The sequence below is a fragment of the Haliotis rubra genome, unplaced genomic scaffold, assembly GCF_003918875.1.
Source record: "Haliotis rubra isolate DU_JTF1 unplaced genomic scaffold, ASM391887v1 Scf676, whole genome shotgun sequence".
Taxonomy (NCBI): domain Eukaryota; kingdom Metazoa; phylum Mollusca; class Gastropoda; order Lepetellida; family Haliotidae; genus Haliotis; species Haliotis rubra.
Genome location: NW_025767386.1, coordinates 144,017 through 281,244, shown reverse-complemented (window position 1 = coordinate 281,244; position 137,228 = coordinate 144,017). Strand labels below are relative to the sequence as shown.

The window sequence follows — 137,228 nt, the reverse complement described above, 5'->3', positions numbered from 1 at the left end:
CCCATCGTTCAGCTGGAATATAGCTTAGTGCGTTGATAAACAAGCAACCAAACAACCAAGTTTGGTGAGCAGTGGGTTTGTTATGATCACGCCCAACACATCAGTGTATTCTCTGAGAATTTAGTCATCGCAGACCCGTGGCAATGGTAAACGGGTGACGAGTGCAATAAGTCATATAGAGGTTGGACACAGATTCCTTAATATGTGAGTTGGTGAGTGAGTTTAGTTTTGCGCCGCACTCAGCAATATTTCAGCTATATGGTGGTGGTCTGTAAATAATCGAGTCTGGACAGGACAATTCAGTGGTCAACGGCATGGGCATCGATCTGCGCAATTGGGAACCGATGACATGTGTCAGCCAAGTCAGCAAGCCTGACCACCCAAACCCGTAAATCGCCTCTTACGATAAGCACAGTCGCCTTTTTGTGGCAAGCATGGGTTGCTGAAGACCTATTTTAACCCGGATCTTCACGGGTCTCCTTGATGTGTACGTTTATATCCTGGCAAAGGTATACCTGGGACGATCATCCCGGTATATGAACCACCATGACAGTGTGTCCTGGGTGATCCAAGAAGAGTATTTTCTGAATTTTAACATACACATTCAATTGCGGTACAGCAACATCTACAAATACTTCTTATATGCTCGGGGTATATCATGGACGCATAATGCAAATTGATCTCAGAGCAACGTCGATCTTAAGTCTAGGTTAATGCATTGGGAGTTATACACTCCCCTGAGATCCCTTTCTGCAGGGCGCTGTGGAAATTCGACTTCTCTGACATACACTTACGACTATCGTGGCGCAAAGGTTGTGTTGTACAACGGGACCTTAGAAAATGCACCGTTACATGCACGATAAGGTCGATTTGCCATGGTCACACATGTACAAACCGATTTTAAAGTTCTATGTTGGAGTTACAATCTCCTCTAACATTGCTTTCTGCAGAAAGGCTGTTGAAATTTGGTTTAACATTCTCCCTACTAGAGCATTCACTGCAACAAGTACAAAACACTATGAACCTATGAACCACCTGGGAGCTAGCATTACCAGTGCAACGACCAAGCGACCAGAAGAGACAGAGCAACAACTTCTAGACCAGCACAACCATTGTACCGCCCCATAAATTAGATAATGGTTTTCAGATGATACACGAACACACGTAAACAGGACTAGCCAAGCCTACACAAACTCAACAACGCGCACATCGGCATCGCAATACGAGCAACAGCCTACGCAACACATAGACTAACTGGTCAAGCACACACCGACCTTGTAATCAGCGCTAGCAACACGTACTACTGTCCAGCAATACGCACAACAGCCAAGCAACACGTTCATCAGCCTAGTAACATGTGCACCAGCCTCGCAACACATTCATCAGGCTAGTAACGCTTGCACCATCCTCGCAAGACGTACAGCAGCCTAGTAACACTTACAACAGCCTCGCAACACGTACAACAGCCTAGTAACACGTACAACAGCATCATGACACGTACAGCAGCCTCGCAACACGAGCACAAGCCTAGCAACAAATACAACATCCTAGCAACATGTACAACAGCGTAGTAACACCAGCACAAGCTTAGCAACACGTACAACAGCGTTGTAACACTACAATAGCCTCGCAACACGTACTGCAGCCTAGTAACACGTACAACAGCTTCGCCACACGTTCACCAGCCTAGCAACGCGTACAACAGCCATGAAACACGTATAACAGCCTAGCAACACTTACAACATCACCGTAATACGTACTGCAGCCTAGTACCACGTGCAACAGTCTATTAACACCTAGAAACACCTACGCCATCTTAGCAGCACATCCCACCAACATAGTGAAGCAAAATCTTAATAACACGTATACAAGCCCGGCAATATAACAGTCTGACACGTAACGATGTGAGAAGGGACACATTATATTTTGTGACTAGCAGCTCACATTTTACAAGTTAATGGAGACACAAAGTTTGAAACATCAAGCTGTAAAATGAGGGATAACTGACTACAACAACCGGTCGAGTTCAGTGTTTGCTCAAGACATCCAGGGTATGGCTGACAGGGTGTCCCCCCCATTCCCCTACACTCTCAAATTCACCTACATTTTGGGGGTCAAAAGTGTCGGTATAATTTGGGGATCTTAAATAAACACTGTAGATGATGTACACCCTCTCATGTAATAGGGACTCTTTCAATCTTCTGTAAGTAAAGCAAAAAGTGTAGGTATAATGGGGATCTTAAATAAACACTGTAGATGATGTACACCCTCTCATGTAATAGGGACTCTTTCAATCTTCTGTAAGTAAAGCAAACAGTGTAGGTATAATGGGGATCTTAAATAAACACTGTAGATGATGTACACCCTCTCATGTAATAGGGACTCTTCAATCTTCTGTAAGTAAAGCAAACAGTGTAGGTATAATGGGGATCTTAATGGGATGTACACCCTCTCATGTAATAGGGACTCTTTCAATCTTCTGTAAATAAACAAGCAGTGTAGATGTTAATGGGGGGATCTTAAATAAACACTGTAGATGATGTACACCCTCTCATGTAATAGGGACTCTTTCAATCTTCTGTAAGTAAAGCAAACAGTGTAGGTATAATGGGGGATCTTAAATAAACACTGTAGATGATGTACACCCTCCTCATGTAATAGGGACTCTTTTCAATCTTCTGTAAATAAAGCAAACAGTGTAGGTATAATGGGGATCTTAAATAAACACTGTAGATGATGTACACCCTCCTCATGTAATAGGGACTCTTTCAATCTTCTGTAAGTAAAGCAAACAGTGTAGGTATAATGGGGATCTTAAATAAACACTGTAGATGATGTACACCCTCTCATGTAATAGGGACTCTTTCAATCTCTGTAAGTAAAGCAAACAGTGTAGGTATAATGGGGATCTTAAATAAACACTGTAGATGATGTACACCCTCTCATGTAATAGGGACTCTTTCAATCTTCTGTAAATAAAGCAAACAGTGTAGGTATAATGGGGGATCTTAAATAAACACTGTAGATGATGTACACCCTCTCATGTAATAGGGACTCTTTCAATCTTCTGTAAATAAAGCAAACAGTGTAGGTATAATGGGGATCTTAAATAAACACTGTAGATGATGTACACCCCTCTCATGTAATAGGGACTCTTTCAATCTTCTGTAAATAAAGCAAACAGTGTAGGTATAATGGGGATCTTAAATAAACACTGTAGATGATGTACACCCTCTCATGTAATAGGACTCTTTCAATCTTCTGTAAATAAAGCAAACAGTGTAGGTATAATGGGGATCTTAAATAAACACTGTAGATGATGTACACCCTCTCATGTAATAGGGACTCTTTCAATCTTCTGTAAATAAAGCAAACAGTGTAGGTATAATGGGGATCTTAAATAAACACTTGCTGTAGATGATGTACACCCTCTCATGTAATAGGGACTCTTCAATCTTCTGTAAATAAAGCAAACAGTGTAGGTATAATGGGGGATCTTAAACAAACACTGTAGATGATGTACACCTCTCATGTAATAGGAGGGACTCTTTCAATCTTCTGTAAATAAAACAAACAGTGTAGGTATAATGGGGGATCTTAAATAAACACTGTAGATGATGTACACCCCTCTCATGTAATAGGGACTCTTTCAATCTTCTGTAAATAAAGCAAACAGTGTAGGTATAATGGGGGATCTTAAATAAACACTGTAGATGATGTACACCCTCTCATGTAATAGGGACTCTTTCAATCTTCTGTAAATAAAGCAAACAGTGTAGGTATAATGGGGGATCTTAAATAAACACTGTAGATGATGTACACCCTCTCATGTAATAGGGACTCTTTCAATCTTCTGTAAATAAAGCAAACAGTGTAGGTATAATGGGGATCTTAAATAAACACTGTAGATGATGTACACCCTCCTCATGTAATAGGGACTCTTTCAATCTTCTGTAAATAAAGCAAACAGTGTAGGTATAATGGGGATCTTAAAATAAACACTGTAGATGATGTACACCCTCCCTCATGTAATAGGGACTCTTTCAATCTTCTGTAAATAAAGCAAACAGTGTAGGTATAATGGGGGATCTTAAATAAACACTGTAGATGATGTACACCCTCTTATGTAATAGGGACTCTTTCAATCTTCTGTAAATAAAGCAAACAGTGAAGGTATAATGGGGGATCTTAAATAAACACTGTAGATGATGTACACCCTCTCATGTAATAGGGACTCTTTCAATCTTCTGTAAATAAAGCAAACAGTGTAGGTATAATGGGGATCTTAAATAAACACTGTAGATGATGTACACCCTCTCATGTAATAGGGGACTCTTTTCAATCTTCTGTAAGTAAAGCAAAAGTGTAGGTATAATGGGGATCTTAAATAAACACTGTAGATGATGTACACCCTCTCATGTAATAGGGACTCTTTCAATCTTCCGTAAATAAAGCAAACAGTGTAGGTATAATGGGGGATCTTAAATAAACACTGTAGATGATGTACACCCTCTCATGTAATAGGGACTCTTTCAATCTTCTGTAAATAAAGCAAACAGTGTAGGTATAATGGGGGATCTTAAATAAACACTGTAGATGATGTACACCCTCTCATGTAATAGGGACTCTTTCAATCTTCTGTAAATAAAGCAAACAGTGTAGGTATAGGGGGATCTTAAATAAACACTGTAGATGATGTACACCTCTCATGTAATAGGGACTCTTTCAATCTTCTGTAAGTAAAACAAAAGTGTAGGTATAATGGGGGATCTTAAATAAACACTGTAGATGATGTACACCCTCTCATGTAATAGGGACTCTTTCAATCTTCTGTAAGTAAAGCAAAAAAGTGTAGGTATAATGGGGATCTTAAATAAACACTGTAGATGATGTACACCCTCTCATGTAATAGGGACTCTTTCAATCTTCTGTAAGTAAAGCAAAAAGTGTAGGTATAATGGGGGATCTTAAATAAACACTGTAGATGATGTACACCCTCTCATGTAATAGGGACTCTTTCAATCTTTTGTAAGTAAAGCAAAAGTGTAGGTATAATGGGGATCTTAAATAAACACTGTAGATGATGTACACCCTCTCATGTAATAGGGACTCTTTCAATTTTCTGTAAAAGTAAAGCAAACAGTGTAGGTATAATGGGGGATCTTAAATGTGAAACACTGTAGATGATGTACACCCTCTCATGTAATAGGGACTCTTTCAATCTTCTGTAAGTAAAGCAAAAAGTGTAGGTATAATGGGGGATCTTAAATAAACACTGTAGATGATGTACACCCTCTCATGTAATAGGGACTCTTTCAATCTTCTGTAAGTAAAGCAAAAAGTGTAGGTATAATGGGGATCTTAAATAAACACTGTAGATGATGTACACCCTCTCATGTAATAGGGACTCTTTCAATCTTCTGTAAGTAAAGCAAACAGTGTAGGTATAATGGGGGATCTTAAATAAACACTGTAGATGATGTACACCCTCTCATGTAATAGGGACTCTTTCAATCTTCTGTAAGTAAAAGCAAACAGTGTAGGTATAATGGGGATCTTAAATAAACACTGTAGATGATGTACACCCTCTCATGTAATAGGGACTCTTTCAATCTTCTGTAAGTAAAGCAAACAGTGTAGGTATAATGGGGATCTTAAATAAACACTGTAGATGATGTACACCCTCTCATGTAATAGGGACTCTTTCAATCTTCTGTAAGAAAAAGCAAACAGTGAAGGTATAATGGGGATCTTAAATAAACACTGTAGATGATGTACACCCTCTCATGTAATAGGGACTCTTTCAATCTTCTGTAAGTAAAGCAAACAGTGTAGGTATAATGGGGATCTTAAATAAACACTGTAGATGATGTACACCCTCTCATGTAATAGGGACTCTTTCAATCTTCTGTAAGTAAAGCAAACAGTGTAGGTATAATGGGGGGTCTTAAATAAACACTGTAGATGATGTACACCCTCTCATGTAATAGGGACTCTTTCAATCTTCTGTAAGTAAATCAAACAGTGTAGGTATAATGGGGGATCTTAAATAAACACTGTAGATGATGTACACCCTCTCATGTAATAGGGACTCTTTCAATCTTCTGTAAGTAAAGCAGACAGTGTAGGTATAATGGGGGATCTTAAATAAACACTGGATTAAAATGGGTGTTGGCTAGTAGGCGAGTCCGTTCCATAAATAATGAAAAGGTTAAAGCGTCCGCACGTCCGGCAATAGACCTAGGTTTGATTCCCCACACGGGTACAATGTGTGAAGCCCATTTCTAGTGTCCCCTGCCGTGATATTGCTGTGATATTGCTAAAAGCGGCGGTGAGTCATACTCATACATGTTCAGGCCCAACAGTGGGCTAGGGCATCCCAGATCTGTCTTGGTGTTTCGGTGATCGTAACTGGTAACTGCCATACGTTACCATAGCCATAGCGTTAAAATCGCCTTCTGGAAAAAGGCACCGTTCCACGATCACCTGTGAACGTTCTGAGGAACAGAAACCAGGTGCTACGACCAGTGTGTAAACGGTGTTTTTTCTCTCTCTCTCTCTCACTCTTCGTTCTCTCTCTCTCACTCTCTACACACACACAGAGAGAGAGAGAGAGAGAGACACACACACACACACAAAAGCGGCATAAAACCCAACTAACTCGCTCACATATGGTAGATGAACGATGGTGTCCAGAGTCCCAGGGGTCTTTCGGGAATAACCATCACGATCTTACAGATTAGATAATTAGGTTCACTGTCCGAATGAAGGAATTACCCGTGTTAAATGTTAAAACTTTATGGTATAAATACAATATTAACCGATATTATCAGGAGGAATCTATCCACTTTAATTGTCGTGATTGGCTGCTAATGTGTGATAAAACAGCTGATATCAGTTTCAATATCTTTAAAAGTCTACACTAATTAATGTCGTGTTATGTTACAGATGTTATTCTCTTGAACGTGTTTTTCAGCGCTGTCACCATTTAAATATAATATAGAGTTGTATGTTCCACCGTCAACTGCCTCCTGGCATAGTTTATAATGATTACAACTAAACATAATTACTTGTCACGGAAATAGACAACAAGAATATCCACAGCATTTTTTTGTCGGTCAACCGTTGGCAAAGTCTCAGTCTCGTTACAACATTCGTTCACACTGCGAAAATATACTATTCAAGGGACGCTACTCTTATTTGGCAAATCCCCAGGAGGCGCTGTGCTTTTCCGCGCCCGACCGACGAGTAGACGACGCGACACAAGCACAAAATCGCCATAACTGAACATTGTTTTCCTCGGACACAAGGGTGAGTACAGTTTATAATTATTATAATTATTAATGACATAACATAACAACTAAAATGTATGTGAACGGAAGTGGACGATCTTTAAAGTCACTGAAGTATATACACCACAACAATAAAACGAAATGTGCAGAAAGTGAATTTTACATGTACAGGATTTCAGTATTCCAGTCTATTTAATGTATATATGGACAGATTTCATGTATGCTGTTGAACATTACGTTAACTGTAGTCTGATAAAAGTTGACATTCTATCAAGTTGTCAGTCACGTTTTCATGCAGTTTTTCAATTCCAAATATATCAAATTGATAAAATGAGTAGAGTAATTTTATAAGCAATATATTGATTTATTCTTCCTTAAAATACCTGAGAACTTTTAAAGGAGAACAAATTTAATTTGTAGTTTGGTGCTAAGTTCATTCAAATGTATTTCCTACACTACCCGGAAGACAAAACAACACGTGTTCATTAATGTCAAGGCTTGAAACTAGTTTTGTTGACATAAACATGGTTGCTAACGTCATGACTACAAGTCCGAAATACGTCCGACTGTTAAAATACCTTTTTGGTATTGAGATTGTCAGTATCATATTGCCAGCACAGGCTGTCATGACAGGCTGGGGAGGGAATAAGAGTTTACGCTGCTTTAGCAATATTTCAGCAATATCACGGCAGGAAACACCAGAATTTGGCTTCACGCATTGTACCCTGGGAGTTACGAATGAAAAGCGAACCCTTTGGCACTAGCTACTCGTCATAAGAGCTAGTTGCTAAGTGCATCAAACTTCTTCAATCAATGAATTTACCGGCCACCTGAGCAATGCAAATACTGACTGTTGTATTTCAAAATAGAGAGTGTTTGATTTTATTGTTGAAATTTGTTAAATATACCCATTTGAAAATGACACCTTCGCCTTAAATAATTTGACAAAATGTTATAAGGTCGAATTATTAATTTATTATTTTTTTTTTAAATTACAATTGTTCAGAATTGGGCTTTGCAACTTTTAGCACTCTGCTTACATGTTGTCATAATAGCAATAGCATGCATACGCCTACTAATCATGGTAAGGAGGTGAGGGGCGGTGGGGTAGCCTAGTGGTTAAAGCGTTCGCTCGTCACGCCAAAGACCCGGGTTCGAATCCACACATGGGTACATTGTGTGAAGCTCATTTCTGGTGTGCCCCTCCGTGATATTGCTGGAATATTGCTAAAAGCGGCATAAAACCAAACTCACTCACTCACTGTAAGGAGGTGAACAGCTGTGAACAACAGGACGAGTTCAGTTTTCGATCAGCAGAAAATTTCGTGGTGTCGTTTGTTGCCAGAGTGGACACTATAGTTGCTTGCTATTGTTTGCATATATCATCAGTTTTTAGCAACCGTTGGAAATGAAGGGTTAAACTTGCATCAATGGTTTGTGGGGTAAAGTAGAAAAGTAACGTCATCAGTATATATATTGCATGCATTTTCAGTTTGTATTGATTAAAACAATCCACCTATGTGTCAATACTGAGCGACCATACTGATTGTTTCTGTTTTCCATGCAGGTGATGTAGACAGGATTGTGGTAGCATATGTACTTGACGTACAGCACTAACAGGAGTGATGGCTCCATCAACTGAGCCGTGAAGAAACATACTCGTGAAAATAAATAAATTCATCTTCAAGAATTAAAAAAAGAGACAATTTTCTGTTTTGATTCAAGGGCATCACATATAACTGTCTGTCCCACCTTCCCACAATTAACAGCCAGGGTCCCGATCCACAGGGCGTTCGTAACTTTACGACATTCGTAAGTCTGTGATTAACGATAGAGCTACGACAGTTCGTAACGTTACGACATTCGTAAGTCTGTGATTAACGATAGAGCTACGACAGGTCGTAACGTTACAAACGCTTTGTGGACGGGACCATTTAACTATACAGTATTGTTCAATAGGGGAGGGATTAAAGAGGCTAAGGAGTTTATGTTTTTTGTTTGTACTGAAAATAAATTTGGGTTGCCATTAGATTGTGTTTGGTCTTTTCCAGGGGCAGCGGATTAAGGAGTTGCGGACCCTCCCATGATTTGAGTTCCTGGTCCACTTCAAGTTCCGACCCGTCATTAAACAGCTGAATGGATGTCACCTTCACCAGAACATTGTGTTTATATTTCACGTTGTATCATGTTGCTCTCATGCACACGTTATATATATACGTCACGGAATGTCATCATGATACAGCAGATGTATTTTAATGACTAATTTGCTAGTCTCTCGCTTACCTTAATGTTGAATGAATGGACTATAGCCAAGATAAAAATTTCAAATGTCTCACATTTATAGTCATTTGTATGATGGTGCTTTTTATCAAATTTTGTACATTTTTAAAAATAAATTATTTAACCTCTTTATAATTGACAAAACATTTTGTAAGATTTGTTCCTTGTCCCTACATCAAGCAATCCAGCGGTGTTATGCCATGAGTAGATATACCGACGTCAAGGATTTATGCCGACGTTTTACAGGTTTTATGCCAACTTTGACGGTCCTAACAGCACTGGATCAACGTTGACAACCAACAGTGTTACCAAGGTGATCACGTAGGTGATCTGGTCCATCCCATCGTTCAGCTGGAATATAGCTTAGTGCGTTGATAAACAAGCAACCAAACAACCAAGTTTGGTGAGCAGTGGGTTTGTTATGATCACGCCCAACACATCAGTGTATTCTCTGAGAATTTAGTCATCGCAGACCCGTGGCAAATGGTAAACGGGTGACGAGTGCAATAAGTCATATAGAGGTTGGACACAGATTCCTTTAATATGTGAGTTGGTGAGTGAGTTTAGTTTTGCGCCGCACCTCAGCAATATTTCAGCTATATGGTGGTGGTCTGTAAATAATCGAGTCTGGACAGGACAATTCAGTGGTCAACGGCATGGGCATCGATCTGCGCAATTGGGAACCGATGACATGTGTCAGCCAAGTCAGCAAGCCTGACCACCCAAAACCCGTAAATCGCCTCTTTACGATAAGCACAGTCGCCTTTTGTGGCGAAGCATGGGTTGCTGAAGACCTATTTTAACCCGGATCTTCACGGGTCTCCTTGATGTGTACGTTTATATCCTGGCAAAGGTATACCTGGGACGATCATCCCGGTATATGAACCACCATGACAGTGTGTCCTGGGTGATCCAAGAAGAGTATTTTCTGAATTTTAACATACACATTCAATTGCGGTACAGCAACATCTACAAATACTTCTTATATGCTCGGGGTATATCATGGACGCATAATACAAATTGATCTCAGGAGCAACGTCGATCTTAAGTCTATGTTAATGCATTGGAGTTATACACTCCCCTGAGATCCCTTTTTCTGCGGGGCTGTGGAAATTCGACTTCTCTGACATACACTTACGACTATCGTGGCGCAAAGGTTGTGTTGTACAACGGGACCTTAGAAAATGCACCGTTACATGCATCGATAAGGTCGATTTGCCATGGTCACACATGTACAAACCGATTTTAAAGTTCTATGTTGGAGTTACAATCTCCTCTAACATTGCTTTCTGCAGAAAGGCTGTTGAAATTTGGTTTAACATTCTCCCTACTAGAGCATTCACTGCAACAAGTACAAAACACTATGAACCTATGAACCACCTGGGAGCTAGCATTACCAGTGCAACGACCAAGCGACCAGAAGAGACAGAGCAACAACTTCTAGACCAGCACAACCATTGTACCGCCCCATAAATTAGATAATGGTTTTCAGATGATACACGAACACACGTAAACAGGACTAGCCAAGCCTACACAAACTCAACAACGCGCACATCGGCATCGCAATACGAGCAACAGCCTACGCAACACATAGACTAACTGGTCAAGCACACACCGACCTTGTAATCAGCGCTAGCAACACGTACTACTGTCCAGCAATACGCACAACAGCCAAGCAACACGTTCATCAGCCTAGTAACATGTGCACCAGCCTCGCAACACATTCATCAGGCTAGTAACGCTTGCACCATCCTCGCAAGACGTACAGCAGCCTAGTAACACTTACAACAGCCTCGCAACACGTACAACAGCCTAGTAACACGTACAACAGCATCATGACACGTACAGCAGCCTCGCAACACGAGCACAAGCCTAGCAACAAATACAACATCCTAGCAACATGTACAACAGCGTAGTAACACCAGCACAAGCTTAGCAACACGTACAACAGCGTTGTAACACTACAATAGCCTCGCAACACGTACTGCAGCCTAGTAACACGTACAACAGCTTCGCCACACGTTCACCAGCCTAGCAACGCGTACAACAGCCATGAAACACGTATAACAGCCTAGCAACACTTACAACATCACCGTAATACGTACTGCAGCCTAGTACCACGTGCAACAGTCTATTAACACCTAGAAACACCTACGCCATCTTAGCAGCACATCCCACCAACATAGTGAAGCAAAATCTTAATAACACGTATACAAGCCCGGCAATATAACAGTCTGACACGTAACGATGTGAGAAGGGACACATTATATTTTGTGACTAGCAGCTCACATTTTACAAGTTAATGGAGACACAAAGTTTGAAACATCAAGCTGTAAATGAGGATAACTGACTACAACAACCGGTCGAGTTCAGTGTTTGCTCAAGACATCCAGGGTATGGCTGACAGGGTGTCCCCAAATTCCCCCTACACTCTCAATTCACCTACATTTTTGGGGGTCAAAAGTGTCGGTATAATTTGGGGATCTTAAATAAACACTGTAGATGATGTACACCCTCTCATGTAATGGGGACTCTTTCAATCTTCTGTAAGTAAAGCAAACAGTGTAGGTATAATGGGGGATCTTAAATAAACACTGTAGATGATGTACACCCTCTCATGTAATAGGGACTCTTTCAATCTTCTGTAAGTAAAGCAAACAGTGTAGGTATAATGGGGGATCTTAAATAAACACTGTAGATGATGTACACCCTCTCATGTAATAGGGACTCTTTCAATCTTCTGTAAGTAAAGCAAAAAGTGTAGGTATAATGGGGATCTTAAATAAACACTGTAGATGATGTACACCCTCTCTCATGTAATAGGGACTCTTTCAATCTTCTGTAAAAGCAAAAAGCAAAGTGTAGGTATAATGGGGATCTTAAATAAACACTGTAGATGATGTACACCCCTCTCATGCTTAATAGGGACTCTTTCAATCTTTTGTAAATAAAGCAAACAGTGTAGGTATAATGGGGGATCTTAAATAAACACTGTAGATGATGTACACCCTCTCATGAAATAGGGACTCTTTCAATCTTCTGTAAATAAAGCAAACAGTGTAGGTATAATGGGGATCTTAAATAAACACTGTAGATGATGTACACCTCTCATGTAATAGGGACTCTTTCAATCTTCTGTAAATAAAGCAAACAGTGTAGGTATAATGGGGGATCTTAAATAAACACTGTAGATGATGTACACCCTCTCATGTAATAGGGACTCTTTCAATCTTCTGTAAATAAAGCAAACAGTGTAGGTATAATGGGGGATCTTAAATAAACACTGTAGATGATGTACACCCTCTCATGTAATAGGGACTCTTTCAATCTTCTGTAAATAAAGCAAACAGTGTAGGTATAATGGGGGATCTTAAATAAACACTGTAGATGATGTACACCCTCTCATGTAATAGGGACTCTTTCAATCTTCTGTAAATAAATAAAGCAAACAGTGTAGGTATAACGGGGATCTTAAATAAACACTGTAGATGATGTACACCCTCCTCATGTAATAGGGACTCTTTCAATCTTCTGTAAATAAAGCAAACAGTGTAGGTATAATGGGGGATCTTAAATAAACACTGTAGATGATGTACACCCTCTCATGTAATAGGGACTCTTTCAATCTTCTGTAAGTAAAGCAAAAAGTGTAGGTATAATGGGGGATCTTAAATAAACACTGTAGATGATGTACACCCTCTCATGTAATAGGGACTCTTTCAATCTTTTGTAAGTAAAGCAAAAAGTGTAGGTATAATGGGGGATCTTAAATAAACACTGTAGATGATGTACACCCTCTCATGTAATAGGGACTCTTTCAATCTTCTGTAAGTAAAGCAAAAAGTGTAGGTATAATGGGGGATCTTAAATAAACACTGTAGATGATGTACACCCTCTCATGTAATAGGGACTCTTTCAATCTTCTGTAAGTAAAGCAAAAAGTGTAGGTATAATGGGGATCTTAAATAAACACTGTAGATGATGTACACCTCTCATGTAATAGGGACTCTTTCAATCTTCTGTAAGTAAAGCAAAAGTGTAGGTATAATGGGGATCTTAAATAAACACTGTAGATGATGTACACCCTCTCATGTAATAGGGACTCTTCTCAATCTTCTGTAAAGTAAAGCAAAAAGTGTAGGTATAATGGGGATCTTAAATAAACACTGTAGATGATGTACACCCTCTCATGTAATAGGGGACTCTTTCAATCTTCTGTAAGTAAAGCAAAAAGTGTAGGTATAATGGGGATCTTAAATAAACACTGTAGATGATGTACACCTCCTCTCATGTAATAGGGACTCTTTCAATCTTCTGTAAGTAAAGCAAAAAGTGTAGGTATAATGGGGATCTTAAATAAACACTGTAGATGATGTACACCCTCTCATGTAATAGGGACTCTTTCAATCTTCTGTAAGTAAAGCAAAAAGTGTAGGTATAATGGGGATCTTAAATAAACACTGTAGATGATGTACACCCTCTCATGTAATAGGGACTCCTTTTCAATCTTCTGTAAGTAAAAGCAAAAAGTGTAGGTATAATGGGGATCTTAAATAAACACTGTAGATGATGTACACCCTCTCATGTAATAGGGACTCTTTCAATCTTTGTAAGTAAAGCAAAAAGTGTAGGTATAATGGGGATCTTAAATAAACACTGTAGATGATGTACACCCTCTCATGTAATAGGGACTCTTTCAATCTTCTGTAAGTAAAGCAAAAAGTGTAGGTATAATGGGGATCTTAAATAAACACTGTAGATGATGTACACCCTCTCATGTAATAGGGACTCTTTCAATCTTTGTAAGTAAAGCAAAACGTGTAGGTATAATGGGGGATCTTAAATAAACACTGTAGATGATGTACACCCTCCTCATGTAATAGGGACTCTTTCAATCTTCTGTAAGTAAAGCAAAAAGTGTAGGTATAATGGGGGATCTTAAATAAACACTGTAGATGATGTACACCCTCCTCATGTAATAGGGACTCTTTCAATCTTCTGTAAGTAAAGCAAAAAGTGTAGGTATAATGGGGATCTTAAATAAACACTGTAGATGATGTACACCCTCTCATGTAATAGGGACTCTTTCAATCTTCTGTAATAGGGACTCTTTCAGATCTTCTGTAAGTAAAGCAAAAAAGTGTAGGTATAATGGGGATCTTAAATAAACACTGTAGATGATGTACACCCTCTCATGTAATAGGGACTCTTTCAATCTTCTGTGTAAGTAAAGCAAAAAGTGTAGGTATAATGGGGATCTTAAATAAACACTGTAGATGATGTACACCCTCTCATGTAATAGGGACTCTTTCAATCTTCTGTAAGTAAAGCAAAAAGTGTAGGTATAATGGGGGATCTTAAATAAACACTGTAGATGATGTACACCCTCTCTTATGTAATAGGGACTCTTTCAATCTTCTGTAAGTAAAGTAAACAAAAAAGTGTAGGTATAATGGGGATCTTAAATAAACACTGTAGATGATGTACACCCTCTCTCATGTAATAGGGACTCTTTCAATCTTCTGTAAGTAAAGCAAAAGTGTAGGTATAATGGGGATCTTAAATAAACACTGTAGATGATGTACACCCTCTCATGTAATAGGGACTCTTTCAATCTTCTGTAAGTAAAGCAAAACAGTGTAGGTATAATGGGGATCTTAAATAAACACTGTAGATGATGTACATGTACAATCTTCTGTAAGTAATAGGGACTCCCTTAAACAATCTAGGATGATGTACACCCCTCTCATGTAATAGGGACTCTTTCAAAGCAAAAAGTGTGGGTATAATGGGGATCTTAAATAAACACTGTAGATGATGTACACCCTCTCATGTAATAGGGACTCTTTCAATCTTCTGTAAGTAAAAGCAAAAAGTGTAGGTATAATGGGGATCTTAAATAAACACTGTAGATGATGTACACCCTCCTCATGTAATAGGGACTCTTTCTTCAATCTTCTGTAGACGATGTACACCCTCTCCTGTAAAAAAGCAAAAGTGTAGGTATAATGGGGGATCTTAAATAAACACTGTAGATGATGTACACCCTCCTCATGTAATAGGGACTCTTTCAATCTTTGTAAGTAAAGCAAAAAGTGTAGGTATAATGGGGGATCTTAAATAAACACTGTAGATGATGTACACCTCCTCATGTAATAGGGACTCTTTCAATCTTCTGTGGCAAAGCAAAAGTGTAGGTATAATGGGGGATCTTAAATAAACACTGTAGATGATGTACACCCTCTCATGTAATAGGGACTCTTTCAATCTTCTTGTAAGTAAAGCAAAGTGTAGGTATAATGGGGGATCTTAAATAAACACTGTAGATGATGTACACCCTCCTCATGTAATAGGGACTCTTTCAATCTTCTGTAAGTAAAGCAAAAAGTGTAGGTATAATGGGGATCTTAAATAAACACTGTAGATGATGTACACCCTCTCATGTAATAGGGACTCTTTCAATCTTCTGTAAGTAAAGCAAAAAGTGTAGGTATAATGGGGATCTTAAATAAACACTGTAGATGATGTACACCCTCTCTCATGTAATAGGGACTCTTTCAATCTTCTGTAAGTAAAGCAAAAAGTGTAGGTATAATGGGGATCTTAAATAAACACTGTAGATGATGTACACCCTCTCTCATGTAATAGGGACTCTTTCAATCTTCTGTAAGTAAAAGCAAAAAGTGTAGGTATAATGGGGGATCTTAAATAAACACTGTAGATGATGTACAACCCTCTCATGTAATAGGGACTCTTTCAATCTTCTGTAAGTAAAGCAAAAGTGTAGGTATAATGGGGATCTTAAATAAACACTGTAGATGATACACCCCTCTCATGTAATAGGGACTCTTTCAATCTTCTGTAAGTAAAGCAAAAAGTGTAGGTATAATGGGGGATCTTAAATAAACACTGTAGATGATGTACACCCTCTCATGTAATAGGACTCTTTCAATCTTCTGTAAGTAAAGCAAAAAGTGTAGGTATAATGGGGATCTTAAATAAACACTGTAGATGATGTACACCCTCCTCATGTAATAGGGACTCTTTCAATCTTCTGTAAGTAAAGCAAAAAGTGTAGGTATAATGGGGGATCTTAAATAAACACTGTAGATGATGTACACCCTCTCATGTAATAGGGACTCTTTCAATCTTCTGTAAGTAAAGCAAAAAAGTGTAGGTATAATGGGGATCTTAAATAAACACTTGTAGATGATGTACACCCTCTCATGTAATAGGGACTCTTTCAATCTTCTGTAAGTAAAGCAAACAGTGTAGGTATAATGGGGATCTTAAATAAACACTGTAGATGATGTACACCCTCTCATGTAATAGGGACTCTTTCAATCTTCTGTAAGTAAAGCAAACAGTGTAGGTATAATGGGGATCTTAAATAAACACTGTAGATGATGTACACCCTCCTCATGTAATAGGGACTCTTTCAATCTTCTGTAAGTAAAGCAAACAGTGTAGGTATAATGGGGGATCTTAAATAAACACTGTAGATGATGTACACCCTCTCATGTAATAGGGACTCTTTCAATCTTCTGTAAGTAAAGCAAAAAGTGTAGGTATAATGGGGGATCTTAAATAAACACTGTAGATGATGTACACCCTCTCATGTAATAGGGACTCTTTCAATCTTCTGTAAAGTAAAGCAAACAGTGTAGGTATAATGGGGATCTTAAATAAACACTGTAGATGATGTACACCCCTCTCATGTAATAGGGACTCTTTCAATCTTCTGTAAGTAAAGCAAAAAGTGTAGGTATAATGGGGGATCTTAAATAAACACTGTAGATGATGTACACCCTCTCATGTAATAGGGACTCTTTCAATCTTCTTTGTAAGTAAAGCAAAAAGTGTAGGTATAATGGGGATCTTAAATAAACACTGTAGATGATGTACACCCCTCTCATGTAATAGGGACTCTTTCAATCTTCTGTAAGTAAAGCAAACAGTGTAGGTATAATGGGGATCTTAAATAAACACTGTAGATGATGTACACCTCTCTGCTGTACTCTTTCAATCTTCTGTATGTAATAGGGACTCACTGTTGATGTACAATCATGTAATAGGGACTCTTCAATCTTCTGTAAGTAAAGCAAAAAAGTGTAGGTATAATGGGGATCTTAAATAAACACTGTAGATGATGTACACCCTCTCATGTAATAGGGACTCTTTCAATCTTCTGTAAGTAAAGCAAACAGTGTAGGTATAATGGGGATCTTAAATAAACACTGTAGATGATGTACACCCTCTCATGTAATAGGGACTCTTTCAATCTTCTGTAAGTAAAGCAAACAGTGTAGGTATAATGGGGATCTTAAATAAACACTGTAGATGATGTACACCCTCTCATGTAATAGGGACTCTTTCAATCTTCTGTAAGTAAAGCAAACAAGTGTAGGTATAATGGGGATCTTAAATAAACACTGTAGATGATGTACACCTCCCATGTAATGGGGACTCTTTCAATCTTTCTGTAAGTAAAGCAAAAAGTGTAGGTATAATGGGGGATCTTAAATAAACACTGTAGATGATGTACACCCTCTCATGTAATAGGGACTCTTTCAATCTTCTGTAAGTAAAGCAAACAGTGTAGGTATAATGGGGATCTTAAATAAACACTGTAGATGATGTACACCCTCTCATGTAATAGGGACTCTTTCAATCTTCTGTAAGTAAAAGCAAACAGTGTAGGTATAATGGGGATCTTAAATAAACACTGTAGATGATGTACACCCTCTCATGTAATAGGGACTCTTTCAATCTTCTGTAAGTAAAGCAAAAGTGTAGGTATAATGGGGATCTTAAATAAACACTGTAGATGATGTACACCCTCTCATGTAATAGGACTCTTTCAATCTTCTGTGTAAGTAAAGCAAAAAGTGTAGGTATAATGGGGATCTTAAATAAACACTGTAGATGATGTACACCCTCTCATGTAATAGGGACTCTTTCAATCTCAAAAAGTGTAAGTAAAAAGGGACTCTTTCAATCTTCTGTGTAAAGCAAAAAGTAGGTATAATGGGGATCTTAAAGTAAACACTGTAGATGATGTACACCCTCTCATGTAATAGGGACTCTTTCAATCTTCTGTAAGTAAAGCAAAAGTGTGTAGGTATAATGGGGGATCTTAAATAAACACTGTAGATGATGTACACCCTCTCATGTAATAGGGACTCTTTCAATCTTCTGTAAGTAAAGCAAAAAGTGTAGGTATAATGGGGATCTTAAATAAACACTGTAGATGATGTACACCCTCTCATGTAATAGGGACTCTTTTCAATCTTCTGTAAGTAAAGCAAAAGTGTAGGTATAATGGGGATCTTAAATAAACACTGTAGATGATGTACACCCTCTCATGTAATAGGGACTCTTTCAATCTTCTGTAAGTAAAGCAAAAAGTGTAGGGTATAATGGGGGATCTTAAATAAACACTGTAGATGATGTACACACCCTCTCATGTAATAGGGACTCTTCAATCTTCTGTAGAAGCAAAGCAAAAAGTGTAGGTATAATGGGGGATCTTAAATAAACACTGTAGATGATGTACACCTCTCTCATGTAATAGGGACTCTTTCAATCTTCTGTAAGTAAAGCAAAAAGTGTAGGTATAATGGGGATCTTAAATAAACACTGTAGATGATGTACACCCTCTCATGTAATAGGGACTCTTTCAATCTTCTGTAAGTAAAGCAAAAAAAGTGTAGGTATAATGGGGATCTTAAATAAACACTGTAGATGATGTACACCCTCTCATGTAATAGGGACTCTTTCAATCTTCTGTAAGTAAAGCAAAAAGTGTAGGTATAATGGGGGATCTTAAATAAACACTGTAGATGATGTACCCTCTCATGTAATAGGGACTCTTTCAATCTTCTGTAAGTAAAGCAAAAAGTGTAGGTATAATGGGGATCTTAAATAAACACTGTAGATGATGTACACCCTCATGTAATAGGGACTCTTTCAATCTTCTGTAAGTAAAGCAAAAAGTGTAGGTATAATGGGGGATCTTAAATAAACACTGTAGATGATGTACACCCTCTCATGTAATAGGGACTCTTTCAATCTTCTGTAAGTAAAGCAAAAAGTGTAGGTATAATGGGGGATCTTAAATAAACACTGTAGATGATGTACACCTCTCCTGTGTAATAGGGACTCTTTCAATCTTCTGTAAGTAAAATCAAAAGTGTAGGTATAATGGGGATCTTAAATAAACACTGTAGATGATGTACACCCTCTCATGTAATAGGGACTCTTTCAATCTTCTGTAAGTAAAGCAAAAGTGTAGGTATAATGGGGATCTTAAATAAACACTGTAGATGATGTACACCTCTCATGTAATAGGGACTCTTTCAATCTTCTGTAAGTAAAGCAAACAGTGTAGGTATAATGGGGGATCTTAAATAAACACTGTAGATGATGTACACCCTCTCATGTAATAGGGACTCTTTCAATCTTCTGTAAGTAAAGCAAACAGTGTAGGTATAATGGGGATCTTAAATAAACACTGTAGATGATGTACACCCTCTCATGTAATAGGGACTCTTTCAATCTTCTGTAAGTAAAGCAAAAAGTGTAGGTATAATGGGGGATCTTAAATAAACACTGTAGATGATGTACACCCTCTCATGTAATAGGGACTCTTTCAATCTTCTGTAAGTAAAGCAAACAGTGTAGGTATAATGGGGGATCTTAAATAAACACTGTAGATGATGTACACCTCTCATGTAATAGGGACTCTTTCAATCTTCTGTAAGTAAAGCAAAAAGTGTAGGTATAATGGGGGATCTTAAATAAACACTGTAGATGATGTACACCCTCTCATGTAATAGGGACTCTTTCAATCTTCTGTAAGTAAAGCAAAAAGTGTAGGTATAATGGGGGATCTTAAATAAACACTGTAGATGATGTACACCCTCTCATGTAATAGGGACTCTTTCAATCTTCTGTAAGTAAAGCAAACAGTGTAGGTATAATGGGGATCTTAAATAAACACTGTAGATGATGTACACCCTCTCATGTAATAGGGACTCTTTCAATCTTCTGTAAGTAAAACAAACAGTGTAGGGTATAATGGGGGATCTTAAATAAACACTGTAGATGATGTACACCCTCTCATGTAATAGGGACTCTTTCAATCTTCTGTAAGTAAAGCAAACAGTGTAGGTATAATGGGGGATCTTAAATAAACACTGTAGATGATGTACACCCTCTCATGTAATAGGGACTCTTTCAATCTTCTGTAAGTAAAGCAGACAGTGTAGGTATAATGGGGATCTTAAATAAACACTGTAGATGATGTACACCCTCTCATGTAATAGGGACTCTTTCAATCTTCTGTAAAGTAAAGCAAACAGTGTAGGTATAATGGGGGGATCTTAAATAAACACTGTAGATGATGTACACCCTCTCATGTAATAGGGACTCTTTCAATCTTCTGTAAGTAAAGCAAACAGTGTAGGTATAATGGGGATCTTAAATAAACACTGTAGATGATGTACACCCTCTCATGTAATAGGGACTCTTTCAATCTTCTGTAAGTAAAAGCAAACAGTGTAGGTATAATGGGGATCTTAAATAAACACTGTAGATGATGTACACCCTCTCATGTAATAGGGACTCTTTCAATCTTCTGTAAAGTAAAGCAAACAGTGTAGGTATAATGGGGGATCTTAAATAAACACTGTAGATGATGTACACCCTCTCATGTAATAGGGACTCTTTCAATCTTCTGTAAGTAAAGCAAAAAACAGTAGGTATAATGGGGGATCTTAAATAAACACTGTAGATGATGTACACCCTCTCATGTAATAGGGACTCTTTCAATCTTCTGTAAGTAAAGCAAAAAGTGTAGGTATAATGGGGGATCTTAAATAAACACTGTAGATGATGTACACCCTCTCATGTAATAGGGACTCTTTTCAATCTTCTGTAAGTAAAGCAAACAGTGTAGGTATAATGGGGATCTTAAATAAACACTGTAGATGATGTACACCCTCTCATGTAATAGGGACTCTTTCAATCTTCTGTAAGTAAAAGCAAACAGTGTAGGTATAATGGGGATCTTAAATAAACACTGTAGATGATGTACACCCTCTCATGTAATAGGGACTCTTTCAATCTTCTGTAAGTAAAGCAAACAGTGTAGGTATAATGGGGATCTTAAATAAACACTGTAGATGATGTACACCCTCTCATGTAATAGGGACTCTTTCAATCTTCTGTAAGTAAAGCAAACAGTGTAGGTATAATGGGGATCTTAAATAAACACTGTAGATGATGTACACCCTCTCATGTAATAGGGACTCTTTCAATCTTCTGTAAGTAAAGCAAACAGTGTAGGTATAATGGGGGATCTTAAATAAACACTGTAGATGATGTACACCCTCTCATGTAATAGGGACTCTTTCAATCTTCTGTAAGTAAAGCAAACAGTGTAGGTATAATGGGGATCTTAAATAAACACTGTAGATGATGTACACCCTCTCATGTAATAGGGACTCTTTCAATCTTCTGTAAGTAAAGCAAACAGTGTAGGTATAATGGGGATCTTAAATAAACACTGTAGATGATGTACACCCTCTCATGTAATAGGGACTCTTTCAATCTTCTGTAAGTAAAGCAAACAGTGTAGGTATAATGGGGATCTTAAATAAACACTGTAGATGATGTACACCCTCTCATGTAATAGGGACTCTTTCAATCTTCTGTAAGTAAAGCAAACAGTGTAGGTATAATGGGGATCTTAAATAAACACTGTAGATGATGTACACCCTCTCATGTAATAGGGACTCTTTCAATCTTCTGTAAGTAAAGCAAACAGTGTAGGTATAATGGGGATCTTAAATAAACACTGTAGATGATGTACACCCTCTCTCATGTAATAGGGACTCTTTCAATCTTCTGTAAGTAAAGCAAACAGTGTAGGTATAATGGGGATCTTAAATAAACACTGTAGATGATGTACACCCTCTCATGTAATAGGGACTCTTTCAATCTTCTGTAAGTAAAGCAAACAGTGTAGGTATAATGGGGGATCTTAAATAAACACTGTAGATGATGTACACCCTCTCATGTAATAGGGACTCTTTCAATCTTCTGTAAGTAAAGCAAACAGTGTAGGTATAATGGGGGATCTTAAATAAACACTGTAGATGATGTACACCCTCTCATGTAATAGGGACTCTTTCAATCTTCTGTAAGTAAAGCAAACAGTGTAGGTATAATGGGGATCTTAAATAAACACTGTAGATGATGTACACCCTCTCATGTAATAGGGACTCTTTCAATCTTCTGTAAGTAAAGCAAACAGTGTAGGTATAATGGGGGATCTTAAATAAACACTGTAGATGATGTACACCCTCTCATGTAATAGGGACTCTTTCAATCTTCTGTAAGTAAAGCAGACAATACATTTTAACTTATACGTTCATTCCTGGACAAAAGAATTTTATATTTAAAAAGCATCTGTTAAAAGGTATTTTTTGTCATTTACACTGTATATACTTTTCTCATCATAACAATATCTATAAAAATGTATGTAAATATTAAAATGGATTGTTTATATTGCTTAAAATATAAAATTTCAAATTCATATGAATAATGATAGCAATAGCTTAGCAATACAAATGCTAATAGCATAAAACGTGAAAAAGCTAAAATCCCTGAATGCTTGAACATACAAACTAAAATCAGAAATCAAAGCCCCCAAATTTCTTCAGAAATGAGTCAAGTCCGTTTGTTAATTGGGTGAGTCCACTAGAGAGTAGGGTAGAACCAAAGCAAAGTGTAGGGGTACTGAGAAAACATGCATTGATTAAGTGTTGGTGAACCGGGGTGTAGGTGAAATTAGAGTTTAGGGGTTATGGGTGTGAACCGCTGACAGTTAAGCGGATATATGCCCGCGGTGGTAACCTGACTCAGGGTGACACTTTATCATTATTGACTTTCCGTGTCGTTCAGCCTTTAACATTAAGCCACGGCTACCGTATCTGTTCACTTTACTTGCTTATAGCACAAACAACAATGATTGACTTAACGTTGATTTACGAAATCACTGAAGGCACTTTACTGTAAACCTCCTCATGCTTCGTAATATCGGTGTCTAAAGTTATAGATAAACTTCAAATGTTTAGTGAGTTCATTTTTAACAAACTGTTCAGATTCAATTTGCCCCCAACTTTACAAACGTCATCAAGACCTTACCAGATTGAAACAGTGCAAACCTTTGGGACCAATTGTAAGGCACATCTATTGATCCGTATCGAGTCATAGCAATCGAGTAACCAGTATATTGTAAACACAAAAGTCACCGTGTCCTTTAATCTGACTGGTTGAAAAACATGATCGAATGGTATTCGATTCCCGGAAATTGCAAGACTCTTCACTGTGCATTGACACGTTCAAATTTCGCACACAATTGTATTGTTTTGTCGTCAACAGTGGTGACGTCATTCAAATCATACTGTGACGTAAAGTCGGAATGATGTCACACATGAGCAGTTCCAGATGGGAACCAGCTGAAACTGGCGGCTGATGACACTTCACTGCTGTACCCGTACTCGGTGTCAATGAGTGGAGACAGTAAAACCCAAGTGGGCCTTTTTTGTTTACTTTTGTTTATAATGTCGATAAACATCATGTGTTGGCCTATTTCCGGGTGTTATTGAGTATTTGAAGCATTTGGAACATTTCATTTGAAACCTCCGTCGGTTACAAATGAATTCCCGTACTTCAAATACTCAATAACACCCGGAAATAGGCCAGCACATGATGTTTATCTCCTAATGTCATTTCTAGCCACCTCCCAACACTGATTAGGTGTGAGTGAGAGTGAATTAAACTTTATATTCCCATCTGCAATATTTTAGCTATATTGTGACTAACACAAGTTCTAAATATTAAATTTTAAAACTTAAATTTAAAATTGTGTCGACAGAGGACAATTAAACAACTAGAATATCACAGAAACAGAATAAAAAACCCGAGGATTTATCTTTAAAATTTGATTACAATTTTGAACAATGCAATTTTACAATCGGCTATAGATTACCAGCAACTGAAGGTAGATAATCTTACTGGGGCCTTACTGTACTTTTGCTGTATGGATCCAAGCTGGATTTAAACTATCTCTTCACATGCTGTCATTGTAGACAATTCTAACCATAAGTGGATATAACAGGAAGTGGTAGATTTAAATTTCCCTCGAATGTTTCGCCACTGACAATCGTGTGTTCGCTTCCTATTATTAATATTCATAGCAATATATTTTTATTGTTTATGATATTAATTACAATAGGTGAGGTAGAATGGGGTTTTATTTCGCTCATATGACGACGTGCATGCGTGTGTATGTGTATGTGTGGTTGCTTGTACTAGCCCAGACTAAAGCTGGTTCTATAGTGCTAGCCCACTGATAGACCATGCCGCAGTTAAGCATGAATACCCCACTCAGACACATTATACTGACTCCGAGCTCACCAGTCCTTGTTGTACCCATGAATGCCGAGCGCCAGGCAGGGACCAACAAGTACCGCATTTTAACGTATTTTGGTATGACGCTGCCGGGTATCGAACCCGCAACCTTCCGCTCTCAACGGAGGCGGTAGCACATATATGAACTTAACATTTTAAGATGTGTCTATTTCTCATTTATTGTTCACATTTATTCACATTCAATGCCTCGTTCACACAACGCAAACAATTTATCATTTTCTCTCTGTGGGAATCCCTCCAACTCTCGGAAATACGATCTTTGTGTTTATTGGTGGTTGTATTCACACTATGTGTTATATTTTTGTATTCACACTATGTGTGATATATTTCTAAGAATGCAACGTTTGAGTGTATATGTTTTATTATTTTGATTGACAAAACACATACCCAACCAATTACTGCCAAGATCAAACGAGATGTCAAGATTATTAAACGTACAGGTTATGAAGATGAATTATACTCAAAAAGGAATATTTGATCATACCTACACTTTAGAAGGAGAATTCAATTATTTGAACTACATCTTACAGATGAAAAGTTCCCAAACTAACGAAATTTAAACAACAACATAACCCCCCAAAACTACTTACCGCCATGCTCATACGTACAACTTGAAGACTTAAATTACATGAGCAATACCTTAATGAAGACTGACTGACTGACTGAATTTGGCTTTTGCCGCTTTAAGCAATATCCCAGCAACATCACGGCGGGGGACACCAGAAATGGGCTACACAAATTGTACCCATGTGGAGATTCGAACCTGGTCTTCGGCGTGACGAGCCAACGCTTTAACCACTAGGCTACCCCACCGTCCCCTTAAATGAAGAACATACACAAACTATATACAACTATCTAAAATACCCAATCACCATCGCACCCGCAGATTACAGCAAACCAGCTATAGGTATTGATCAATATAACGTTTGTAGTCATGTTTGAAAAACAAGTTATAACCGGTATAATAATTTACAATTTGATCTTCCTGTCGTTTCTAAATTTTCAGCTCTCAGTCAAATATTTAACAATGTTGGCTCATTGTGCAAAGAAATCACTTCAGTTCTACTTCCCCAGATAACTCCATCAGCTCATAGATTGTTGACAGAGCAAGGAAAACGTTTTTCTGTTAAAGTTTAAGTCACACGGTAAATTTCATAAGAGGATATGGAAATGCGATATCTATGTAGTTTCTTTATGACAGCTATGCATTTTAGTGGTTTTGATAATCAGATGATAACCCACGAGTGCCGGGTATATATAGAGCAGACCACAGTTTCTCTGAATTGCCAGTTTCCAACTTGTGATCATTCATTATGAAGACTGCAGTGGTTCTCGTCTCTGTTCGGCCTTGGTCTTTGCGGGTCTCTCGGTAAGTCATTCTGTATTATTCGACTCTCATAGGGATACTCCCTTAATTGTAGTGTGGGGCGGTGGGGTAACCTAGTGGTTGAAGTGTTGGCTCGTCTCGCCGAAGGCCCTGGCTCGATTCCCCACAAAAGGTACAATGCGTGAAGCCCATTTCTTGTGTCCCCGCCGTGATATTGGTGGAATATTGCTAATAGGGGTGTAAAACTAAACTCACGCACTCGTTGTAGTGTTGAAGGTAAAGTGTCTGTCTTGGTGGTCCGATCATCAGCCGCCGCGTCATAACAAATTACCTTAAAAGCTGGTACTTGTTGTTCCTTTGCCTGTCCAAAAGAGAATTGGTTGGCTTGATGTATGTTTAATGTTGGGTAACCGTGCTTACAGACTAAGCTGCCCCATGTTACTAACAGAACGGCATTATTAAGGATTAGAACAAGCAGTCACACCGCACCATTCTCGTAAGAAATATAAATGACCATAGTAGTGAGTTAACGTGTAACATCGCATCGAGGATGTTGCACATTAAATTGACTGCTGTAAATACATATGGAGGTAAGAAGAGCCGCATCAGGTTTGTCGAGTGGCATCTTTCTAAGTGATGTTGACAGGTTGCAGTTAAGTTGCTATATTTGTTCAATTTATTGCTCGGTTCTGTGATTACTTTCCCGTTATAGTAAAGTTTTTTCAAAACCTCAAAATTTCAAGTTTTTTAAAGGAACTTATGATAGAAAGAAGAAAGAAAGAACGAGAAAATAATCGAAATTTCCCATTATAAAATGTCAAATGGTGAAAAATAATCGATGGACAAGCACATTAACGAGAAAGTACTTGAAGCAACGAGACATTCTCACTTTCCCTTTTATATCTTTTATATAACTCTCGAAATTTCATTTTTTTTACAGGAACTTGAATCAACAAGAAAACATCGAAAGAATGAGAAAATAATCGAAATGTCACTTATTTGAAAGAAAAGAAAGACGAAAAGTAATCGATGTAACGATAAAATACTTGAAGCAGCGAGAAATTCGCTGAAAAGATAATTTATGCCACAAAGCTGTGGCATTAGTTTTTTGTACACGCACATGCACAAACCCTCTGTCTTCTTCCTTCATATGTTCTTTACATGCTATGTCTGCAGTCCGCCAGTGTCGCCAGGATTGGGAGTTGGGTAATGGCGAGAAGTCCTGCTACAAAGTCGTGAAACTACAGACATCTTGGGCCCAGGCCTACGTGAGTATCCTTCATCATCGTTCTCAACAGTTGCCGGGGTTATGGCTGTGGGTTAGGTCAGGGTTCGTTTTCCGCTTTGGTCTATGTGTACCATTGCTTCTGCTGTGTCAACGAGTATCTCTCTCAGAAGCAATGTGTCAAATGTTTTGTATTATCTGTTTGGAGAAACTGATTCCCAAAATAGCAAATGCATGCTGTATCTGTCGTGGGTGGTGACCACAGTTATACTTTGAAGGACAGCACGTACATTCCCAAAGATGAAACACATGTTTTATAAACTGACAATGAATTAAGTATGCAAGGTATTGGACGTGCGTATGGTCTTACACTGCTTCAGATAATGTCACAGCAATACAATGGCGGTGAACACAATATAGGCCCTTCTCATGTTCTACACATGAGGGGAATCGAAACCAAGGCACCTGGGAATGTTCCGTGTCCGTCCCTGATATCATCACACCTTCGTTTGAAGAGTTTTGACACGTTCTTATATTTCTAATCACTTAAGCGATAATACAACATACAACAACTTATTAAAGATAACATTATCGTAAACACACGCTATCATTCACGAATATATACAGTGTTTGTATCACCCAACATCCCTTGTCATAGCACAAGTAAGGACTGTCGACCGAAAACGTGATATCCAAAATGATATCCTAAATATGATCCGGCGAAAATGCTCTCCTACAGATGTGGTGCACAGTGATGAGGTCCCATCTCGCCGACATCACCAGCCAGTTTGAACAGGACTCAGTTGCCGACATCCTCAAGACCAAGTACAGCGGTGAGTGAGAGCCACGCTCCGAGTCCCTGGCGACACCATACATGCAGACCAGAAACATTTCCCTTATCAATTTACGTTTTCTGAACAACTGACATCATGACTGCTACATTTCGCCTCATTTCAAATGTCTTGGTAACAGGAACCAAAAAGTGATATAAAATGCATTTAGAGACATGCTGTAAGCTTTCTAATAGTAAATCATAGATATTATGGGACAAACTTAGAAACATCTAATTTGGTTATATATGCGACAGGTAACATATTGACAGATTATTCTTGCCTCCCTTGACTGTTTCAGGATTCGCTCGTGGAATCCAATAGTCTCAGCATGTCTCTTCAAGTGAACCAGCACTTATTATCATCAGTCTATATTTGTCCATAGTCTTGGGTTTACAAAGTGGTAATCGGAATCAAACTGCTTCCTTTAGGTCTAACACCTTCAGCTCACTTCGTTTGTCAAAGCTCCAAAACATATGATCCAGTGATGTGAAATGCTCCTTTGTTCAGAATACTATGAGCAGTTCTGGATTGACCTGAGCGACATGTCAACTGAGGGTGACTGGCGTCTGATGACCTTCAACCAAAACACGACTTTCACCCCCTGGATCCAAGGTCAGCCCAACAACTATGACCAGGCTGAGAACTGCGCCCACATCAACGCCAAGCCGTCCCGCAACTTCATGTGGAACGACCACAACTGTCAGGCCCAGCTCAACTTCATCTGCGAAGCTTAGTAAGTGTGAAACACGATAGCACTGGGCTGACATTTATCAACGTTTTTCTGGTACCTCTGATGTGTCCTCATTTCAGATGAGGGAGTGAGTGAGTGAGTTTAGTTTTACGCCGCACTCAGCAATACTCAAGCTATATGGCGGCGGTCTGTAAATAATCGTCATTTCAGATGATGCCTCAGACAGAACATAATGGCATTCCACCATATACGAAAGTAATTGTCCACATTAGGACATATGCAAGCCGTTTCTGACTCACAGAATCCGTTTAGCGAGTCTAAATATATCTCTAGGACACAAGGTGGCGCGAAAACAGGTTCAGATGTTGTAATGCGGCAAAAATCTTTCTCGATGCGGAATCATAGCTAGTGGAGACAAAGTCACCTGAGCGATTACCAAGAGCACATTTATGAAACCGCGAGTGAGTCAATATTGTTTTACGCCTCATCAGCCATTTTGCAGCGACTAGTGGCGAGAAATATATTTTGTTTTGTAGCATGTTGGACTATAAAAGTGATGCTGAAAATCACTAAAATGTCAGTTAAATGTCACACTTATGGGTAAGAACTGACTGTTGAGATAACACATTTTATCGAATAGTTTGAATATGCTGCAATCAAGTGGTTGAAAACGGTTCTAAAGAGCTGAGATAGGAACATCATCATAATACAGTGTCTGATATGCGCAAGATCTATACATTCAAGTGAAATGTTCATAGTATACAGATAACTGTATGTCACGGCACAGTAGGGTGTGTACACTATATCCGTTCTGTTTTAGCCCGGAGGAGGTCTACGTGGACTAGACAACATCTGAACACCTGAGATGCTGACAAGGATGTTACAGTTTTTGGGTCTTTTCCTGTATTTAATATATACATGTGTGTTGTCTTGTGTAAATAAACAGCCTTTCTGAAACCATAACGTGGCGTGTGCGTTTTTGTCACAATTCTCTGAACGTGAGTGATTGAGTTTAATTTTACGCTGCACTCAGCAATATTCCAGCTATATGGCGGCGGTCTGTAAATAATCGAGTCTGGACCAGACAATCCAATGATCAACAGCATTAGCATCGATCTACACAATTGGAATATAGTGACATAATATGTCAACCAAGTCAGCGAGCCTGACCACCCGATGCCGTTAGTTGCCTCTTTCTAGCATGGGTTACTGAAAACCGATTCTAATCCAGAAATTCTCAGAAAGACTGACTGACTGACTGAGTTTGGTTTTAGCAATATTCCAGCAACATCACGGCGGGGGACACCAGAACTGGGCTTCACACATTGTACCCATGTGGGATTCGAACCTGGGTCTTCGACGTGACGAGACAACTCTTTAACCATTAGGCTACCCCATCGCCCCTCTCAGAAACAGATATGGCACGTGAAAAGTTACCGTTTGCTTGTTATTCTTCGACTGATTAGTAAATATAATAATCTACGTATGTGACAATGTTGTAGCGTGAAGGAGGAAATGTAACATTTACGTTTACCATACTTTTTAAAGAAAGAACAGAAACTGGTGAACACTTCATGAGTGTGTGACAATGTGTGTGACAATGTGTGTGTGTGCGTAAGAGAGTATGATCATGCGTGTGTGACACATTTAGTCTCCCGTGAATACATACGTCACTTTCACACATACCATGATCCATCTCACTGTTATTGCTGAGTCTGTGATGAATGATCTATTAGCGTGACATAGCTCACGACTGTTACGTTAATTTTAATACCTGCTATGTTGAAGCCATATCCTGCCAATATTCCATTATATTGTCATAAACCCAGTGACACCAGCGCACGCTGACACACAACAGGACGAGATACCGCTCCCATCGACCACGCCCTATATAGCTGTATCCCAACACACACATGGATAACTATGCCCCCGGATACACTTCGACCTGACGAGCCAACGCTTTAACCATTAGGCTACCCCACCTAACAACATTACTATTGCATTATAAAACAAATGAGTGATACCATGAACGCAGATCAGCGCCACCAGGACATAATGACACGGAACAGTACAATTTCAACCACGTCCTTTTTAGCTGCATCCCGTGACACACATGGATAACTATATTCCCCGGATATTCCAGAAGAATACTGAATACCGAGTCTTCCGTATGACACCAATATATTTTTTTAAATTTCGGGTGACGTCAAAGAAATTGCAATCTAACATATACTTATGCAATCAATTATACTTATATCTCACGGCACATAGAAGGGTAAGTAAACAGCAGATCCTTTAAGGTTCTGAAAATAGGTGAACTAAACAGTGGAGAACAAAGCATTGAATACTTTGCCATGGTCCATTGCCACAGTTTGTTTGTGAGAGTTGTGTCCCCTAGCCGGAAAAGGATCTTGTGGTCATTTTTACGACAATTGGCCTGTTAGTGCCTGTGTTTCACCAAGTATTTTACATCCCCCACTTACTTAACTTCCTTCAACCAAGTAGCCCTATGTTGATCTCGAGCCAAACCACACTCACGCCATCCATCGATTTACACAGATCACTGAAAGTAATATTGAGTACTACCAAGATATGTTGGACGACTATAACCAGATCTTTCATGTCAAGACAATTTTTAAGAATGAATGTGAATTATTCACTCGTTCACCAACGTGTATCCTGGTAGATGGCGACGAGGCATAGAACAGGGTGTTCTTGATTCTGTGGAAACGAATGTCTCTGATGAAGTTGGGTTGGAAACCGAAGCATGTATAGGAACTGGAAGTAAAATCTTGACGGGTGCACCCAAATCATCCCCTCATTGAAATTACTATGTAGAAAATTCATTTATATCAGTGAGCGTGATCGTAGTGGGCAGCAAAGAGATTTAACATGGAAACCCCACAAGCTGTATTGCTACAGAGACATTTAGTTGTGGCATCAACACCTCATACACTGGTTCAGGGTGGCTATGTACGGTTAAATTATTAGAGGTTGTATTAGTGAGCAATTCATCGGTATCAAATGAAATCAAACGGAGTGTAGTTGGTCTAACTGCATGTTATAATCTTGTCCTGTGCTGGGGGATGTACGTGGAGCGTGTTAATCAACGGGTGAAGCCCCATGTTGTACAGTACTTTGTGGGAGCACGATCAATACTTTACTAAACAGCGGATGTACATGTGGTCTGTGTCCACATTAAATCCTTAGACAGGTAGAATGAACGACGTTTCATACAAACATTCTTCAGACGAATCTGTGTGGGTTGCCTAGCTGTCAAATCCTGGACATCACGAGGAAGAGTTGTTCGCTGGACAAGTGCGAGAGTTCCTAACCCATTACCACGGTTAGAATTCCCAGACATATTCTTATCAACCTGTATTCTATAAATGTAAAAGTATGGTCAAAGATAACAAATGCTCCTGTCTCTAATATGACATAAGATTACCTTTGCACAGGCCATACTGACACAATGCATGAATCTTATCAAGAAAAGAAAAAGAGGTAGGTCTCACATGAACTGGAGCCATGTTGAATCCAACACAGTTCGTGTGCTTCATGCTGGCATTCCTGTTCGTGGTGAGTAAGATCACAGTTCATGTTATATAACGCATTAACAACATTATTGGATGTTGAATGGTGTGGCTTTTAACAGATGTCATCCAGAAAGCTATACGGTCTTATCTGATAGTATGTGTTTGCCTGGAGGAACGCAAATGGACAACCGTTATCTTTCATAATGAATGAAGGTTTTATAAAGGTTGTTGTCACACATGTTCCTGTCTGACCATGTTTATGAGACAGTTGCGTTAAATTTCATACTTGAACAAAATGTACTTAATATATGCTAACGATATTTACAAGACAAATGTAGGTATGTTCAAATCTATTCATATGGACAAACGTCAGGTTAATCTGTGGAGATCCTGTCCTCGTCTTTTGCTACTGGGAGCGTCTGGTTAGTCCAGTGGTTAAAGCGTTCGTTCGTCACGCCGAAGACCCGAGTTCGATTCCCCACATGAATAGACTGATTGAATGACTGAGTTTAGTTTTACGCCGCTTTTAGCAATATTCCAGCAATATCACGGCGGGGGACACCAGAAATGGGCTTAACACATTGTGCCCATGTGGGGAATCGAACCCGGGTCTTCGGCGTGACGAGCCAACGCTTTAACCACTAGGCTACCCCACCGCCCCTCCACATGAATACAACGTCTGAAAGCACATTTAAGGTGTCCTTCGCCGTGATATTGCTGAAATAATGTTAAACGCGGCGTAAATGTACTCATTCACTTTTGCTTCAAATGATCGTTGGGAGAGAGAAATGCTCCTACTGGTATTTGTACCCATGGGTTATCCATATTCTATGGTATGGTGATAACAAGGGTATACTTTATAGCTCAGCTATTTATGTATGTGGAGTTTCATATGATTCTTGAAGACAGTGGCACGAGCGTAAACTGACCATTGTTCCTTTAATCGTTTATACATTTATATGCCTTTCTGTTTCAGTTTGATTGCTACACAACATTAGTTCAAGGTCAGTTTTATTTTGCTGGAGTTTCTGTTTGAAACACATCTTTGCTTCTGCAGCATGGATTACAATATTCTCAGTTTACAAGCTGTTGGTATTGGACTTGCAATGCCACGGGATACTGTTTACTTTTCTTTTGCAAAACTGGATTTGTATTTTTATTTTCCATCCCAATCAATGATGCTCACTCACTTACTCCACAGCTGAATCCACCCCTATACTGCTGACCACAGCTGACCCCCGAGTCCAGGTGTTCAGGAACGGACAGTGGGCATACATCTGCGGTAATGGCTGGAACTCTAAAGATGCGAAGGTCATTTGTCGGATGATGGGATACTGGTGAGTAAATAGCTGGATTCCCTTGTAACATACAAATGATTTAGAACATGTTCAAGTACAATGAGAAAGCATGTTAACAAAAACATTATGTCCATGGACATAGCTAAATAATAATATGATTATGCATTGTCAGATTTAATGGAAAATGCAGTTTGGTTTCGTAACGAAATGGTGCCATTAAGATGTACGATCATTAACTCTGTGTTCGATACAGTGGGAACGTTAAGAAGGCACTGAAACAAGCCTCTGGTCTATGTTCAGGCAGGGTACTGGCACTGCTCGGATCATCACGTTGAGCGGTTCGGAGAAATTCTGGCTCGACGACGTGGACTGCATCGGCAACGAGACCGACATCAGCGAGTGTAGCTTCCAAGGCTGGGGAATACCGTCATGTCCAGCTGGGGGAGTGGCAGGAGTCAACTGTGAGGTGTCGGGTGAGTTTCCTGGCGTAGATGAAGCGGATACCGTCATGTCCAGCTGGTGGAGTGGCGGGCGTCAACTGTGAGGTGTCGGGTGAGTTTCCTGGAGTAGATGTTGCAGATACCGTCATGTCCTGCTGGTGGGGTAACGGGCGTCAACTGTGAGGTGTCGGGTGAGTTTCCTGGCGTAGATGAAGCGGATACCGTCATGTCCAGCTGGTGGAGTTTCGGGAGTCAACTGTGAGGTGTCGGGTGAGTTTCCTGGCGAAGATGAAGCGGATACCGTCATGTCCTGCTGGTGGGGTAGCGGAAGTCAACTGTGAGGTGTCGGGTGAGTTTCCTGGCGTAGATGAAGCGGATACCGTCATGTCCAGCCGGTGGAGCGGCGGGAGTCAACTGTGAGGTGTCGGGTGAGTTTCCTGTCTTGAATGAAGCGGATACCGTCCTGTCCTGCTGGTGGGGTAGCGGAAGTCAACTGTGAGGTGTCGGGAGAGTTTCCTGGCGTAGATGAAGCGGATACCGTCATGTCCAGCTGGTATAGTGGCGGGCGTCAACTGTGAGGTGTCGGGAGAATTTCCTTGAGTAGATGAAGCGGATACCGTCATGTCCAGCTGGTGGAGTGGCGGGCGTCAACTGTAAGGTGTCGGGTGAGTTTCCTGACGTAGATGAAACGGATACAGTCATGTCCAGCTGGTGGAGTGGCGGGAGTCAACTGTGAGGTGTCGGGTGAGTTTCCTGCCGTAGATAAAGCGGATACAGTCAAGTCAAGCTAGTGGAAAGGCGGGCGTCAACTGTGAGGTGTCGGGTGAGTTTCCTGGCGTAGATGAAGCGTATACCGTGATATCCTGCGGGTGGGTTTGCGGAAGTCAACTGTGAGGTGTCGGGTGAGTTTCCTGGCGTAGATGAAGCGGATAACATCACGTTTTGCTGGGGGCATCAGTGGCGTCAGTTGTGAGGTGTCGGGGGGAGTTTCTTGCCTCGGTAGATATCGCCATGTCCTGCTGGGAGAATCGGGGCCGTCAACCGTGAGATATCACCGTCTGGCTGATGGGGCGGCTGATACAGTTGGACATGTCTAATGTGATATGTTTCCCATGTTTTCAACACAGTCCAATTACCGGATGGCTGATCGTGATGTGTGACATGTCATTCGATGTATTTCCTGTGGTTTCAGCACTGCCCAATGTCCGGCTTACCAATGGGTTCGGACCATGGGAAGGTCGTGTGGAGATCTATGAAAACGACATGTGGCAGCCCGTGTGTACAACAGGCTGGGACGACGAAGACGCTCAAGTCATCTGTAGAGAACTCGGAGTTAGGTACACTATATTAAAAATATGTCAACGTTATGAAGCGGGTGAACACAATCTTTTCCAAGCTGTTGACCCAGAAACATATTCAGTTGTTATGGAGAAGCGTTTGCTTCGCTTTGATCCCGTTAAATGTTTGGGCGGCTTGGTATCCTAGAGTTTAAGACGGCCTCTCGTCACGCTAAAGACACGAGTTCGATTCCCGACCTGTTGAGCCAGAGCATATTTCATTTCCATGGATATTTCTTCTCTTTAGTCTCGTTATTAAGTTTCGGGGCGGTGGGGTACAATGCCCATTTCTGGTTTCTCCAGCTATGGCATTGCTGTAATATTGCTCAAAGTGGCGTAAAGCCATACCCAGTCACTGTTCTGAGGACTGAAACAGAGATGTCGTTAGTTCAGGTGAAATGATTCCAACGTAACACCTTTCTGATTGTTGCTTTACCCTGCAGTTAGTTGATAAACTCACACCGAATCGAAAACAGTGACGGGTTGACAGATCAGTGGCACCACTCACTCTTGGATTTGTCTGTTGCAGGTCCTCAGGTGGCTTTGCCCACACCGACGGGAAGTACGGCCGGAGTACCAACCCGCCTATAATCACGTCCTCCAAATGTGTGGGAAGCGAAAGGGACATTTCCTTGTGTCCAGCCAAACTGACCACGCCCTCACAGACATCCTGTGTTCAGGCGGGGGTCGAGTGTTATAGTCAGTACAATCATAGATAATCACTTAATGGACGACAAAATATATCAGTGTCGACTGAATGAATTGTGTGAGGCCCAGTCCGATGTAAGGGTTTTAGCATTATTTCCCCAGGGTGGCTTCAAATCCCGATTCAAAACGATCATATTCGTTATTTCATTAAAGTATGATTTTTTTCATAGTTATCTAAAAGAAAACGTCTCAAGATTTCTAAACCATTTATCTGCAGTGTTGTTAGGTACGACATTTGCTATGTCTAGGTACGACACCTCATTGTGTTCCTTGCTGTGTCATGAGTTACTTATCATCAATTTAGTCTTTATTACCCGAGGATAGATTCCATACAATTGAGTTATATTGTCCAGCTTGAGGTGGCAAGTTGTCACAGCGCGTTCTTATTTACTCGGGATCTTACAAAGATGAGTAACTGACTTTAAAAGATCCCTGAAAGGTGTATGAGTTTTGAAGTACTGAGTGTCAAGAAAATGGTTGGTACCTTAATAATTATATAGTTATTTGGAGAAGAGTAACTATACATTCTCTGTGAAACAATGGTATGGAGATACGTTGTAGAAGAAGGTGTACCTGCGGTACAGCCTTTAATATATATCAGTTGTGTAAGTTTCTTTGGCGGCCAAATCATCTTTTCGCATTGTTGTCGGTCTGTTTCAGATTGTGGATACCAATATTCAGGTGAGGCGGGCATCCTGCAGTCTGACAACTACCCCCAGCCCTACCCTCGGAACGTCCACTGCCTCTATATCATCCGTCCCACCAACACCGGCCAGCTGTACAAGTTGGAGTTCTCGGACTTCAAGACCGAGTCATGTTGTGATATTGTACATGTAGGTACCACACTGACTTCTAGACAGAGTCCTGCTGTGACACTGTACATGTAGGTACCACAGTGACTTCTAGACAGAGTCCTGCTGTGGCATTGTACACGTCTGTATCACAGTGACACATATACAGAGTCCTGCTGTCACATTGTACACGTTTGTACCACAGTGACCTCGAAACAGAGTCCTGCTGTGACACTGTATAGGTTTGTACCACAGTGACATCGAGACAGAGTCCTGCTGTGACACTGTATAGGTTTGTACCACAATGACCTCAAGACAGAGTCCTGCTGTGACACTGTATAGGTTTGTACCACAGTGACCTCAAGACAGAGTCCTGCTGTGACACTGTATAGGTTTGTACCACAATGACCTCAAGACAGAGTCTTGCTGTGACACTGTATAGGTTTGTACCACAGTGACCTCAAGACAGAGTCCTGCTGTGACACTGCATAGGTTTGTACCACAATGACCTCAAGACAGAGTCCTGCTGTGACATTGTACACGTTTGTACCACAGTGACCTCAAGACAGAGTCCTGTTGTGACACTGTATAGGTTTGTACCACAGTGACCTCAAGACAGAGTCCTAATGTGACACTGCATAGGTTTGTACCACAGTGACCTCAGGACAGAGTCCTGCTGTGACACTGTATAGGTTTGTACCACAGTGACCTCAAGACAGAGTCCTGCTGTGACACTGTACACGGTTTTGTACCACAGTGACCCATAGATAGAGTCCTGCTTTGACATTGTTCATATTTGGACCACAGTGACCTCTAGAGAGAGTAGTTCTGTGACATTGTACACGCTTGTGCCACAGTGACCTCAAGCCAGAGTCCTGCTGTGACATTGTTGATATTTGCACCACAATGACCTCAAGACAGAGCCCTGCTGTGACATTGTTCATGTTTGGACCACAGTGACCTCTAGACAGAGTACTAATGTGACACTGTATACGTTTGTACCACAGTGACCTCGAGCCAGAGTCCTGCTGTGACATTGTTCATGTTTTGACCACAGTGACCTCTAGACAGAGTCCTGCAGTGACATTGTTCATGTTATGACCAAAGTGACCTCTAGACAGAGTCCTGCTGTGACATTGTTCATGCTTGTACCACAGTGACCTATAGACAGAGTCCTGCTGTGAAAATGTTCTTGTAGGTACCACAATGACCTCGAGACAGAGTCCTGCTGTGACATTGTTCATTGTTTCTAGATGCCACTAGCACATGCCAGTGAGCCATCCTGTCAAATCGTGGAAAAATAGGCATGCATGAGATAGTGTAAAGGATCCACTACCCTTTGGGTCCAGAAACCTTCTAGTTTAGTTGCACAGACGTATCAGACTTGTTAAATGTAGCGAAACCGCTGTAGTCTGACTTATCGAAATAAAGTTCGTATTCTTGTTTCATTTTAAATAAGACATTTATTAAAGTACAGTCTCGTTCTGAATAATAGTCGGATCACCATCTTATCAGGGCCACAAAAATGTAGTAATAATAAACTAGGTCGCCACACTCAAGATGAAGTCATATGTTAACATTGTACATGTACATGTGCTAATTTGGTCGTCCTGCCACAAAATTGATGCATACAATGTTTTACTGTCATCCAGGTCGCCACACTCAACAGTTCCTCCAGCATCCCCGTCGGTGGCTCCACCTACAGCGGCAGCGGCAAACCCCCCATCCTCCTCGGCAAAGCATTTGCCGTCAGCTTCGACACTGACGGCTCCAACAACATGGCCGGCTTCCAAGCCAAGTGGAGCCGTGAGTGGAGGTGTTTAATGATATTAATACAAGGGTACTCCGTATAGAATAAAAGAACAACGCTTCAAATGACTCAAGAACTGTCGACGCATCATTCCGCCATTGAAAATGTATCTGTTTTCACTGGGAAATGGGAAAAAATGTTTCTGTTGACTGGTTCTGTTATTGGGATGGATCATGCAACTGGTTTTACAATGTCGCACCTGCACTTTATAGGCACGCACATGCCGTTGGAAGTGCCTATAACACTTTTCCCATTTGTGTAGATCGCTTTCCACGTTGTTCATTGTCTGGTCCAGACTCGATTGGTTACAGGTGAGAGGGGTAATTGAACAATAAATAAACAAAAACAGATTGACATTGGTTAAGTAAACATAATATGACAAAGTCGTCAAAATTTCTGATAATTCCTGATAATAGTTGCTCTGTTCTGTATGCATTACATATTACCTCAATGCATGCAGAATGAAAACGTCTGTTGGCGGCACTGCCAAGGTCACTTTGTCATCTACAGCGGCGTTGGTGCAGGATGTCGTCAACATGTCGTGTGACGCGGGGACTTTCAATATCCAGATTGATCTCACCTTCCTGAAGCGACTCTACCCAGCTTCGTCAGAGAGAACCATCGCTCTGGCTGATTCCTCCTGTACCGGCATCGTCAGCAACGACATCTTAATCATCAACACGAACGCCGATTCCTGCGGGACAATAGTCAAGGTAGTGTTTGACGTCATAGAACGCTAGTGATGTCATCTGGTTGTTATCACAGAACCTTGTTTCGTAGAATCACCTCTTAGCAGGGACGTAAACAGAATCTTAGTCATCAACACGAAGGGTGCCCCATGTGGGACCAAAATCAGGTGAAAATATTACAGAACAATGGGCAGTGGGCATTACAGTGTAGGGTCGGCTCCAGCATCCTGTAGGGTGTGTAGATTAGTGGTGTAAGCGTTCGCTCGTCAAGCCGAAGGCCCCGGTTCGATTCCCCACATGTGTACAATGTGTGAAGCTCATGTTGGGGTTTCCCCGGCCAGGATACTGCTGGAAGATTGCTAAAAGCGGCGTAAAACAGTACTCACTCGCCCCAGAATCTAACGTTTTGCTGTTACATCTTACTCAAGTGTGTACACCAATAGGGTTTAATGTGATAATTAAGTCCTCCACTCCATGTTGTTTGTTAGACAGAGGCAGACAGACACGTCTACACCAACTTCCTCGTGGACAGAATATTTGCAACCGAATCCAACGACATTGTTCGAGGTCAGAGGTGGAAGATACCCCTCACGTGCTCCGTGCCTCGTTCTGAATCATTCTCCATCCATTATCAACCCTACCCGGATGTAGGCCTGCGGAGAGCATCAGATGTGGAGGTCCTAAAACGAAATGTTAAAGGTCAGGTTTAGTTCCGGAAACATAAACATGTACTCCACATACAGCAATATGTGCCATATCACAATGGTATGTGTATGAGGGGTGGTGTGACAGCCTATTGGTTAAAGCGTTCGCTCGTCACATTGGACACTACAGCTGCCGACTATTTTGACCATTATATCACATATTTTATTCTGAGCTGGATTCCATCACTTTGGTGTTGGAGTAGTCTAGTCCACCCGTCACGCCGAAGACCTGGTTTCGATTCCATGGGTACATGGGTACAATGTCTGGTGTCTCCCGCCATGATATTGCTGGAATGTTGCTAAAATTGCGTAAACCATACCCACTCACTATCGGACCAGCATACAATTGTGTTTTCAACCCGCTCTATGAAAACGTATTTCCTAAACTGCCAAGCCTGGTTCCACCACTCGGAAGCAGGATCAAACCACACATATCTGCAGCTAAAATTGACCTCAACATCATTGCACCATACCGACTTCTGTCCTCACCACCATGGCAAATGGTGAAACCACAGGTCGATCTTACCCTCACCAAACTGAAAAAGTCTGAAAAATATCCCTTGGTGTTCCAACAGGAATACAACCAGTTACGCTCGAAGTATAACACTCACAGATCCATTTTCACAGACGGATCCAAGGACGATGGCCAAGTTGCCAGCGCTACAGTCATTGGATCCAAGACTGTCTCCTCTAGGATCCCCGACAACAGTTCCATTTTCACCGTTGAAGCCCAAGCTATCTTCTCAGCTTTGACCTACATTCAACAGCAAAATCAGTCCAAAAACTTCATCGTATTTACAGATTCATTATCCTGCCTTCAAGCACTTCTAAATGTGACTTCAAGTCACCCAATCATCCTGGACATACTAGACCTGTACAACGACCTTTCTACTGGCCAATATGACATCGTCCTCTGCTGGTTGCCGGGTCACGTCGGCATAGCGGGTAACACTAAGGCCGATGCTGCAGCAAAAGCAGCTCTTGAAAAGCCCCTATCTCCACTGCTAATCCCGTACAGTGATTTCAAACCCACTATCAGAAGCTATACTCAAGTAAGAAGAAACAAACTCCATGAATTGAAGCAAACAATCGGTTATACCTACTTGGGTTGCCAGTGAAGACGTGATGAAGTAATTTTACGACGATGTCGTATTGGCCACAGTCGATTTACACATGACTATCTACTAAAAACGGATGGGGACGGACCCCCCCATATGGTTCTCCTGCGATGAGCCTTTCACCGTCAAGCATATTCTGCTTGACTGTGTGGGCTTTACATCTGCAAGGGACTCGCATTATCACGCAACCAATCTGAAAGATCTGTTCTCCAGCGTGAGCGCTCACCTGATACTGAACTACCTGAGGGTAGCTGATCTATAAATTGTAACTGTGTAATGTCACTAACGAATTTACCTGCTTTTCAATTTAGTGCTATGACATTCTGTTCCAAAATGACAATGTAATGAATGTGTGTCTTTGAAACGAAACCACTTTGTACTTACAATGTATATTAATGCAGACTTGTTCTCGTCACTATATGGCTGGAATGATGCCGATGTGACGTAAAGCCCAACTCAACTCAACTCCAGGTCTTGAACAATGTGTCACTCACTCACTCACTCAATACCCACCAACTCACTCACTCACTGGTACATCTGTTTTGAGTATTTTATGTCTCTAATATCGGCGTTGGGGATTAAGTGTTTCATCCATTATGAACTGGTTGGTCTTCAGCCACTTCGATAGAGGACGTCATCAACATATCGTGCAACAGTGGATCATTTAACATCCAGATTAATCGCCAAGTCCTGAAGCAACTCCACCCAGCTTCCTCAGAGAAAACCATCGGCCTTTCTGACCCCTTCTGTACTGGCACCATACTCAACGACAACATCGTCATCACATCTAAAGCCAATACCTGCGGCACAATGGTCAAGGTAGGTGGGTGACGATATGAATCTCTAGTGGCGTCCTCCTAATGCTTTCAGTGTCTTGTTTTCGTACAATAGCTTATTAGCAGGGGCGTCAACTGAATACACTTAATCACATCTAAAGCCAATATCTGAGAAAGTACTTTGCAGTAATCCCAAATATAGCATATAATTATGTTCCTGCGATATGTCAGAATCGCCCTGATAGTGGTTAGTTGTGTAAACATTACAATGTCACAAGCCTAGAGGGTAAAACGTTCCCTCGTCACACCGAAAAACCTGGTTCAATGCCGGACATAGGTACAATGTGTGTACAATTTCTGATGCATCCCGCGCGATATTGCTGGACTATTGCTAAAGGCAAGAGACCTTAACTTAACCCCCTTCCTCATTCGCTGTCAATATGAGATGGTCCACCTACTTATGACGGAACATTACGTTCCCATCCCGTGGTGGTAAAATGTATGTGATTTGGAGTCGATGGATTTGTTGTAGGATTGTTCTCAGACATTTGCGCCCATTTCTACTGACCCAAGCAGTGATTGTGCAAGAATGTTGCGAAAAGCGGCGTAAAACCTCACTCACTATTTACTGACTGACGCTAATTCACTGAACATGTATACACAAAGAACTTAATTAGGCACCCCCTGTATTTTTGCAATGATAGGTTTTCAACACGTACATAACGCTTCTCGTGGCGACCACGATGGAAAAACATGAGTTTTTCTGACCTGTATGATCCTTTGGTTCATGAAAAACGACAAAGTTATTGGAATTCATGTAGTTTTTATGATGATAATTGCTCAGTAAAAACACCAAAAAAAACGAAACAACCAAAAATATTAACCAAAAATATACGACTGATTTTATTACAAAACCATTTCTGTGCAAGTATGGCCCTGGACCCCGTTCCTCAAGGCGATCGTAGCGTTAAGGTGATCGTAACTCCCATACTTTAACATAGACTTACGACTGTCGTAGCGCTACGATCGCTTTGAGGAACGGGGCCCTGGAATGTTTAATGTTGAATTTATTGGTGAAAGTGAACATTCAAAATGTCATTTTGCGTGTCTAACACGATTCAAGGTACGATCGTAACCGAGTATAACCTCCATGTGACTGTACCTTCTGTCAGCCTCCTGATCCTCCGAAGGGACAGTCTACGGCATTCCTCGTTGGAAGCAGCCTCCAATTGGGCCAGGTTCCGTACATAGGGATACCTCTGTTGCACACGACGACCTGTCATGTCCCAGATATGCTCCAAATGGTTAACATCGTGGTTCATTCTATCTTGAGATAAATCAGGGGATGCTGAACTAAGTTCTTTGTGCATATAATGCTCAGGTTTTTCCACTGCGCCATGAACCTTCTCTGTTCAGACCGAACCTGGGGAGCATGTCTACACCAACTTCCTCGTGGACAGAATCTTTGCTAAAGAGTCAAACAATATCGTCAGAGGTGAGAGGTGGAAGGTTCCCATCAGGTGCACGGTTCCTCGTTCTGAATCTGTCTCCATCAGCTATCAAACCGACAGAAAACGGAGTAAACTGGCAGTGGAAGCAGTGGATCGTCTGAGGAGGGTAGTCGAAGGTCACATCCGAGTCCAGCAGGACTTTCCGGTAACCATATACGTTTACGAGGACCAGGCAATGACGATCAGACAGTACACATCACCACAGAAGAGACTTGGGGATGACCTCTATTTCAGGTGCTGCACAGCCTGTAGTTTGTGATGTTTGTTTGTTTATTGTTAAACGCCGAGTTAAGTGAGTGAGTGAGCAGGGGACACCAGAAATGGACTTCACAAATTGTACCCATGTTAAACGCCGGGTTAAGCAATATCTCAGCTATAATATGGCGATATGTAAATACTAAAGACAAGACCAGACACCCCAATGATTGGCATCATGAGAATCGATTTATACAATAGGGATACGATGACATGTGTCAACCATGTGAAGGTGATATGTAAACAGTTGAACCTCGACCAGAACATTCAGTGATTGGCATCATAAGTATCGTTCTACCGTTTTGGGATACGTTGTTTTGTGTCAATCAAGTCAGCGAGACTGACCACCCAATCCCGTTCGTCGAATCATAGGACAAGCATTGGTTGATAAAGATATCTAACCCAGTTCTTCACGGGTAATCTGGTTTGGGAGTCCAACAGCTATAATGGCAGATGATGTACACAAAGTGCAGAGTATCAGTCTAAATTTACACTATATAAGAATTACAAATCAGACGGGAATTTTCAACATATAATTGCCAAACAACTTATTTCCAGGCTTATGTTTCAGATATGTAAATGAGAGCAAGTTAAGCTTATAGTCCTTGCTTTGATGTCCACATCCTTTCTATAATCATATCTATATCATATTCTATATCATCCTTTAATATAATTCATGTTCTATGTGTTTGGCTTCTTGGGACCATCCATACAACAAGGTATTGAGTTGAATGACGACGTGGTATGTGTTTATTCACTGTGTACAGGGTACAGATGGACCCCGCTGACTCGGACCTGAAGCTGGTGGTTGGATCATGTTATGCTCTACCAACAGCTGATGAGACTGTCGGGACGAAGTACTTCCTCACAAAAGGAGGGTATGCAGAACTCTGCTGTACCTTTGGTTTCCTTTTCTTATCCTTCTGTCAAGAAACTCAGGCTTTTTCCCCAATATGATCTTGTTGATTTTGAGACAGGAAACTACATTTTGATAAACACCTGGTTCAGTCCCACCATATAATTGTCACAGCTATTTTTCGAGTCCAACCATATACTTGTCACAGCTATTTTGCCCTTTACAAACAAGAAACGAAATCAGTGCAGGATGTTTTCTATTTCCTATATTAGGTATAATTACTAAGACGTTTTGAAAACCGGTACAAATATACCTGACATTTTGTACATTATTTTGCAAGTCTAGGTGACCTATTTCAACGTGGAGACTATGACTATGCCGTTTTGTTTACCATAAACAAAACATCGTGGAACTGGATCAGTTTGTAAATAGGATCCACCAATTCTGTTTTAAATGTAGAGGTTGTTCTATATTGATTTCACACCGATAAATGTACCATTAAATAGTGAACAATATACCAACACAAATGTACATTTTCATTCATTAGGAATGATATTTTAACGGAATCGTTTTCTTGCGTTCGTATTCACTGCGTCCATAGGTCGGAACCTTGACTGGTATTTATTGGAATCATAATGATACGGCCTTTAGCTACGTCGGCGGACTTCATACACTGACACTATGTATCTCTTAAGGTGGTTATGTTTGAACCGGCAAATAACATAAAACTCAAACATTAAACAGGAGCTTTCACGAAAGAGTATTTTGGGAATGAAATGTACGAATAATAAACATTGTCTTTAGCGATCCTGTCAAAGATATTTGTAAAATAGTCCCGAAAACCCCCAAGGCATTGTAAGACAGAGAGAATTAAGTATCACGTCCATACATTTCCTATGTAAAATATGCCATGTGTTCCAGCTGCGCAGTAGACAGTGGTACCCACATCCTCAGGACAACCAATCACCACACAGACTTTCAGATGAAGGTGTTCAAATTCTCTGGGAACTACAACACGGTGTACATCACATGTGACGTCAGAGTCTGCCCAAACACAGATACCTCCACCGCCTGCAAACAGACCTGTCCATCACGGAGGAAGAGAAGCAGTGAAAGAAACACAGGGACGATCAGAGTTAGGTTTGGTCCTGTCACAGTAGAGGACCTGCCTGTCAACTGAGCCTGTTGTCGACGTGTGTCGTCGCTCCCGAGGTCGACTCCTCAAATAAAGATGTTTTTCGTCATTGTGAAACAGTTTGTGGTTCTGTCTGTTGGGTTGCACATAGTTCCCGCTGGTCACGTGTGGAAAGACGCAGTGTTATCAGTTCATAATTTTAAAAAAAATAAATTAAAATTTATTTTTATTCCATTTCAAGTTGCATGTACAGACAGAGGACTGACATGTGACATCGGTTACATCATCAAGTTAGTACACAATTGTATGTATACACATATGAGGGTGTACATATAGATACATAGGAGCCAGGTGACAATGATATGACTGTTGTGGAAACCTTAATATGAGTAGGTCAAATTGCATGTGTGCTAAATTAAAATGTCAGAGTACGGTATCTAAGTGATGTCATTTCCTAGTAAAACAACTAATTTTATTGTTTTTCATTGTAATAAACTTTCCGATATAGCATGTGTCTTTAAGCAACATGAGGAATCCTGAAATATATTTCTTGCTGTTTAAGGCTTGAAGTATAGATTGATTTCTTGGCAAGTAATAAAATGTCATTTACTAATTGACATTCAAAGAAAACATGAAATGGTTTTACAAAATACACAAGTATCATCATCAACAAACTTCATCTTCAAATAGTTCTTTTTTCTTCTTTTTTAATATTCTTTTTTTTATTTTCATGAAACAGAAGTCTTCTATCATAACGGTCTTTACATAATGGCATATGCAAATACATGCACATAATGAGATATCCAGCCTACAAGGATGTAACACAGTTAGACCTCCGAAATACTAAGGTGTATACCGTGCTGTATGTAGTGCCACATCCGACATATGTTTTATATAGCGTAACATACAGCATACAGTACTGTATATAACGTCATATCACACACAGCATGCTGTATATGGGGTCACATCCGACATGTGGTATATAGTGCCACACCCGACATATGTTTTATATAGCGTAACATACAGTATACAGTGTTGTATATAGGGTCATATCAGACACAGCATGTTGTATATGGGGTCACATCCGACATGTGGTATATAGCGCAACATCCGACATATGTTTTATATAGCGTAACATACAGCATACAGTGTTGTATATAGGGTCATATCAGACACAGCATGTTGTATATGGGGTCACATCCGACATGTGGTATATAGTGCCACATCCGACATATGTTTTATATAGCGTAACATGCAGCATACAGTGTTGTATATAGGGTCATATCAGACACAGCATGTTGTATATGGGGTCACATCCGACATGTGGTATATAGTGCCACATCCGACGTATGTTTTATACAGCGTAACATGCAGCATACAGTGTTGTATATAGGGTCATATCAGACACAACATGTTGTATATGGGGTCACATCCGACATGTGGTATATAGTGCCACATCCGACATATGTTTTATATAGCGTAACATGCAGCATACAGTGTTGTATATAGGGTCATATCAGACACAGCATGTTGTATATGGGGTCACATCCGACATGTGGTATATAGTGCCACATCCGACATATGTTTTATATAGCGTAACATGCAGCATACAGTGTTGTATATAGGGTCATATCAGACACAGCATGTTGTATATGGGGTCACATCCGACATGTGGTATATAGTGCCACATCCGACATATGTTTTATATAGCGTAACATGCAGCATACAGTGTTGTATATAGCGTCCCATCCGACATGTGGTATATAGTGCCACATCCGACATATGTTTTATATAGCGTAACATACAGCATACAGTGTTGTATATAGCGTCATATCAGACACAGTATGTTTTATATGGGGTCACATCCGACATGTGGTGTATAGCGCATGATCCGAAATATGTCGTATATTGTGTCATGTCCAACATATCATATTGAATATAGCATATCAACCGACGTGTCATGTTGTATATAGCACCATATCCGACACGTCATATTGTATATAGGATCACATCTGAGGTATATTGCGTCAAATACATAGTTTTTTTTTTTGGTATAAATTGTTCTGTTTATAAATAGGTATTGAAAGTCTGAGAGCCTACAGTCATTTGTACATTTCATATAGTAGCTAAATACATCTTTCCAGACAATCTCAGTCTTCCAATGTTCTAAGGACTTTGGTGTAGTATCATTAGTTCGTCAGAGAATTTCCTTGAGGCTTTAGCATTACAGATAATATATTTATAGATACATTATTAATATGTGGTTGATCGAATGTAAGTGCTCTGTTTCTGATCTGATATCTCCAGTTATTTGGAATTTTGTTTAACAAGTGATTCTGTTTGAAATTTTTCAAACTTAGAGAGCCATTTTCATTACATATATCTTTTATGCTTTGTATACCTTGACTAAACCATTTTTTTATAACATGTGATGATTTAAAGAAATGATTCAGCCAAAGTGGTTGAGTCAAGATTTTATCTACATCATTTTCCTCAAAGGTATTTTTCCTATAGAATATCCTCCAAGCTGATAAAACGTCTCTCCAGTAAGTGTTATCATGGTCAGATAAACAGTCAACAGCATCGGAGCCAAGTGAGAATAAATGAGTTAAACGAAAGATACTAATTGATTGTTTAGTTTTTTTTACAACGTTTTTCAGTGAGGATAATTTCAAAGCATTAATGAAACATTCTACGTCGATATTAGTTCATAGTTGTATTCCATCCAAGAACTGTTGTCCTGTGTGTTGGGTTGCACATAGTTTCCCGCTGGTCAAGTATGTACAAACACTGTATTATTAGTTCACAGTTCTCTTCCATCCAGGTCAGTTGTATTCCATCCAGGAACTGTTGTCCTGTGTGTTGGGTTACACATAGTTTCCCGCTGGTCAAGTATGTACAGACACCGCATTATTAGTTCATAGTTCTCTTTCATCCAGGTTAGTAGTTCGAACCCAAGTTTTGAAATGACATCATCGACTTCTTCCACAATACCTCGCTGGGGTAATGAATTATGTATTATATATTTTACGATTCGATTCGATTATATTGAACTTTACAATCACAACGTCTTGCCCAGTTATAGAAATAATACTGGAACATTGAAGAATGCTTGAATCGCTTCTTTTCCTGAAGATAACTGTAAATTAAACTTAAGCGTAATCACGCACTACGCCTCACGCGTGCAAGGAAAACGGCTATTACTATTTTAGTATAAAGTGTTGTTTCCTCACTACGCACACATGAAAACCCGGTTTTATCTTTTCAAATGACATCCAGAAATCACTGCTCTCTTCCATTAAAAGTCACAGACAAGTCCCACACTAATGCACTACACAAGCACCTAGTCACACCAGCTCATCAAAGATGATGAAATAACTTTCAAAACAATGAAACGGGAAATACGCCAATCCTGGTCACAAAATGGCCGATATCTACTGAATTTAAATCATGAGAGTTCACAAAAATAACGAGTAGCGTATGTATCACAATACTGACTCATCTACAGACTGGCCTAGAGAAGCCCACATTCAACCTACACCAGGCTCAATGATGCCTACAGGATAACCTTTAACATCATATAGCGCAACATACAGTTCTTGTCGTAAAAGGTGACTAACCGAATCGGGTGGTCAGCCTCGCTGACATGGTTGACGCATGCCATCGTATCTAAGTTGGGTGAATCGATGCTCATGATGTTGATCACTGGATTGTCTGGCTCAGACTCGATTATTTACAGACCACCGCCATATAGCTTGAATATTGCTGAGTGCGGCGTTAAACTAAACTCACTCACGATGTTCCTTCGACGTGTTATCAACGTTGTCTGTGGTTGTAACCGATTCCATGGTTAGGTCGCACATCGACGGGTTTGTTCGTGAGGGAAATGTCTCTACGTGGTGCTCTTAATGGATTCGTATCCCCGAGCATCATAAAGAAGGATCAGCAGGTGTTATTCTGTGTTTTCTAACGGTGTCTTTCCTTGTCAAATAACTTCTCAACTTCTATTGTATTCGCAATCTATTTCTTCTAAACTTGTAATGTAAAGCCTCTAGGAGTAAATAGGACACTGTGAATCTGATGATAATTGAAAGCAAATTTGTTTTCGCTTTGATCGCATAATATAGTTTTGCTGACCCCGAGACTTAATATGTTAGGGTCAAAATAGATACTGAAAAATATTCTTTCCGACCTTCCACATGCACAGTGAACATAGCAAGTTGTAGTGCTGGGCTGTTATGAGCTATAAACACCCCCGCCCAGACGCGGCTGGTAACACGCCTGGCTGCTCACCCATCAGGTTACACAACATCAAATGTTTTCCCATAGACTTCTATAGTAGCCTTATATTTTTTTAAAATAATCCAGGCTATCAACAGCCATTCCATGTGCACATGGGTACACTCTGGCCTTTAAACTACCATAAAACACACTATCTGGCCAACTTGTCCGGCTCGTTTTGCGAGCACAGGAAGCGGAACACATCAACCCCAGATCCGCACCAAATGTCACCTACTGGAAAATATCTGTACACACAATAAGCATAAGTCATGGTGATGGAAATCACAGCACTAAATACTTAAAATTGTGGTCAGTTTTAATTACTGGTTGGATATTCTTTTAAAAACATAAACATCTTACACTATTTCATCCAATCACAACTGTCACATGTCTTTATCTCTTCATTTGTTTACATACGCATCTCGCTCCAGTGAGCAAGCGATTCTCATTTAGTGTAGTATAACCTGTAGGAAAATTTAGAAACATTTGCCCTAGGCAAATCTGTGACTTATGTACTGTATATACATGCAACTTCTCAGAAAAATATAAAACTGCATGAAGCTTCAATACTTTTTCCTGTCCAACATATCTATATGGCACAAGTGTTGCAGGGGTGAGTCAATAATGACAAGCTGCGGGTGTGTTTGTGAGAGGTGACGTTTATTTCATCATCGTCATATATATGGATCAACTATTCAACTGATCAGTCAATCAAATGATCAGTCATTCAATTGATCAGTCATTCACCCTGTAATATAAGAAAGAATGCTATACATAAATCTAAACATGCAACAAGCACAGTTACACATAACTAGTTCATAATAAGTTATTCTTATTACCACTGATGTATAAAACACTACATAATGGTTGTAATTTAACTTGCAAATGATCAACTTAAATGATCATAGAGGTGATATTTAAATCACACATAGATAATTACATACATGATAAAAGATAATATGTACATACCCTGTGGGTGACACCGGGGTGTGCCTATATACCCACACAAGTATTCTTTGTTAATGCATTCCTAAAACAAATAATAAGTACAATATTTTACTATGCCTACAATTAATAATGTAGAAAGAAACTTCTTGTTCAACATTACATTCAAACTACCAATCAAATCATGCTCTCACACATTCATACATTTACACACTTCATATTGATTAATTAAAAGGTACATTGGCTACTTGATATAAAATAGTAATATTTACAACACTTTATATTATTTATAACATATTTAATGGATAGTTGAGATTCTATTTAGGTTAATATAAAGTAAATGTCTAACCTGAGCTGTGCTGAGTTGCTTGTCCTGTGCAGAGTTGTTAGCAGTGTGACTAAAAAGTGTGCAAGTGCTATGGAGGAAAGCTGTAGTTACATAATATTAATCAAATAGGAAGCTGAGGGCTATTGTATTGAAAGCTAGACTGTTGAGGCCCTAAACAGACCAACTGCTTGGATCAGTAACCCAAGCACATAAACTAATGAACACAAAACAACCTGAAGTCATAAATATAAAACTTTATTGCTAAAACTATAAACACAATCTCCTGTTACACAAGAATATATGGATTTGCTGCACTGACAGAGCTGTAAGAGTTATATCATGTCTATTTCACCAAAGCTATACAAAATGCACTTCTGCATTAATAGAGAAAGTTTTTAAATCATACATATACCATGGGAGTTTACTCTTATTTCACAAAAAAGGGGGCCATGGGTTAATTCCATGCATGACTGGGACTGCCTTGATCATATCAATCCAAACTATATTTTGAACGACAAAAAATCATTGAATTCAGGCCAGAAATTGGACAGGTTTAACATTAAGCAGCTTTAACATCCTGACATATGTAAGGCTGGATGATGAACTTTGCCAGAATGTAATAAGTGAGGGGTTGGATTATGCCTAGCAGTCTGAAACACTGACCACAGTACCCTGCCGCCTGTTAGTCGATCAAGGCAAATGACCCTTTCAACAGATGAAATCACTTTTTAGACCACAGCATGATAAGAACTTACATTTGAATCTATTGATTCATCAAGCTAAGACTTTGAAATACTTCCAGAAATTCAAAACTATTGACTGTGTATTGTTTTGAGGCTGTTACACTTGCCAATTTCATGTATAAGCCAGTTTAGAGGGAACAAAGTGAAAAAATCCACATAACTTTGGATTTATTGGTTACCCTGCCCTAAACTGAATATTTTTAATTACAATTAACAGTATTTGACAATATCAGCTAAAAACAGAGCTTCTCTGCAGTAATTTATGGATTACTGGGTTAGAGGAAGACACAATGTATTTGGGTAAACAGGGGAGATAATTTTAAGATATCGAACACTCTCATGTCAATAAAATGTGAATTCAGACCCATAATATTACATTCCACAAGGGTCAGTTGTTATTATTTACATCTAAGCAGCTTCTGGGATTGATGTACAGCCCTTATTTCATGTCTGGGAAGCTGAAATACTACACACTGAGGCATTAAGGGGACACTGTCAGAAATTTCTAATGTATGAGGATGACCGAGTGATGGAATTTGGTAGTGAGACATTTTGGTGCCTTAACTGGACTGGGACACTTAAATGTACTATATGTACCTACATGTCCAAGTACTGCAACTTCTACAAGGCGGTGAAGCATATCGAAGCAAAGGGAGTATGCTTGATTAGACACTGCCAACAACAGACTTCGGCCGGCATGTCGAAATACCACATTGGATGTGAAGGCTTCTTTTTCTGCTGTATTTGTGAAGATACACCTCCCCATTCACCAACAGGCATTCTACAAGCTGAAAATAGTGTTGAGATTTCATTAAATGTCAAATCATAAAATCTATAACAGCAATGAGACAGTTGTTAATAAAACAGAAATTCATTTTGAAAGTCCTATGGGTGAAAAAAGGGGTATATTTTAAAAAAGGAAAAGAAAATTAGGTCGTTGCATATTCAAAAGGGGACAGGCAGAAAGAATTGATCATATGCTACACTGTTTGCATTGAAAACAAGGGTTTGTGACATGTTCTGCTGTCAGCAGTGAACAAATTTCATGATATTCTTATCATTTGACTTCAAATTGACCCTCAGGAGATGAACTTAGACACTCACATTGTTGTGGCAGTGGTGATTTTAACCTAATTTGTTGTCAAATTCATCAGTTCCAACAAATTTAGAAGTCAGGGAACCACTACTTGATGGTAAGACTCACCGTGAGGGTCTTTTTCCCCACTGTTCGACCACAAAACGAAGCAACGTTCATATTCTGGACACTAAAACAATCTATTCCACTCAAAACAGCCCTACCTTTACTCCCAGTACCTTTAAATTTGCCTCTACATTAATGCTAACATGTTTCCATGGTGAAATAAACACAGGAAATCATGTAAAGTATGAATTACTGAAAAGTGCTCGAACCCTACAGGTTACACAACACCAAATGTTTTCCCATAGACTTCTATAGTAGCCTTATATTTTTAAAAATATAATCCAGGCTATCAACAGCCATTCCATGTGCACATGGGTACACTCTGGCCTTTAAACTACCATAAAAACACACTATCTGGCCAACTTGTCCGGCTCGTTTTGCGAGCACAGGAAGCGGAACACATCAACCCCAGATCCGCACCCAAATGTCACCTACTGGAAAATATCTGTACACACAATAAGCATAAGTCATGGTGATGGAAATCACAGCACTAAATACTTAAAATTGTGGTCAGTTTTAATTACTGGTTGGATATTCTTTTAAAAACATAAACATCTTACACTATTTCATCCAATCACAACTGTCACATGTCTTTATCTCTTCATTTGTTTACATACGCATCTCGCTCAGTGAGCAAGCGATTCTCATTTAGTGTAGTATAACCATCACCCTCCGTCTCGCCATATATGTGACCTGGTTCGGTCAGGTTGTGTAGGCGAACGGTAGCGGGATTACCCTGGCTAAATTTAGACTTGGTTTTGCGAAATACTTGCCTTTATGAAGTTCAAAGAAACCTATTCACAGCACGTGACTCTGATTAGCCAATCAATATCGGCACTTAAGCTGAAGTGACGCATTCGTTTGAATAGTCGAAATAATGTTATTGTCAGCACATGATTCGCTGCAGATGGCATATTATATCATCTTGTGAGTTCATTCTGAAGGATTCACCAGGAACTAGGATAAAGGTCAAAGGATATATTTCAGTTTTCTACATGCCCCTCGCTTCCGTAATGGACAGTCACGTGGTATAAACACTCAGTCGACAGTTTGAGGATTCAGAGTTACATCTGCGTTTGTTGTGGATGCATAACGTTCCTGGTGGTAAGTCCAATGTAACGGCAGACTGTAGCCTATTGTTGTGTGCAGAGCTCTAGTGCACGGAGACATGGTGATGATCGATATACTCCTAAGCCCAGATTCCTAGTAAGCCTTTTAACCAAGCATCTTGTGCTTGTAGCTTACGATGTGGAGTACCAGGGAATTCAAGCCCGTGAAGATCCGGGCTGAAATGATCTTCAGAAACCCATGCTTGTCGTAAGAGGCGACTAACGGTTGATCTTCATCCAATTTGAAATCGATGCCAACAAACGGGCTGTTCAACTCGGATGACTGTGTAGATTGATGCTTTGGCGGGTCCAGGAAGGGGAGTAGGGGAAGCGGGGGTGGGGGGGTGGGGGGGGATGCTCATTATGTCAGTCTCAGGGTTGTTTGGTCCAAACTCGATTATATACAGATGAAGTAACACATGCGAGGTGAAGCGTTATACAACATATACATTCTCAATATGATAGTTATAGGAACGTGATGTGTGATAACAGTAGCCTTCCCTCTCACCTGGAAAAGCTTATCGCAAGGTGTAGTTACAACGAAAGGTATGGTATTTATTATAACTGTTTAATTAATACTGACGTGGGCACAAAAGTGATATATATATTGTGAAAAACTTTTAAAGGAATTTACAAACTGACCCTATAAAGAGAGATTATAGAATGAATTCTTGGGTCGGTATTACAGGAAAGGTGTTTGGTTAGTTGCAGCAATATCACGGCGGGAAGGAGGGCGGGGGTGGGGGTGTCACCAGTAATGGGCTTCACACATTGTACCCATATGGAGAATCGAACCCGGGTCTTTGGCGTGACGAGCAAAAGCTTGTACTAAAAGGCTACCCAACCGCCCCTAGAGAGTGGGGACGTTGATGTTTGGGTTAATAGTTAATCGATAACTGATATGATGTGATATCAGTTTAGGTGATGTATGATTGAAGGGGGCTTAATATCGTGTTAATTATACCTGTGTGGACGGGTTCCTGTCATAGCTCTAGTACCCGGGAAGATCCGGCTTAGAAATGATCTTCAGTAACCCATGCTTGCCGTAAGAGGCGAGTACCGGGATCGCGTGGTGAGGCTCTCTGACTGGGCTGCGTGGATCGATGCTCATGATGTTGATCACTGGATTGTCTGGTCCAGACTCGATTATTTACAGACCGCTACCATATCGCTGAAATATTGACCACTGTGTAAAGCTGAACTTACTGACTGACTCACTCACTCGCTCATAGTTGTAGGCCACTGAAATACATCATTGTCCCTGTGTACAAAGATGAAATGTTAACAATGAAATCCACATTTTATATTGACATTACAAACAATAGGGGTCATCGGAGGTGATGTTCTTAGTCTATGATGATGCTAATGCAGTCGTAGAAACCTGATTTTGCTCTTGGCCGAGGTTTTCTATGGTGTGTGGATTATTGTTTTCATTTTAATCATTATCATTTTTATTTTATGTGTTATATTATGCAAATACACTGACCAAGACGAATGTAGAAGGGGATCAGAGAGCTATGAAACTTACGTGCTGAAGAATCGCAATGGACTGTACTTACAAAATAAGTCACAGAATATATTTTGCGATGGTCTGCTTATCGTCATTGTTGTTTTCAGTCTAATGTAAGATCTCGAGTGAGTGAGTGAGTGAGTGAGTGAGTGAGTACTTCTGAATGAAGACTGTGTTGTGTCATTCAAGCAACACGTAAACCCAACCATACCGACCATATACACCTTTAATAATGTTAAAAGTATGTAAAGAAGCACACAGTTAGGTGTATGGGAGATGAATGGAGGGTTGGGTTCGGCTGTAATTTGAGCCATGAAACACATTTAAACCTTCAGCAGACTGCTCTGAGCCGGGAGGATCACCCTAGCCTGACGGGTAGTCTCTAAATATATATAATGAAATAAAAACATCAATTAAGTAATTCCTTTTTAACTGAAAAAGAACCAGAGCGAGATGGGAGATTGAAATCTAGACTTGTTTCAGTTAGGGTTTTCCATTGCAGAAAGGGCTGGGAGGAAGGGAAGCTGGTGTGGGTTGTGAGACAGACTAGGAATTATCCCAGCTCCAGCTCAAACAGTCACGTGTGGCCTGAGTCTGGGGCAAGGTCAGCGTGGGGTTGTCCAGTCCTATGATCAAGTGACTCTAGAGGAAATTAAACCGACCACTGAGTTACCCTATCTACACCAGACAGGATAACATCGGTTACTCATACAGTATATTAACTCTTTCATAATTGTGTGATATACTGATACATATCCCTAGAGGAAAGGCATTTCCACCACTATGCTAGCATCACATAATGGTGTTAGAGTGAGTACAGAGGCAATTGACAATTTGTCAGTCGGGTCAAGTGGAGTGTAATTATATCCATACACACAAACCGTAAACGTTCGTGCTACTCGAGTCTCAGTCAATCGTCAGTAGTCTGTTTCACAGTCCCTGAATCGCATTATTTTCTATTCTGCCTAGCTCTTTCTGCGGTTCTAAAGCCCTAAATGAAGCAAGTCTAGATTTCCTCAGGCCCCAGGTTCTGAATCTCCAATCACAGTGTGGCCCCTTTGCAATTTATAAGGAATTGTTGGTTCCATCATCGTTATATTTACAAATGTATTCAGAGACTGGCCGTTAGTCTAAGTTTATACTTACACGGACACTTCCCCTGGGGCTCCGCGGGCATTCAGTCTTATGTCAACAGTGCCGATTGAGCGCTTTGTTCGTTTGAGTTATGCTATCCGAGCATCTCGAGTGTTTTCAGATCCGACGCTCTAAATCTCACCTGAATTGTGAAATGGCGTTGATGTTCAATCAGAGCCGAATTATGTCAGAAATGTTTGATGCATTTTACCTGTTTTCACGCATGCAACAGCTCGATAGCGCGCACAGCAAAGTAATGCCAATCGTATTCTATTTTCTCCAAATTCGTATTGATACAAGTAACGAGCACCATGGTTAAAAACGTATGGGCATGGTGACGTTTAACACACCAAAAGTTCCTGATGAAGAGTATGGCTATTGTATTGTATACTTATCATCAAAAGGTTAGACTCACTTAAAACACTTTAAACGATATATTTTATGTATATATGGTTGATTCCAACGACAAGTGTACACAGCATGTTTGGACCCATAACAATTTAGCATTACTATCTTCACTTATAACGCTTACGGGAGACAAAAACAGGTCATTTTTATTCATTTCGACTTATATTTTACAAATGTGTTGTTGAAAACATGTTGTGTGTTAAATAGTAGTCAAACTGGATAAACAGAAGTTTATTTATCTGATTGCCAAATGTTTCGTGAATAAATCCCCTGAAATGATTTTGTCTAGGGCTTAATTCGTAATTTTGGTAATTTGTTTTCAAGTGGTATTTTTGCACTACCTACGAATACAGTTTTCAAAGACTCTGTCAATTTATGTAAATGCAACACAAGGTTATGTTTTGTATTACTTTTTACAGCATTAATATGTAAAGTACTCAAATGCAATGGCGTTACATAATATTTCTTACAAGTAATCATCTCAAAAAATTGTTAGAAAATCAAAGTCTGATTTGGTAAAAAAAAATCACGTTACCTACATATACCATTAAATATGTTGCTGTTTCCACAGATGAACACTTTAGTGAATGATATCCTAAGTTCAAGGGCCAAAGGGCTACAAGATATACGTGTGACACATGTGAACATTTTCTGTGCTGTTTTTTACGAAGATATCACACAAAATAACCTGTATTCGTAGGCAAATTTTCACTCCCAAATGTTACTTACAAGTGCCAACAACTCATCACATTCAAATAGATTGGTGGAATGACAACACGTGACATGTGTTCCATTTGGAAGTCATCATAGATGAGACCAGACAACATCTTGGTGATTTCATTTTCTTTAAGAATGTTATATAAATAAACCAGTGTCGCAATAACACAGGATCAATATGACACTTGTTACAACAAACCATCGTTAATTATAGTGAGGTTTTAAGCTTATTATTGTAAAAATAAAGCCTCAGACTGGAAGTCGAATTGACGTGGGGGCTCAAATTGGTAAGACCTGGTGTCACGGTATTTGTACGTAACATGTATTCGTTGTTAACAAAATGAAATAGAGAACACAATACGCTACTATAACATAATTTATACTGAAGGCAATTATTGCAGATCATAAAATAAACCGATAAGGTACGCAGTACTGCATATTAATAGGTTGAAATGGTTCCTTGGAATTTCAATTGGCTACATAACTGAGCGTTCAATAAAAATGTTCTATTCAGGGATGCACTGCAGTTCGTGGTTTAGACTCTATTATCGTGATACATGAATTCTCTTTGAGTGAAATGTCAGAAAACAAGTTGATCTTGGTGACAAAAGTGAATGTTTGGATGATATTCACGCAATAAACGGCAGATTAGTTGGTAACATGTGTATTCGTTGGTAACATTCCGTATTTGTAGGTAACATCAGTCAGTGTGTTTGAAGTTGTAAGTCTTGTTCAGGGCTGTCACCGATGCACTTGCGAACATAGGAGAATTGAGACTGTAGTAGAAGTTAGTTGCATGGGTTTAGTAATTAGATTTGTCAAAGGTATGTCGTATTCGTAGGTAGCTCGTTTTTGTAGTTGAAACTTTTTGTAAATGTCTATCTAATATCAATTGTCATTGCAAAACATGGGTAATTAATGCAGAGTTATAGTTCAGTAAGACGCATAATGTATTGATTGTTTTAGTGACATGTTTATCTGTACATAATGGTATATAGTATACGGTAATAGTTCAAGCGTTTTAAACATTTTTATTTACAATGCATCAGTTCATGTGTAAACAGTACCTTTAAACAGTATTGAATATTTTGCAAAATGTAGTTTAGAACAGTTGACCGAAGTAAGTGGCTATATTTACACTAGTGAGTCTAAACTTTAGATGGGAAGTATATCATCAACACGAGTTATCAGGGTGATTCATTTGTTATGTTTGCTATGCTCTTTTGTACCCACCACCATTTCTAGTCTCTGATATTGCTGGGATATTGCTATAAGCGGTGTAAAACGTAACTCACTCACAACACAGCGCGCGTGTTTCACAATTGTATAGTGTATACTGTACACTCTAAACTCGAGGACTCATTGTGGTTATTTTACTATGTTGACATGCAATGTTCTATTCAAAACACTCGTCTGCTGGGAATTCCGGTTTCAACAACACGACATACAAACGACGCGAACGACATCCTCGACGAGTTACTGAACTGAGTGTACCTTGCCCGCCGTCTGTTCCGCGTCAGTGCGTAGAACGCTGTCAATTGATTACTGACTGTAGGCTCAGCCCTTGTGTATGAAGTGGGTCAGGCTGACCTACACCGAGCGCATCACCTGGCGATTATTCTGTTGAGTGCATTTACTGGATCCTGCTCTCCAGGTGCACGTGTTCGGGATCGACTGCTGCTGCATCTGCAACTGCAACGTCTACGCGCAGTCCTTCTACTCAGATCACATCTGAAACCTCTAGCGTAACTCGTGAAAAACCGGGTTAGATTTAGTCCTGACCAATCCATGCTTGCCCAGCCTGCCATGCTGACCCCAAAACACAGTACACAGTACTATTCCAGCTACATGGTAAGTCTAAATTACTACAACCGGGAAGTCAAACTATTATATCTACTACTATATAATACAGCCTGCCATACCGACCCCAAAACACAGTATCAGTACTATTCTTGCACATGGTAAGTCTAAATGCAACCGGGACCCCAAAACATTACATCTACACAGTACTAACCAATCCATGCTTGCAGTCTACCATACCGACCCAAAACACCATACACAGTACTATTCCAGCTACATGGTAAGTCTAAATTACTACAACCGGGAAGTCAAACTATTACATCTACTACTATATAACCAATCCATGCTTGCACAGCCTGCCATACCGACCCAAAACACCATACACAGTACTATTCCAGCTACATGGTAAATCTAAATTACTACAACCGGGAAGTCAAACTATTACATCTACTACTATATAACCAATCCATGCTTGCACAGCCTACCATACCGACCCAAAACACCATACACAGTACTATTCCAGCTACATGGTAAGTCTAAATTACTACAACCGGGAAGTCAAACTATTACATCTACTACTACTATATAACCAATCCATGTACCCAAAACACCATACACAGTACTATTCCAGCTACATGGTAAGTCTAAATTACTACAACCTGGAAAGTCATTACATCTACTATTACATCTACTACTATATAACCAATCCATGCTTGTACAGCCTGCTAAATTATACCGACTCAAAACATCTACACTACACCAGTACTATTCCAGCTACATACACAAATCTATGGCAAATCTAATTTACTACAACCGGGAAGTCAAACTATTACATCTACTACTATATAACCAATCCATGCTTGCACAGCCTGCCATACCGACCCAGCCTATTCCAGCTACATGGTAAGTCTAAATTACTACAACCGGGAAGTCAAACTATTACATCTACTACTATATAACCAATCCATGCTATTACCCAAAACACCATACACAGTACTATTCCAGCTACATGGTAAGTCTAAATTACTACAACCGGGAAGTCAAACTATTACATCTACTACTATATAACCAATCCATGCTTGCACAGCCTGCCATACCGACCCAAAACACAGTACACAGTACTATTCCAGCTCCATGGCAAATCTAAATTACTACAACCGGGAAGTCAAACTATTATATCTACTACTATATAGCCAATACATGCTTGCACAGCCTGCCATACCGACCCAAAACACCATACACAGTACTATTCCAGCTCCATGGCAAATCTAAATTACTACAACCGGGAAGTCAAACTATTACATCTACTACTATATAACCAATCCATGCTTGCCCAGACCGCCATACCGACCCCAAAACACCGTACACAGTACTATTCCAGCTACATGGCAAGTCTAAATTACTACAACCGGGAAGTCAAACTATACTGTATATTATATCTACTACTATTCGTATAACCATTCCATGCTTGCCCAGCCTGCCATACCGACCCAAAACACCGTACACAGTACTATTCCAGCTACATGGCAAGTCTACATTACTACATTTCACCTTGAAAATCAAAAACGTTTCGGGAGACCTTTTTATGATATTTAGGAACCATTTTCGGTAAAATATGTTCATTTCAGAGTCTATGTTTGCAACCTAATAACAAATTATTATGTTTACTACTATACAACCAATCCTGCTTCTTCTACTACTTATGCGGTTATGTATACTCTCTCAAAAAAGAAACGCATATAGGAATTTCAACTGTATTTTTATGTCAATGAACTATAGCGAAATTGCACACAGGGAATACAGACTTATCCGTCTTTGGCACCAACTCGAGGAAAGTCAGTTTGAGTGTCACATGGAGACGTGTGGTGGCGCTGAAGTCAATACCTAGCGTGACCACCGTGGGCATCCAGAGTGAGTGAGTGACTATGGTTTTACGCCGCTTTTAGCAGTATTCCAGCAATATCACGGCGGGGTACACCAGAAATGAGCTTCACACATTGCGCCCATTTGGGGAATCGAACCCGGGTCTTCGGCGTGACGAGCCAACGCTTTAACCATTGGGCTACCCCACCGCCCCACGGCATCCAGATCTGCACGGCATCGCCTCGGCATCGAACGAATATGTCTCAGAATCTCGTGTTGCCCAATCGCAGCCCACTCTGCCTGTAGTGCCTGTGCGAGTTGCTGAAGTGTCTAAATCACTACTCCTACGGCAGGTGATCTCTCCCCACATCATAAGACTTCCCCGGCCGAATCTGTCAACCCGGAGAACGCAAGCGTCGGCGAAACGTTCACGTCGACGTCTGTACACCCGCATTCTTTCATCGCGTCGTTCCAATAGTAATTATGATTCATCACTAAACCAGATTCTATGCCAATTCGGTAGGTTCCAGGCCTGAACGTTGGTGCACCATTGAACTCGATGTCGACGATGTTGTTGTCGAAGCACAGAGACTAGGTTTGCAACCGGGAAGTCAAACTATTATATCTACCTCTATATAACCAATCCTGCTACTTCTACTACTTATGCGGTTATGTATCTACTTTTATCATCTTTCTCTCCTGTGGATTCTGGTAAGGAATACGTTTCCTCCATAACTTATAGCTATCGTAAGTGGTAAGTGGTGATAACGTGATCAATCTCGTGTCTTGCGAGTCTACGTACATGTCATTGTATCGATGCTGCGTAGATATATGTTTATGATGTCAAACGTCTGATTGTCTGGTCCAGATTAATTACAGACAGATGTCATCCACCATGCACAATTGCGTAAACTAAAGTCTTGCTATTTGTCACTGGATTGTCAGGTATATACACAAAGCCGCCATATGACCAACCAGACAAAGCATACGTTCAGCGTCAAACGATAATCATTACAGCAATTGGCCATTGTCTGATATACACTTGCGTCTGTCATGTATGTAAGAAGCTACATGATGTCTATGCGTTCTATCTAGTATAAAAATCTATCGTAGAGGCTGCTTGTGGGATGACGCAAGATGTCATACTGTACCATTGAAATATTTTATATACTGAGTCAAAAAAGAAACTTCACATTCTTTCTTCAGGGCACTATAAAAGAACAAGAGATGGTAAGATAGTTAAATTGTTATAATTTCATTGCTGAGATCTGTGTGATGTACTCGATACACTGACAGTGCCATAATCAGTTCCACTAGGCTACACCGCCGTTCCAAGACATGGGTATACAGAATGTCAAGTCACGAGAATAAAACTGCGAAATTTCTCAGTTCAATATCGTGTATGGCCGCCCCGCGCAGTCACCACTGCCACACACCGTCTCCTCATCGACTGCCTGATGCTTGTGAACACATCATGGGATTCTGCGCCATTGCACTTGCAAGGCAGCGCCAAGTTCCTGCAAATTCTGAGGTTGGTTCCTAAGACCACGAAGCCTTCTCCCAACTGCATCCCAAACGTGCTCTATTGGATTAAGGTCAGGGGACCTCGATGGCCAGTCCATGACGTTGATTCCAGCGTTTTGAAGGAAATTTCATGTCAACATCGCAGTATGCGGCCGAGCATTATCATGCTTGAACTGTAGACCTGAGCCATGAGCCGCCATGAAAGGAACGAGTTCAGGGGTGAGCACCTGGTCGCGGTAAGCAGCAGCTGTGAGGTTTCCACGGATGACCAGAAGTCGGAAACGGTTGTTCCCACAGAAAGCACCCCACACCATGCAACTTCCGCCCCCGAATCTGTCAACTTCCTGTACACAACATTGGGCATACCGTTCACGACGTCGTCTCCAGACTCTATGCCTGCCGTCCGCGAATCTGAGGGTAAACCTGGATTCATCGCTAAAGACGACTCAATTCCAGTCTCTCTGGGTCCATCGGAGGTGACGTTGGGCCCACAGCAGACGTTGACGTTGATGAAACGGCGTCAATATTGACCCACGATATGGACGTCGAGAATGGACACTGGCAGCCCGGAACCGATTTCAAATGGTCTGTGAGGACAGTCGACCTCTAAACATCACAGCCCTGGTTCGTGTAGCCGGCAGAAATCTGTCACGTAGGTGACGTAGGACGATTTGACGGTCTTCTGCTCGTGACGTCACACGTGGACGACCCGACCCTGGGCGATCAGAAGTGGTGCCAGTTTCTTGTTGACGACCTCGCCTGTCATATACAGTACGACGGCTGCATCCCATTGCTCTTGCGACGTCAACAACTGATCTTCCCGCTTGCAACATGCCAACGATACGTTTACGTTGCACACTTGACAATCGTGGCATTTCAAGTACCGTTAGAACTGTGGTTTAAAAGTGTTTTTTCAATTCTTGAGGCCAATGGAAACACGTGCATATGAAGAAAACTTCGATGCGAGGGTCACGTAATCGACTGCACGTGCAAAACCTGATTTGCGACTAACGTCATTTGCACGATGAATGAATGGGTTTGAGTGGGTTTTGCTAACGTTGTTCTAGAGTCGAAAGATAGGGATCCCATTTCGGATATATAGATGTATCATCAGAGAAGAAATTATTCATTATTTTTCAATTTACATTTTGTAAAGTTTCTTTTTTGACTCAGTATACATTGCAATTGGTATTGACTGCCATTTGCTTCGTTTGTATCTGACACATTACAATTGGACGTGTTGGATTGGTTGTTGTTTTACGCCGCACTCAGCAATATTCCAGCTATATGGCGGCAGTCTATAAATAACCGAGTCTGGACAAGAAAATCCAGTAATCAACAGCAGGAGCATCGATCTACGCAATTGGGACGTCTACCAAGTCAGTGAGCTTGACCACCCGATCCTGCTAGTTGCATCTTACGGCAAGCAGGGTTACTGAATATCACTTCTAACTGGGACAATCACGGGTTCACACCCATATACAGATATCCATTCTCTACTGTTTATTAAACAAATGAATACGTGTGAAATCTCACGAACTGAAGTGTCATTGGATTATTTTAACATACAAGCAACACCTCGGTGTTTTTATGTTTACAGGGTAAACGTTAGGTGTTTGGTGTTTGGTCCAATCAAGGGACAAGATGGAAAATCCTGTCGTTACAAGGGACCAGAGCCCGTCAAGTGTGATGCATAGTCGCCATGGAGATGGTGTTCAGGGTGTTTCTGGAGTTGGTGAGGCGGGGCAAAATGTACATGGCGTACATGGAGGTCCTTCTGCTGCTTCCAACCACATTCGTACCAAAGAGCACGATGGGGCCTCTATCACGTCTTTAGATTCTGTAAAATCACGGGATAATTCTGAGGCTGAACATAAAACTGATCTGAGTGTAAGCAGTAAATGGAAAGTTACTGAAAGGCTTGATGAGAAACTTCTTGCCTCTCGCAAACCACCATTACTGGCTCCAGTTGTTAAGTGGATGTGGACTATACTGATTGGAGTATTTCTTCTCGCATGCCTGTCAGCCGGCAAGCTTTCCGTCGTGGGTCTGGCAGAGAGACTCAACAACTCTACCAAAGAAGCTATTTCTGCGAGCACCAGAGAGGGGAGGAGAGAAGCTACTCGTGTGTTTCTGATGCTCGCCCTGATTTTACTTGTGCCGTACTGTTTCAATTTCCTAAGAGCTGTGATCCTCTCTTTATTCCGGAAGGACATGCCGTGGCCAAGCATCAAGTCTTTGATAATAGTGAGTATTTTCAGGTCTCTATCCCACATCTTGTTTCTAGTCTTGTTTTTCAACAATGAATGAATTCAAATGCTAATTGAAAAGTTAGTACACCCAAGGGCACTATTACATGGCATGTGGATGATTAAGAACTAAATATTGTCAATCAAATACCCCTTTTCAGAGTTGGGCCCCACATGCGACCAAGAAACCTGTGATCTTCCAAACGAACCCCACTTCTGTTGACCATATGTCTTACATTCCCTTATGTCTCGACCATGGGATTTTGGCATGCTACGGGAGGCAACTCTGAAGCATACGTTTTTGCATAATGAGGTGAGGTGAGGTGAAATTGGGTTTATCGTCGTGCTTGAGAATATTTCGCTCATATGATGACGTGCATGCGTGTGTATGTGTATGTGCGGCTGCTTGTACTAGCCCACACTGAAGCTGGTTTTATAGTGCTAGCCCACTGAGATACCATGCCGCAGTGAAGCATGAATACCCCACTCAGACACATTATACTGGCTCCAAGCCATTAATGCCGAGCGCCAGATAGGGACCAAAAAGTACCAAATTTTAACGTCTTTTGGTATGACGCGGTAGGAGATCGGACCCGGGACATTCCGCTCTCCGGGCGGACGCTGTAACCACTACACCACGGAGGCGGTCTTTTGCATAGCGGTGCCTTGGACATATGAACCACTTGTTTCATCTTGAATTAACCTACCATTAAATAAGTCAAATGCTTACCGATGTCAAACGGAACTAACACACTCATCTAAGGATATATACCATATTTTTGCAGGGTATTGCTGCTGCTGTACTGGAATCGTTTGGAGTGTGTTTGTTTGCGTTGAAGGTTTTGGTGAAATACAAAGGCTACCTCACCATACTTCTGATGAATGCTGTGCTCGTTGTTCCACTTGTTGTCAACACAGTTTACTACGCAATCCACAGACGACGACATCGAAGGGGCACGGCAGTCTGTGCCATTTCCGCGTTGGCGTGCGTGTTTCAACTTGCTGGTTTTGGATTAGTTCTGTTTCTGGTTCTAGAACAGGACACGAATAGTGACATATGGCATGCCTTAGTTTCCATTGCTTGTCTCACTGTAGCTTGGGTCCCAGTCATACAGAAACTGACTGTAAAATCGAAACTTGAAACAGATGCCAGTTCCAGCTCAGGAGAAATAGCTTACTCCAGGATAGGAGACACCGAGACTCACTCTGCAGGACCCGGATTGCAGTCAGCAGGTTCATCATGGAAGATGGGAATCATATCCAACTTTGTCAAAGCTGTGTTTGTGTTGGTTTTCAGCTACATATTGTTTTACGTTGACGGCAACATCTATTCAACTGAAATGCTGTTGAAGAATGAGACGTATGAAGATTTCCTTGCAGCCTGGAAGTTTGTCATCAACAGTAACTGTAATTACTTCCTCACTAACATACATGCAACATTGGTCGGATACTTTCTTTCCTTACTTGCCTGTCAGACTGCTGTACACAAATGGGCCTTTGCTATCCCAATCTGTCTAACTTGCCCTCTGTTCGTGGTAGTTTTGCTGGTGAAAAGTTGCTGTTTAGTCGCCTTGCCTTTCTCTCGGGGCGTGTGTGTAGACGACAACAGGAACCTATGGGCTGTGATAGTAGCGACAGCTTGTTTCTGTCTCGCTCATCTTCATTGTACAACGCTGCTGATTTTCAGAAGCAAGTTCATCCCACCCCAAAAGGAATCATCAGTAAGTACTGTGACTTAATATACTATACCCGTTGCAGTAAATAGAAGAAATGCAAAAGAATACCAAATCTTGAATATCAACAGAAAGAGATTTCACGCCATGAAGGCACAATAAGATTTGTAAGTTTGATAACAAACGAAGAAGAAATAGTCTACCACCCATGCCCACCTCTTCTGATAATATTCAGACAACGAAGATTTCGCAAAAGTGAACCTGAACTATGGAACATGCCGTCACATTTGTAATGAATACTAATTTCTTGTACATTGGTTTGACATTTCCGAACAGGCTGATTGCTTGTTTGAATATTCCAAATCAAACCTACTGAACGGTTGTAAGAATCTGAATATTCACGTCAGTCATTACAAGGATTTGTGTCAACAGGTTAAATGTGTCATCAGGCCAAGGACATAGCAACAGTACAATTTACTGATTGATAAATCCAGCCAAGCAGCAGTGGGGCCGTGCCTAAAATATAATTCATTTGATAGTTACTCGATTATTTACAATCTGCAGTAATACAACCTACTTCGGTGTAAAGGAATACATACGACTGTTCAAGTCACACTTTAGAAACTGCATTACAAACGATATCCCCATTGTATGCATTTATTGTAACTAATGGGAAAATAGACCACAAGTCACTTTTAATTTTCGATTTGGTTGAATGACACAAACTAAAAACATTGTCTAAGATATCCAATACAATAACTAAGACATGTTCAAATACATGTTTTGAAGTGAGCAGGCATTCATGGTGATAATATTTTCATCATCAGATATTCTGGCTGCCATCCTACAATGGCGTTCTGCTGGAGCAGTGGTTGATCCTCAACAGGCAGACAGAGCAAAGAGAGCAACCACGCCCAACCCACAGGAGGAGTCGAGTGTACATCTGTACGACCATGTACAGAGAGGTATTTTCTTGCATATGTGTCCAATTTTGTGTTTATATTTTTTTGCCAACATATGCTTATGTCGAGAAGAAGCTATACAGGTTTTAAAAGAGTGTGCCCACATTCATGAAGTTCTACTGGATTCATTGAAAGAACATAATGTTTTTGTCAATATGGTCAAGATATGAGAATACATGTCACAAAACCTACCTCTGAGATGATCGTAAATCCAATACTGTAACATCGTCTCACGAGAGTAAGTGATTCTACAGCTTTATGGAACGGGTATTAGTGATCCAGTCATATCATAGTCTATCATATTGTCTGTTGCTTCATCTGAAACTGTCAAAGAGCATAACGGAGACCGATTATTATGTGGATTTGAGGAGGACAAATCCCTCCCGCTCATGTCAGTGATAAAACAGTCTATTTTACCATCTAGGTGATTTAAGTGCATTATATCTATTTTGGTTCCTCTCTGTCTCTGTATCACCAGACACAAGACGAGATGAGACAACTTCTCCAGTCCGTCAACCAAATCAACGTGGCTCGTTTTCATAATGACAGGTTCTTCGAGTCACATATCATGTTCGACAGTGGAATACGGAAGAAAAATATCTCAGAATTTCCTCTTCAGCTCCTGACTCTGATCCAAGAAACTCTAGGCACGTATCTATCACAATGACTTTCCCTTTTACCGTGAGCTAGAATCCACCTTTGACAGATTCGTTTCACCGTAGGCGGTCCCAAAGACACTATATCACACCACACTTCTCTAAAAATATATAATGCATTTCTGTCAATAATATTATCAGCCCTCAGGGAAACTACTATTTAAAATGGCGTAGTTAGATTACAATAATAGATTAAAAAGTTCGAACGAATGAATGCAACTCAGCATTACATCGACTCTCACGTCCTCTATTGGCACACACTGACAACATCGCGTGCGACAGTTTTCGATGCACGGAGCAATTGTTTACTTTCTATATATGGCAAGTGTTTCTCTGCTTGGAAGATACTCGCCTTGAAGTTTCAATTATCGAAATCAGGCAAGTCGTAAGGATAATTACCAATAGTCTTTTATTGCATCAATGGGAAGCTAAAGTGAGTGCATATGCTCCAATATGTAAAATGTAGGGCAAAATATGTGGCATTGTGCCTTTAAAGCCAATAACGGTGGTTCCAGATCCATGACTGCTCTGGTTATTTATTTACGGGGGGTAGAGGGGTGATGTAGCATCGGGAAGGACACATATACATTTGGCCGTGGTTGTCAGTCAAGTTGTGTAAGCCCTCAGAATATCCTCTTAGTCTGCAGAACAAGATTTGGGTTCCCTGTTTGAGATACACATGTTATGTCCAACCTCGCACCTTATTCCATTCAGGTATCCTGACAGACAACTGCACGAAGGTGGAGACGCCATATGGGATGAAGTTGAGCTGGAACCTTCCACAGTCAGCTTCAGACGTCAGACCAATGACGTTTAACATACATCTTAAGGACGAACGCAAGGTAATCATTCAATCACACAAATCTTTAAGTTAAGATGAGATTGCAAGTGGTATGCTTTTTTGTATCTAAAAGTGAGGGAAAACGTTTTCATTTTCGTAAACTATTTAACCTTTTCTAAAGGAAAAGAAAAGTTAATTGTAGCGTCACTGGTATTATCCATGAATACTCAGTGCCAATGAGAAAGTGCTCAAATGTGTTTTATGGTAATACACTTTTCAGTAAATTACAGATTCTAGCACCTGTTTTGGGTCATCTGGTAATAAAAACTTGGTCACTGCGTGTTCCTTCCTTAAACATCGTGTTTCCATTCTATCGAACCTCGGGTAGCTCAAACCATTATCTAAGGTTCGTTCAATTTCGATAGTTCCTCAAATGACATTACCCCAGTTCGTCTAGTGTTAGTTGATCCAGCTTAAAACATGTCTTTCTGCAGGTTCGAAACAAGAAACGCTGGAGTCAAATCATGTACATGTCCTACGTGATCGACTTCCTGGTGACCTGTAAGTAGTCTACATGACAGAATAGGTCAATGTACGTGTGAGTGCTTAAGTGGTATGGAATGTATTTAGGGTAGGCTAATGCGTGTAAGTAAAAATGGGTACCCGGTGGTATCAGCCATACGACTATTAACCTTCTAGCGCCGCATAAGTGGCCATGTCAAATTATTAGACAGGTCTCTCAGAGTAGAGAGATAGGTTCGAGTTCTATACTGAGTTCCATATTTGATTATTTATGTATTATTTGTCAATTTCCCTCTATGCATGCTTTATCAAATACACAAATTAGAGCTTTCGTATCTGAGGGGCGGTGGGGTAGCCTTGTGGTTAAAGTGCTTGCTCCTGACGCCGAACGCCCGGGTTCGATTCCCCGCATGGATAAAATGTCTGAAGCCCATTTCTGGTGTCCCCCGCCGTGATATTGCTGGAATATCGCTAGAAGCAGTGTAAAACCAAAGTCACTCACTCACTCACTTTTGTATCGGAAACATCCTTGAGTGCACACGCTGAAACTCATCATGATGGAGCTATAACATATGTCACTTAAAATGCGATTCGATCGTGTCGGACAAATTGGCTTCTCACAAAATCAACAGTCTTGAGATGAAAGAAAACTTACAGTTTCCTACTCCTGCGTCCGTGTTTTTCTGACTTTGTATATGACCTTATATCGTGATTGCTTTGACAGACGTTGAAAGAGTGGACTACCTGACCAGTTGAATTCTCAAAAGCTGCATACCATACCAGTGTCTATGTGTTAATCTATGCAGACTTGTTTCTTGGCAATGTTGGTGTTATAGATCTGTAATACCCTCTCATACTTTCAATTAGGTCATCTATGCCTCTGTTAACAAACAGCGCTGTTAACTTGAGTATATTTATCTATTAAAGGTACAGAAGTTAGGTACTTCCCTATGATCCTTTTTATTATAACCTGTGTGTCATTGCCTGGTGTTTATAAATCAAACACTCTGGGACCTTTGAGGCATCGATCTGATTATCGATTAAAGAATTTAACCCAGGTTTCTTCACATTCACATCCTATGTTGGATATGATATGGACTCGAATAATTTCCATTTATTGTTGGAATTAATATCCAGACAAATTGAAAATCAATCAAGTAATTAACAATATATTGCGTGTCAGCATTGGAGAGCGGGCCTTGACTACCATGACAAATGTTTACAAAGGGAGGGAACTCTTGTCTTAGTATTTCCACGTTTCTGATTTGTGAATCCATACGATCCGTCACACAAGATAGGGACAGTTCGCGTTCAACAGGTTGAGAGCATGTCAACGTTGATACGATTAGGGTGTTCATACATCAACTGAGGTCGATTCTACAAGTAGTTACTACAAGACGACGTGAGAATAGACCTTTAAGCACGCCAGGATTCCATAATAAAACATTTGAATTGGAGGTTCGCCCTTTAATGATTTCCGGTTTTGTTATCCAAATTCATGTTCATGCACCTTTAACCAAATCAGTAAATGTATATTAGTTTGTCCATGATATGTCTGCGTTACTGTGGAAATAATTTCACATACAGCTTACACACAATTGTCCATGCCAACTCGAAAGGATCGAACGTTTATGCGACGGCACAGAGGATGGGTTCACAACTATTAAACCACATAAGTCTGTGATAACACACACACACACACACACACACGCACACACACGCACGCGCGCGCACACACACACACACACCAACAAATCCTGGTATCACACCTGAGAGATTTCAAACAGCTCCCATGTGGAGGTGTGTCACTTCGTCGTACTTGGACCGCAACTTGCTCTATAAGATGTTTATTTTCCTTTCAGATCTAATTGTGGAACACTTGCAGTTTAGAGTTGTTTAACACTGATGCTCGCGAGAGTATTAATGTGTTCTTCTTTGTTTGGTATCATCAGCGATTGATGAAGACTGCTTCATCCTGACGACGGATGGTGACGTCGCATTTACTCCAGAATCGGTGGAAGCGCTTCTTGATCTCATGACACGTGACCCCACTGTTGGTGCAGTATGCGCACGCACCCACCCAATCGGAAGTGGACCTCTGGTATGGTATCAAGTGTTCGAGTATGCAATAGGACACTGGTTTCAGAAGGTGGGTGTTTTGTAATCCTCACTGACATGCAGTTACATCAGACATTCCTTATATCCCACGGGTTAGCCAGTGGTTAGAGTGTTTACATCAAAGATCTGAGTTCTATTCCAGAGAATGGGTACAATGTGTGGAGGTAGTTTCTGGAGAATATTGCTAAAGCGACGTACAACTAACCTCACCCAGTCTTATATGATGGACATACAAACACACATGACATTCTTGTACCTTCACTAAGTCTTATATGATGGACATACAAACACACTTGACATTCTTGTACCCTCAACTGTGAACATTCCAGTGAAACATCCAAGCTTGACCAGCACGATCGGTTATCAGTTTCTCTGACGTCATAGTGTGTTATAGAATCCTGATGCATGGATTGTTAATGGCGTATTTAACTTCAGTAAATGTTGGTTGTCATACGACTAGTCAAGCGTAGGTTGTGAGTGATTTAACAATGTTTAGTAAACTGTCAGGTATGAAACAAGTATACAGTAATATATATATATACATACATTATATCTATACATTTTTTTATAAATAATGAAACTAAACATAATGGTTCAAACTGGGGCCAAATGTATTTTGGAAGACCATGATCTCTTTCTCGGTAAATAACGAAGACATATTGTTTTGTTGGATATCATTGCTGAGAAAAGCGTCTGTTCTTTCAAAATAAACCATGATGTATTGCAATTATTACAAAATATGCAGAGGTGCAAGTGCTGTTGTCACTAGGCTACACACTGGATTAACTCTTTACACTTTATTTCTAGGCAGCAGAACATGTTCTGGGGTCGGTGCTCTGTGCTCCGGGGAGTTTTAGTGTGTACCGCTGTATCGCCCTCAAGGAGATCCTCACAGTATACTCCACCAATGTGGAACATGCGTTTGATTTCCTCACTAAAGACATGGGAGAGGATCGCTGGCTGTGTACTCTCATGGTGAGCATCTGTTGTGATGTATGAAGGAGTGAGTGAATGGTTTTCGGTAAGGAATTATAATTTTGACACACAGTTTCTTCTGAAGAAACATGGAAGCAGAAGAATTGCATAAAACCATATTGCACTTTTCTTAGAAAGCCCTACATGTCTTTTGACGTTATTGGCCAATCACATCTAGCCCAAGGTCATGTGATATAAGTATATAACGCGTATTCGAGTTTTCACGGATCTAAGGGTCACAGATCTTCACAGGCGTTCACGTTTCTGTTTAATGGTGTTTTATCTATTGCTATGGCTGGGGGTGTGGCACCTGACAATATACATGGCCATGACAATGAATGTTTTGCTGTCGAATGGTTCAGTCATGTTCAATTAAGCTTAAAAGTTCTATTTTATGGTGGAGAGGGAAATCGGGATACCAGTACTGGAACCGCCACAGAATGTTTTCACTGCATGTATTAGTCATTTGTTTTTATCCGTTCCCACACAAATGGTAACATTTCAGATTCAGAGCGGCTGGAGAATTGAGTACTGCGCAGCCTCAAATAACTCCACGCACTGTCCTAGTGACTTTGAGGAGTTCTACAAACAGCGTCGACGTTGGATCGCCTCCACCATTGCCAACCTGATGCTGCTGATCAAACAGTGGAAGATCATTCGGCTGTTCAACTACCGAGTGTCACCGCTGTTTATTGCTCTTCTCGTGTCAACTCTGATTGGTCCAAGCATGGTCATCTTAATTGTTTCAGGTAAAATAATAATTATCATTGAATTTTCTGTTCCCCTTGACAACAGTGTGATTGGCAAGATTCAGGAAAAGCATGCTAAATATACAGACCTCGCCTTTGAAATGTCTCGCTTGCACCCCAAGTACACTGTCTTTAGCCTTAACATTGTTCCCGGTGCCCTTGGTATGGTACCTCCTGATCTCTTGGCGCAGATCAGGAGAGTGCCCTGGCTCTCCAGTCGGAGCACAGCCCTTCTGACATTCTCCGGAAACTTCCCGGTGGGTTGGACTAGACAGAGTTTAAGTCCCATTCGCTGTCTTCGCTGCGTGTAGAGGGGGCAAGGGCCTTGAGCTGATGAAGAGTCTTACCAGACTGATAATGCCAGGATCACCCGAACGCTCTCTGCTGCATTTTAGTCTTAATCTCGAAAACATAATAATACTGCACTGACTTTTCAGGAATTCTTGCATCAATAGAGCTACTGACAGCGCTACCTGTTCTGCAGAATTCATACACATATGTGTGCACGATTCGCAATGTAGCTTATGCCTCGTGTGAACCAATTCAAGGTGTCAGTGACAGTGTTACTGAGTTACTGTAGGGTACTTTGTTTTGACAAGGTATTATCGCACCAATTTTATTGTCGAGGTGACTTCTTTATCATATTCTACAAATGAATAACTTGTTTCCTAGAAATTTGCTATAATGTTAAATGTTGATAATTAATATGTTGTTTTACTCTAAAGGTGACTATACTCTTATGTCATAAATGTCATTTGGGTAACTTGTGATTCTTCTATTTTGTCATAAAGGCGGTTTGTCATTCGCCTGGGACGTGGCTCCTGTAATCTCAGGGCTGCTTCAGCTCAGCATTGCTGCCAGCTTCACCTTCATCTGTCTCTTCACGTCGGAGAAGACGCAGCTTCTGGTAAACACACATCATAACTACATCCTTCTGATCACACTGACAGACAGGGTATTTGTATGGGAATCATCTGCACGAAATTTGAATTGTGCATGTTGTACCGCGTTGGAGACGTGAGGACGATATAACGTAATGTCATCCTTGAGTATTATCAGAGAGTGTTTGTATATGGCAAACATCTGCACGAAATTTGAATTGTGTATGCTTTATCGTGTTGGAGATGTGAGGGCGATAACCATGTAATGTCATTCTTGGCTATTATCAGAGAGCGTTTGTATGTCGCAAACATCTGCACGTAATTTGAATTGTGCATGTTATACCGTGAGAGAGACCGGAGAACTAAAATCATGTAATGCCATTGTTGAGTATTATCAGAAGCGTTTATGTGTCGCAAGCATCTGCTGGAAAATATGAACTGTGAAGGTTGTACCGTATAGACGACATGAGGACGAGAATTTCCTAATCATTTAATGTCATTCTTGATGTAAACCGTGTCTGTGACGTACTAATACACCGTGAAGTCGCATAAGAAGCTTTGGATGAACCCTGCAGGCGAATGAGCATTACCGTGTGTCGTAGAGTGCAAAATGATATGCATCCATCGATCTCTGAAGTGACATCTGCATGAGGAAACTCTTATCTTATTTTGTTGCTACACATATTGGGTCTTTCGCGAAGGTCCTGCCAAGATATCACATTTCCTTATCTATCGTCCTGAGGGGCTTATAATTTAGTATTGGTTCCTCTATCAATGATATTATAACTACAGATATATATGACAAAGTCTGGCAATGAGTAATGGCACCACCGATTTTACCGTAAAGCGTGGATGATGGTGTCTGAGATGGCTTGATCGAGTCACGAATATAGTTCGCATTTATGAAACACCAATGAGATAACTGTTTTGTCGAATGCATTTGGGTATATTCCAAACCATTCCCGAAACGTTGCATCTACATTTTGCAGACTGCGAAGCTGCTGACGTTCCTCTATGCTATTGTGATGGCGGTGGTGATTATAGGGGCGGCCATAAACATAGCAGATGAGCTGAACAAAAGTAAGTTGGGTATAATTCTAATCTTCACGAGGACGGTGTCCCGGATAAGCGGATGTCAGGCCTTAAGTCAGTGGTCATGATGCTTTTGGCGCAGTATCAAAGCCATTAGAGTTGAACCTTTTTGTCAGGAAAATAATCTTGAAAATACTTTTTAAGTGATCCATTCAGAGCTAGTTTCCCCTCTTGCACCAAAGGGATATTCTTGGGATAGTAAAGGCTGGATATTCGTTTGGTCTGGTATCTATCTATCTATCTATATCTATATATATATTTATATATATATATATTAGTCAATAACAAATTCATTGAACAGGGTTACCTGCATTACTTGTTCAGTATAAAGTGCCTTTTTAGGTTTGATGTGAAATAAAAAACACAAGAAGAAAGAGTTTACATTTAAGTGTTCTGTGATACTGTAAACGCTGCATTTACCGACACAGAATATATAAGTAAACACTGCGTTTACTGATATAGATTACATAAGTAAACACTGCAATTACTGTCACAGAATACATAAGTAAACGCTCGTTTACTTTCTTTGAGAGGCGTTTACTGACACAGAATATATAAGACTATCATGTCAATATAAAACGTGTGGCCGTTAGCTCCCATGGTCCCTGGTTTGCTGGCCTAACCTTGGCTACTTGTGATCTACAGCCCACATTAATATTCTAAAGAGTCACATAATATTATTTATATACTGAATTCATGAAATCATTCATTTTATTACTTAGATTCGATCTACCAGCAGTTTGTTTCCCCAGTTTGGTCTGTTTCCTTTCTACTTTCACTCACGTTTAAAGTGTGACTCAATGATCACTTAAGTTCCTGAGGATGCAATGGTGTTGGGATTACTCTCTGTGTACACTACTGTACTGCGATATGTATTTCCCTTGTTAATCATACTGTTTTGGTTGAGACTCTGATGCGATTTAGTGGCATTCAGTCGATAGATGAACACCTCTCTAGAATAGAACTTTGTCTTTGTCAGGAGCCTGCCATTTCATATCCTGAACTATTTTAAGTACCAACGATGAAAATATTATAAATATTTCCTTTTACGAAGTGAATCTTTTATTTCTTTTTGTTTTGTGGATGGGTTAGCAAGTTATCATATGAAATGAAAAGAGGAGTATGTATACCTAAAATAACACCATCAGAGATCCATGGGTGTTGATGCTGTTTTAGCGGCGAATTGCTTCACAATTCCTGATGCGGCTTAAAAACATGTACTTATTTCTTAACGTTACGTTTATGAAATGTTATTAATGCTATTCTTCAGATGGTGGACCTGGATTTCAAGTATTAACGGAGAACCTTCAACTTTTTGGCAATGGATCGGGTACCCAAAAGCCTCCAGGGGAAGCTTTTCTTTCCGCCGACAATGGGAGCAGTACGAAAGTGTCACCAACCACAATCTACCTGTGGTCAATCTTTTCCGTGTTTGTCTTCGCTGCCGTGCTTCACCCTAGAGAGTTTGTGTGCCTCATATATGGCATATGTTACCTTCTGTGTCTACCATCCGGGTACCTGCTGTTGATGATCTACAGCGCGTGCAACATTCCAGACAGGAGTTGGGGTATACTTCACGCTGAATGAGTTTGATTTTACGCCGCTTTAAACAGTGTTTCAATTATATCACGGCATGAAAGTTGGCTGTTCGAGATAGGATGAACAGTGTTGGTGAAACTAGCCAGCACAAGATTGGTGCTGAGCACACAGAAACACGAATCAGGGATGCAAACTGAATATTGTCACAGTCTTGAGGTACCCACCCAATGTTGTGCCTTATGCAACCAAGCCTGACCACTATATACGTTGATATATGTAGGGCAAGTTATCCTGTAAGTGCCAGCATCATAACAGTTGTCCAGATTCCTAGTCTGCATTAGTTTGGTGCTTCTTGCATCAATATTGTGAAACTGTCGTACTGTGCTGAAACCGAACACTGTCGAGTATAATAAATACCATTTAAAAAGTCATCAGTTCTTGTGAGCACACTTTCTTGGTGAAGTAGAGATTCTAGTGGTTTTAGGGATCCTGAGCCACATTCCCACAGTGAGGCAGTGGTTTAACAAGAAGCTGTGACCTACTTACACTGAGACCTGTGAGGATCCGGGTTAGAATTGGTCTTCAATAACCAATGCTGGCAACTAGTGGGATCGGGTGGTCAGGCTCGCTGACTTGGTGGACACATGTGAACGGTTCCCAATTGCGTGGATCGAGGCTCATGCTGTTGACCACTGGATTTCTGGTCCAGACACTATTGTTATTTAAAGCTGGAATATTGCTGAGAGTCAAGCTGAACACAGTCACACACCCACTTACTTACACTGCATCTAATACACATTAAATGTTTAATAATATACAGTGCCACACATTGTTTAGAGGAGGGTGTCATGATTGCCATTGGTTTTGATTTCCGAGATTTAGATTTACAACCCACTGGCCTCAACCAAGACTATGTTCAAGGTTTAAGGTTGTTATGTCTGCACTTCCATTCGCTATACATATTCAGCACTGTTACATCTAATGCTGTGCACTGATTCTTGATGTCTGCAGGAACCCGAGAGAAGAAAAACTATGGAGACGTTATGGGCGAACCGGGATACAAGCGACTTCAGAAGATAATGGAGATCCTATGTTTGTAAGTGGGTTTGTGAGTGAGTGAGTGAGTGTGATTTTACGCCGCGTTTAGCAATATTTGTGAGTCATCGGCTTGACGACGGAGGCTTTGGCCAATAGTCGACCCCTCCTCGCCTCGTGTGCTTCTTAGACAATGACTTTGTACCGTTAATATTTCTCATGCAGTGACTACGCAGAGAAAATGCAGTTTCTGGACCTAACATTTCAGTTTCACTTTCAATATCAATGCGTCAAAACTCATAGACTCATTTCCTGTCCATTTATTGTAATATGAAAGAAGCTAGCCGATCAGCAATGAATGTGAAGTTATGTCTAATAAAAATCCAGATAGTGATGTTTAATGTGCCTGTTTGTCAGCAGTAGCCTCGGTATTTCTCAGCGAACTGGACATAACTGAGTCACGTCCGCCATGTTGAGGATCCAGTCCAGCAAACCTGTGAGCCACCATTGTAAGTCTGGAACTGTTTGTCAAGATTCCACGACCAGTTGGTTTTCATAAGTTTAAAAACATTCGTCTTCTTTCTGATCACGTGATTCAGTTGCTGTATCAAACGTGGAATCTCCACTGACAAGACCCTCAAAATTGAAGTGCCTCCGTTTGAGAAATGGGCATCTAACGAGGATCTAAGTAAGTTCACGCACTTCACCGTTACTACTCAATAGAATGCATTACTACCTCAGCTCACTGGCATGTCATTCCTTGGCCATGTGGAACTTTGTCAAGGAGGTATGGCTTCATCTCTATCTCCAACAGTTCAAGGCAAAACTGAGTCATCTGAAGCATCACCAGAAAACAATACACTGTATATGGAAATCGCGACTTCCTCACCACATCTATGTTTAATACAAACCTCTTGCTTGTCCTTTTCTTAGATGTTTATCATCACATAGTGGAAGGGAATCTCGCTAACTAGGCTCAAGTTATACCGATCGATATAATCATTGCAGTTCAACATTCCAGTGTTTGGCCTACCGGAACTATAGTGAGTGAGTGAATTTAACTTTACGCCGCACTCAGCAACATTCCTGCTGTATGGCGGCAGTCTGTAAATAATCGTTTTGGACCAGACATTCCAGTGATCAAAAGCATGAGCATCGATCTACGCAACTGGGATACGATGACATGTGGCAACCAGGACGAGCCTGACCACCCGATCCCGTTAGTCGCCTCATACAAGCACGGGTTACTGAAGACATTCACATTGTCAGCATCTACTATATGTGGAGTAACCCTGTTCCATTGTTTGCTTCATCATATGACTTTTGACGGGCAATTGATGTTGCATTTTTAAATATTCCCAAAAGCAGGCTGCTACTTTCTCTGAAGATATTTCATTATGCTAGCATCATGCAAACTTCAAGTAAAATTTTCACAAGTTATGTTAGACTGGTGTCGACATTCCACAATTAACGCTTCGATGACAACACATCTATGACTCAGTTCCTCTTGACCTACGCGTTACCTTACTGCCTTTATTCATGTAAACAGGCTTATTGAGAACTTAGTCTAACTACTTAGATGTTACATCTTTCAGCTTTTACAAACATTAACGCAGCCAAACAGCCTGAATAGCTGCTGCGTGCGACGTTTAACAAAAACAAGAAATAACATTTAATGTAAAATCTGTTAAGCTAGACTCGATGTTTCATACAGAGCCTGGCGCCAGCAGTGAACCACGGTCGGCGGATGTCGATGACGATGACGACCAAGATGAGTACCTGTCCATCCCAGTTGAGGAGTGGCTTCCCACGGAACTAAAGGTAAGGAATATCACACACGTGTGTCTCTATAGTGATGTACAGAGTAAGACCAGATACACGTGTGTCTCCACTGAGAGTCAGCAGAGCCGGAGCAGACCCACTGGTGTATCTCAAGAAAGATTCACAGTATGAATGCACGTGTGTCTCAAACCAGAGACAACAGAGTAAGGACAGACACAGGCATCTCTCTCCATGGTGGCTGAACAGAAACAGACCCACACTTGTCTCCGTAGACGTAAACAAATTCCAAGGAGGGTCAATACTATAAGAACAGAAACACGCGTGTCTCCATAGCGATGTAAGAAAAGAGGGCTTATACATAGTGAGATCAGACACAGCCGAGTAAAAGAAGCCTTATAAACATGAACGGGGACAGTGTAATAGATAGAACAACATTTATCTTTGCGAACGATACACATAGATTGGGTGAAATGTACCACCATAGAACGGGAACAGAGTGCGTACAAATAGTACATATTCTCTGCGTATAGCACTTTGTGAAATAACTTACAGATTAAAGTGAAAAGAGTATAACATACCTCACACAGGTGGTGTATATCACTTGAGAAATAACTTTCATATTAAAGTGAAAGAGTATAACATACGTCGCACAGAAGGTGTATATTACTTTGAGAAATAACTTACATATTAAAGTGAAAGAGTATAACATACGTCACACAGAAGGTGTATATCACTTGAGAAATAACTTACATATTAAAGTGAAAGAGTATAACATACGTCACACAGAAGGTGTATATTACTTTGAGAAATAACGTACACATTAAAGTGAAAGTGGATTTTTAAAAAATCATAAATAATTGATTTTAGTGATTACAAATAACGAATTGAATTGATCATGGGATACGGTTCGATTCGCCGCAAATGCGAGTAAACCTAAACCCAGTTCAGCTGCACATATGTGTGAACAAAACTACTAGAATCTGTACTTTACTCAGAAAGTGTAATCCCATATGTAACATATGTTGCCCAAACAGCTGTTTAGTGTGATTCCATGCTTGTTTTAAGGAGTACAGCACATTGTTCAGACAGTATGGGTATGACAGCACTCTCTTCATATCTGATATGACTGAGAAAGAGCTGTATAACATCGGCATCAAGGACAAGGGGGCGCGCCAGGATCTGCTGCAGATGATCGAGATACTGCCTGCATTTGAGATAGAATACGGAGTACCGGTAAGTAGGCTGAGAGAGTACAGGTAGGGGTTGGTGTTCATAGTGTTTAACTATTGACGGGCTGGAACATTACTGAGTGCGAAGTTACACAACACAAACACAATCAAGCAGAACTGTAATTGGGTTTAACAGTGCTCTTAGCAGTATATCAGTTGTGTGTGGCCACTAGGATGTCAAAGGGAATCGATCACGCCGACTGATCTTTGAAGTTTACTTCATTTCTGAAACTCACAGCACAGGTGATAACAAATATGCAGCCAAAATAATATCATAACTGCAATAAACAATCATAGGTTTCTGCAACGTCAAAGGGCAATAACTCTGATTTTCATATGCATCATATAGAGATATATTTTACTAATTTTGTGAAATAACTTGACAAACCAGTGCTGGATGTTGCGAACAACGATCAGAGAAATCCAGTACGATTTCCACTGAACACCTGGTCCATCTTGTAAAACAGGAACGATTTGTAAGGGTAGACAACTTCTCTATCGCTATGTATGCAGCGTCTCGAGATAGATGCTGACACTGTTATCAAGCATCACTTGCTTCCACACCTAAACGTCACACCCACTGCAGTAAAGGTGTTGTCTATCCATACAAGATCGCCCCTGTTCATCATACCAGCTTCAAAATGCCACTCAAAGGAGAAGATATCTTGTAGAATGTGTAATAGTTCAACCATGACTTCGTAAAATACTCGAATACGATTGGACAGTCAATAAATCCAATCAATTAGACACTATCAATTTGGATTGAAAATGCGTCTGATTTTATCACCGGTTCAGTGCTCACGTATACATTACCGCCTCAATACTTCCGCTACGTGTTTCAAATGAAATCTAGAGAGTATCAATTAGGTCAAACATTACCTTATGTTCAATTCTAATTCAACTTAGTATGTAACACGAGTTCTGATTGATCAATGCTGTAAATTTCCGACCATATAATCAGCATATACGGTCGCAATTTGAAAAACGATTCACCAAAACCTTTGAATGTATCCCTACACTATTGGGGTAATGCTGTGTTTCAGGGCATTGTCTTTTGCAGAAGCCCTAGGTAAATTGACTCCCCTATCCAGCTAAAATGGGTGTAATTCGTGTTGAAAAATGACAAAGCAGTATCATACATATAATTTGAAGTTCAAACAACTTACTCGCAAGGGGCTGTTGACCCAACACTGTTAGATCATGAAACAATATTTATGACGTCATTATGGAGCGTGACGTCATTTGACAACTCAACTGATAATGGCCCGTAGTTGAGGAATCAGGGGGCCGCTCATTTCTGATAACTAGGGGGCGGTTTCATCATAATTCCGTCCATTTTATGCATAACACTTTGTTTTATTCATCATTGTCAGATTTAGTCAGTGTGCACATAATAAACGTGATGATGTTTGAAAAGGCAACTACTTTTTTTCTGGCGACGGTGTAAGTTCAAGGAGTGATATGATTAACCTTTGACCTAGAGGAACTTTGACCTGGTTTAAATAGATATAACTAAATTTGCGGCTATATAACCACCAGTATACGACCCCAATTCGTCAAACACAGTACAGTTATACCCTAAACATAGTGCATATGTCTCCTATTTCTACGAAACGAATACAACGTTTAGGTTTTCTATGACACAGTTGTGCCATACGGCAATTGTGTTTCAGAATAGTGTTATGGAATGGCTGGAGACTATAGGTCTGGCTGAGTATGAGCAGAACTTCAGGAAGAACCGCATCGAGAAGGCCAAGGATCTCAGCATACTGAAGTCATACGGGAGAAAGGAGATAGAGAAGGAACTGAGGATTACTATGGCCGGTGAGAGAGTAACATATAAGTAGTAGCTCTAGTTGCTCCAAAAGACAAGAAGGAAACATCTTTCACCAAACACATCAATCTCTCTCTCTCTCTCTCTGCCTCTCTATCACCCCCCTCTCTCTCTCTACCCCTCTCTCTCTCTCTCTGAACCTTGATGCCTTGAACCAGCTACCATAATTGTCAACCTCCAACATTGGATATATAAAAATTCAGAAAAGTGTAAACGATCTATCCAGTACGAGGGACTGTGTGACGATAGTTATCATGTGCGTCGAGTGAGACCAGTCAGGCAATCACGTCATCTCTCAACACAAACATAGATGATTGAGGACAAAGTCTTACCCATAACACCAATAACAATGCCTTAGGTATTAAAATTCCTAACGCTCTATTTCCATATCTGCAGGTCACATCAAACGGTTGCTGTATGCTATACAGAAGCTGAGGGAACCAACTAAAGGTAAACCATGTCTTTGACACATGTCATCGTGTCCCAATTGCGCAGACAGATGCTCATGCTATTGACCATTGGATTGTCTGGTCTTGCCTATTATTTATAGACCGCCGCCATATAGCTGGAATATATTGGAGGAGGCGTAAAACTCACTCACTCCAAATGGTCGAAAACAAATGCCCTCACGCTCTGTTTTATGACAACTTTGTCTCCAATGTGTGAAACCCATCTTGGTGTCCTTTGGAGTGTTATTGCTGGAATGTTGCTCAAAGAGGCGTAAAACCATAGTCACTCATTTACTCTTTCAAATTGTCTTCAGACGTTTCAGTGTGGTACTCAGTGATGGAAAAAAATTCTGATATGCACATTATAAGTTGTTCACTGGTCACGAGGGGGGCATGGGTTGATGTATCCTCGATGTTTGTTTATGTTCCCCGAGACCGAAGTATTTATCTTACCGAACACCTTTATGTTAATTTTGAACTATTTGAAGCACGGCTACAAATCTTTTTTTGTAGCCACTGCTAGATTTTGAAGACAAGAAACACAGATTTAGAGTTATAAAATATCTCACATGTCTTGTGAGGTCAGAATTGTCAAAACGATGTTCATGACATCAGAGTTTGTGCGCTGATCTCTGTACAAGCAAAGACCGTGTCTGGAGATATGATCGGTAAACTGCAGACATGTGCGGACATAGATATAATTCAGGTATCGTGGTAACTGAATACCACAATGTTAAAGAATGCTTCGGGAACATATTCTATATGATCGTGAAAACAACGAAATGGCGAATCAAATCAGCGATGTTAGACCATCTTCCCTTCCATCAGCCCTTGTCACTCTCACAATGATCACGAAGGCGTACGCGTACAGTGGTAAAGAATTATCAAAATGAATGGCTTGTATCTAATTAAAGGCACAATGTCACACATGTTCGACAATATTTGGGCCTATGTTTTATATATTTGGGGCATACGCAGTCACATTAGCTTCCTGTTGATTCAAAAACATACTTATTACCTCTTACGAGTTGCCTGAAATCGATAACTGAAACGTCGTGGCGAACAGCTTTCACGCCAATATTACTTGCCATATATGGAATGTAAACCATTGCTCTGCACATCGCAAACTGTCGCACGTGCTGTTGTCGGTGTTTGCCGAACTGGCCTCAATCACAAGTTGCGTAATACGATATTCGTAGAGATCGCCCGAAGGGACATAACTCTATGGGGTTTACTGGAAATAATGATCGACCTGTAGAGGGCGCGAGAGTCGATTTAATGCATCGTTCCATTAAATCATTCGAACTTTTTACTTCATTGTATTTTAATTACATAATGTTTTCGGAATAAATTAAATGGTAGTTTCCCTGAGGGCTGATAGTTGGTATTATTGAGAGAAATGCATTATGTCATTTTCGAGAAAAGTGTTGTAAAATTGTGCCTTTAAGCAGATCTGATCTCACATGCCCTCTGAACATCATCACCTCTGAACGTCCCATTGCAGCTGAGGAGAAGGCTGCCGAGATGAAAGCTCTTGTTGACAGTACACAAAAACAACTCCTCAGACATGTCAACATAGCCGAATGTGATTTCTGGAGACAGCTGATCGACGAGTGCCTGAAACCAACTAGCAAAACATTCGGTATTGAGGCCGAGCTGAAAGGTGAGATATTGGTACTACATATGCTGGCGGAAAGCCGGAACCGAGACAAAATCAAGATATTATTGACTTTACAGGTTCAGTACTGTTTTTCCTTGACCCGTGGAAATCATGGCTGGAACTGGTCGTCAGCAACCAATGCTTGTCGTAAGAGGCGATTAACGGGTGGTCAGAATCACTGATGTAGTTGATGCAGGTCATCGAATCCCAGTTCCGTAGATCAATGCTCATGCTGTTGATCACTGGATTGTCTGATCCAGACTGGACCATTTACTGCCTGCCGCCTTATAGCTGGAGCATTGCTGAGTGGGGCGTAAAGTAACAAACAAATCAAACCAATCTTATATAATAATTATGATTATGTTATTTGTATTGAAGGTGATTCATCTGTTTTGCTCTTAACATGGTTTGTCATTCGCCTGGGGCGTGGCTCCTGGACTCTCCGGGCTGATACAGGTCAGCATCGCTATCGTGCTTCAGTATCATTTGCCTCTTCAGGTTCATACATATCATTGTAGAGCAAATGCGTAGATCGATACGTATAATGTCAATCACGTGATTGTCTGGTTCAGACCGAGATTATTTACACGCCGCTGGCATGTAGCTGTTGTATTGCTCAATGCACGCAAGTCAAATGGCCAGGCTCGGTAATTTCATCTATTGTTTGTCATCGTGATCTTACAAATATATATCACTGGTTTGACTAGATCCAGAGTCTGGGGGATGTTGGTGCAAGAGTGCATAGAGGATTCCCCCATGGTTACGATACATGTTGTCGGGTTTCAGGAGTTTGAAATGTAACCGGAGTGGTTTTGTAGATACCACAAAGGCGAATATTTTTCGTAGATGTCAGTTTATTGGCAATAACTGAAGAAGGCCCTATAAAGGAATAAATACATTGCATCAAAATGCGCTACAATACATGTGAGGCTTAGCAATAAGTTCTACAATTGTATATAATGTTTATATTTGAAGATACACATGTGGCATCATACAAGTGCATAACATGATTGTTTACAATATAATACAAAGGAACCCTCACCGAGTGTATGGCACTGTGCCCGTTACCGCCACAAACGTCTGGAACTATGTTTGCCACACCTGAACATAAACATATACAAATCCAATAATATATAACATTCTACTTCTGTACATTATCAATCTACTGTACATAAAATATCTGTTCTAATAAGCCTTCCCTCATACATACATTCATTCATTCATGCAAAGTTTGGCGCATGTAACAGATAGTTAATTTGATTAATATTTACCACATATAACATGATACATGCTTTAAAGGAAGTTAAGAAATAATACATACACACTAAACATGAAAACATAAAATACACAATCCATATATAAACTAACCTGTTATAAGCTGTTGCTAGCTGTGACCAGTGACCAGACAGACTGAAGGGAAAATGATAGCTGACCCACAAAACTCCCTGCTATTGAAACTAAGGGGCCTGGGGCTGGGGCAAGACAATAGATACAATAGACAACGTAAGCGCAAGGGTGAGAGTGCTATTGTGAAAGTGAAGCAGGTTAGATTGAGTGGTTAAGCTAGGGCTAGACTTAGTGATTAAAATACAAATTAAAATATACTTGCTTATATATACATAATTACATACTCCTACATTCTTCCCTCCCCAGGAAAATGACATCTCTGTCATTCTGTGTTCTGGCGAGTGAGAATGTTTAGAAAAGCTTTTCGTGATGTCCGGTGCAGTCTCTTCTAATGTTCCAGCATTGGTTAAATGCTCTAGGTACCGAACCCTAGCCATCCAATCTGGTTCTGCTGTGATATGGCTAAGTGCATACTGTCCTGAACGCACCCAACTAGGGGGGTTGCCTAGCACGTGTTGACCTTCGTGGAACAACATCGAATCCATTAGCATCTGGAGCAGAGTCATCTGCAGTGTCCATTTCTTCAACTGCTTCAGGTGAAGACACGCAGTCCAGAACATCATCATTTGCTCCTGCTTCTTCATTCTCAGGAATGACATCATCTCTGTGTAGATCTGGAGTATTAACACCAGCGTCTTCATCCACTTCAGCATCAAAAGGATTCACCTCTGTTTCTCCCTCTCCTGGGATGTGACCGTCGTCACCAGAGATATGTTCCGCTGCTACCTCAGCCTCATGATCGTCACCACTCGCCTGAGTAGCAGTATCCGTATCTGCAGAAACATCCTGTTTGGTATCTGTAGGAATACCAGAAGCTGCAGCACCTCTATTTTTGTGGATCTCTACAATGATGTCTTCCTGGTTGGTGTCATCAACTGGTAGTACATTATCTGACTTTGGTTGTGGTCTAGATCGTCTTGGCCTTGGTACGGGTTTGGGTCTGGATGTTGGAGACTCTGCTTCAGGTGATGACTCAGCGTTATCAAAGCCATGAAGAGTGCCGATTGGCAAAAGGAGATTCCTATGCAAAGTCTTCTGTCGACCTTCACCATTCTCTTTCTGCACTACAAAGACGGGAACATCTTGATTAGGCTGGGACAGAATAATGTAAGGATCCTCCTCCCACTTGTCCGAAAGCTTATGTTTACCATCAAATGCCAATTTCTTTACTAGTACGCGATCTCCAGTCTGCAGTGCGGCTCCCCTCACCCGTATGTCATATCCTTTCTTCTGCCTGTCACGAGATGTTTTAGCTGAAGCCAAAGCTAGTTCATATGAGTCCTTCAATCGTTTTCTGAGTGATCTGGTATACTCAGTGAGTGACGTCTGTGTCATTCCAAGTTCTAATCCAAAGGCAAGATCGAGAGGGAGACGTGGTTCTCTACCAAACATTAAGAAGAACGGTGACTGTCCAGTTGAATCATGCCGTGTGCAATTATAAGCATGTACGAGAGGCCCAATGTGAGATTTCCAATCGCTTTTCTTGTCAGGGGACAAAGTTCCTAACATATCACATAATGTGCGATTAAACCTCTCGCACATGCCGTTACCCATGGGATGATATGGTGTTATTCTGGATTTCTTCATGCCGGTTAATAAACACAATTCCTTTATAAGATTTCCATCGAAGTTGGCACCTTGATCAGAGTGTATGCGCTGTGCAATCCCATAATGCACGATGAAGTTGTCAAAGAAAGCTTTTGCTGTGGCTGTAGCTGTCATGTTGTTGGTGACATATGCCTGTGCATATCTGGTGAAATGATCCGTGACAACTAACACACAGTGTTTCCCTCCTTTGCATGGTTCAAGGTCCAAGAAATCCATGGATACTAACTCTAGTGGCTGAGTTGTTTCAATTCCTATGATTGGAGCTCTCTGGTTGGTTGGAGTCTTCCGGCAGATGCATCTCCTGCAATTTGTAATCCATTCATCAACATCTTTAGACATGCCTGGCCAGAAGAATCTGTCTCTCAAGAGAGACAAAGTTCGGTCTCGTCCTGGATGACCCATATTGTCATGAAGGCCTTCTAATGCATCTTTGATGTACTCAGCTGGTAAAACTAACTGCTGTCTAGTTTGTCCGTTAATTGACACTTCTCTGTACAAAATTCCCTGTTCAAGATGAAGATTCTTAGAGATCTTGAGCAATGCTGAATGTGTAGGGGAATCACAGAAATCCTGTCTCCTTGGTTTGTTGTTGGATTGTAAACATCTTGTCCATTGCCTTTCTCCAGTCCCGTTTTGACATCCTGGCTAAAGGGACACCAATAGTGTCTAAGTTCTCTTCCAGAGTAACGTCAGCCTGCAAACATAAACTCTCAACATAAGGTTGGGTATGAATGATGTTGCACACAGCCTTTACAGAGTCGCCTGGCATATGCTCATGTCCTCCACTTGTCTCTAGGTCTGGTAGACGTGACATACCATCTGCATCTGCATTGTTGATTCCAGGCCGGTACTTGATGTCAAAATCATAGGCTGCCAAGGATGCTAACCATCTATGTCCTGTTGCGTCAAGTTTAGCTGAGGTTAGAATATAGGTCAACGGGTTGTTATCTGTATAAACTCTGAACTTGGTACCATAGAGGTAATGGTTGAACTTTTCAGTAATTGCCCACTTCAAAGCCAGGAACTTAAGACGATGTGCAGAGTAGTTCTTCTCAGCTTTGTTTAGTCCTCTACTGGCATATGCAATAGCTCGCTTCTTTCCATCCTGCTCTTGATAGAGGACAGCGCCCAGTCCATGTGTACTAGCATCTGTATGGAGCTCAAATGGTAGGCTGTAGTCTGCGTAGGCTAGAATAGGAGGCGAAACCAGAAGCTGTTTTAAGTGATGGAATGCCTTCTCTTGCTCAGATCCCCATATCCACGGCTGTTGGGCAACTTTCTTCCGTGTTCTCTTTGTCTGTGTTGGTGGAGGCATAAGACTTGACAGGGGCTTGGTGATTGCAGCAAAGTTCTTCACAAATCTCCGGTAATACCCTGCAAATCCAAGAAACTGTCTAACCTCTGCTGGATTCTTTGGTTGGGGCCATGTCTTTATCTTTTCAACTTTAGCCGGATCTGGTTCAATGCCTTGTCCTGATACAATATGTCCTAAGAACTTGATCTTGTCTTTGAAGAAGCTGCACTTATCTGGAGCAAGCTTGAATCCGCAATCTCGGAGCCTCTTAAACACCTTCTTTAGCCTGTCCAGATGTTCTTCAAAGGTATCCGCAAAGACAATGACGTCATCCATGTAGATAAGGCATATCTTTAAGTGCATATCTTCAAAACAGTCATTCATGAGGCGTTGATAAGTGGCGGGACTGTTGCACAAACCAAAGGGCATCCGGTTGAATTCAAAGAATCCGAGGGGTCCTACGGAGAAAGCAGTTCTCTCCTTGTGATGTTCTTCTAAGTCAACATGGTGGTATCCGCTCTTCATGTCCATTGTGGAGTAGAATTTTGATCCTCTAAGTGTATCAAACATCTCCTCAATCCTAGGGAGAGCGTAGGAATCCTTAATAGTCCTCTGATTTAGCTGTCTAAAATCAATGCACATCCTTAGAGTCCCATTTCTCTTGCGTACTAATACCACATTGGAAGACCAAGGTGATCGTGATCGACGGATGACTCCACTTGCTAATAGTTGGTGCAGATGATCTCTTACTTCAGCATGCATAGATGGCGGAATTCTCCTATGTCGCTGTTTAAAGGGTCGTTCATCTATGAGATCTATCCGGTGTTTCACTGCACTAGTGTGTCCAAGGTCAAGATCACCATGAGAGAATATGTCCAAGTAGTCCGAGATAACCCTTAATCCCTCTTCGCATTGAGTGCCTGAGATCTGTGAAGTTTCTATATCCATCCTTTTAAAGAGTGAATCCCTGTCCTGTGACACATCTGTCATAGAAGGCTGTTCTTCAACAACAACAGGCTGTATCTCACACAAAAGGGCACGGGGTTGAATGACTACTGTTCTTGTGGTAATGTTTGAAATGTTGACATCTACAAATCCTCTCTCTCTGTATGTTATCAAGCTGGGTGAGATGTCAAGATCATCAGGAATAGCTGAACGGCTAGTACTTTGCAATATAGCACATGTATTGCGGTAAGGAAGTGCCTTGTCAATGTAGCCAGCGATAGTGACTTCTGAATTGGGTGGGATGACAACCTTCTTCACTCCTGCACACTTGACTAGTCCGAGCTTAAATTCTCGTCGAACAAGATCCCGTTCCTGCAGTACCATACACCTAAAAGCTAAATACCAAGGTGTATACAGGTTGGCATCTTGCAGAAACTTCTCCCCATGTTGTTGTCTACAGGTTCCTAAGTAAACCGATAACATATTGGTTCCAAGCAAAAACCGGTACCTTGTGATTATAGTTGCTTGTAGGAACAACAAGCAGAAGACATGGCTGGCGTTCAGCATCAATCCCATTAACCTCTAGGTCCACCTGAATGTAACCTGAGTATGGCAGGGGCTGTCCATCTGCACACTCAATATCCAAGACATTTGTGATTGGGGTGATAGGAATACCTGAGAGATACTGATCATAAAATGCCTGACTCACTGTAGAGACTGTAGCTCCTGTGTCCAATAAAGACCTTGTCTTGATTCCTTGAATACAGACATCAACTTCATTGGCATTTCCTACAAGTGCTGTTGTTTCATATCTCTGAGTACCCATCTGTCGTCTGTTGAGACCTATGGACCACCCCTTCGCATAGGCCGTCTCCCGTTTAAATGCTGACGACTGTGATCCATCCTGACTCTACATCCTGAGGCTATATGCCCAAACTGCCCACAACGAAAACACTGCACATCTCTCTCAAAAGGTTGTCCTCTAGATCTTCCTCTGTATGATAGATGATCATACTGATGTTTCTGGAAAGAAGGTTGAGAATAATATCCAGTGTTGCCCATGTCAATTTGATTATAAGTCCTGGAGGTAATGTTATCTTGTTCTCCGGTAGGATGTTGATAGTGATACAGAGGAGGCTGCTGCTGTTGTTTCTTCAGAGATGCGACCTCAGAAGTAAGGCTCTTGATCATTCCTCGAAGTTCCTTCATCTCTGTTAGAGTGGGTGTTTCAGAAACAGCAGACATACTTGTGGCAGACAGTTTCCCTTTAGTTCTACCTTCCCCTCTACGTTGAGTGTGCTCGCGCTCAATCTGTCGAAGTTCTCGTCGCAAAACGTCAAAATCCGAAAACAGATCAAACTTGTGTCCGCTGACATCTTTGATTGATGGCTTAAGTCCTGTCCAAAGCATGGAATGAAGGAGCTTGTTGGTGTCTAGAGAGCTAACCTCACCAGCTTCTACCGCTTTACTCAATAAATCTTCTAGACGACAACACCAAGTGTTGACATTCTCATCTTCCCGCTGTCGTGCTGTGTAGAAGGCCGCCAGTACGTTTACGGGACTATCACTTGTGTCAAAAACACACTTCAGTTTATCCAAGAGAGCAAAAAGAGAAGCGGTGGAACCTAATCGCATGGCAACCCTTGCTGCCTCCCCTCTCAAAGACTTCCTGATCGAATGTTCGATTGTCGCCCTTGAATGTGCTTTATCCTTCAATATGCAATCCACTTCATATCTCCATAGGTCATAAGACACGTTACTTTTAGTTTCATCTCCGGAAAAGCAAGGTAAACTTGGAGGGTGAGATACAGTAACCACCTGAGCTGCTGATGGGGGACCAGGATACTGAGGTTCAGAGTCATGTGAAACACCTTCTGTTTTCACAGAGACAGCTGAATAATCAGCCATCCATTTTAACAAACTTTCTGGGGAATCAGCCTTAGGTTTTACATTAAGCTGCTTGAATGTTGCAACAAGTTGAGCAACTTCCTCTTCTGACATATGTTCCGACATGTCTGTTAGTGGTACTAACAGCGAGCAATGAGCAAAATGTTGGGGAGGGGAAACAACACTAACTGTAAAGTATGGCACAGTTAGCACAGAAGAAATATGAATGTGGTGGATCACCACAGCGCAGCAAAATGTTCAAAGTGATGCCCTACCGAGAATGAAAACCTAACCTTCAACATGGTACTGAATATGCTATACTGGTGCAGTGGTTAGTCATGATGTGCAGGTGTAAGCTTTGCGACCGCTGCAGATAAACACACACAAAAGGAAGAAAAGGACAATATATTCAAGATGAGGGACCAAGAAATAAACCCAGAAGAGACAAAAAACACACACTTTATGACCAACTGAGTTATATGACCAACAAACACCATAAAATACTTACCGGTTTATGGATTGAATATAAACTGATTTAAGTACTTTATTGTGGAACTACATTATGCTTTAAATGTTTATTCAAGGTATTTGAGTGATAAGTAGGTGCTAATCAGGCATACATCATTCGCACAAAACAAATGTATCATCCCGACAAACAGATGTTGAACATCAACTAAATGCGATGTACTAATAGAATACTTACAATATCACAAATAGCTAATCTCAAACTAACTAATTAACTAACTAAGCTAATTTGACTAGTAATGACTAACTACAGGACTGGGTGAGCTTGGTGTACTGCCGCTTTAAACAATACTTCAGTTATATCACGGCATGTCAGCTTGATGTGTGAGGGAAACCCAAATGAGGCAGGTCTCAGACGTTTACCATTGTGCAAACCACGAGCATAACTTGCTTACAAGTATAGGAACATCAGTGGCACACACAGGGATTAAAACCCACGACCACTGGAGATAAAGTGCCTGAGGACGCGTCTATTCAGCAAAGTTCTGACACGTTATGTGGCTGATCCGCCTGAGCCTCCAACTCAGGGACTGTTTAGTTTATGCCCTAACTGCTAGCTACCTACTGACATAGACAATATGTCTACTGATGATCTACTGAGAGAACAAACAAATAACCTAATTACACACTATCAACTGACAAGACTAATAAATAATCTAACTAATGACTATATACTGACAAAACTAACATGATGTGACTAATGACCGGCCGGTATGATCAACACTATAAACAAAGTGCACTGCGCAAAAAAAAAACACCCAGAAAGCAAATACATAACAGGCAAATTCTGAATTATTGCATTGCATACAAGAACATAATCCAAAATAAATTTTGGTTAGCTTGTTCACAGCATAGGTATCCTCTTCTCTTCATATATATAAATGTCATTCACAAAACGCACAATGGGATATACAGAGTGTGACATGCGTTTCAATCAGAGTCAATATCACTTGCACAATACAAGAGTCTCAAATATCTACAAGCCAAGTAGTAAGCTCAAGGCCGAAACTCATGTGTAACAAAGTGTCTGGTTGTGTACCGTAGTGTTACATTACTTGGTCATTACGGTTCCCTTCCGTCTATGGAAAGTTGATGTCCATCATTGTCCCTTGTCACTGGTTGCATCACTGTTCCTTCTGAACATCTACATCCTGCCGACGACGCCAATGTAACCGGAGTGGTTTTGTAGATACCACAAAGGCGAATATTTTTCGTAGATGTCAGTTTATTGGCAATAACTGAAGAAGGCCCTATAAAGGAATAAATACATTGCATCAAAATGCGCTACAATACATGTGAGGCTTAGCAATAAGTTCTACAATTGTATATAATGTTTATATTTGAAGATACACATGTGGCATCATACAAGTGCATAACATGATTGTTTACAATATAATACAAAGGAACCCTCACCGAGTGTATGGCACTGTGCCCGTTACCGCCACAAACGTCTGGAACTATGTTTGCCACACCTGAACATAAACATATACAAATCCAATAATATATAACATTCTACTTCTGTACATTATCAATCTACTGTACATAAAATATCTGTTCTAATAAGCCTTCCCCTCATACATACATTCATTCATTCATGCAAAGTTTGGCGCATGTAACAGATAGTTAATTTGATTAATATTTACCACATATAACATGATACATGCTTTAAAGGAAGTTAAGAAATAATACATACACACTAAACATGAAAACATAAAATACACAATCCATATATAAACTAACCTGTTATAAGCTGTTGCTAGCTGTGACCAGTGACCAGACAGACTGAAGGGAAAATGATAGCTGACCCACAAAACTCCCTGCTATTGAAACTAAGGGGCCTGGGGCTGGGGCAAGACAATAGATACAATAGACAACGTAAGCGCAAGGGTGAGAGTGCTATTGTGAAAGTGAAGCAGGTTAGATTGAGTGGTTAAGCTAGGGCTAGACTTAGTGATTAAAATACAAATTAAAATATACTTGCTTATATATACATAATTACATACTCCTACAGAAACATATTGCGACACTTTGTTAACCCATGAGAGAGGCGTGACCATCCAAATTGAAGTACACAACTTCGGTTAGCCGCCGTGGTGGAGCGTGTTAGGCTTCAGACTTGTGAGCTGGCGATTAGGTGCCTGATTCTTATCGTGTTGGTTCGAATCCCGGATGGGACTCAGTCTAACAAAAGGGTTAGAATCTGTTATTTACTAAGAATGTGTTGCCCCAAATATAACTTCAGTTAGTGTTCCTCCAGATCGTTGAGCGCATATTTTTTTTCCCAAACCGGTTAAAACTGCATACAACCAGAGCACATCCTGGGAATCCTGCAACAAACTGAAGTGCCGTAATACTTTGATGACCAGCGAAGTTGCTGGTGGTCTATAGCCCAGTTGTATTTCATACTAAATAACACACTGGTAAAGTTTTTGTTTTAAATGTATTTTGATTTGGTTTCTTTAAAGGTCACATGCAACCAAAAAATCAAACATTATTAAAACACAATTATCACTTCTTCATGACATATAATATGCATTGCTGATTATGAAAAAACAAATAAACAAAATCATAAGCGTATAATCGCAAATCAAAAGTGCAATATTTTGTACTTGGGTTTACCTCCCTCGAAACGAAGCAGCCGGGATACCGAACCCAGTCAGAGCGGGTGGGTGTGCACTCAAGTGTAACGGCTGGTTCATTAGCAGATGCCGCCTTCACGGCTCATTGTGTGTGTATATATAGAGAGATGTTGGGTTTTGTAAATACATGCTCATTTTTTGTGTATAACATTTTGCTATCAACAGACATCATAACATGTAATGTATCACACCTGCCTGTCTGTGTAATTACATAATGTGACAGAGACCGAACTCGGGCCATAAATCAATGCGTTTTGTTTATGGTGTATAGTCTGATTGGTGTTAAGTTCAAATTGCATGTGGTCAGTGATCACAGTTGTGTTGTGAATATTGTCATTAGCAGACAGGCAGGCAGACACACAGGTGTCAATAAAACAAGACATTGAGTTTTGTCTGTGACAGCGACATATCTATATCACAGTTAGAAATTGTGTCAACTCTAAATAATGACATTGCTTTTAAGTATCGAACTGAGAAAGTGACTCGGTAAGAAGAACGTGAGGTGAAATAGACAAATGAAATTATATAAACAGTTTATTTACTGTCATAACATACAAAAAGCTCGCGCTTGTGAGATATCAACAAAACATTATGAACATAGCTCACACCAAAGCCTTCACCGAGAATTCACCAGACAGCCCGTTTCCAAGTTGCGCGAACCTATTTCACTGCGCACGTGCTATGAGCGCAGCCCAGCTGTTGAAACCCGTATTCCCCAAAAAGTCTGGGGAAAATTAGTGAAACGTTTGAACCCCAATTTCGCGCGTGTTTTTCATCGCGTTATTTTTCAACTTTATAAGTTGAATTTGCATTTTTTGACGCTTTGTTTCGGTAAGTCCATACCGAAAGGTATCAGAATCTGCAAAGTTTTGTTTTACGTTGCATGTGACCTTTAATACCTAAACTTTGACAAAGAAGAGCCGAATTACTATTCTTGATCGACAGACATTTAATGATAGGTGAGGTGAGGTGAAATTGGGTTTAACGTCGTGCTTGAGAATATTTCGCTCATATGACGACGTGCATACGTGTGTATGTGTATGTGCGGTTGCTTGTACTAGCCCAGACTTAAGCTGGTTTTATAGTGCTAGCCCACTGAGATACCATGCCGCAGGGAAGCATGAATACCCCACTCAGACACATTATACTGACTCCGAGCCGACCAGTCCTTGTTGTACCCATTAATGCCGAGCGCCAGGCAGGGACCAACACGTACCATATTTTAACGTCACATCAGCAATATTTCAGCCATATAATGACGAGATACGTTTTGCATATATACTACATTTAAGTTGTTAAAATTCGAGTGATCAAAGGACTGTAAAATAGCTAGAGCGTCACACATGGTATTTATAACTGGCATGAAAATCTAAAACTCTTTACTATTGGAGACAATATAACAACTAGATTATCACAGGAATACATTTAAAACTAGTAATAAATCTAAAATATTGTAACTATTGATGACATTACAATATAAAAACAGGCTATGTGTCGCTAACAGCTGAAGGTAGATCACAACACTAGGTACCATGGGGTCTTACCGACAGTTTTATGAATGTCAGCTTCTTTTGGAGTATATCCTTACTCCTCGTCATGATTCACCTGGTATGGAGTAAGGAGTAAGTATATGCTACGAAACATTGTGTTCCTCACAGTAAAGAAGTTGACATCCATAAACCCACCTTCTTATCTGAATCACTTCTAGATTCAATTCAAGAACCTCAAAGTATGTAAGCTAAAAGTGCCATATATTTGTGATCATTTATACATTCTGTCAGATATATTACACTTTGTTCTAATTTGATTTCTGCAGGTAGACTAGGAGAGCTGAGGAACTCGTGGCTCATGGTTCTGGCTGTCAGCAACTCATTGTGGCTCATTCTCATCATCACTTTGGCAGCTAAAACCCAGTTCAAAATCTTTGGTGCGAACTCATTAGGTGCGTATTCCGGAGTATGTGATGAAAATCTAAAGGCAGGTCGTGAAGGGCGCATACTATCAACCTCTGGGTTGTCAGGTTCAGAATCGAATGCTTACTTGATATGGAATAACCAATTAGGTACCAGTCAAGATCCAGGTTAGAATTGGCCTTCAGCAAGCCATGCTTGTCGTAAGAGGCGACTAACAGGTTCAGGTGGTCAGGCTTGCTGACTAGCTTGCCACTCGTCATTGTATCCCAATTGCGTAGATCGATGCTCATGCTGTTGGCTTGCCTGGTCAAGACTCGATTATTTACTGACCGCCGGCATAAAACTGGAATATTGCTGAGTGCTACATTAAACAACCAACCAACCTTGACCATTTCAGTGTTTTGCCATACAGAACTACTGACACCAAATATAGATTGTCATATTTTCGCAATTTCGGAAATCTATGCTATGTTGTCATACTTACATCACTGTTTTATTCTTCAGCATAGTAACTTATTTCTGTATTCTGAACTTGGTCGATGACTGGTTATAGTGATGAACGGAGTATTTGGGACGAAACATTATACTTTCCCAGAACGAAAAGATTTCTTTAACTCACATAGGGTAGCCCAGTGGTAAGCTTGAGTCGTAACGTCGAATGTCCTGGTTCGACTCCAGTGTCATGGCCGTGACATTGCTGGGATATTACTAAACGCCTCGCAACAACATAGCCACACACCCTTCATCCAAGCAAAATCTCTGATTAGAGGAAGTCTCCAAATTAGCATAATGTCCCTTGTTGAAATTACCGAACGCACTCTCGTGTGAGTGGGTATTTTGGTCATTCTACCACTTGCGTACACCTAGTGTTATCATTGTTTTCAATGGCTCATTCACATAATTTCGCAGTCATTTTGCACTTACACCAAATAGAATTCATTGAAGACTGTACATTGATTAGCATTGATGTTTCATAGTTAGGAGGCGAACTCCGCATTCTCTGTGTTGTTCAAATAGTGTTGTTTCTATACCTGCCTTGTATTAACTGTATTTCCAGGTCTGAGCTTCCTGCTGATATTCGGCACCCTGCTGGTGATACAGTTTCTGGCCATGATCATCCACCGCATCTCAACGCTCGTCCATTTCGTGGCCAGGGCACCGTTCAAATATGGCGAACCGATGGCGACCTCCTGGTCCTTCGAAAGCCAGCTCGTGCCTCATGATCCCGAGTTCCAAGACGACGTGGAGACAATACGAGCAGTAACGGATGATGAGTCAAGACACCAGGATGCAGAAAGGAGACATATAGATTCTTCTTCTGGGAGTATTTCTGCCACAGCTCCACTGTTGAGTACTTCAACCCAAAGAGAGCTCAAAACACCACCCTTTTAAACTGAGGGGTTAAGCTTCGATGAACGATTGTTTTTCTTTCCCGAGTGAATTATCATGTGGGGTGTGCCTTGCCGCTATTTCTGTATATTTTGATTGTTTTCACCTGTCAGGAACAATAGTGTCGCAAGTATTGATATACCTGAGTATGTAGGATATCAATGCATCAAAACTACAATTGCTGAAGTATTTTTGTCATCAAGCATAATGTTGTATCAATATTGTATTGCCTTCCTTAAACTCTTTGACATAGTGGTTGGAAATTACAACTTCAAAACGTGGAGAATATTTCCTGTATTCACAACAGCCATTTCTTTGAGAAGGCAAATACAATTCCAAAGTTTTCAGACGTACTTTCCACGTAAATAGTCTTGGTTGAATATACATCCTTTTTCACTCAGTGATGGCTTGTAACGACTTAGTTTCACTGTGTGGTAAAATGAAGGTCCATGTGTTTCATATCACACACTACTACTGCTCGTAACTGAATACAAACATAAAACATAACCAGCTTCTTCTTTTAAGTCGGATAAAACACAAAGAGGTAAACTGAAAAAAAAGATGGAGTTTCTCTTGTTTGGATAAATTAGCATAAACATATTTGTCTTTACAATACTGTTATCCACAGTTTCCTTGCCACAAACTATAACCTTTACCACTACAAACTCAGGGTGCACTTGCTGTTAAACACGTAAAGCACATGGGTAGATCGAAAAAGTTATTTTCAAGGCATCCGAAAGATCTGATAGATACACGTCAATGTGTGTTATAACAGATGATAAGGTTATAAAAGCAGAACTGCTAGATTTTTCTATTTATAACTGTGTGATATATGAATTGTATAATAAATGCAGCTTCAAAGGGCTGTCTCCCCCTCCTTCGTTATACTTGAAAAATGTGTCATGTGTATTCCAACCAATTGTTCAGGTATATGTCCAGGATTTCAATGATGTTTTAATACATCATCTTCCTTTGTACTAGATTATTTTGAGATGATATAAAGATGTGCCTTACGAAACCGTTCGCTCTTGTTCCAGAAATACATTCCATTGATTCGATTAGCATCAACCAACCAAATCTTCCTCAGGTAGAAAAGCGCAACTAACGGGATCGGGTAGTCAATCACTGGATTGTCTGGTCCAGATTCGATTATTACAGACCGCCACCATATAGCTGGAATATTGCTGAGTGCGGCGTGAAATAACAATCAATCAATCATTGCACAACAGGAATATTGTTAAAAGAACGAAACACAATTTCCTCCCTCATTTCGGGTACTTACCCGTGAAGGTCTAGAATATTGTACTTCAGTAACCCATGCTTGTCGTGAGGCGACTAACGGGATCGGGTGGTCAGGCTGGCTGACTTGGGTGACATATGTCATCGGTTCCCAATTACGCAGATCGATGCTCATGCTGTTGATCACTGGATTGTCTGGTCCAGACTCGATTATTTCCAGATCGCCGCCTTGTAGTTGGAAAATTGCTGAGTGCGGCGTTTAACTTTACTCACTCATTACGGCTACTGCCTCACTGCCTGTGTTATATATCCTTGTCTGCTTTACCACCACTAAAACAGGTTACGATTACATCATTACCTTTAGATATTGATTCAGGAAGACATGATCATGTTATAGTATAATTCCAAAGATTCCTTGTCACTCTAGAATGCATTTGTTGCTAACATTCTTTTCAACAATTCGATAGTAAACCAACGCTGTAGTTTTCAAACAAATTTTAGCTGACTGAAATAAGAGAATGACAGTAGATATGATTCACTGTACGTGAGAATTACTACAGTAAATGTATACGTTGCTAGTATAAAACAATACACGAGAAATCAGAACTGCATGGGGTTTTGAAATTTTATTGACATTCCAAAAGCTACGTGATAACTCACAGTTTTGACAAATGCATTGATATACTTTAGAGAGATAAGAGTTGGATGAATCAAAATACATGTATAAGATTAAATCAGCAATATAGAGAGAACAAGCCAAAACCAAGAAAACAAATCACCTCCAGATTGTCTAGAAAAACAGTGAAACTAAATAATAATAAAACAACAGACCATGCTGCAATAAAAACACCTCTAGATTAAAAAGGGAATATGATAAGGACGCAAATATGATTACATAAACTACAAATTGTATTACAGCCAATATTGAAGCATACAAATATATCACCACCCAGATACAAAATGGCAACGGAATATACAAACAGGCAAAATATCGCAAGTTGACCATGCTCTATGAGGACATTCAGAACTCTTGTTATATAAAAAAGAATATACTTTGAAAGAAGTGGTCTCGTGTATCGTATTGATGACACAGACATTTTACACTACTTTAGTCCACTTCAAGACAATAGCCACCGATATCATCAGTTGTCAAGTTCTACTAAATCTAAAAAGGTCTGCTATTTCATGTGAAACATATAAAAACAAGTATGCAATGTTTTATAGCAGACACAAACCACATTATTTAAAAATGTTTACAATTTAAGTAATATAAGAGAAGTTTCTCATCGATGACAACAGGTTACACAATCACAGATTCACAGCTGACGTCAAGGACAATATGACCATCTAAATACATGTGATCAATGGAATACACATCTAGATAGGCTACAATAAATGATATCATGCAATATATGTCCGTATTTACAATTCACTGTACTTGCTCGTGTCACTTGCTTCAGTGTTCCGACACAACTTGTAATGAACGAGAAACATATATATTGCCAAAAATTGCCAAAGCTGCTGGGTCTCAATACACGACCTACACTATGCAAAACAAAGGTTATGTGTCACTATGAGACATTATATATTGGTGAGAGCTAGGACTTACAGACTGACGTCGGTTTTAGCAATATTCCAGCAATATCATGGCGGGGGGCACCAGAAATGGGCTTCACTCATTGTACCCATGTGGGTTAGAGCTAGGATATGAAATGAAATAGTTTGTTGACATATTATAACTAAATGTTCATGTTGCATCTACGGTATCTCATCCATGTATTGGTGACGACAGCAACTTATGCATTCACACATGTACATGCAGTTACACTTCTGGGACATATCACCAACTGTATATATGGCAGATGGAAGGCTCAAGTATGTATGCTCCAATAAGTTCATGGAGTACAGGTAAATATCAACAAGTCATTGTACAGATGATGTCCTTTGTGGTATCTACTGCAGTGTCAGTCTCGGAAAGGACGTCTATGATAGGGTAAGGCGTCAGTAAGATTGATTCAGTGTTCATGTTACTTCAACTTTTATTAATAATGGAGATCTCAAGTTGCTTCCTCTCAATACACAAGGTCAGATACTTGTCTATATTTCACTCAGAGTGACAAACTTTAACATGCTTCAATGTGACGGACTCAGTCCATCTTAAATCACCCTTAAAGATCATTGGTATAAATGACAATAGTATATCTCAGCCTGAGGCCATTTCCACCCACTCATCAAAGGGCAACCTGACACATGTTTTATAGTGGTTTTCGCCCATGGATTTGTTTTCAATTCTGAAGGACACTGGACCTAAAGCATCAGTGAACACACATCCATCAACAGGTCTCACCGCGACCTCAATGATGCCGGTGTTTGTTCCAGTGTCATGGATTTCAATCTGAAACACATCTTTGGGGTTTAGTACGATATCTGAATATCTGTTCTTGAAAACAAATATTTCTTTCTGCAGTTCTTCTGCAAGCATGCTCTGCATTTCATCTTTCCTCCCTTGCTTGGGAAACGGTATTCCATCCATATCAACTTTGCTGTCTGTACTTGTCCGACCAACATATACAGACCCACCCTGCTTTCTCTTTGATATGGATGTGACATATTCCGGCAAAGAACAATCATTGATGATATGATTGACCCATGCGCTTACTGAACGGTAAGGTGCATCCCGTGACAGGAGGACATGCTTGTCAATTCTGTCAACATAGATCTTCACAGCATCAACATGGTTCATATGAGTCAATCTTTGCACAGTGGGCTCTGTCGTTGATACATTGCGTTTAGAAAACAGAAGTGGCCTTATTTTCTCAAATGATGCCGATAAGTGTTTATCTCGGCACCAACAAAGCAGCTTTGTTTTCAAGTCGACAGTAATGAACGTGTCGGATGGCAAGACATCTATTTTGTGCACTCGCCCTCCTTCATTCTCTACAGGATGCCAGCTGAAGCCGTCTGACATTGTCTCGTCGTCAGTTAACATTGTGTCCAATACTGGCACAACAGTAGATTGGAATACATTCGTAACTGATCTGAATATATCTTGGCAAGCATGCACAAACAGAGCACCCCGACCTGAGTTTCTCAGTGAAGATAAAGCCTTTTTGAATTGATACTCCGCAGATGGTTTCATTCCCCGTTTTATGATGTCAACCTGTCTCCTGTGTAGGTGAATGAAGAATACATTATCCTCTGTTCCCATGTGATAATTTGCATCCCCCAAAACCCGTAAGCATGTTGTACAGTCATCTGAAACAATGAACATGTTTTTTAACCAATTAGGTCAATGTGTGATATCATTACAGTTACCCCACACAGAATATTATTATGGGTACACACGTTTATCTTGCCACGGTTAGCACTTACTGTTTTAGATGAATCGATGTTGACTTCACCCAGGTAAATATGAAGTACATGAAGCCGTTTATGACTAAAATCTGACATGTGACTAAATATTATGATAGCAAGGGTCAAAAAGTTAGGATGTAGTAAAATACTTACACAACTTTACTGCAGGGGTCGGCAGTGGGTGGAGACGGAGAGCTGCAATAGTCAGTTTTATCTGCTAGTACGAGAACGCAAGTGACACAAATACACGTATCCATAAAAGGAGTATTTTGATCTTTGTTTCAAGCTCATATAATGTCACGCACGGTGGAATAATAGTCCAAGTTCTATATAATATTGTTGGGTCGATTGAATATGGCATAACGCCGCTTTGAGCAATATTCCAGCAATATAAAGGCTCGGACACCAGAAATGCGTTTCACACATTGTACCCATGTGGGTATCACATCCGGGTCTTCAGCGTTTAACCACTAGGCTACCCAACCGCCCTAGTTGTAAATGAAACGGACAGCATCAACTATTAATATGACCGCGGATATATTAACACATCACATAATCGAAGTGACGCTAATTGCCAGATACATTATTCATATCGTAAAACTGACAAAGTTTGTTACAGATGAACATATGCATGGCTGACCGTGCTCTCACTGAAGACATATAGTTGTCAAAAGCAATACAAAATGAATTAGCAACCTTAAAGGCAATAATACTCAAAAAGGCCACTTTGTAGCTTTGAATTCGTTACGGCATACTGAATCACAATGGCTTGAAAATTCTGTTCATGAAACAGTCGATAAAATAACGACTTGCTCATCGTCCCCAAAACTACAAAATCGTGCCTCCGGAGGAATTTCCCATACACTACTAACTGGTGAATTTCCCCAAAATTTAAAGACTAAATAGTGGTTTTCACTTCAAGCATAAAACGTTGCAATAAGTGAATCTTTTTTGTATGATTTGGGCTATACCAAACATATCCGTAGAGAAAGAGTCTTCCATTGAGCCATTGACTAAGGTTATCCTCATTCGTAGGGCCGACAGGTGTATTATGTTCATGATTAATACCAAACGTCAAACCTTTGCTTGTTGGAAATTTGCGAAAGAAGATGACCAGACGACATGACTTTATGACAATCATAATTGTATGCCACTGACCAGTAGGTCGACCAAAAAAGGATCGCCGAAGGTGTTAAATCAAACTTTAAATCAAATTCATTGAGTTGCTGCAGACTGAGTACGCTAATGAACTTGTTATTGTACTTCGTGCTTGAGAAACCACTTTATGCAAGAGAAACCATGTCTTTAAGGTGGATAAGGGACAACTTTGGCAAAACAGAAACAAGCGAACCGTTATCGCAGTGCTGTTTTACTTTTGGCTGGAAGACACGAAAAAAGTGTTCTGTTACAGAATCTTTCTATTTTTATGTTGCAAATCTATATCTATATGTTTCAAGGACACCCTGGTCCCCATAGTATTTGACATGACCACATCATCTATAAACAAACACGATGGAGATTTTACCCTAGACAATCGTTGTTCCAAAGCAGCATAGAAGCTATTTACAAGTTGTTAATCGTCATTTCAGTTACTCACAACATACGACGAAAGGTGACGTTTCAGGCAAACATCAATGTGTACAATTATTTTAGTTTTTTAGGGCGTAACAGACACTGTAGAACCAGTACACATGTACTATTGTATATGTATAGCTGTGAAGGATCGCATGAAAGGATTTTCCTTGCACCGCTGCCCTAGTACCTTTAGGGCATGCCCCAAAATATATTAGTTTGATGGTTTATCACTAAAATTAACCACATGTAACAAGAAAAATTGTTATTGATTTACTTGCCCTTTAAAGACTATTTTTGACTACTATTTACGAACAGACCATAAAGTTAACCACAATATCTAATGCGGACAGTTGACTATTAACATAATTATAAGGAAAGCAATATCAAACAATATATTATATTGAATTTTATTAGCGTCTCAAATGTAACGATGAAAACAGTTCTTCTATCAACATTTTAAAGTAAGTATGCTCATTTCGATGCCAGATATTTCCATACTATTTCGACCATAATAAATGACTTCATTAAAGTTAGAGCATACGGAATCTGTGTGTCAGTATGAGATAATGTTTATTTACCTGAACGTGAAAGGCTCTTCAGTGATATGAAGTGCCCTTTTCTCTGTCCACGGTAGTCACCATCGCAATAGGTACACTCTGTAATGAATCGAATACACTTGCGTCATTATCGTATTATATTTATGCATTATCTGGCGTGTCTAATACGAATATAAAGAGCCAACAGCGCCAATATCGGGTTGAATGTCATGATGCAAATGTGCATTTCAAAAGTGAAAATTGCGCCATTTCATTTCAGTTTTCGTTTCTAATTTGTAGGATGTCATTAAAGCGCTTTATTTTACATGTCAATGTGGGTCCTGTACCATTCATCAGTTGTTGGCATTTTACCTAAATATCAAATTTATGGCAAGCTTAAAGGAAATTATGACCTTTGAATTACTGGGTTTATTAGCGGCATTTGCCTTCTGTGTACCAGACCATAAACAGATGGCCATATAAATAAGATAGATTGATTACAACAAAAATCATAATTTCCTACATGGCCATATCGAAAAAAGGTCAAGTACGTATCATAATATGTTTTAACATATTTCTTCCTGAAATAAACATGATCTGCCCTTGTTACCACATCCGAGTTCAGCTTTGGTCAAAGTAAGTTTCAACTGTGGTGCAGTTCGTGGTACAAGTCACGATAAACTTTCTAGCGAAACCAAAACGAAGCTACTAAGAGATAGAAGGCACTGTCAGAAGTCCCGCAGATATCACACAGAACGCCTTTTACACTATTTCTTCACGTGTGTCATGTTTACAAACATAGAAAGTAACATGTATTTCTATTCCCATGGCCATAAGCTGGAAATACTTATGAACAGAAAACAATTGTTTTGTCTACTTCTGAAAATATGAACATTATTAAGTCAATCCACAATTTAATCACAAAATCAAAATACCAATGTGACTTGAATTTTATACAGGAAAATTTATTTCTGATTAATCTGCATATGTTAAACCATTCAGGAACACCAAATTGTATCTGACCAATTCTTTATACACGTTTTCATCTTATAGATTCTCATAAAAATACAAATATACATCGCATCAATTATGCGCTTCTGTTTAACAGCAATTGTTTACTTGTTTACTTGTTTACATGTTCTGACTTACAGTTTGTGTCATGTGTTATATGGGAGCTGAGTTGATATGCGATATAACAGCTTGTTCACCAAACAGTGTTCATTTATTGAATAATTACACGTTTAACTCAATAAATTTTGTTTGAAATGAGGAAGTGACGGGTTGCCCAAGAGTATCATATGCGTGGTTAACGGGTTCCACATAGTTGATTAACGCGGAGGAAACGGGTTGTAAATAAGGTCCATGCCACTAACACACACACACACATATATATATATATATATATATATATATATATATATATATATATATATATATATATATATATATATAGACATCTAAAAAATCACCATATGTATAATTTCAGTATATAAAACTTCCAAAAATATTTGTCATCAAGATAGCTTATATTTAATCACAAATGTGTGTATTTTTGGTTGTGTCATAGACAGTTTATTCTCGCTGAATAGAAAAGTTTACAACAATAAATATAATGAGTTACGAGATAGAGATGGAGGGAATTTACATTGATTCATAAAGTTAGCCCCAAAAGACTTGGAAAATATATCAAGAAATACGGATATTGCATAGAAATGGGTGTAACGTTTTTTAAAAAGAATAAGATTTTCAATCGTTATGACATAATTTTGCGAGGTTGCGCAATATGTTAGTTCTTCTTAAGTTGATTAATTTCACCATTTTCTTGTGGATTGGGCCATTGCACATATGTTTTAGGAATGAGTTGAGATCGATCTTGCGTAAGAAAACGTCACATTTAAACATAAAATAAGTCTTCTCTGCAATTACAGGAGAATTGCATAATGGACGAATTCTTTCTTCTCTGGGTACTCCATTCCAGTGGTCAGTTTCAATCGGAAGATTATGATTTGACGTTCTGAATTTTAAAACCGGAACAGATATAGTTTTAGAAAGAAAAAGATAAGTTTCAAACTTTGGAATTGCTTTAAGAGAATGATAAAAATGGCCCTTCGGTTTTGATGAAATATTCTGCCTCCGATTTTGAATGAACTGGTCTTTTAGAATTCTTTCAACATTTGAGACTAACCATGGGGTGGTGTATTCTGACTGGATTTTTAAAACATATCTTTGACCAACATTTTGTAAAATATGTTTTATAACATTTAAACAATTGTATTCGTTATAGTTAATTTCAGAGTCTAAGGTAGCACAATCGAAAGTCTTCAATCGAAAGTCCCCAACAGTGTCAAAAGTTTTTGAAAAATCAATAAATGCACAATACAGTTTTTTTCTTTGAAATTTTTAGGTAATGCATGAGCCAAAGAAGAACGAGTTTTTTTTATCCGCCGCCATAAAATGTTTACGAAATCCTGGCTGTATGGACGTCGAAAAAATTAGTGAGCCTTTTTTCTAGAATTCTAGTAAATAACTGATCAATCATGAGCGGTATTGGATATTTTAAGTCTATTTTTCGCTCTATTTAATTGCCTTGTGAATTGTTTACATTCATGTCCGAACCAAGGTTTATTTTTCTTCGATAGCGTTTTTCGGCCCGAAACTTTCATGTGCCGCGTAGGTAACCACGTACGAGAGGCTGTCGGCGAACTGACTGTAAGATGATGTCGTTTACTTGTTCAGTGTCAATGTTATGAATGAATGATACAAACTTGGATTCATCATACTTTGGGGGATTTGGACAATGATGGTAATCTGGTGTAAAACATTGACTTCGTTTGGCTGTAGCAGAATTTTCTACTGATTTCAAGGAAAAGGCGACGGGGCAATGTACACCTTAATATAAAGGTGAGACTTCCAAGACTTCAAGGTCAGCAAATAGGGATAGACATTTTGGAGACGCAATAATATAATCTTTAACACTGGTATCTTGTTATCTCATATATTACTAGTTCTTGAATCAATGTAACCACGCAGGGTAACATAAGGGTTATTTGGTAGGTATTTCATAACTGACTGTTTAATTCCGCAGAATTTGTCAGCATATTTAGAACCTCCTGGAGCTATGTAAACAACACCGAGGTTCATATCTCGTTCTATACCAAACAAAGCTTTGTTTATTCTAATCAACAGTACATAATAACAATTGTCTTTTACCTGTGATATGTATTCTTATATTTGTCTCTAACAATACCCCAAGTCGACACTATTGTGTTTAGGATTTGCTGAAGCGTCCTCGGAACCTGGATGTGACGGTTGAGACAATGCTAGTAGTTCGGTTAGTGTGCTGTAATAGTGCATTCTGCACATGGTACTGATACGGGTGTGAACAGATGACATATGTTTGTTAGAGGACATATGGGATAACTATATATACCACTTGGTTGTGATCAAAATTATTAATGTGTCAAAGAGGTCCTGAAAGACACCTACCTGCCAGTTAGTCAATTATGTTAAGTATTGTTCCGTCATGTCGTGTATGATGGGAGATGCAATGTACTTTTTTTTCTGGTGTAGATACTATTCGATTTTACACTCTGTTTTTAATGATCATGCATCTTAACGTGGAACTTTCGATAAAGTCAAATCGCGCATCACTCTTTCAGACCCATACCCACCAGATAATGGAACCTACAAGGAAACATTTTTTCACCTACCTTCTTCAATTATAAACAACATATTCCCGGAAAATATTGACAAAATCTCAACAGAAAATGACAAATCCCTCTGGACCTCATTAAACCATGATAACAAGTTCGATTAGAATTCCAAAATTCAAAGGCACATGCAACATCATACCAACAAACTATCCCTGAACAACGAAGAAATCCCGTTAGGAAAGAAGCACAACACTCTTCGACCTCGAAATTTATCTATAAACTCTTTCTCCCATTCAGTCATGCAATGTCTTGGCCACCCATATACGCAATGTCAAGAGCGCGCTACATCATTTGGGGGTTCTGTGCTCTGTCACGTAATATATTATCTATCACATGTTAATATAGCCAAACCTACCCAAGAATGAAATATTTATCACATATTTACTCCTTTGTGTTTTTTGGTCACAAACAAGATGCCTGAAATGACTGGTGTCTGAGCAATCACCAAATGTAGGCTGTCGACATAATTGTAGACATAGGTGCAATGTTTTATGAGATATCACTTTAACACGAATTTGAAATCTGGTCAAAGTGTCGTGGTGACCTTTAAGATGAGATCAAGGTCACCAAAATCGACTGGTTCCTGTGTAATCCCAAAATATAGGCTGTCACCAAATTTGAAGACATTGGATACAACAGTTCATTAGATATCACGTTAACATTAGTTTGAAAAGTGGTCAATGTGTCGTGGTGACCTTGAAAATAAGGCCAAGGTCACCAACATCGACTGTCGTCTGCGTAATCTCCAAATGTAGGCTGCCGCAAAATGTGAAGACATTCAGTACCACAGTTCATGACGGATCGCGTTAACAAGAATCAGGACGTATGTGTCTGTCTGTCTGTCTGTTTGATATCTCTGTCCCCTTCTGTCTCTCTGTGTCTCTCTCTGTCTCTCTAGGTCTCTCTCGGTCTCCCCGCCCCCTCTCTCTCTCCCTCTCGTATTCCACACGAGAGATATAATAGCTCAGGTTGGGGGGCCAAATGGTTTATAAATACCAAACAAACAAATAAACCACTTAAAATCACTTGTCAAGGGGTGCATGGACAAACTGTAGAACTCGGTATAGAAATGTAATATTTGTGGAAGCAGTACTGCAGGAAATCTAATTGCGGACGAGTGTCTGAAGTCCTGACACATCTAATCATATACGAAGGGAGATTCAATGTTGCTTTTAGCAGGAATACAGGTAAAGTCTGGTCTTACTTTCTGTTGAGTTTTCTTAATTTCTATGCATAACAACGTGTAACCATCGCAAATTAATTTGTTGTTCCTGTCATATCGATCTACTAAGTCAGTATCGAAAGCAACACTGGCAATAACCTTCTCCGATGCTCCCCAGGATATCCTCGGGGGGAACATAACCTCTGGAGAGATGGTTTTGTCATTTCCAATTACTCTCTGACTTGTATATAGAAAAATCAATCCTGTAAAGTTCTTGATGATAATGAGAATATCAAATGTGCAGAATAATCCAGTAAGGGAATAATGAAACATCCCCAAAGGGATATGTCCAACTACATATATTCACCTTAGTAAGAACAGTTACTAATAGTTTCAACTGACAGAAGGAGGTGGCATGCACACAGATGTAAGCAGTATCATTTTCCAGTCTGATATCACTGAATACAATAAAGTTATTTTGCAATCTTCTTTTAACAAAATGTAACAGTTTTATACTTACGTTCTCTCAGCACCCCTGCAATATATCAAGGAATCGACATAGTCAAACATACATCGGGTGTACAATTTCAATACATACAGATATATACTCACCAGCAATGAAAACACACCATTCTAAAAGTGTTTATATTTTCATCAAGATGAATTTCAGCATAACACAGTATTTGTCAAAGAGGTTCTGAATTGAATCTACTTGCGGACGTGTATTTGAAGTACTGGCCTATCTAATCCTATACGAAGGGAGATTCAATGTAGCTTTTAGCAGGAATACAGGTAAAGTCTGGTCTTACTTTCTGTTGAGTTTTCTTAATTCCCATGCATAACAACGTGTAACCATCGCAAATTAATTTGTTGTTCCTGTCATATCCATCTACTCAGACAGTATCGAAAGCAACATTAGCAATAACCTTCTCCGATGCTCCCCAGGATATGCTCGGGGGGAATTTAACCTCATAAGAGATAGTTTTGTCGTTTCCAATTACTCTGCTACTTGTATGTAGACAAATCAATCTTGTGAAATTCTTGTCTATAATGAGAATATCAAATGTGCAGAATAATCCAGTTAGGGAATACTGGAACATCCCCAAAGGGATATGTCAAACTACATATTTTCACCTTAGTCAGAACAGTTACTAATAGTTTCAACTGGCAGAAGGAGGAGGCATTCACACAGATGTAAGCAGTATCATTTTCCAGTCTGATATCATTGAATACAATACAATTATTTTGCAATCTTCTTTCAACAAAATGTAACAGTTTTATACCTACGTTGTCTCAGCTCTTCTGCAATATATCAAGGGACCGACATAGTCAAACATACATCGGGAGTACAATTTCAATACATACAGATATATACTCACTAGCATTGAAAACATACCATTCTAAAAGTGTTTGTATTTTCATCAAGATAGATTTCAGCATGACACAGTATTTGTCAAAGCGGTTCAGAGTGAAATCTACTTGCGTACGTGTATTTGAAGTACTGACCCATCTAATCATATGCGAGGGTAGATTCAATGTAGCTTTTAGCAGGAATACAGGTAAAGTCTGGTCTTACTTTCTGTTGAGTTTTCTTAATTTCCATCCATAAGAACATGTAACCATCGCAAATTAATTTGTTGTTCCTGTCATATCCATCTACTAAGACTGTATCGAAAGCAACAATACCAATAACCTTTACCGATGCTCCCCAGGATATCCTCGGGTGGGACAAAACCTCTGGAGAGATAGTCTTGTCATTTCCAATTACTCTGTAACTTGCATATAGAACAATCAACCCTGTAAAGTTCTTGTTTATAATGAGAATATCAAATGTGCAGAATGATCTAGTAAGGGAATAATGGAACATCCCCAAAGGGATATGTCCAACTACATATTTTCATCTTAGCAAGAACAGTTACTAATAGTTTCAACTGACAGAAGGAGGTGGCATTCACACAGATGTAAGCAGTATCATTTTCCAGTCTGATATGACTGAATACAATACAATTATTTTGCAATCTTCTTTTATCAAAATCTAACAGTTTTATACGTTCTCTCAGCACCCCTGCAATATATCAAGGAATCGACATAGTCAAACATACATCGGGTGTACAATTTCAATACATACAGATAAACAGTCACCAGCAATGAAAACACACCATTCTAAAAGTGTTAATATTTTCATCAAGATGAATTTCAGCATGACACAGTATTTGTCAAAGAGGTTCAGAGTGAAATCTACTTGCGTACGTGTATTTGAAGTACTGACCCATCTAATCATATGCGAGGGTAGATTCAATGTAGCTTTTAGCAGGAATACAGGTAAAGTCTGGTCTTACTTTCTGTTGAGTTTTCTTAATTCCCATGCATAAGAACATGTAACCATCGCAAATTAATTTGTTGTTCCTGTCATATCGATCTACTAAGACTGTATCGAAAGCAACAATACCAATAACCTTTACCGATGCTCCCCAGGATATGCTCGGGGGGAATTCAACCTCTAAAGTGATAGTTTTGTCGTTTCTAATTACTCTCTGACTTGTATGTAGACAAATTAGTCTTGTGAAGTTCTTGTCTATGTTGAGAATATCAAATGTGCAGAATAATGCAGTAAGGGAATAATGGAACATCCCCAAAGGGATATGTCCAACTACATATGATCACCTTAGTAAGAACAGTTACTAATAGTTTCAACTGACAGAAGGAGGTGGCATGCACACATATGTAAGCAGTATCATTTTCCAGTCTGATATCACTGAATACAATACAATTATTTTACAATTTTCTTTTAACAAAACGTAAACAGTTTTATACTTACATTCTCTCAGCACCCCTGCAATATATCAAGGAATCGACATAGTCAAACATACATCGGGTGTACAATTTCAATACATACAGATATACAGTCACCAGCAATGAAAACACACCGCTCTAAAAGTGTCAATATTTTCATCAAGATAGATTTCAGCATGACACAGTATTTGTCAAAGAGGTTCTGAATTGAATCTACTTGCGGACGTGTATTTGAAGTACTGACCCATCTAATCATATACGAAGGGAGATTCAATGTAGCTTTTAGCAGGAACACAGGTAAAGTCTGGTCTTACTTTCTGTTGAATTTTCTTAATTTCCATCCATAACAACGTGAAACCATCGCAAATTAATTTGTTGTTCCTGTCATATCGATCTACTCAGACAGTATCGAAAGCAACATTAGCAATAACCTTCTCCGATGTTCCCCAGGATATGCTAGGGGGGAATTTAACCTCTTAAGAGATAGTTTTGTCGTTTCCAATTACTCTGTTACTTGTATGTAGACAAATCAATCTTGTGAAGTTCTTGCTGATAATGAGAATATCAAATGTGCAGAATAATCCAGTAAGGAAATAATGGAACATCCCCAAAGGGATATGTCCAACTACATATATTCACCTTAGTAAGAACAGTTACTAATAGTTTCAACTGGCAAAAGCAGAAGGCATTCACACAGATGTAAGCAGAATCATTTTCCAGTCTGATATCACTGAATACAATACAATTATTTTTGCAATCTTCTTTCAACAAAATGTAACAGTTTTATACTTACGTTGTCTCAGCTCTTCTGCAATATATCAAGGGACCGACATAGTCAAACATACATCGGGTGTACAATTTCAATACATACAGATATATACTCACCAGCATTGAAAACATACCGTTCTAAAAGTGTTTATATTTTCATCAAGATAGATTTCAGCATGACACCGTATTTGTCAAAAGGTTCAGAATGAAATCTACTTGCGGACGTGTATTTGAAGTACTGACCCATCTAATAATATACGAAGGGAGATTCAATGTAGCTTTTAGCAGGAATACAGGTAAAGTCTGGTCTTACTTTCTGTTGAGTTTTCTTAATTTCCATCCATAAGAACGTGTAACCATCGCAAATTAATTTGTTGTTCCTGTCAAATCCATGTCTTAAGACTGTATCGAAAGCAACAATAGCAATAACCTTCTCCGATGCTCCCCAGGATATCCTCGGGTGGAACATAACCTCTGGAGAGATAGTTTTGTCATTTCCAATTACTCTGTGACTTGTATATAGAAAAATTAATCATGTAAAGTTCTTGCTGATAATGAGAATATCAAATGTGCAGAATAATACAGTAAGGGGATACTGGAACATCCCCAAAGGGATATATCCAACTACATATTTTCACCTTAGTAAGAACAGTTACTAATAGTTTCAACTGACAGAAGGAGGTGGCATTCACACAGATGTAAGCAGTATCATTTTCCAGTCTGATATCACTGAATACAATGAAGTTATTTTGCAATCATCTTTTATCAAAATGTATCAGTTTTATACTTACGTTCTGTCAGCACCCCTGCAATATATCAAGAAATCGACATAGTCAAACATAAATCGGGTGTACAGTTTTAATACATACAGTTATATAGTCACCAGCAATGAAAACACACCATTCTAAAAGTGTCAATATTTTCATCAAGATAGATTTAAGCATGACACAGTACTTGTCAAAGAATTTAGGATGAAATCTACTTGCGGACGTGTATTTGAAGTACTGACCAATCTAATCACATACGAAGGGAGATTCAATGTAGCTTTTAGCAGGAATACAGGTAAAGTCTGGTCTTACTTTCTGTTGAGTTTTCTTAATTTTTATGCATAACAACGTGTAACCATCGCAAATTAATTTGCTGTTCCTGTCATATCGATCTACTAAGACATTATCGAAAGCAACACTTGCAATAACCTTCTCCGATGCTCCCCAGGATATGCTCGGGGGCAATTTAACCTCTAAAGAGATAGTTTTGTCGTTTCCAATTACTTCCTGACTTGTATGAAGACAAATCAGTCTTTTGAAGTTCTTCTTTGTGATTAGAATATTAAATGTGCAGAATAATGCAGTAAGAGAATAGTGGAACATCCCCAAAGGGATATGTCCAACTACATATGTTCACCTTAGTAAGAACAGTCACTAATAGTTTGAATTGGCAGAAGGAGGAGGCATTCACACAGATGTAAGCAGTATCATTTTCCAGTCTGATGTCACTGAATACAATACAATTATTTTGCAATCTTCCTTTAACAAAATCTAGCAGTTTTATACTTACGTTGTCTCAGCTCTTCTGCAATATATCAAGGAATCGACATAGTCAAACATACATTGGGTGTTCAGTATCATTTTCCAGTCTGATATCACTGAATACAATATATCAAGGAATCGACATAGTCAAACATACATTGGGTGTACAGTATCATTTTCCAGTCTGATATCACTGAATACAATACAATTATTTTGCAATCTTCCTTTAACAAAATCTAGCAGTTTTATACTTACGTTGTCTCAGCTCTTCTGCAATATATCAAGGAATCGACATAGTCAAACATACATTGGGTGTACAGTTTCAATACATACAGATATATAGTTACCAACAATGAAAACCCACAATTCTAAAAGTGTTTATATTTTCATCAAGATAGATTTCAGCATGACACAGTATTTGTCAAAGAGGTTCAGAATGAAATCTACTTGCGGACGTGTATTTGAAGTACTGACACATCTAATCATATACGAAGGGAGATTCAATGTAGCTTTTAGCAGGAATACAGGTAAAGTCTGGTCTTAATTGTTATTGAGTTTTCTTAATTTCCATCCATAAGAACGTGTAACCATCGCAAATTAATTTGTTGTTCCTGTCATATCCATCTACTAAGACTGTATCGAAAGCAACAATACCAATAACCTTCTCCGATGCTCCCCAGGATATGCTCGGATGGAACATAACCTCTGGAGAGATAGTTTTGTCATCTCCAATTTCTCCGTGGCTTGTATATAGAAAAATTAATCATGTAAAGTTCTTGCTGATCACGAGAATACCAAATGCACGGAATGACTGGCAGAAGGAGGTGGCATTCACACAGATGTAAGCAGTATCATTTTCCCGTCTGATATCACTGAATACAATACAGTTATTTTGCAATCTTCTTTTAACAAAATGTATCAGTTTTATACTTACGTTCTCTCAAACCCCGTGCAATATATCAAGGAATCAACATAGTCAAACATACATCGGGTGTACTTTTTTAATACATGCAGATATATACTCACCAGCAATGAAAACACACTGTTCTAAAAGTGTTAACATTTTCATCAAGATAGATTTCAGCATGACACAGTATTTGTCAAAGAGGTTCTGAATTGAATCTACTTGCGGACGTGTATTTGAAGTACTGACCCATCTAATCATATATGAAGGGAGATTCAATGTAGCTTTTAGCAGGAATACAGATAAAGTCTGGTCTTACTTTCTGTTGAGTTTTCTTAATTCCCATGCATAAGAACATGTAACCATCGCAAATTAATTTGTTGTTCCTGTCATATCGATCTACTAAGACTGTATCGAAAGCAACAATACCAATAACCTTTACCGATGCTCCCCAGGATATGCTCGGGGGGAATTTAACCTCTAAAGTGATAGTTTTGTCGTTTCCAATTACTTTCTGACTTGTATGTAGACAAATCAATCTTGTGAAATTCTTGTCTATAATGAGAATATCAAATGTGCAGAATAATCCAGTAAGGGAATAATGGAACATCCCCAAAGGGATATGTCCAACTTCATATTTTCACCTAGGTAAGAACAGTTACTAATAGTTTCAACTGGCAAAAGCAGAAGGCATTCACACAGATGTAAGCAGTATCATTTTCCAGTCTCATATCACTGAATACAATCCAATTATTTTGCAATCTTCTTTCAACAAAATGTAACAGTTTTATACTTACGTTGTCTCAGCTCTTCTGCAATATATCAAGGGACCGACATAGTCAAACATACATCGGGTGTACAGTTTCAATACATACAGATATATACTCACCAGCAATGAAAACACACCATTCTAAAAGTGTTTATATTTTCATCAAGATAGATTTCAGCATGACACAGTATTTGTCACAGAGGTTCAGAATGAAATCTACTTGCGTACGTGTATTTGAAGTACTGACCCATCTAATAATATACGAAGGGAGATTCAATGTAGCTTTTAGCAGGAATACAGGTAAAGTCTGGTCTTACTTTCTGTTGAGTTTTCTTAATTTCCATCCATAAGAACGTGTAACCATCGCAAATTAATTTGTTGTTCCTGTCAAATCCATGTACTAAGACTGTATCGAAAGCAACAATAGCAATAACCTTCTCCGATGCTCCCCAGGATATCCTCGGGTGGAACATAACCTCTGGAGAGATAGTTTTGTCATTTCCAATTACTCTGTGACTTGTATATAAATAATTAATCATGTAAAGTTCTTGCTGATAATGAGAATATCAAATGCGCGGAATAATCCAGTAAGGGAATAATGGAACATCCCCAGAGGGATATGTCCAACTACATATTTTCACCTTAGTAAGAACAGTTACTAATAGTTTCAACTGGCAGAAGGAGGTGGCTTTCACACAGATGTAAGCAGCATCATTTTCCCGTCTGATATCACTGAATACAAAACAGTTATTTTGCAATCTTCTTTTAACAAAATGTATCAGTTTTATACTTACGTTCTCTCAGACCCCCTGCAATATATCAAGGAATCAACATAGTCAAACATACATCGGGTGTACAATTTCAATACATACAGATATATACCCACCAGTATTGAAAACACACCATTCTAAAAGTGTTTATATTTTCATCAAGGTTGACTTCAGCATGACACGGTATTTGTCAAAGAGGTTCAGAATGAAATCTACTGTCGGACGAGTATCTGAAGTACTGTCCCATGTAATCATATACGAAGGGAGGTTTAATGTATCATCTGGTAATGGGTAATGGATAAACAAACTTACATACTCAAAAATACATCTGGTGTACAATTTCAATATAGATACATAGAAGTTCTAAACATACAAGTATATTACAAACAATATTTATTTTCCAAATAGTTAATATTCTCGTATAAAAGTGTGTATCCTTTTCTGATTTGTATATTTCTACTGAGCATGGGTGGTGAGCTTGTGGACGTGAATACCTCAAGTGGATATGCTTTTATCTAGCATGAGCATAACTGCCTTTCGAAATTGGTTGTTGCTCATGATTGAGATAATGACATTGTTCTTGCTTTTGTGAACCAATATAGGGATTCCACACGTGAGATATTGTTAAGGTTATGGGCCAAATGATGGACACGTAACAAACAAACAAACAAACAAACAAACCAATAAGAAACGAAGGGATGCATGGTTTAAGTACAGAACACTGTTAAGATCGAAATGTATTATTTGTCAAAGCGGTTCTGAATGACATCTATTTGTGGACGAGTATCTGTAATCATATATGAAGGGAAATTTAATGTATCATTTAGTATAAATGCAGGTAAACAGTGGTCTTACTTTCTGTTGAGTTCTCCTATCATATGAAGGGGGATTCGCTGTAGCTTTTGTTATAAAAGCAGGTACACCGTTGCCCTACTTTCCGTTGAATTTTTATAATGTCCATGCAAAAGAACGTGTAACCTTAGCTGTTGCTGCCATATCTATCTGTTAAGACAGTATCGAAGGCAACAGTGGCAATAACCTTCACCGATGCCGCCCAGGATATGCTCAGGGGAAATTTAACCTCTAATGTGACAGTTCTGTGATTTCCAATTACTCTATGAATTGTATGTCGCAAATCAATCCTGTAATGTTCTGGTTCATAATCAGATGATCAAATGTGCATACCAATAAAATAAGGGAATGATGGAACATTTCCAAGGAGATGTCTCGTACTACATAGTTTCACCTTAGTAAGAACACTTACTAATAGTACAGATAAAAGATCAGTTGGCATTCGTACAGATGTAAGCAGTATCATTTTCCAGTCGGATATCACTGAATACAATACAATTCTTCTACAATCTTCTTTTAACAAAATCTAACAGTGTATTATACTTACGCGGCCGCGGCATTTCTGTAATAGATAAACGAATTTACATAGTCAAACATACATCGGGTGTACAATTGCAACATCGATACGTAGAATTTCTAAACATACAAATGTATTACAAGCAATATTTATCTTCCAAATAGTTAATATTCTCGTATAAAAGTGTGTGTCCTTTTCTGGTTTGCATATTTCTACTGAGCATGGGTGGTGAGCATGTGGATGTGAATCTCAAGTGGATATGCTTTTATCTAGCATGTGCATAAATGCCTTTTGAAATTTGTTGTTGCTCATAATTGAAGGGTTGCAAAGCAAAACCGCCTATGTCATACTTAGGTCATTTTTGAATAATAGCACAAAATGATTGCTTAAGTTGGCAGCTACCCTTTGATCCAACTGTGGTCTTCATATGAATATTAGTTTTTGAAATATAACTCTTCAAAGTTTCTTGAAGTATGCTAAAATGGCCTTAGTCAGACTTAGGCTGTTTTGGCAGGAACTTATTTGACTTTGGTCTGTTTGCTTGGTAATGATTACACAACTCTTCAGAAGGAGGTATGAAAGTGACTTTGTCCACATGTTTTTGGATGCAGTGCAGCCTTGAAGAATGTCCGACTTCTCCATATTCTGGAGAATTTGAGGTGAGTTGTTGTATGTAGACGACAAAGAGCAATCCCGTTTCAACAAAACCGAACCACTTTTGATGTAAGATTAGCTTCCAAATGAGAAAATTGGTTTAAACAGATCTTTGTGACTTAGGTTTTTCTGCATGTAATTTCTTTTTCATCATTATTTTCAATTTTATATGGCTACACCTTGATATTAGAGAATCCTAACTGGGAAATATTTCAATGGGTAATACTTCAACTTTAGCTGTTAAATATGATATTGTATTTACTGAAGTTAAACAATGAAAACGGATTTTAGTGACTGAGGTCATTTCGACAAGTTACCTTTATTTATCAATGTTAAGATTTTACACTGTAGGTTGGATAGAAAACAATAAAAGAACCATCAAAGCTTTATTTCTCTAAAAAAACTCTTATATTGGAAAACTACGTGACAACATTTCTTTTATTATTTCAGTTCCCAAATGAATAGACTGCCTTCAGAAGTTTTGGTTGAGATTTTCCAGTACCTCTCCCCTTTTGAGATTGTTAGGGACGTTGCCTCTGTCTGCAAATATTGGAAACTGATAGCTCATAGCAAATCCCTATGGTCAAGACAAACCTGGTTGGATCTGCAGTTGTGTGATTGTCGCAAAAAGTTGAACCATCACATTGACCTAACTGAATACCTACCCCTTTGTCTGAAAGTTGAAATACTTCTTTTATGCACTGTACATCTAACATCATTGCACAGTGTCAGTTTACTGAGCAATTTGAGGAAGTTAACTATCTCTGGATGGATCGGATATGATATCAATGATGTATCTTACAGTCTTCAGTTATGTTCAGGAGTAACCAACTTGGTAACCCATGGATTGCAAGATCTCAAAGAAGAGGATCAACTCAAGATTGTGAAGTCCATGCCAAAGCTACGGTGTTTGGAAATATGCAATTCTTTACCAGTTTCTCCATCAACAGCACGTCAAATGTTGGTTCACAGTCCATATTTGGCTTTTCTTGTTGTCAACCCAAATGGTGACATCAATCAATGGTCACAATTGGTTAACGATTATGTTGGAGAAGTTTGCTTTGGACATTGTATCCTACAGTCCTTATCAGGTGACTGGTTTACTCCATATCTTACCCAACACGATCTACTCTGGAAACTGAGGAAGGCACAAAATAGAAGTAAAAATGGAAAAACTTTCTACTAATGATGTTGTTCGCATGATTTTTTATGATGACAGCGAAAGTGATCCGGATAGTTTCTCAGATGTTTCTGACGGCAAAGATCCTGAATATGTGCCGGATACTCAGGACTCATCAGAAGAAGATGAACACCCTAATTGTGAAGAATGTGCAGATAAGGCTCTGTTGGTGGTCGACAGTGATGTTGTTGCTGCCCAAGTTGATGTATCTTCACTTGATGGTTTTGCTGTTACAACAGTGGTTGAAGATTCACAACCATTAGATGGTATTGCTGTCACAACAGTGGTTGAAAATTCACAACCTTCAGATTCGTTTAAAGTGCTGAATGCTGATAACAAACATGAAAACGAAACATTTCTGAAGAAACGAAAAACTTCTAATCCAGAGGAATGGAAACGAAATAAAAGAAAGAAAAACAGAGAATGCGGTATGGAATACAGAGGAAAGGTTGTGAAAGGAAAACAGTTAATCCCTGTGAAATGTCGAAAAAAATGTTTTGAAAAAATGAAAGATGATGCTCAAAAGATTTTTGAAACTTTTTATGCCATTGGCAACAAAAGGGATCAAGACCATTACCTTTTTGGATTGATAGATCAGGAATCTTCAAAGAAGCAACATAGAGGTAGAAGTACTTCACAAGAGAAGCAAACCAGAAAGCGAACTAACCCTTTCAAATACCATGTAAAACTGGCAAATGGTGAGAGATTTGAGATTTGCTCTGGCTGTTTTCTTCAAGTCCATTCAATAGATCGATCTCGAATACGACACTTAATGGATACAGAGAATCCACTGTCACCTAATCCAGATAAGCGTGGACAACACAACCCCAAAAACAAAACAGCGGAAGAAGTTAACAGAACCATTCGTAACCACATTGCCAGCTTTGCTCCTCTTAAATCTCATTACTCAACAAAGGACAATCCTAACAAAAGATATCTGCCAACCAACTTGAACATTAGGAGAATGTGGAGACTGTACGTCAAAGAAAATGAACCAGAAGAATTTAAGCGTATGCAAAATGGCGAGCAGTACAAGGGACAAGTTAAAGAAAGACAATACAGGAAAATCTTTAATCAGTACTCTCTTTCATTTGGATACCCAAGAACTGATACCTGTGGGACCTGTGACTTGATAGAAGCAAAACTGAAAGGGGAAGAAAATGAACAAGAAAAATCAAAACTGGAGGAGGATAAAGCTGCCCATTTAACACTGGCTGACCAGTCGTACAGCGAAATGAAAACTGATAGTCTAAAGGCTAAACTCTCATGGGAAACTCTTCAAAGAGTGCCAAACAATGATACCGAACTTTGTTCAAAATCCGCGGTAGATGTGTATTCATTTGACTACCAACAAAACATAATGATTCCCAACTTGAGTCATACAGAAATGTACTATAGTAGACAACTGAACATGTTCAACTTTGGCATCCATGACCATGTGAATGGCGATGGTATCATGTGCATTTATCCTGAAACAGTTGCAAAAAAAGGTGGATCAGAAGTAGCATCGTGCTTGAGAAGGGTCCTAAATGGTCGAAGAACTGGTGCCAAACATATCATATTCTTCTCTGATGGCTGTGGAGGACAGAATCGCAACCATGATGTTGTGTGTTTTTTTCAGGGCTTGATTCACAATGACTTCTTTGAAAGTGTTGACCATAAGATCCTCTTGAGAGGACACACTCGCCTTGCAAACGATCGAGATTTTGTTTGATCCAACAACGAGCTAAATCTGAAAGCATCATCATTCCAAGTGACTTGGCCAACGTTTTCGAATCAGCCAGACAATTCCCTCGGCCATTTGTCACAACCGAAATGAACCAAAATGATTTTATGGATTTTCGCAAGCTCAACCAAACAAGTATCTGAACAACATTCATGGATCAGAATGGCGAGAAGGTGGCCTTTTCGAAAATAAGATGGTTCAGCTACGGATCCAGTGAGGAGATGGATTGGGTCACAGGAGAAGCGAAACGAGTCCCTCACACAACCCAAGTGTGGTGTAGGTATACACATGACTCCAGTGAAACATGGAAAAAAGATTAGTCTGCTCAGAAGAAACGCATATGCACAGGATCTCACAAAGAAGTACACTGAACTGATCAAAATCAAGAAACCAAAATGGAAGGACATTCAGAAGCAACTGCAATACATTTCTGATGCAGCAAAGCGAGAGTTCTACGAGTCTCTGCCTCACGAGGGAGATGACGACATGGCAGATGAGAATGATGCAGAACAGTATTGTGACGACAGTGACTAGTTGTTCACGTGATTCAAAACAAAACAAGATGAAGTTAGTTTGTGTAGTGAAGCTGATATTCAACAGGACATCTTATCTGAAATTGCCTTTGATGATACTGTCTTCACACATTTCTGAAGGAATTTACTTGATGTTATGTTAAGGATTATAGTAGGAATTGGACATGTACCACAAATATTTCAAACTTTTGCTGTGTTTTGATATTCTTTTCCAAATGTTCAGCTGTTAAAGAGTTAATGTTCATGTTCAGCTGTTCATACTTGATATTTCTGCTTTCAAAGAAAGAAAACTGTTACAGTTATGTTAAGTGTTGAATTAATTTCTCGCGTTGACCTTCAAAAGTGTGCAAAGTCTTAAATTCAGTAATGAAAATCTTTACTGACGTTCCTGGTATACCAGTAAACAAGTTATGTTCTTGAATTTTCACTTCAAACAACGTTGTAATGTTAGGAAGCTACCATGTGTTTGCAGATTGCAAGAACTTCTGGCTAATGTTTTGTATTTGAATGTTTTAAATTACACCTTTCCATTTCTAATAAATTTGTTGTGAATTTATGAATAGTAATTGAATGCATAAAATTGTTAGTTTGGACTGTTTTTCAAATAGATATGGAACTTGAACTTCAAAAAACATTTCAGGGAATAAAACAATATCCATTTGGGGTTAATAAAAAAAACCATTTAAGGTAAATACACATTTGTTAATAAAGGTTTCAGTTTACTTTAAATGGAAGTGTTATTTACTTCATATGACAGTTTTACCTAGATCAAATGGACATAAATTTTATCTTCTTTCCGTCCAATGTTTTATTTGAATTTCATGTTGCAATATTATTTAAATAAATGGGAACAAAACTTTTCTTAAGAGTTTTGTTTTTTGTGTGAGTTGAGCAGTACGATTCAACCACAATAAGTCAGTAAAAGTATTAAAACCTGTCAGTGGTAATGAATGTTACAATCACTAGATGCATTTTAAGTCACCTTTTGACAAAGACAGGGGGGCACTTTTGAAGTATTAAAGATCAAACGTAACCTTGGCTTTTTTGGCATGAAACTTTGCTGACTAAGGTCATTTTGCTTTGAAATTTTGATGTGACTAAGGTGATTTTGCTTAGTACTGCACATATGAAATAATCATTTTCTTCATTTTCTTTTACATTTTGGGGAGAATCGGATGGTCAGGTAACTAATTGCCTTTGCTTCAAGCATGGCTAAGGTTTAATAAGGAATATTGTAAAAAAAATGCAACAGATTTAAAAACTCGATTTTTTCGTTCTCCTGAAAAGTTTGAAATTGTGACTAAGGTTGTTTTGCTTTGCAACCCTTCAATTGAGATAATGACATTGTTCTTTCTTTTGTCAACCAATATAGGCATTCCACACGTGAGATATTGTTAAGGTTATGGGTCAAATGATCGACCCATAACAAACAAACAAACAAACCAAGAGAAAAACAAGGGGTGCATGGTTTAACTATAGAACTCTGTTAAGATCGAAAAGTATTATTTGTCAAAGCGGTTCTGAATGACAACTACGTGCGGACGAGCATCTGAAGTACTGACCCATCTAATCATATACGATGGAAGATTTCATGTATCTTTTTGTATAAATGCAGGTAAAATGTGGTCTTACTTTCTGTTGAGTTTTCAAATCACATATGAAGGGTGATTCAATGTAGCTTTTGGTAAAAGTACAGGTCAACTGTGGTCTTACTTTCTATTGAGTTCTCCTGTCATATGTAGGGAGACTTGCTGTAGCTTTCGGTATAAATGCAGATGAACTGTGGTCATACGTTCTGTTGAAGTTTCACAACTCCATGCATAAGAAGGTGTAACCTTAGCTAATTAATTTGCTGTTACTGCCATATCTATTTGCTAAGACAGTATCGAGAGCAAAAATGACAATAACCTTCACCCATGCTCCCCAGCATATGCTGAGGGTGAATTTAACCTCTAAAGAGACAGTTTTGTGATTTCTTATTGTCCTGTGTCTTGTATGTAGAAAAATCAATCCTGTAAAGTTGTGGTTTATAATCAGACGATTAAATGTGCAGAACAATGGAATAAGGGAATAATGGAACATCTCCAAAGAGACATGTCCAACTACGTTTTTTCACTTTAGTAAGAACAGCTACTAATAGTTTTAATTGACAGAAGAAGAATCAGTTGACATTTACAGAGATGTAAGCAGTATCATTTTCAAGATGATCAGGTGTTGAGATGAATGGACTAAGTGAATAATGTAGCATCTCCAATGAGATATGTGCACCTATATAATTTCACCTTTGTAAGAACTAATAGTTCAAGTAACAGAAGATGATCAATTGACATTCAAACGTCTGATAACACTGGATACGCAGTGGGTGATAATGAGGTAGTTTCAGCTCTTCGTCTGCAATAGATACAATACTCTACATAGTCTAACATACACCAGGCGTGCAGTTTTGACTACAGATATATTTCAAGTCTTACATATCTACTACAAACAATGTTTGTGGTTGAAATAATTCATATTTACGCACAAAAGTGTGTATCCTTTTCTGGTTTGATACATGCATACTTACAAAAGATGTGTGCATTCTAATACTGAGCATAAGTGGTGAATCTGGGGATGGCAATACCTCATGTGGATATAATTTAATTTGGGATGTACAAAAATGCTTTTCTAAAATGGCTGTTGCTCATGATTGACAAAATAAGATTGTTCTTGCTATTGTAAACCAATGCCGTATTCCACATCCACATATCTGTTAAGGCTATGGGACAAATTATGGACACATAACCGAACAACCGACAAATACATAAATAACAAAACAACGTCACTTGTCAAGGGGTACATGGACTAACTATACAGCTATCAGATCGAAATGAATCATTTGCCAAAGAGGCTCTGAATGAAGTCTTTTTGCAGACCAGTGTACAAGTACTAACCACAGTAAATTCAATGCAGCTACTGGTATACACGTAAAGGTAAATGTGGCCTTACAGTCTGGTGAACTTTCTTAATGTTCATGTATATGAACGTGAAACTAATTATTCTGAAACCTAAGGTAATATCTATCTTTCAAGAGGCTACCAAAACCATTAATGTGAATAATTCTCACTGGTGTTCCTCATGACATGTACAATGTTTGTAATAATTGTGCGGGATGTTGTTTATTTTACTTTCCTCATTGTCATATACACAGCAGTGACAAGTAGCCTGTTTGAACATGATCTTGGAGTCCGAGGTAACACATTTGGTCAGAAAGCATGAAGAAGAAATACAATGATCAGGTGCAGCGAAACGAGAAAACGCATCAGAATTGCAAGTTTACATCCAAAGCGACTGTGCCGAATTCTGTGATGTGAGCACACCAGGGGTAAGGTCATTGCTGTAATATCCGTTGCAGCAGGTTGACGTCCCTCCAAGACGTGTTGCAATTTAGGCTACACCATCTCAGATTTGTGACTGCAACCCACGTTGACAAATTTTGTTCAGGGATAGAGTGTCAAGTACAGAGCATCGTTATTTTATTTATCTCAGTTAAACGCCTATACACTGGAGCAATACTGGCGCAGTTTCATCAAATTCAACGTGTTACGGTGAGTCCGTTGTGTTAGGTGGTGACACTCGTTATTGACTTTTCTGTATTGGGTTCCTGGATGATAACGTATGGTGCATATATATGTTCATAATAATTCATAATAATGCACAAACTACTTTCATTGATGGGATCATTTTAACATGTGTCCAACCACAGTCGGTAGTGAAAAAACAGTTCATGTCCTGAAACATAGACACATGAACTTACGCTCTTATAAGTATGTACAGTCTAGTTTTTGTGTGCGTTAGTTCGAAAATGCGCACACAATACATCTTTGGGTAATATTGTTGAGGTAATTACACAATATATTACAAATACATAACTAAGTATCATTCCCATGTTGCTAAATAATTCTTGGCATATATTATCGAGTGAACTTTATGCGATTTTCTCGAACGTCAGACCGGTCAAAACAAATATACAGCCAAGGGAGGCAACTCTGGAGAGCTATCTCAAAAGGCGTGCCGCTAAGATACTACTGCCATTGAACATATATGATGTGAAATGTGGCCCACGACCCACACTCAAAACTTTAAACATTGTAACCCAATAATAACTATCACTTAATCAATAAAATTACAAATCACAACAAACACACTTTCGTAACACTTTTGATGATGATAAATCCGTTGACGTGTTTATGCACAGCAAAACATTTAAATATGCTTTTAAATATTTAAAAGGTAAATGTCCAATGTACAAAATCAACCAACTCACCACTAATTTGTATAGCAAGTTTTAAAATGAAATATACACTTGGAAACAATATCACAACGCATATGGTTTATAACACCCTTTTAGTGATTTGTATTCATTTAATTATCATATTTGTCTGTATGATACTTTTCATATTTCAGGCGCAAAATATATTGATGTCAGATGTGCAGTGATATGATCAAGGACCAGCATCACTTGCACGCGGTAACGCTTTTATTGCAATAGTTGCAACGTTATCAAGCAAAACCGAAAGGTTGCATCTATTGCAATGACTAAGTTGTCACACCATAAAAGTTGTCCCTCGTCACGCTAAAAGTTTATCTTTCCTAAATTAATTAATAAAAGTGAAGGTATAGTCTGCTTGGATCAAAATGATACAAATGAATCACAATCTAGCTCCAAATCGGTTCGTGAAGAAACATTGAACGTAATGAAAACAGTAGACCATGATTCATAACGTTTGTCTCCAAAATATTTTTTTTTAACAAAACCTTACTGAACAAACTATCATCATTTAGATTTGATTTTCTGTGGGACGTTTCACGAGGGTAAAGTAACAGCTGAAGAACAGTCTCAAGGGCGGGAATCACGCTCAGCATTTAGAGGTTGTATCAAACTTGTCCGTACTTTCAGATTGTACACGTACGATGACTGGTTGAGTGATTAACTAGTACTGATTCTCTATTTCATTTTAAACTTTCAGAACACAGTTTTGCCAGATTGCTGACGTTATTTTACTCTTGGCTTTGTATACTTCATTTGAACGTCCGAAAGATCGAACGTGGTATTGTTGCGAACCACATCACATGTTATAATACCCCAGATAAGTTCTATTGGATTGAGATCGTAACGGTAAGGCGGTAAACATAAAGTTTCATGGCCATGAGCTTTGATATATTGATCTACCATATACATAGGTGTTGTTTTATTGTGCTTTATTATGTCATACACAACAAATTGAGTTGCTTTCGATGGAAACGGAATAACTTGTGTTTTTTTTTTTTAGCCATGCCACCATATCACTTTTCTTGCTGTTAGATGTTGGAGTTTTGCAACTAGATCATGCACGCTATGGTGCGTTGCCCATAACAATTACACTTTTGTGAGATAGTGCTGGTACCAGCAGTTTTTTCGCCCATTTGAAGAAACCTTACCCATTCATTTTATTGAGGAAATCTCTGTTGTCATTGGATTTCACCTTGACACGAGTGAACAATCAGGCAGAAACCCCACACGTTTACAACCTGCGTGTAATACAATCAGTCGTTCACCCTTGCACAATTGCAGTTTTCTGTAACATTGTTCTGCAAAGGAGCTATCTACCCACTTCGTGCTTGCAGTGTGGCTGGTGTTCACACATGTTTCATCCAAAAAACACTGGTTCGAATTATTCTTGATGTTTTCGTCGAATAGTGTGTAAGTATGCGTTGTGTAATTGCACGATGTCAGTTCTATAACGTAGCACCCGCCTCTTTTCCCACTTACCTTTGTATAACGAAATCCAAACCCATATTGGGATATAGTCAACGAATGTTCTGTCTCCATGTGTTTTGGCAAAATGCGTAAGAATATTGTAAACCAATAGTGAGTGCTTTCCGCAATCTGATTGGTTAATTACCCTTGTCGAATATTGTTCGACATACCTGAAAATGATGGCCTAATAACCGCACATTAATACGTTGGCACTAATACCGTACTATTTTCGCTGCATGAATTTGCATAATTGAGGAACATTACCACCTCAAATTCTTTCTCTGGGATTTTGATACAATCTTTGAAGACGACAAATTCTTGGAAGAATTATTCAAAGATGATGGTGTATACAATCACATGGCACATAATCATATGTGATCAGATAACAGTAAAGTGATTGAAGAGCCATAAAATAATATCCTTCAATGATGTTTATTCACAAATGAACTGCTCCGCAAATTTCAAGCATTCGAGTATTTAATTTGGTACAATATTCCAAGTTTAAAGATTATTATTCAGCCAAAGAATAAGTTAATGATACTTGTTTCTAGATAATGATCTTCCAAAATACACCAATGCCAGCACTCCGGACGTTTCCACTTCGAAATTCCAGCGCTAACGCTGACCCGGCTCCATCTTGTACACCGAGCGTCCCTCCACAGTCCCGCTTTGCTAAGGTTGATGAGAATGGCCTGAGGGAAATAATTGATGGGTCATTATCGAAAGCAACTGAGAGAAATACAATTTTCTTCAGAGGTGTGCAACGTTTAACATTTTGTAAACAAACCAAAAGGAAGTTACATGTTAGTTACCTCCCTTTCGCTAGACTGTCACAAGGCTTCTAAACAGAATTATCAAGGCATAAAAACAAATATAGTTATTATTTCTCAAAAACAGCTTTCAACAAGATTTACATCTGATCTAACACTGAATGATAATATTATGATATACTAAAATAGCAAAAAATAAATACTAATCGGTAATAATGAAAAGGTACTAATGCAGTCTAGAAAAATCCCACTGACACAAGCCCAAGCATATCAAAACAATTAAAAATGTTGAAATCTTACCTTTTGTGTCCGGTTTCATCCTTCATGTTGTACAAATCCCACATGAATCCCAATAATGAATCGTTCTTTCAACATCCGAAATCTGTCGTCGATATCTGCGATTCTGTTGGGTACACCTCACTTCAGTCACGATGCGTTGGCAAAAATTCACTGTCACAAATGATGAAAAACATCTCCAAGAATGCCAAGTTGCCACACACATACACAAATCACTGCCTTCGCGCAACAGCCGTCATTCTGCTATCCCATGCCGGAATCGAGTTGAAAGTTTAAAATCATACTGCACCGAATCCAGCAGTGTACAGAAGAGGTCGTACTCGGCCATTTTGCAGGGGTCTGATCGCCAACGCGTCGATTCTCGTGCCGTTGCCACTGTTTCATCATCTTGGCCCTTTTCACACTTGCAAAGTTCTTCAATTGTATCCGTGATGGGAATGTTTCAGGGCATACACAATTCTACCATAAATGTCAGCTTCGTTAATCGACAGTAGGCCTAACTTTACACGATCAAATCCTTGTGGTCATTCTTGATTGGACCAGTCTACGTAAGATTACATGAGGTGGAGAAGGTAGCATAAAATGGAATTCTTTCATTGTCATTGCAATTCCAGTGGTATTGCAGTAATTGAGATTGTAATGTTACTCATCAAGTTTAATTTTAAAATGACTGAATACATTTTGTTTTGTGTATTATATTGACAGTTATTCATTTCGAACATGACGTAACCTATCTCCCCCATTAGATAATAGCGTAACCCTTCTTTTGTCGTTTCTCGTATCTGGGGCGACAGCGAACTTGACCACGAGAGGCTAACCGCATTGCGACACACGATCGCGCTACATTCAAAGAACTCCTTGGAAAAAGGCTTCTCACTACAAATTGGTTTACAATATCGATAAATAGTTTGGTTTGTTCAATTTCCGGGATTCATTGGAATTCAACATAGGCAAATTTTAGCGTTTAAAACCTCCGGCTAACGCCGTCGGTTTTAAACTAAATTTGCCTATGTTGAATTCCAAATGAATCCCGGAAATTGAACAAACCAAACTATTTATCTGCTAGTTTTAATTGATTATGAATCTTAACTATTTTTTTAGTCACGATGTGGTTGATATACTGCCGCTGTGACTATAAACTTTAACTCTCTTGCTTAGTATCAGACATATATGGTTGCGAGATACATGTAGAGGATAGGTAACTGTTTCACACTACAAACGTTTTGCAGAAGGATTATAAAAGACGAGATGATAGCATTTTGGCGGCATTTACGACTGTATTTATATCTCATCAGCGTGCCCATTGTGACTGGAAACACCATACTCCTGCTACCAGCTCCAGATATAAATTCACTGACATATATTTTATTGAATTCAGATTAGATCCATTTTGTACAATTACATGTCCTCTTATGACTGTAGACATTGAAAAATTAATCATTGATCTTTGTAGTTATATTTGTCCTCAGTTTCACAATGTAGTTCTGTACGATTTGTTGGATTATCTAAAATGAAAGAGGGAAGCTTGTAAGCACTTGAGTCTGAACCAACCAACCAAGGGATCAGTACAAGAAGCAATGGTCCATCTTCCCACTGTGGTACGATACCCTGCTGACAATAAAGATACCTAGCCTCACCCTCCGACTCAATATAAAAAGTCAGCAAGAAAGTGTAACAGGCATGTTGGAGACACCACCCCGCAACCCCCCAGGGCCTTTTGGTTTACATGGTTAGAGAAATGACACATCTTTTTCTGATATTGTAACACAGCAAAAACATAATACCTTACAAAGAAATACAATCATGAAACATACACCATCACTCCACGTTCATATTGTATTAAGATACTAACCCTAGAAATAATCTAAGAGAAAACGATGATGTGGCATAATAAATTCAAGGTTTCCCTACACTATTGCACGCCTTTACTTCCCTACGCTATTGCAAACCGTTACTATGAAAATAAGATGCACAATCCCAGTGGCTAAATTGAACTATCCCGTAGATACTGAACACACACCGATAACACCATACTACACAACCAAACGTCTAGATTGGGTAAGACTGCAATAGTACAGGGAATCCTGGTTTTGGACCAGGTCCCTATAAGTCATATGTTTCTGATCTATTGCCCTTGTGGGAGTAATAATATGGTTGGAATGATGGTGGGCCATCATTCGAAGTTTCTCTCTATCGCCAGGTGTACAGCTCGAACGAGTGGATTGATAAGTGGCTCTCAGTTGCTAACCACAACCAGCAGGGTTCATAGTGTGATGGTAAGAGAGTTGGGTTCACAATACTTAGGTCCAACGCTTGAATCTTAGTGACAGCCAAAACTTTTGCGACCTAGATACCCTAGACACGTGAGGTTATGTAGGTCAAACGTTCAAACTGGAACACTTGACCGACCGAGATACCCTACTCACACTGCAGAGGCACCGCGGCTCTGATAGCTGGATGTTAAATTAAAGTCGGTGATCGATAAGTGACTCACTACAATGTCGCAAGGCACAATTTGTCTTTGATGTTGACATTGTATGTTTTCATGGACCATATTGGATCAGTAGCACGTTTTCTGCTATATCCGTCATATTCACCAGGCTGGTACAAGTACCTAACACTGTCAGGTAATGTTTTCTCTGTTATAGTGCGACGTGCTGCCGACGATTCAGTGGTGACAGATTTCATTTTGATGGCTTTGACGGGTCTCTTTGCAACGAGTCTGGTGACTTCGTTGTTGATGGCCGCCACCACTCACGGCAAACGTACAACACATTCCGTAGATCTATTTCCGGGATTGATTAAATCATGTGAGTACTGGCGTGAGAATAGGCGTGCTATTAATAAGGTGCTACTAAATCTCTCGACAATGGCTTGGATGGAGTTGGCCCCCTCTATACCGCGGCTCACCTGAACTTTGTGCTCAGCCAGCAGCTGCGGCATGGCTCCCATAAACTCGCATCCGGAATCAATTTGCAAGAGGGCAGGCCAAGTTAAGCGACTACGTTTGTATATGCGTTCTAATGTGCTGGCGACTTCGATAGAATCTTTTGTTGTTAACGGGTTGGCTTCTTTGTAGCGACTGTCACATCCACAATTGTCAGGGCATACTTATAGGTTTTATGTCTCACTCTGTCGTGAGGTAGAAACAAGATTCAGTGACTTGAACAAGAACACTTGATTCAGTGTTGCAATCTTGAATAGTCTCCTTGGGATGTACAAGCGCCGACAGGTAAACTTGCCCGAGAAGTTTCTGTTTTTGTTGACTTGGCTGTGCAGCTGATGGTCTTTGGCATAATTGTTCGTATTGTACATGTTTTTCTGATATGTTCTGTTGCTCGTCCTCGGTGTCGATTTCCATCAGTAGGGAATGCGTGTCCGTGTACAACACCTCACACTGATCGCCGTACTGCGTTTTGAGTTTGATATAATAATAGTCATACATCAAGTGTTTGGATAAGTCCAGGATGCTCGTCCCCACATAAAAAGGTCGGTTGAATTTGATGTGACTCTTGTTCATGTGCAATGCTACCAAGTTGTCACTGATTATGCTGGGCTGGCTGCTAGTTTCCTAAGTCTTTCCTCCTTGTTTGATCTGATTAATTTGACATTAACACGTTTTCTCAAATTCTCTATGGTTTTACCAAACAGGGGGTTGTTCACGAGCTTATACAGAGTCTTTTCAAAATCGCTTGTGGCCAGCTTCCGTAAATCCGTGTTCATCCTTATGTAAGGCTCCATCGAAGAACATTGATCGAACTTGAGTACCCTGTGAATTTTCTTAAGTTTCATTACTAACGACAAGTACAGCTGCAGATATCTATAGTAAACAATGTATTTTTTCTGATTCATTAAGTTTGGTACGAGTTTTTCAACATTGGTCGTTAACTTATTACTTCCCAACAAGTTTCATTGATATTTGGACATCAAATCTGGGTTCACTGTTAATTGTTCTGGTGCGATTCATGTAATTCCTCGTGATATTCCAGGTCATCTTCGAGTAAGCAACTTTTGTTTGAGTCCGGCGCAATACTATTGACGTCAATATCGGAGGAGGAGATCCATTTGAAACCCCAGGTGGGTAAAGGTTGACTCATAGCCGAGACTCATGTGCTTCGATGTTTTTCTGAATATCTCAAATACATCGGCTAGTAGCAGTACATCAGTTTTCAAGTACAGATCGTGATAGTCGCCTAAAGTCTTACAACCTATTTTATCCCACATGTTGAGGGCGTGCTCGTAATCGTCCTCAGTTATTTTCGATTCAGTTAAGTTGCTGTAAAAGCAGTCGATGTGAGGTAATTTCGTTTTGGTGAATCTAGTCCAATCGTTCATGTATTCGTAGGGGTAGACACCCTTCCTCAGTAACAAAGACTGACTTGCCGCATAGGTGTATCGATTGGTTATAGCGAAGACACCCGAGTCATTAGCATTCACTAAACTTTTGAGTGATGAGAGCAGAAATTGAACACTGTCTATAAATTTCACCGTCTAATGAAAAGGAGATGTATTTTTCCATATTGTTGGGGATGCACGTTAAGTAACAATCAGTCTTCAAGATGTCATGCATCATTAAGTGAGAATCATAGCCGCGAAAATTGTAAAATACAACAGGTATTTTTATCATTTGGGGATTTATTTTAGGCTTTTGGTAAGACTTCAGTAGTATAGAGAATGATGGTTACACGCTTAGTGACTAGCACCTCTGTATTTACCGGTAACTTGGCAATCATCTCTTATGGAAACACCATTCAGTGGTTTATCCCAGACACATGACAATTCTTAATCTGAGCATACCACAGTAGCGTTCATTTTCCCATCGCAACGAACAACCACGTTATCGAACCTGCAAGCTTCGTGTTCTTGCGTTTTGTACCTGAAACTTTGTCCGGTCATTGCAGGAGGCGTGTCGTGTTTGACCTGTTTATGAGGGCTTCGAAGTTGACATAGATGATGTAGGGTACGGGCATTTGATTTTTATGATCGATAAATTCGAGAATGTTGTCTTCATCGGGCATGTCGATTTGGACGGCCGTCTGTCCCACACCTTGGCAATCTTCGAGGTGAGATTCGAGCAGGTCGGTGTATTAAAAGCTGTGCAGCCATCGTTTGCAAAAGTGTTTCTTTCTGCCATGTTTCCACTGGTCGTACAACAGTATGCTCAGATTTTGATTGCCACGTAGTGATGGTTCTTCGTTAGGAATACATTGCGTCTTGGAATATGTTCCGGTGCGTTGCTGATCCTCTGCACGACCGTTTTGTTCCCTTCGTTTCCGAACAAGTTGATGGCTATGTGATCATTTTGTTTTTTCAATTTTGATGATCTGAGAGATGGGCATGGGGATTGTCTATGCCGTCCCTTTTAAGTCCGTCATCTTTGGGATATCTGGAAGGTCTGTCCGAATGTGCTTTGACTTGGAATAAGAGAGCTCTCAACGACCACCTCAAGCAATCGTCGTCTATATTGTTTACGTTTATCGTAGCTCATTTTTTCTTGTAGTAGGGAGTCTACGATCTGCCTTTGAACGGCATGTTATTTTGCTACATCCAGATAAACCATGTCGACTTACTCACTGCCCACCTGGAACTCATGTGTGTGTAGCGTTCCAATGATTCCTGTATTTTTTGCAGTGACGTGTCGATGGACGAATCTATGGACTTGGGTTGAGTCACGAGTTCTTGTCTGCCTCTGAAGTTAAGGCTCGACGTACTCGTTGCTGCTGTCGTCCGTGTGCTCTTCATCAAGAGACATGTTCACTTTGAGTTGAAATTTGAGGTTTCTGCCAGCCACTCAGATACGTTCCTATTGTCACGAATTGTATTTCAACGACTTTGTGTTCTTCCAGCAATGCGATTAGTTCAGCTTTGCGAAGCTTGGAGTATCCGCGCAAGCCGAGTTGTCGCGTATGGTGTTTCAGTTTCACTGTGGGCGGTTTGACATATTTAAGGTTGAGTTGAGTTGGGCTTTACGTCACATCGGCATTATTCCAGCCATATAGTGACGAGATCAAGTCTGCATTAATAAACATTGTAAAGAGTCACAATGAGTTTTATTTCAAAACATATATTCATTACATTGTCATTTAAAAACAGAAAACGTCATAGAACTAGATTTAATGGCAGGCAATTTGTTAGTGACGTTACACAGTTACAATTTAGGATACAGACCAACTTCCCTCAGGTAGTTCACTATCAGATGGGCGCTCACGCGGGAGAACAGATCTTTCAGATTTGTTGCATCATAGTGTGAGTCCCTAGCAGACAATAAGTCCACCCAGTCAAGCAGAATATGCTTGTTTGTGAAAACCTCATCGCAAGAGACGCACATGGGTGGTCCATCCC

General features: G+C 39.7%; 4 protein-coding genes and 2 long non-coding RNA genes across 8 annotated transcripts; 3 read left to right on the top strand and 3 right to left on the bottom strand.

The window, feature by feature from the left end:
- Positions 1 to 26,364: 26,364 nt before the first annotated feature.
- Positions 26,365 to 30,112, top strand: LOC124257840 (perlucin-like). Its single transcript, XM_046691988.1, has 5 exons — positions 26,365 to 26,442; positions 27,577 to 27,668; positions 28,365 to 28,458; positions 28,966 to 29,191; positions 29,970 to 30,112. The coding sequence occupies exons 3-5, from the start codon at positions 28,365 to 28,367 to the stop codon at positions 29,992 to 29,994; spliced, it is 345 nt and encodes a 114-aa protein (XP_046547944.1). The 5' UTR covers positions 26,365 to 26,442; positions 27,577 to 27,668; the 3' UTR covers positions 29,995 to 30,112.
- A 2,486-nt stretch (positions 30,113 to 32,598) lies between these two features.
- LOC124257836 (deleted in malignant brain tumors 1 protein-like) lies at positions 32,599 to 46,230 on the top strand. The gene is made up of 14 exons (XM_046691972.1): positions 32,599 to 32,728; positions 33,662 to 33,689; positions 33,887 to 34,022; positions 34,284 to 34,456; positions 35,616 to 35,760; positions 36,290 to 36,459; positions 37,129 to 37,301; positions 38,912 to 39,065; positions 39,580 to 39,782; positions 40,247 to 40,457; positions 42,197 to 42,399; positions 43,773 to 44,101; positions 44,890 to 45,000; positions 45,900 to 46,230. Exons 1-14 carry the CDS (start codon positions 32,678 to 32,680, stop codon positions 46,156 to 46,158), a joined length of 2,346 nt encoding a protein of 781 aa, XP_046547928.1. The 5' UTR covers positions 32,599 to 32,677; the 3' UTR covers positions 46,159 to 46,230.
- Positions 46,231 to 54,314: 8,084 nt separating this feature from the next.
- LOC124257845 lies at positions 54,315 to 100,575 on the top strand. The gene is made up of 22 exons (XM_046691990.1): positions 54,315 to 54,715; positions 65,277 to 65,923; positions 66,711 to 67,646; positions 68,426 to 68,563; positions 69,039 to 69,207; positions 69,931 to 70,058; positions 70,492 to 70,558; positions 72,472 to 72,668; positions 73,445 to 73,612; positions 74,118 to 74,361; positions 75,153 to 75,268; positions 76,232 to 76,322; positions 77,605 to 77,901; positions 78,885 to 78,969; positions 79,508 to 79,596; positions 80,623 to 80,729; positions 81,756 to 81,923; positions 83,593 to 83,743; positions 84,150 to 84,203; positions 85,707 to 85,865; positions 97,984 to 98,109; positions 99,138 to 100,575. The coding sequence occupies exons 2-22, from the start codon at positions 65,321 to 65,323 to the stop codon at positions 99,470 to 99,472; spliced, it is 4,428 nt and encodes a 1,475-aa protein (XP_046547946.1). The 5' UTR covers positions 54,315 to 54,715; positions 65,277 to 65,320; the 3' UTR covers positions 99,473 to 100,575.
- On the bottom strand, positions 86,699 to 95,539 carry LOC124257842. Of its 3 annotated transcripts, XR_006893384.1 has the most exons (3): positions 94,568 to 95,539; positions 86,905 to 86,963; positions 86,699 to 86,741 (listed from the first exon to the last, which is right to left on the bottom strand). It is a non-coding gene; the product is annotated as an uncharacterized LOC124257842 (long non-coding RNA). The 3 variants fall into 3 exon arrangements; XR_006893382.1 differs by having other exon boundaries at positions 86,699 to 86,963; XR_006893383.1 differs by having other exon boundaries at positions 86,699 to 86,963; positions 94,584 to 95,539.
- A 740-nt stretch (positions 100,576 to 101,315) lies between the features above and the next one.
- Positions 101,316 to 113,107, bottom strand: LOC124257839. Its single transcript, XM_046691986.1, has 5 exons — positions 113,099 to 113,107; positions 112,336 to 112,350; positions 106,216 to 106,293; positions 104,216 to 104,257; positions 101,316 to 103,963 (listed from the first exon to the last, which is right to left on the bottom strand). The coding sequence occupies exon 5, from the start codon at positions 103,914 to 103,916 to the stop codon at positions 102,912 to 102,914; it is 1,005 nt and encodes a 334-aa protein (XP_046547942.1). The 5' UTR covers positions 103,917 to 103,963; positions 104,216 to 104,257; positions 106,216 to 106,293; positions 112,336 to 112,350; positions 113,099 to 113,107; the 3' UTR covers positions 101,316 to 102,911.
- Positions 113,108 to 130,237: 17,130 nt separating this feature from the next.
- On the bottom strand, positions 130,238 to 131,849 carry LOC124257848. The gene is made up of 2 exons (XR_006893387.1): positions 130,890 to 131,849; positions 130,238 to 130,511 (listed from the first exon to the last, which is right to left on the bottom strand). It is a non-coding gene; the product is annotated as an uncharacterized LOC124257848 (long non-coding RNA).
- Between the last annotated feature and the right edge of the window lie 5,379 nt (positions 131,850 to 137,228).

Bases quoted from the DNA above. Each gene is read 5' to 3' on its own strand.
- LOC124257836 (XM_046691972.1), top strand. From the start codon at position 32,678: ATGTTGAATCCAACACAGTTCGTGTGCTTCATGCTGGCATTCCTGTTC. The intron at 35,761-36,289 runs GTACACTATATT...TGTCTGTTGCAG, and splicing joins TGTAGAGAACTCGGAGTTAG to GTCCTCAGGTGGCTTTGCCC. The intron at 45,001-45,899 runs GTATGCAGAACT...CATGTGTTCCAG, and splicing joins TACTTCCTCACAAAAGGAGG to CTGCGCAGTAGACAGTGGTA.
- LOC124257845 (XM_046691990.1), top strand. From the start codon at position 65,321: ATGGAAAATCCTGTCGTTACAAGGGACCAGAGCCCGTCAAGTGTGATG. The intron at 68,564-69,038 runs GTATTTTCTTGC...CTGTATCACCAG, and splicing joins GTACGACCATGTACAGAGAG to ACACAAGACGAGATGAGACA. The intron at 75,269-76,231 runs GTAAACACACAT...TACATTTTGCAG, and splicing joins CGGAGAAGACGCAGCTTCTG to ACTGCGAAGCTGCTGACGTT.
- LOC124257839 (XM_046691986.1), bottom strand. From the start codon at position 103,916: ATGGGAACAGAGGATAATGTATTCTTCATTCACCTACACAGGAGACAG.
- LOC124257840 (XM_046691988.1), top strand. From the start codon at position 28,365: ATGTGGTGCACAGTGATGAGGTCCCATCTCGCCGACATCACCAGCCAG. The intron at 28,459-28,965 runs GTGAGTGAGAGC...TCCTTTGTTCAG, and splicing joins CCTCAAGACCAAGTACAGCG to AATACTATGAGCAGTTCTGG. The intron at 29,192-29,969 runs GTAAGTGTGAAA...GTTCTGTTTTAG, and splicing joins AACTTCATCTGCGAAGCTTA to CCCGGAGGAGGTCTACGTGG.